The following is a 144,179-nucleotide window of genomic DNA, read 5'->3' on the forward strand; positions in this document are numbered from 1 at the left end:
TTTTTCCGGTCGAGAACCATGGCCTCGGACTTAGAGGTGCTGATTCTCATCCCAGCTGCTTCACACTCGGCTGCAAACCGCCCCAGTGCATGCTGAAGGTCCTGGGGATTGCCACCAAGTTCGGGGATTGCCACCGCGACAGGCACCGGAGACCTTACGGCCACAGCTCCGGACGGCCGCGTCAACAATGGAAGTGGAGAACATGGTCCATTCAGACTCAATGTCTCCGGCCTCCCTCGGAATCCGGTCAAAGCTCTCCCGGAGGTGGGAGTTGAAGACCTCCCTGACAGGGGATTCTGACAGACGTTCCCAGCAGACCCTCACGATACGCTTGGGTCTTCCAGGTCTGACCAGCTTCCTCCCCTGCCAGCGGATCCAACTCACCACCAGGTGGTGATCAGTTGACAGCTCAGCCCCTCTCTTCACCCGAGTGTCCAAGACATACGGCCGGAGGTCAGATGACACGACTACAAAGTCGATCATTGACCTCCGTCCTAGGGTGTCCTGGTGCCACGTGCACTGATGGACACCCTTATGCTCGAACATGGTGTTCGTTATGGACAGACTGTGGCTAGCACAGAAGTCCAATAACAAAACACCACTCGGGTTCAGATCAGGGAGGCCGTTCCTCCCAATCACACCTCTCCAGGTAACAGTCCCCCAACAGAACGATAGAGTCCCCAGTTGGGGCACTTTCCAGCACCCCTCCCAGGGCCTCCAGGAAGGCCGGGTACTCTGCACTGCCGTTCGGCCCGTAGGCCGAAACGACAGTGAGAGACCTATCCCCGACCCGAAGGCGCAGGGAAGCGACCCTCTCGTTAAGTGGGGAGAACTCCAACACATGGCGGCTGAGCTGGGGAGCTATGAGCAAGCCCACACCAGCTCGCCGCCTCTCACCATGGGCAACTCCAGAGTGGAAGAGAGTCCAACCTCTCTCAAGGAGTTGGGTTCCAGAGCCCAGGCTGTGCGTGGAGGTGAGCCCGACTATCTCTAGCCGATACCTCTCAGCCTCCCGCACGAGCTCAGGCTCTTTCCCCCCCAGCGAGGTGACATTCCATGTCCCTAAAGCCAGAGTCGTTGTCCGGGGATTGGGTCGCCGGGGCCCCCGCCCACGGCTGCCACCCAAATCACACGGCACCGGCCCCTTCTGAACCCTCCCGCGGGTGGTGAGCCTACGGGAAGGCGGGCCCACGTCGCTCCTTCGGGCTGCGCCCGGCCGGGTCCCGTGGGCCAAGACCCGGCCACCAGACGCTCGCCTGCGAGCCCCGACCCCAGGCCTGGCTCCAGGGTGGGGCCCCGGTAACGCCAGTCCGGGCGACGTACGCTTCCTTGATGTTTTCTTTTTCATAGGGGGCTTGGAACCGCTCTTAGTCTGACTCGTCACCTAGGACCTGTTTGCCTTGGGAGACCCTACCAGGGGCATTAAGCCCCGGACAACATAGCTCCTAGGATCATTCGATCCTGATTATGAAGTTTTTTGCCAAAATCACAAAACCTGTGCCATTTCCCAAGGCTCTTCTTCTGCACAGCACCAGCAGCTCATTAGCAATGCGCCTCTGGAGGGTGGGCGGAGACTGCGCTGCCCCGCCCAGTTGGTTCACAGCAATTTGAAGGCAGAAAAACTCAGAAATACAATTTTGCACTTCCTTTTCTGCTGATATGTCCTCTAACATCAGAAAAATGCCACAGGAACATGTGAAAAGCACGAAAAACTGTGATCTTTAAATCTATAACAATATTGTTCAGTTTGAATAAAATAAATAAACATAGTGAGTGCACAGACCTGCACCTCAGCACGCAGTGAGCACTGTCAATGAGCTTTGTATCCATCAGGTGATCACATGGTAAAAACCTTTGTTCCACTTGACGTTGATCATTTTTCCAAATTACGGTTTTCTAGAAGTCCGATCTCATGAAGGAAACATGATGTGTTTTATCTTTGTTCACTTTGTTCCGGTGGAAACACAACAACAACAACAACACATGTTTACCCGACAACAACCATCTCTCTTGTGTCTCCAGGCTTGTGGTGGCAGCGTCTCATCGTTGTAGCTGCAGGTTTAGCAGCTCTCACAACATCTGTGCTGACGGTCAACATCTGGACGAGACGTAAAGGTGACGACTCTCACTGACCAAGCTTTTTCCATGAAGCTGCAGTTTTCCTCTTGAAGCTGAAGTTCACTCTTTTCTCTTTGTGTCTTTTCAGGAAACCAAACGCAGACAGAAGGAAACACAGTGAGTTCAAACACAAACAGAACTCTACAGAACAGAAGCACAGTTTATCGGTTGGATGGATGGTTGGATGTTGGATGGATGATGGATGGATGGATGGATGGATGGATGGATGGATGGATGGATGGATGGATGGATGGATGGATGGATGGATGGATGGATGGATGGATGGATGGATGGATTAATGGATGTCGGATGGATGGATGGATTAATGGATGTTGGATGGATGGATGATGGATGGATGTTGGATGGATGGATGGGTGCTGGGTGGATGGATGAATGATGGATGGATGCATAATGAATGTTAGATGGATGTTGGATGGATGGATGTTGGATGGATGCATGGATGGATGCTGGGTGGATGGATGTATAATGAATGTTAGATGGATGTTGTATGTATGGATGGATGGATGGATGGATTGATGAATAATGGATGGATGGATGCATGGGTGGATGTATGAATGGATGGATGGATGGATGGATGGATGGATGGATGGATGGATGGATGGATGGATGGATGGATGGATGAATAATGGATGGATGGATGCATGGATGGATGGATGGATGGATGGATGGATGGATGGATGGATGGATGATCTTCTTGTGGTTGTTTCCTCTTCCACTCAGACTAGTTTCAGCTTCTTCCTGTTTATCCAGAGTCATAGAGAATTTTAACCATCCGTGTGAAATCTCTTCATCATTGTTGTGTGAAGTCTAGATAGATAGATAGATAGATAGATAGATAGATAGATAGATAGATAGATAGATAGATAGATAGATAGATAGATAGATAGATAGATAGATAGATAGATAGATAGTGAGAGTTTGTGCTAAACTTGAAGGGATTCCCACCAGGAGTTCTTGAGTTATAACGTTCATAAGGTCAGTGCAATGTTTTGTGAGGTCACCATGACCTTTGACCTTTGACCTTTGTTGTTTCCACAGGTGCGTGATGATGATGATGGTGCTGATGAAGAGGAAGGTGAGGGTGCTGCGTTCTATGAAACCGCTGAAGAACCTTCTTCCTCTGATGTTGGACACCGCGTCACCATCATGTTTCACACGAGGACACAACATCAGAGTCCAGAGACGATTCCAACACGTGGGACGACTGAGTGACTGTGAACGCAACAAAACACAACATAACACAACAGAAACACACAAACAAACACACTGCAAGTAGCACACACCTCAACAGGAAGCTCCAGGTTTCTGTCTCTTCAGTGGACGTTTGTCTTCAGCTCTGTCTCCGTGTGTCCTCACTGTTGGTGGGACTGTTGTGAAGAGAAGGTCTGGACCTGAACTGGTTCTAAAGTTCCTTGTTGTTGTGAACTGGCTCTAAAAGACAGACAGGAAGTGTTTCTAGGGGACACGACAGAAGGACGGAGCTGTTTGACACTTGTGCGTCCTAGTTGCGTCCGTCACTTATTTATGTCCCCTGGAAACACTTGAATTGTGTTGTGTGTGCTACTTGCAGCCTGTTTCTTTGTGTTTGTGTTGTGTTTGGATGTGTTAGTGAAGTGTCAGTGTGTTGATCTGTGGCTCACAGTGGGAACATGCAGACTGTACATACATGATATTTTTATGCCTCTGTCTCTTCTTCTTCTTCGGGTCAAAACTAAACATGTTTGTGTCACAGCTCAGAAACAGAAGATTTGCTTCTTGACAACACACTGTAGACAACCACATGTATGATGCAGTGTTTGTGTTCCTGTGCTTCTCTGAGCTGGTTGGACTTTGTTAGATTTCTTGACCTTTACCTGGAGGTGGGCGTGGCCTCCTGCACACCTGCACTGATGAAAAAACAACATGTAGCTTTTTCTTTTATTTGCTTTGATGGACTGAGTTCCTTTTTACACTTTTCACAAAATAAACTTATGATATGAATTCATGTTGTGATGAACTTCTTTAAATTGGCTTCAGGAGCAAAGTTGAGCTGTGACTTTAATGTTTACAGGATCTATTTCAAGCTGAGACAGTTTTACGTATTTCACTTTAATCAAACAGATTCAGAGGAAACTATAACCAGTACCAGAACCAGAACTGGTACCGGTACCAAACCCGGTACCAGAACTAACACCAGAACCAGTACCAGAACTCGTACCATAGACGGTTTATAAACCAAGACCTTCCATTACGAGTCAGCTTCCTGTATGTCACGTGGGCTTCTGCACGGCCACGCCCCTTTAGGGAGACCAGAGGCAGCATAGAGTGTGTTGACTCCAATGGGACAATTGAACGTGAACACCGATTATAGTCGATTCTTTCTCCCCACAGTCACTGAAGTAAATTTTTGACTCATTTTTCACAAGCCACATCTCTTCTGAACAGTTTGACACAAAAATGGCAATTTTCAGACGGACACATCAGGAGAAAATCCATTTTGTTCAAGACCTGTCTCTGTCTCTACGATACACTCTCGCAAGATTTGGCACAGATCTCCGAGGCAACGTCAAACAAACGGCCGCGAACTCCCGTGAAAATGATTTAAATTATTTTTGTCATGCTAAATATGACTGTTAGTAGTGTAAATATTTAATGTTATCATAAGAAAATATAAATATCTCACTTTCATCTACCTACAAATTGTATAAATCCACACACACGATCACAGACGAGGTGGTGACGGTTGGCCACGCCCATTTAGAGAGACGGGAAGTGAAACCATTTCTATCATTGGAGCAGCCTCTAATGGAGTATCTTTCCATATATTGAATATCTTTGGTGGCGGCGCCACACGGCCGCCATCTTGGCTCTGTCGGCTCGCTCCCTCAGAGCATTAAGCCTCTGGTCCATGTTCTAGTAAAATAACCAGAACTAAGTAACCAGAACTTGATCCGTTTTTGACCGATTTTCAAACAGATTGGTTTGTTATCAACGTCAGAAATGCAGTTACGATACTGCATACTTAAAATTACGGATATTTTTAATAATGTACTTTTCTATTAAAGTAGTATTAGTCACACTGTGTAAATAGTTATAGTAATTTCTATATACGGACATAATTTCACAGAGTTATAAACAGGGATGCAAACAGCGCGCCAAAAAGCGAAACTCGCTTTTTTCATGACCAATTAGGTGACTTGTGTGAATTGTTCAGATCCGAAGAGTTTTTGTTTTTGGGAGGGGGGCGGGGGGGCGGGGGGGCTCTCAGGGTCTCAGCTGGGGTCAGTAAAATGTTTTTCTAACAGACTGACAGTGACAATCACGTGAAACTGAGGCGAACTCATTCATGGTTGTCTCTAATTACACTGAAAACAGCCTCTTCCAATGTAGACGCGCGACATGCGTGCTCATTAAAGCGGCGCGTTGCCGCGTGCAGTCGGTGCGACGGTGACGCCGTTTTTTCCCCCCGTGCATGTCCGTGAAGCTGTGCGCCGTGGACATGCACGGTTCCCTACGCTGCTGTGTCAGGCAGGTGTCTCCCACGGAGCTCTGCCCCGTTTCAGAGGTGCAGGAAGCCCTACGTGGAAAGACTTCGCCTCCGCCATGTAGAATGTGTTCAATTAAAAAAGTGAAACTAACACATTATATAGGCCTAGCTATATGTCCATTACACACTGAATGAAACATCCCATGTCTTAACTCATTGAGTGCCAACCACGTAATTTCTCGTTTTTCGTTCCCATGCGTTGAGTGCCGAAAACGTAATTTTACGTTTTTTGCTTTTTTTTTAAATTATGAAAATAGACACTTTAATACACATTATATGTAAATTTGGGGACTCTACGACGAGGAGAACTGAAATAGATGACGATCAAAGTCACATGACAGCTCATGATCTGGAAGTTTTTATCATAACTGGGCTTCTGCAAACGAGTTCTGCATGCAGATGCAGCAGCTGCTCTGCTCTGCAGCTACTCTGCTCTCACCCGCGCTGCTGCTCCAGCTGCTCGAGCTGCTCGGAGCTGAACCAGGAAGCTCTCAGCCGACAGTCCGCCCGGTCTTCATCTGGAGCAACACCGTGTCCTCCCCAAAGTCCTCCCGCGGTAAAATCTGATGGTCTCTGGGCCAAAGCAGACCGGCATCACCGACCCGTACCACAGAAGGACCGCGACCACCGGCGGGACCGGTCTTCCCGAGCCGCGGTGGCCGACTGACCCTCACGTTCCGCGGGGAGAAGCTGTGACACGGCACGGTGCGTCTGTGTTATTGTTGTTTAGTGGCGCCCCCCCCGCCCCCGATGGTGGTTTTGTGAATAGAACAACAACTGTTGTATATATTTATCTTATACGAGCCCTTTGATCCAGAAATGCGAGTGTCAGAAGAGCGACAGACACAAACAGAGCACCTTTCATAAAAGACGCTCTATCTCCTTTTCTAGAAAAAAAGGAGGGATTTTGGTGAAACCCAGCCATGTTTAGCTTGACTTTTCTCAGGAACAGAGGCACGTAGAAACAAACGGTTTGTGGCCACTTGAAGCATTAAGGTAAACCTTTCAATTGAGCCACAGTATGTGTTGGTGGCAATAATATAGAATACACTGTGGCTCTACATAAAAAGTCAAAAATGGTCTAAATTGCCGGTACACTTGACTAAAACTTTGGAAAGGAGCGCGGCACTCAATGAGTTAATTTATTCAGTTTATTTTAATAGTAATAATTATGACTAACATTCAGTGAAGACCTAAAAATCAGTATCTCCAAAATTTAAATATTGCAAAGGAATCTTTTTTTTTTTTAAGCATTTTTAATATAGAAATGTTGGTCTGAAAACTATGTCCATCTACTGTATATGCACTCAATACTTGGTTGGGGTTGAACTACTTGAAATTGACTTTTCCGTGATATTGTAATGTACTTATTTGTTAATGGTGCATCTTTTTCGAGTTTCTTGTGGCTTTAACTATAATTAAACAACATGACCTGTAAAGAGGTCACCAACAGGAAGTGGCACACCTCTCTCAACAGGAAGTGGAGGCTGAGTTGATCTCAGACTAAACGACTTCTCACACTTTGACAGCGAGTGAGACAGAGACAGAAACATGACGGCTGAGCTCAGGTGGATTTTCCTGCTGCTTCACTTCACAGGTAAAAACTCACATTAAAGAAACACGACCAGTAAATGAGTGGATTTGTCTTGATGTAAAATGATCCTCACAGGAAGTCGTCTTCTAACTCACTGTTTGTCTCTTTTCTCTTTTCTCAGCTGCAGCAGCTGGACTAAACACTTCATATGTCACTGTCAGAAACGGAGATGATGTCACTTTACCTTGTTATGTTGGGACAGGTGATCAGAGGAGATGTGATGATACTGACTGGATCTTTGGTGCTTCAGGAAGCAGCTCATATGTAACAGTGTTTAAAGATGGGAAGTTTCATGCAGACGTCAGATCTAAGTCAGACAGACTGAGAGTCACAGAGAAATGTTCTCTGGTTATAGAGAAGGTCTCAGTAGATGATGCTGGTGTGTACGACTGCAGACAGTACAGAGAGGGACGACAACAATATGAAGAGGCTGTGGTTTATCTGTCTGTTGTCACCAGTGAGTATTTACACTGAATCATCTCACTCATTCTGATTATTACAGTGATGAAGCTCATTTCTCTCTCATTGTCTCCATCAGTGACTGAACAGAAGGTCGGTGATGATGAGGTGATGTTGACCTGCTCTGTGACGATGTATAGAGGATGGTGTGAACACTCAGTTCAGTGGCTGTTGGATGGTGAAGATAAAAACATGGAGACGTCTCAGTCTGACTGTTCTGAGTCTGTCAGGATTAAAACGTCTGAATTTAATCAGAAGAAGAAATCACTGAGGTGTAAAGTGACAGATCACCATGGAAACACAGAGAAGCTGTTTGAGTTCAAGACTCAGAGATCAACAGGTGAGGAGATGATGAGCTCTCTCTCTCTCTTTGTGGGTGGAGTCATTTGCTTCAGTTAAAACAGAGAATTATTGAGTTTGTTCTTCTACTTCATTCTGTAATTCAGACATAATTAAAGCAGAAGTAAGTGGTCCGGTCGTTTTCGCTAATGCTGCGTTCCAGGCAGGCTTTTGAAATCGTAAATTACAGCTTCAAGTCACAACTTACGACTTTGTAGCGTTCCAGGCAACCCACTCGTGTTTTTCCGACCTGTTTTACCGGTGAAAGTCACTATAACGGCCACTCGTAACTTCCGACCGGTGAACTCGTACCAGATCGAACTGGTACCACTTCACGGTCGGAAAAATACGAGTTTCCTTGAACGCACCATAACAGTCCTCGTCCCTACATCGCCACATTCACGGCGTTCCTTGGCTGCACACACAGCCCTGCATGCCGTTCTCTCTCCTCATTGGATAAAAACTGTAGGATACGATAAATGTTTTCTCTTCGGCTCAGAGCAGAGCAGAGGGACTGACAGACCCGTGTTTCAGTCCAAACACTCTATGTAAGTGATTGCTGTCGGAAGATATAACTATTTAAGACTTATATTGACACAAATATATCACTCACTTCTGCTTTAATTCTACTACTGTGACTAATAAGTATAATAAATAAATGAGGAAGTTCCTCTTTCACATCAGTCTGATCTCATGGAGGAAACATGACGTGTTTTATCTTTGTTCAGGTGGAGACACAACACCACCGCCGCAACCACCAACAACAACAGCAGCAAAAACAACAATAACAGCAAAGACAACAATAACAGCAAAGACAACAACGACAACAACCAACATGATGACACCAGAAGGGGCAAAGAAAGGTAATGACTGAATGTCTCTCTTTCTTTTTGTGGGTGGAGTCATTTGCTTGAGTTAAAACAGATAATTGACAGTTGATTTTGTTCTTCTGTTTCGTTCTTTAATTCAGTTCAATCAGACGACTCTGGAATGAGAAGAAATCATTTACTGAGCGTAAGCATAGCAAGCTGAAGCACAGCATGGATAGCATATTCTTGAGCATGGCTGCAGCAGGTTTGGCGTCAGACTCTGACTCATATTCGTTCCCTGAATGATCTGGGGTCTGTTTCACAAAGCAGGTTTAGTGAAAACTCTGAGTCTGTTAATCCTGAAATGAGGCAAACTCTGGGTTTTCCGTTTCACAAAGAGAGGTAACTGAAGCTCGGAGTCAGTTACTATGGCAACACACTCCGTGAACCTAACCTGGTCGGGAGCAGGTTTTCTCCAACAACAATTATTAGCCGGTCAGGGACACACACAGCCATGGTTCACACCAGACCCGCTGCGCGCACTTCCGCGGCCGGCTTGCGCCCTGCAGCGATCGTTTCAATCGTCTGGTTTATTTGCTGCGAGCGATCGCGTCAAGCTGGGCAGGAAGTCAAACAAAGAAACACCATCTATAGAGATCCAGCACAACAATAACTATTACAATTAATTACAAACGTGAATTATCCCTCTGCTTTAAAGTCCCCCTCCCGCGACCCTTTTTGGTTATTTTAAAACATTCTCTGGGGTCTTTAAATTGTGATTATGAAGTTTTTTGCCAAAATCACAAAACCTGTGACATTTCCCAAGGCTCTTCTTCTGCAAAGCACCAGCAGCTCATTAGCAATGCGCCTCTGGAGGGTGGGCGGAGACTGCGCTGCCCCGCCCAGTTGGTTCACAGCAATTTGAAGGCAGAACAACTCAGAAAAACAATTTTGCACTTCCTTTTCTGCTGATATGTCCTCTAACATCAGAAAAATGCCACAGGAACATGTGAAAAGCACGAAAAACTGTGATCTTTAAATCTATAACAATATTGTTCTGTTTGAATAAAATAAATAAACATAGTGAGTGCACAGACCTGCACCTCAGCACGCAGTGAGCACTGTCAATGAGCTTTGTATCCATCAGGTGATCACATGGTAAAAACCTTTGTTCCACTTGACGTTGATCATTTTTCCAAATTACGGTTTTCTAGAAGTCTGATCTCATGAAGGAAACATGATATGTTTTATCTTTGTTCACTTTGTTCCGGTGGAAACACAACAACAACAACAACACATGTTTACCCGACAACAACCATCTCTCTTGTGTCTCCAGGCTGGTGGTGGCAGCGTCTCATCGTTGTAGCTGCAGGTTTAGCAGCTCTCACAACATCTGTGCTGACGGTCAACATCTGGATGAGACGTAAAGGTGACGACTCTCACTGACCAAGCTTTTTCCATGAAGCTGGAGTTTTCCTCTTGAATCTGAAGTTCACTCTTTTCTCTTTGTGTCTTTTCAGGAAACCAAACGCAGACAGAAGGAAACACAGTGAGTTCAAACACTCATCAGCTCTTTATGAAAACAGAACTCTACAGAACAGAAGCACAGTTTATCAGTTGGATGGATGGTTGGATGTTGGATGGATGATGGATGATGGATGGATGGATGGATTAATGGATGTTGGATGGATGGATTAATGGATGTTGGATGGATGGATGGATGGATGGATGGATGGATGGATGGATGGATGGATGGATGGATGTTGGATGGATGGATGACTGGACGCATAATGGATGATGGATGGATGCATGGGTGGATGGATGAATAATGGATGATGGATGGATGGATGGATGGATGTTGGATGGGTGGATGGATGGATGCATAATGAATGATGGATGGATGCATGGGTTGATGGAGGAATAATGGATGGATGGGTGATGGATGGATGGATGGATGGATGGATGGATGGATGGATGGATGGATGGATGGATGGATGCATAATGAATGATGGATGGATGCATGGGTTGATGGAGGAATAATGGATGGATGGATGGATGGATGGATGGATGGATGGATGGATGGATGGATGGATGCATAATGAATGATGGATGGATGCGTGGGTGGATGGATTAATGGATGTTGGATGGGTGGATGGAGGAATAATGGATGGATGGATGGATGGATGGATGGATGGATGGATGGATGGATGGATGGATGGATGGATGGATGGATGCATAATGAATGATGGATGGATGCGTGGGTGGATGGATTAATGGATGTTGGATGGGTGGATGGAGGAATAATGGATGGATGGATGGATGGATGGATGGATGGATGGATGGATGGATGGAAGTTGGATGGGTGGATGAATAATGGATGGATGGATGGATGCATGGGTGGATGGATGGCTGGATGGATGGATGGATGCATGGGTGGATGGATGGATGGATGTTGGATGGGTGGATGAATAATGGATGAATGGATGAATAATGGATGGATGGATGGATGGATGGATGGATGGATGGATGGATGGATGGATGGATGGATGGATGGATGGATAATGGATGGATGGATGGATGGATGGATGGATGGATGGATGGATGGATGGATGGATGGATGGATGGATGGATGCATAATGAATGATGGATGGATGGATGGATGGATGGATGGATGGATGGATGGATGGATGGATGGATGGATGGATGGATGGATGGATGTTGGATGGATGGATGGATGAATAATGAATAATGAATGATGGATGGATGGATGGATGGATGGATGGATGGATGGATGGATGGATGGATGGATGGATGAATGGATGGATGGATGGATGAATGGATGATCTTCTTGTGGTTGTTTCCTCTTCCACTCTAGTTTCAGCTTCTTCCTGTTTATCCAGTCGTAGATAATTTTAACCATCTGTGTGAAATCTCTTCATCATTGTTGTGTGAAGTCTAGATAGATAGATAGATAGATAGATAGATAGATAGATAGATAGATAGATAGATAGATAGATAGATAGATAGATAGATAGATAGATAGTCCAAGTGAGAGTTTGTACTAAACTTGAAGGGATTCCCATCAGGAGTTCTTGAGTTATAACGTTCATAAGGTCAGTGCAATGCTTTGTGAGGTCACCATGATCTTTGACCTTTGACCTTTGTTATTTCCACAGGTGCGTGATGATGATGATGGTGCTGATGAAGAGGAAGGTGAGGGTGCTGTGTTCTATGAAAACGTTGAAGAACCTTCGTCCTCTGATGTTGGACACCGTGTCACCATCATGTTTCACACGAGGACACAACATCAGAGTCCAGAGACAATTCCAACACGTGGGACGACTGAGTGACTGTCAACACAACACAACACAACACAAACACACAAACACACTGCAAGTAGCACACACCTCAACAGGAAGCTCCAGGTTTCTGTCTCTTCAGTGGACGTTTGTCTTCAGCTCTGTCTCCAGGTGTCCTCACTGTTGGTGGGACTGTTGTGAAGAGAAGGTCTGGACCTGGGGTCTCATTTATAAAACTGTACGTAGGATCGTTACTAAAAGTGTACGTACGCCCAAAAGCCAAGTTTTGCGTGCGCCAAAAAATATTCAGACTTATAAAACCCTGCGTACGCACAGCTGCAGCAAACTTCCCTTTATAAATCACAGAGTTCCTACAAGTGTGCGCAGCTGAATCCGCTTCACGTTCCGTCCTGTTTTAAACGTAGATGGTCAATGCAAACCACCACATGAATGCGATCTGCGTGTCAATGAGCCTAACGTGCTCTTGTTCTTTCTGTGTTGTGAATTAGCTGCAGGTGTGAAAGTGGCAACGTGACATGTTGCTGCAGCTCAACGGCGTCAGCGGCACAGAACGCACGCGGGTTACAGCAATGACAACAGTTCTAGTGAATCTGAAACAAGTTATTTTGTGATGAACAGCATTAAGTAGGACTGATAACAAGAAAACAGAGTGTAACGATTGTGATTACTGGCTTTTTTTCCCAGTCTTTTGATATTTAATTGACTCTGATAGGACCGGATGCTTTATTCCATGCAGCTGCGCCGTCGCTCTGGGAGTGAACAATATGACGGAGCGATGGTGGTGATTAAATATAGAGAAGGAATTTTGATTTAGAATTTTCAGTTAAATTCTAAGAAGATGTTTCTGAAACACCAGTCTGATGCAAAATAACGCTGTTGAATTAAATCACCGTGGCAACGTGAATCTAACGCATACGGGTTGAAATTAAATGTGTGACGGCCGATAATAAAAACATAATCGTTCTTCTGACTCTGACATTTCCTGAGTCTGACTTCAGTTCACCACCACACCGTCTGTGTCGCCAATTTCCCTTTTCCTCCAAACCATGTGTACGCATGGGTCAGAGTTTGCTTAGGGCTGCGCACATTCTCCCGTCAAGTTTGTTTTTTATAGATCACAACCTTGGCGTGGAAAGTCACATACGCCACTTCCTGCCCAGTTTTGTGCGTACGCAGCACTTATAAATGAGACCCCAGGGGCCTCATTTATCATTGTGGATACACCTTTTTTTACGCCATTTTCCCCTCGTTTTGTGCGTACGCACTTTTCTCCGCCAAATTTGGGATCTATCAAGCCAAAACCTGACGGGGAAAAGTGCGGACATTTACACCCATTTTGACCCTGGCGTACGCCTTTTTTGAGGAAGAGGAGGAATTGGCGACACCGTTGCTGAGTCAGAGAACTGCAGTGTGAGAGGGAGAGAGGAGCGGAGTACATTTAGAAGAGCACAGAGGATTTTTTAAAGTAATTGTGGTAGTGGTGGACCGGTGCTGGCAATCCAACCCGCTAGGCTTTATGTTAATTGATAAACAGAGCGCATTGTGGATTTTGCTTTTTTGATTAGGCTATATGTGACGTCCGACAAGGATCAAACCATCCAAGTTTAAAAACACACCGGCAGCAGCGCCCGTGATCTGCAGCTACTGAGACTGTTATTATTCTGTCACCTGAGTTAACGAGGTGCACGTGTGTTTGGAGCTGACGAGAGGAGAGAATAAAGAGTGAGACAACGCGGCCCTGAGGAGGAACTGTGAAGGACTCTGTAATGGAAAATGACCTAAACCGAGTCCAGTAAAGCTGTAACTGTGTAGTGGAAAGGCCTGCAAAGTAATGGTAACTATCGTCCTGCTTCCTACATTGTTTTAACATCTAGGTAAAAAAAAAAAAAAAAAAAGATTTTCTGGGATAAACGGGCAGATTATATAAGATTCTTCTTCTTTCTGCTCCCTTTTGTTGAGATTTGGGAGGTTTTTGTTTTTATTGTAGCTTATTAAAATGCAAGATCATTTTTCTGACTGATTTATTGCCCGTGTATCTGCTTTCGGAGAAGCGGAGAAGTTCCGCTTCTTTCCCCCGTCCTCCGCCGGTTGTCTCCGTTGTCACTTTGTTGTCACAAAAGTTGCTGCGCCACAGAGAGCACATGGCTAATTAAATATGCACGTGCTGACCATATATAGTTGTATATAGGCGTTCCGGGGGCGGAGTAAGAGGTGTGTTCACGTGTACACCATTCTTGAGTCCTGTGTGATTAATTGCGGAGAGTTGTGCGTACGCATAGTTTGATTGATCTGAAAAAGGTGTAAATATTTAGGGTGTACGCCATTTTCGTCTTTTCGCCGTACGCAAATATTTAGTAGCAGTTTTACACCCTCTTTGATAAATGAGGCCCCTGGTCTGGTTCTAAAGTTCCTTGTTGTTGTGAACTGGCTCTAAAAGACAGACAGGAAGTGTTTCCAGGGGACCCAACAGAGGGACGGACCTGTTTGATACTTGTGCGTCCTAGTTGCGTCGGTTACTTATTTATGTCCCCTGGAAACACTTGAATTGTGGTGTGTGTGCTCCTTGCAGCCTGTTTCTTTGTGTTTGTGTTGTACTTGAATGTGTTAGTGAAGTGTCAGTGTGTTGATCTGTGGCTCACAGTGGGAACATGCAGACTGTACATACATGATATTTTTATGCCTCTGTCTCTTCTTCTTCAGGTCAAAAATAAACATATTTGTGTCACAGCTCAGAAACAGAAGATTTGCTTCTTGAAAACACACTGTAGACAACCACATGTATGATGCAGTGTTTGTGTTCCTGTGCTTCTCTGAGCTGGTTGGACTTTGTTAGATTTCTTGACCTTTACCTGGAGGTGGGCGTGGCCTCCTGCACACCTGCACTGATGAAAAAACTATATGTAGCTTTTTCTTTTATTTGCTTTGATGGACTGAGTTCCTTTTTACACTTTTCACAAAATATACTTATGATATGAATTCATGTTGTGTTGAACTTCTTTAAAGTCCCCCTCCCGCGACCCTTTTTGGTTATTTTAAAACATTCTCTGTGGTCTTTAAATTGTGATTATGAAGTTTTTAGCCAAAATCACAAAATCTGTGCCATTTCCCAAGGCTCTTCTTCTGCACAGCACCAGCAGCTCATTAGCAATGCGCCTCTGGAGGGTGGGCGGAGACTGCGCTGCTCCTGGTGTTAGCTTAGCTACCGCCGTTATCTGTCCCTGTCAGCTGCAGCGACTGATGCTTTCTAGACACCGTGATTCCCCCAAACTGAATAAATACAACACATAGCAACACAAAACACAAATAGTTATGTTTCTTCAATCATTTCAGATTTGTCTAAACGGTGATAGTGCGTGAAAAATATGATATATATAGCTAAACTCTCATTCGTTACTACTGTTCTCATTCAAATTAATTGCTGGTTTTCTACCTGGAAGTATAGCGATTCGGTCTATAGAGTTCTCAACCCGGTCCGACCCAACATGGTCCTTCGTTCACACTGGACCTTTTATTTCCGTCGCTATGTTTCTATATTTATTTATGGTTGCGTATTTGATAGAGACGGACGCAGTAAACAGCCGTTGGATGCAGCTATCACAGTTTTTGTATCTGATTTGCAGCATTAACATGTTTAAAGGAAAAAAGGAAACACGTGTCAGTTCATTACTTCCGACACTTGAGGTGTGTTTGTGTTTGACTCACATGTCATCTATCCAGTGTCAGGCTGTAAAAGCCTCCCTCTCTTCCTCTCTCTCTCATCAAAAAGCAGCAGCAGTAGCAGACTACAGCCGGCTCCTTCTTATCTATTCCAGCCACGTTGGTCCTGCAGGATGAACCCGTAGTTTCTCTATAAAATCCTCTCCCTGTCGTTTTTATAAATGTAGAACATGTAGAAATCGTTGGTGTGAAATCAAAGTGTCGGGCCGGACCGGTTCACTGATAAACACCCGGAGTAAATACAAACTCTGCTGTGCAGCCTGAGGCCAGTTCTCCTCTCTCCTCCTCCCTCTGTTCTCTCAGCCGGGGTGTTCTGCTCCGTCGCTTCGATTTCCTCCAACAGCTTGTTCTTATACCTCCACCTATTAGATTAACACAACACAACTGTAGCTGCCAAAATAATATAAAAAAATAAACCACAAATCTGTCCAGAAACCTCCCAACACACACACACATTCTCCTCCTTTCTTTCTTCCTCGTCAGGTCTTTGAGCTTCTCCAGGCTCATTACAGAATCCATCAGCTGCTGACATTTCCTCTTCCTGCGAGCTGTCGGCTAATTGAGACGTTTGTACGACACGGCTTCTCTGAGGATTGGTCAACACGTCCCACAGTGGAGCCCATTAACACACGCCAAGTGTTGTCTGTCAGCGGCGTTTTGTCTCCACGACACAAATCTGTTTGTTTCTATTCCCTCCCTCTCACGTAAACACAAGTCAGTGAAGAACAAGTCGTCCGTCAAACTTTCGTCTGTTCCAGTCGTCGTCGTTATGGTCGTTACGTGACGTCAGCTGATAAACAGACAAATATGGAGGTTTATAAAACAATCAAAGCTCTTTAAAGGGATAGTTCAACATTTTGGCAAATTGGCCCTTTGCCATAATCCCTATAGTCATAGCAGTAGGTTCATTAAATTTAATTATTAATAACACAACGTTACCAGACAGAGTTGTTTTAGAGGGAAATTCATGCAAAATCGCTGATGCACGTTGCCTTCAGGGACAGTTTTTCATCAACAGTCTCTGTATTTCCCTCTAAAACAACTCTGTGTGGTAACGTTGTGTTATTATCTCATAGCGTGGTGAATGTGCAGGTCACAACTTGTCCACCAGAGCGTTGTGGAGTTGTTGGATTGTGTATTTGATGAGTTTGATGAGGGAAACCAAGAAATCCCATGAGCCTCCGTAGCGTAGCTCTGAGCAGCTCACGGCTCTGCTCCGCCGTTCTAAAAATAGCTTGCACCGACAATTAAAGGTAACAAACCTACTGCTATGACTATAGCGATTATGGCAATGGGCCAATTTGCCAAAATGTTGAACTATCCCTTTTAAAGATGAACTCTCCTCCTCTGTGTATCAGTTTTAGAGGCCAAAACAGCCCCCCATCTGCTGCATCTGTAGATGGAAACATAACAATGAGGCACGACCAGGATCCTTTGTGCTTTAATCACATCAGAGTCGTTACAGTTTGATGTTTTGAAGCCTGACAGAAGTTTCTTCATCAGGACGTTTTGACTCAAGACGTCAAGTCAAACTCAGAATCAGGTCTTTGATCCTTTCCTTGGCATCTGGAAAACATTGTTTTACTAAAGGTTTTACTACTAACAAGCTGGAAGAGAGGGGAAGGTAAAATTCAGAGTTAAAAACTTGGAAATTTTAAGGTAAAGTTGCAAATTTACAAGAAGAAAACTTGTTAAATTGAAAGAGAAGAGAAACTTAGATTATATTAAAAAAGAAAGAAAGAAACTCACACATTTGCTGGAAAAAATAGAAAAATTGACCAGAAATTGCATAAATTTATGAGGAACGAAAAATCATAAATTGGCAAATAAAAAAGCTGGATATTCTCTGACATTATAAAGTCAGAAATCTGTGAGGAAAAAATTCATTTTTAATCATAATTTCCTTAAATGAAGGCAGAAAATACGTCATGGAAACTGTCAAGCTACAGATTCACATTCAGACGATTAGTGTTAATTGAAAACCTGTGGATTTGCAGGTAAATAAAAATACACCTGAGATCAAACTACAGAGTCGTTTTATAATAATAACGACTCAGCTGAAATGAATGAGGTGAAGATCTGAGCTGTAAACGAGCTCATCACAGATTAATCTCCTGACGTCCAGCCGTCCACTTCATGGCGTCACTAAACGAGGAAGGTGAAACATCTCATCATCGTCGTCGTCGTCGTCGGTGACGACCAGTCATCAGCTCCGTATCTCTGAGCTGCAGACACCGTGACCGATCGCCGCCGCGTTAGTTCCATGTCTGTCGCCTCGTCGGGACGGAGACGTTTCATGTCATGAGTCACATGAACACATTAAAAGTGAGGATTCAAGAAAACCAGAGCGGTGGAGAATAAAGGAGAAGGAGAAGGAGGAAGACGTTGTACTCAGTGAATAAACTGCCAGATGTGAAACTGATCAAACTCCAAATAAAAGCCCAGACAGGTGAACTGCTGCTGCTGCTGCTGAACCAGGGAACAGGAGGTGGAGGAGGTTTGGTCGGACAGTTGGAGCTGTTGGAGTCTTTGAAGGACGTGAAACACTCCAGGATGAATCATCACAACAGAAGATGAACAGATGTGTTAGGAAACTTCTGGGACTTTCATTATAAAGTTTAAAAAAAACACACTCAGGTGAGCAAACAGTGAACTTCTCCTCTTTATTCCGCACACAGAACTTCGTCTCCCACTATAAAGAAGAACTACAACTCCCATGATGCATTTCAGAAAGAGACACTCATGAGTTATAACAATGAACCATCAGATATTTTTTTTTTTCCGTTTCTCTGTGTGAATTCAGCAGCTGTGGAGACATCGCAGCCCGACATACACACGCGGAGCTGCTGCTCGTGTGATTGGCTGAACATCTGATCATGTGATTGACTGACTGATTGATTATTGCAGTTTAATCTTCAGTTTAATTATCAGGGACTCAGACCAGTTGTTAACTGAGAGCTGTGATTAGTTCAATTTGGATCCGGAAAAGAAAATTATAATGTCAGTCATTTTTCATAACTCTGGTTGACTGAACACACACACACACACGCAGTATGGAAGTGACTCTATGTCGCTGCTGTTACACATGAACTCCAGTCACTGTAATAAATGTCAACTTCATAAATATTCATGTGAACATTTACATGCAACACGACACACACACATACACACACACAGAGACAGTGCTGCCCATACAAACTACTCTCACAGCTGCACATGGAGCTGACAGTCAGTCGGTCTGTGGGTTCATTGATTAATCAGCTGATCACCGATAATTATCAGACTGTGACTCTTAAATATGAAACTGAATTTGCTGGTTTTCTCAGTTTCTTGTGATAATTTGAACTTAAACTCGACAGATTTTTGGTTCCAGGCTAAAAAACGAAGCGCCTGCAGCTTCTTGAATCTTTAACGCTGAGAAAATGAAACATAAATGTGAGGTGAGTTGGATCCAGTCAGACTTCCTCTCAGCAGAGCGAGTCGTTTCGAGGTCGTTTCCCCGGAGGACGAGGTCACCGTGGAGATAAAAGCGTGAGGTGGACCGGACACACGAAGCCGCGGCGCCTTGAGTCCTAGCTCTGTTCTCCTGGAAAATACACTTCCCAATGATTTTCTCTGCCTTTCAAAGCCTGACATGAACTTCAGAGGTGATATATCTCTCTCTAATTTTTATTTTAAGGCGTCTCAGCTGCTCCACTCGGCCGGAGATTTAACTCAGATTTCATGGATCAGACGTTTGTCAGAGGAGCTGCAAGAATACTGAGAGGACGGAGGAGGGAGGAGGTGGAAGGAGAAGGGTGGAGGTGGAAGGAGGAGGAGGACAGAGAATGGAGAGGATGGAGAAAGGAGAAGATGGAGGAGGGGGATGGAGAAGGAGGAGGATGGAGAAGATGAAGGAGGAGGATGAAGGAGGAGGATGGAGAAGATGGAGGGGTAGGATGAAGGAGGAGGATGGAGAAGATGGAGGAGGACGAAGACGGAGGAGGATGGAGAAGATGGAGGGGGAGGATCAAGGAGGAGGATGGAGAAGATGAAGGAGGAGGATGGAGAACATGAAGGAGGAGGATGGAGAAGATGGAGGGGGAGGATGAAGGAGGAGGAGGGGGAGGATGAAGGAGGAGGAGGATGGAGAGGATGAAGGAGGAGGATGGAGAACATGAAGGAGGAGGAGGATGGATAAGATGAAGGAGGAGGAGGATGGAGAAGATGAAGGAGGAGGATGGAGAAGATGAAGGAGGAGGAGGATGGAGAGGATGAAGGAGGAGGATGAAGGAGGAGGATGGAGAACATAAAGGAGGAGGATGGAGAAGATGAAGGAGGAGGAGGATGGAGAAGATGAAGGAGGAGGAGGATGGAGAGGATGAAGGAGGAGGAGGATGAAGAAGGAGGAGGATGGAGAGGATGAAGGAGGAGGATGGAGAAGATGAAGGAGGAGGAGGATGGAGAGGATGAAGGAGGAGGATGGAGAAGATGAAGGAGGAGGAGGATGGAGAGGATGAAGGAGGAGGAGGATGGAGAGGATGAAGGAGGAGGATGGAGAAGATGAAGGAGGAGGAGGATGGAGAAGATGAATGAGGAGGAGGATGGAGAAGATTAAGGAGGAGGAGGATGGAGAGGATGAAGGAGGAGGATGGAGAAGATGAAGGAGGAGGAGGGTGGAGAGGATGAAGGAGGAGGAGGATGGAGAAGATGAAGGAGCAGAACAAAAAGGATGAAGGAAGAGGCGCAGAGAACAGAAAGGCTGGAGAGAATGGAGAGGAAGAAAGGAGGAGGATGGAGAGGGAGGAGGAGGAGGACAGAGACGTTTCTTCAGTCTTCGATTGGCCGAGAGTGGACGTGAAAAGTGAAAGTGTGATGTCACAGGATCGGTGAACTCAACAGGAAACAGTGAACAAGCTGCTGCTTCATTTATTAATAAAATGAGAAGAAACTCACATTCTGAGTGGAAATGTTGTTTAAATGAATCAGACAGTATTTGAAAGAATCATTTTTACAATTTGATAATTTTGCCATAGAAATATTTAAAATGAGAAAATATCTAAACTGTCCAAACAAAAAATAATTTATTTTCTTGAAAGACACTAAAAACAACAAATATTTGACATTTTTTCACTACTTTTGCTTGAAAACCTCCTGAAATTATCAAAAGTGTTGATGATTATTTTTTGTTATTATATACAGTATAACACAAAGAGTAATAATTAAACTTATTTACATCTAAATATGTTTTAACTGTTCTACAGAAGTTGTTATTTCATTGTGACCCAGTGAGTAGATGTAAACAGATGTTTACAGATGTAAACAGACGGATGAACTATCACTTTAATTCATCTTTAGATTTTAGGCTACCAGAGGTTTTTTAGTTCCCACATCAACCTGTCGACAGGCTGCTGATGTTAATTCACTTAAAATAATAACAATTAGTCAATTGGAAAAATAAAAAAAATAAAAATGTTGAAATCATATTTTCATAATTTGATTCTGAGAATCATCTTCACATCTTCACCATGTTTCAGGTTCCTCAGGTTCCTCCACCTCGTGGTTTAATCACAGCGGCTGAAATCATCTGCATTTCAAAGGCTTCGCTGTGAGACACATTTGTAATTAAACTACAGTAAATGAAACGACGCAAAAGCCTGAAAGATGAGAGATTTTAATTAAAAGTTCCTCTCGACTGTAGTGAAGCTGCTTCACAGCCTCAAGTTCAACCGGTTAATGAAGCACAAACAGGAGCATCCAGGTCAGAGCTGAACTCCTCACACGGAGCGGAGCAAAAATAATTAGTGTTTACGCCGAGGAGGTTTCTACTGACGGGCTGAGAAGGAGGAGGAAGACGAGCTGAGAGGAAGAACTAAGAAGAAGAGGAAGAGGAGGAGCCAAGAAGAAAATGAAGAGGAGGAGCTGAGAAGAAGATGAAGAGGAGGAGTTCCTCCAGGAGACGCCGTCCTACAGCAACGCTCCGACGCTCGTTAGGATCGCCGGTCTGATTCCCGGCTCAGGTCTCCGTCAACATGACATCATAGGGTCTTCAGGTCGCCATGGAGATGCCACACAACCACAGAGGAACATAAACGTCCATCTGCTGCGTTCAGGAAGCTTCTTCTTCTTCTACAGCCTCATTTTACCCATGAGCCTCTGCTCTCTGCTTCACATGGTTGCTCGGATACAGACGAGCTCTCCATAAATGAATGTCTCAATAGGAAATGAACTAAAATAAGAAAAGAAATGTAACTTATCATATCTTAAAGCAGATATCAGTGGAATGTTTTTGTTAATATAAGTCCTAAATAGTCCTATTTTCCGTCAGCAATCACTTACATGAAGTATTTCAGCCTAAACACGAGTCTCTCCGTCACTCTGCTCTGCTGTAACCCGAGGAGAAAATTTTCCTTGTGGGATACAAGTGTTATCCAATGAGGAGAGAGAACGGCATGAAGGGCTGTGTGTGCAGCCAAGGGATGCGCGTGAATGTGGTGACGTAGCACGAGGACCAATTGATGCCTGACAAGGGCGGGGGCTGCTAACTCATGGTGCGTTCAAAGAAACTCGTACTTTGTGTTTTTCCTTCCTGTGAAGTCATACCAGTTCGATCTGGTACGAGTTCACGGGTCGGAAGTTACGAGTGGCCGTTATAGGGAACTTTCACAGACAACAGGATGGTAAAAACACGAGCTACGGGTTACCTGGAACGCTACCAAGTCGTAGTTGTGACTTGAAGCTGTAACTTACGGTTTCAAAAGCCTGCCTTGAACGCAGCATTAGCCGAAACGGCCGTGAAGCTGATATCTGCTTTAAATCAGGGGTTCTCAACTAGTCTCACTCTGGGCTCCACATTCTCCCATGGTCATTAAGTCACGACCCACTTTTATAGAATTCAAACCAAGATTTTTTTTTAAATCCTTTAAAAACTAATTTTGGTCTTTATTGAGCAAAGTGCATTTCAGAGCATATGAATGAAACTGAGGAGGACCATGACAACTGCATGTACGGAAGTGAATAAAAAAATATCAAACTGCACAAAATGGAGACCAACAAAATTATATATTTGACTTCTAATGCATCTCTGCATTCAGAGCATGTTCACAAAAGTGAATAAATATCAAATTGCACTAAATAAAGACCCACAAAACAAAACAAGATTCACTGCAATTAGTTATATTTTTCTTGTGTTCAGACAATTGAAATCAAGAGTGATGTTACCTGCTTGACAGTTTCGACTGTGACTCCAGTCTTCCTCAGAAGCGTCATCCGACGTGTTACTGACGTGTCATTTATCAGCTGGTCGGTACGGCGGACTCTGACAGGTCCGCCGTACCGACCAGCTGATAAATGACACGTCAGTAACACGTCGGATGACGCTTCTGAGGAAGACTGGAGTCACAGTCGAAACTGTCAAGCAGGTAACATCACTCTTGATTTCAATTGTCTGAACACAAGAAAAATATAACTAATATATTTGAGAAGACAAAATGAACATAATTAATCTAAGATTCACTGCATTCAGGCCACATTAATAAGAAACTGATATCTTTGCATTCAGAGCAAAAGGAGCAAATAATAAGAAAGTGAGGAGGACCATTACAACTGCATGTGTTCACGTGTCTCGTGTGCCTTTCAAAATAAGTTATTTTTCAAAATAAAAGACATGTCCAACATCAGATGTGCATTAAATATTATTTACTTTTTTGACCAGCTGTCCGCGACCCATCCAGAACGGGTCCACGACCCACTTTTGGGTCCCGACCCACCAGTTGAGAACCACTGTCTTAAATAACCAGATCAAAACAAATCAGAGTGAGAGAACCTCCCACTGCGTTGCATTAAAATATCTGATCACATCATGACGGAGTCTCTGATGTTGGTCCGACCCAATGCTTTATCCTCGGATCAGTGAAATCTGTGAAAACCGGTCACAGTCACAGACCTGAGAGACGTGACCGATAATAAAGTTTGACTTTTTCAAACTATTAAATTCCTCAGGAAACATCTGTGAACGTGACGTCAGCTTCATGAGAAGACAACGCAGCGAACGAGAGACACAAACTTCTCACAACTTCACTTTGTAAACAGCTAAAGTTTTAATTCAACTCTATGTTTCCTTCCTGCTCACTACAGCACCATGTGTGTGTGTGTGTGTGTGTGTGTGTGTGTGTGTGTGTGTGTGTGTGTGTGTGTGTGTGTGTGTGTGTGTGTGTGTGTGTGTGAGACAGTCGGTGGCTCCACGGGCGTCTCCGAGTGTTTGCCTCCTAATTACATCTTGAACCCGGCAGTCGGAGGCTGCTCGGCCCCGTGAGCCTCACAGGGCACCGTACAATATGCTTATGAATCATTGTTGAGCTAGCGAGGGGCAACCAGGGAGCTAATTAGCCTTCTGTGTAGCTTCCTCCAGCTTTTTTTTCTTTTTTTTCTCTCAGCATGTCGAAGAAAAGTTTGCAGAGGATAGGCTACTCATGAACGACTGGAGCAGAGCAGCAGCAGCAGCGGCGGTGGCGGTTTAAACACTGAGCAGAGGGAAGTGAAGCAGTGAGACTGAACTCCACTCCTGGATCTGTGAGACGCTTCAATCGCACTCGACTCTGCGTTTGAGCGATAAGTGAAAGAAGTAGAAGAGAATAAATGCATGAAGAGTTTTGTTTGAGACGCGGCAGCAGCTCTGACCTCCAGGAACGACACTCCGCTCCGACTCAGAAAACCTGTTTTTTCCTCTTTCAGGAAATGAGAATCGTCTGAATCAGATTCTGAAGCTCAGGAACCAGGAACCAGTTGATTTAGTTTGACAGGAGGCAGCAGCTCCTCAACATCTGGAAGAAAAACAAGATGTTACATCGTTTTAATGCACCGGTGTAAAAAAAAAAAAAAAAAAGGTTAGAAAGGTCGATTTGACAACGATAGTTTGGAGCAGAACAAGAAGATTTATCGGTCGATGCCCAACAAAACAAGATCATTATGGGAGTCGACAACCCAAATATTCAGTCAGAGTGAGAACAGCCATTTTAATCACAATAACGTTGTTTGTCCCTCGCTGTCACCTGTAGAAAAGACCGTGACTTTTGTCCTGCTCAAACATTTTGAATATCCCATTCTCCTGAACGCAACATAACAGTAACGGTTTTAGGAACTTCCAAACTTGACAGAACCGTTCACTTCATCCACTGCAGAGCAGGACCTCAGGACTCTTGAGGCGACGTGCAACATTTGTGATTGTTGCGCTATCATTGTGCGACAGTTTTGTTTGTTTTTTTACTTCTCTCATTGTTGTTGCTTTTCAATAATACTGGGTTATAAAAATGTTGTCTCGATCCTTGTGTAATCTTGCGATTGCATAGTTGTCTGTCCACTTGTCATACGTCATTTATTGGCCTATTCTCTTTTTTCCGGCCGTGTAGATGCTTTTTAAAAATAACGCTGAGTTTTTAAAATGCCGCTTATTTCAGGGCTTTCTCTCGACTTCGCATCCCTGCTTTGAGTCTGACCAATCAGCACAGAGTAAACCTCAAGTCCCACCTGGGAGCTCTCCTTTCGGTCCCGTAAAAAGTCCTTCAGGGGCGGTTCCTGCAATGGAGAATTATGACACAAAATAACTCAAATATGACATGTTATATCCAGAAGAACAAAGGACAGCCTCACAGTGACATCATCATGAAGCAGCAACATGTTACTGTCTGAGCTCAAGTCATGTAAAACGTCTTCTATGTGTGCGCGCAGCTCTTACACACAAATATTAAGATGCAGCTGAACGTCGGCGCCGGCCCAGAACAGCCAATCAATAGCTCTGTGAGCTGCTGCTGCGGCCGAAACGCCGTTTAATTTGTGCCCAGAATGAGATCCAGGCATCATCCATCAATACTCCACACCGCAGCTCCCATAATTCCTCACTCTGAGGAAGAAGAAGGATAAAAGAGGCCGAGTCACATGACGCTGACAGGAAGTCAGTGAGTGGAACAGTTTGATTCAGCGGCCGATCGACCTTCTCCTGTCAGGACGAACCTTGACCCACTTCCTGTCCAGCAGCAGTGAAGTGTAATTACAGCCGAACTCAGACTCGGTCCTGATGGAGCAGATCAACATCACTTCAACTTTTAAATAAGCTTCAGTGTCTGAATGAGGACCTTTAACTCTGCTTCTGTCACAGAGCTGCTCTCTGCAGGGTTGGAAAGACCGACTTCATAAAGCAACGCCTTCATTTTCTCTTTAGAGTCACTTTGGTCACTTTTTTTTAAATGAGATTCTCAAAATTAGTGTTTTCTCCCTTCGGGTTGTTTGACATTTTGATCATTTGCTCGGTTGAATTAACGTTGGGGCCGAGAGGGCGACAGTGTCGAGGTTACTTACTTTAGATTAATTACAGATCTGCCCGGTGGAGTTCAGCACTGAAGGACGATGAAGAGCCGAGGTGGACACGGCCTTTTACTGCCACACAGCCCTGGACTTTGTGTTTAATAACAAAACTAAAGCTCAGGAAACCTTGGACAGGTTTACTTGTTGATAAAGATCTTTTACTTGTTGTATTTTAAGGAACTTTCATCCCATTTCATGTAATATTTGATTGGATGGTGCTCAAACACCACTAATGCTCAATTAAACTCGTCCTTTGTGTTTACTGTTCGAACAAACTGGCTCTGAAGTTGCAGTTTTTTTTAGGTTTGTACGGTCAAAACCAAATTTAAAACCAAAGAGAAAGTACAACTCAAGATACAGTGATTTTATTTTATGTTTTCCTACATCCACCCCCTGTAATTATTTCTGAGGCCTTTTTTTTTCGAGTGCAGGGTTGTTAATCATGTCATGGGTGAAGCTCCAGCGGTCTCCGAGCATGCTGGGAGATATTTCCCTTCCTAAGCAGAAGGCTGCTGTTTCGCATCGAGCCGTCTCCAAACGGCTTCGCGCACGTTCGACCATCTGGTTTTTGTCTCCTCTGAACTTCTGAGAAACATTTGCATGATCATTTAGGAAGAAATTAGCAAATCAGAAACTTCAACTTTTTCCACCTCTGGCGTTGTTCAGATGCTTTGCAGCCGCTTCGCTGTCTCTCCCCTCTGAATGGAGAGGAATCATCTCCTCCTCCTCCTCCTCCTCCTCCTCCTCCTCCTCCTCCTCCTCCTGCTGTAACTTTCTGCCGTCATTTGCAGCCTCGGCCTCGAGGTTAGAAAAGTAGGCGTGCGAGAAGCAAATCGCTGGTTTGAAAACTTCCAGACCATCTGGGACAAAATATGGGAGGAGGACGAGTGAATAATGTTGAGCTCTCCTCCTCGTCCAAATGTTCAGCAGCACAGACATTTGTTTGATGTCTGAATGGAGAAAACAGCTTTTCATTCAAGCAGCAGACTACAGGAACAACTGACAGCCGGTTCAGAGACTGAACAGGAGATGTCTCTTCTGTTTTTCTAAAGTTTTGACAGCTCAAACGTGTTGAAGCAGAGTGAATCTGTTACCGAACAGAAGATTCATGCATTGCTAAGCTGTTAAGCTGCTAACCAATGAGCTAAGGCTGGAGGTGAGAGACATGAGAGACATATAGTTGTTGCTTAAACCTTTATTTCTCTGCCTCCCGGTGAAAACATTAAATAAAAACCGTGTGAGACCTAAAACCTCTGGCACTTTGATAAAATCTCAGTTCATAAAGAGTTGAGCCGAACTGAGAATGTTGACTAATGTGCTTGTTTTTCCAGCCGTGTTCAGTTTTCAAAGGCAAGTGAAGTGAATCATAATAAAAGTCAGAGGTTTAAGGTCTCAGATGTTTTTTATTTCATGTTTCTACCTGAATCAGAACCCAAGAGAGAAAAGGTTGATGTGAACATTGTTTTCTTACCTTACCTTATTACCTTACCTTACCTCCTTACTTTACCTTACCTCCTTACTTTACCTTACTGTACCTTACCTTACCTGCCTTACCTTACCTCCTTAACTCGCCTTACTTCCTTACCTGACCTTTCTATACGGTACCTCACCTAGCCTCCTTACCTTACCTTACCTTACTTCCTACCTGACCTTACCCCTTACTTCCTTACGTGACCCTTCCTAAGCTTACCTTACCTTACCCCTTACCTTACCTCCTTACCTTACCTTACCTTACTTCCTTACCTGACCTTACCTTACCTTATCTTCCCCGACCTTACCTGACCTTACCTGACCTGACCTTACCAAACCTTACCTTAAAGCAGATATCAGTGGAATGTTTTTGTTAATATAAGTCCTAAATAGTCCTATTTTCCGTCAGCAATCACTTACATGAAGTATTTCAGCCTAAACACGAGTCTCTCCGTCACTCTGCTCTGCTGTAACCCGAGGAGAAAATTTTCCTTGTGGGATACAAGTGTTATCCAATGAGGAGAGAGAACGGCATGAAGGGCTGTGTGTGCAGCCAAGGGATGCGCGTGAATGTGGTGACGTAGCACGAGGACCAATTGATGCCTGACAAGGGCGGGGGCTGCTAACTCATGGTGCGTTCAAAGAAACTCGTACTTTGTGTTTTTCCTTCCTGTGAAGTCATACCAGTTCGATCTGGTACGAGTTCACGGGTCGGAAGTTACGAGTGGCCGTTATAGGGAACTTTCACAGACAACAGGATGGTAAAAACACGAGCTACGGGTTACCTGGAACGCTACCAAGTCGTAGTTGTGACTTGAAGCTTTAACTTACGGTTTCAAAAGCCTGCCTTGAACGCAGCATTAGCCGAAACGGCCGTGAAGCTGATATCTGCTTTAAATCTTAATGGGTTAAATATGTCACATGCAAACACAATATAGAGTATAACATTATGTTTTATTTAACTAGATTTGTTTTACTTAGTAATTTTAATCCTTTACACTCAGAAAAGTCATTTCAAAGAACCAGCAGCACCTCCCAGCCTCCAAACAAATGAAGGTCAGGGTTTTAATTGTTAACTAAATGTGATACACTGGTTGGTCATCGGAGGTCTTCCTCCTCATCCTCCTCCTCCTCCTCGTTTCTGCTGCCCTGCTGAGGAGGAGGAAGAAGCTTTGTGGAGCTAACAAGCTGTCTGCAGAGCGCCGCCTGACACAGGAGGTTGAAGAAAAGTGGAAAAAAGCTAATAAGCTATGTTAGCTTTCTCCAAAGAAGTTCGCCCAAGTTCAACCTGAAGCAAAAAGTTCAAGTGGCTTTACTTAACTTCACCCCGCCTAACCCGCCGTGGGTGAATCCCCTGATATCAGCGATTCCAGTGGAATAAATTGAATCAGCAGCAGCATGTCGGTGTTTTGAAAATGCTGCTGCTGTGAGGAGTATAACTCGGCCCAGAGTCCAGAGTCCAACGGCTTTGCAGCTGCTGATAGCTGAGAGGTTGGACAGGAGCAAGGCTAGTTTGTCTTTATGCTAAGTTAAGATAACCAGCTGCTGACTCTGGCTTCAGGTTCACTGTGTAGGAATAAAAAGCAGCATCAGTCCTCCATTCATACTGTATGACCTCCCCTGCTTACACTGCAAAAACTCAAAATCTTTCCAAGAATATTTGTCTTATTTCTTGTCAAAATGTCTCATTTCTAGTCAAAACTAATCTCTTTCCACTTAAAATAAGACTCATCACCTAAAAATTTACTTGTTTTTAGATCATTTTCACTTGTTTCAAACTAATTTTCCCTTGAAATAAGTTGAAAAATCTGCCAGTGAAAGCAAGTTTTTTGTGCTTGTAATAAGAAAGAAAAACTTGCTCCACTGTCAGATTTTTCTACTTATTTCAAGAGAAAATAGACTTGAAATAAGTCAAAACTGTCTAAAATCTATACATAATAAAATAAAAAATTTTTATGTATAACTATGTATGTGTATGTATAAATATACATATTTTAGGTATAATGAGATTTGTTTTGACTAGAAATGACATTTTGACTATAAGACAAATATTCTTGGTAAGATTTAGAGTTTTTGCAGTGCAGCTGAGGAGCAGACGACCAACTTACACCGACATAGCTACACAGGAAAGAGCTGATTTAGGTTTTGGATGTCGTCCACAGTTGGATCTAAATTGATTTCCTCTAATTCCACCGTGTCACACTCGATATTTGATTGGAGCGCAGCAGCAGTTTGGAGGTTTGTGTTGAGTCTATTTCATTATAAAGCTTTGTATTAAACGCACAGAATTGCAATTTTAGATTTGTCTAACTTCTCTTTTAAAAACAGTTCGATAGCCTATCTGTTGTACAGTATTGAATTTTGGCGGCTCAGTCTGAATGGACCCAGTGTGCAGTGCACGCAAGACCAGGTAAAGTAAGTAAATGCAGATGTTTGCAGCTGCAGCAGCAGGATCTCAAAGTTTGTTTCTTAGATTGTGTTTCACTCGCACATGCACACTTGTCTGTGATTCACTGTCAATGGATGAAGGTCGCACTAATTAAAGCAACATGATCATTACAACCTACAGCTCAACATGTAACTGACAGTTTGACTGACATCATGATTATTACCTGAGAGTCATGACGGCAGGAAACGGACGTCAGTGTAAATTACTGTGGACGACTACATGAAAGAAACCTTAAAAAATAAAGTTACTGATACAGACAGGTGAACTTAAAGGACCCACAAAGGAGATAGAGGTAGATGTTTGTGTTAAAGCTCCATACGGTATAAAGCTAGGTTCTATATTAAAGGGATGGTTCAACATTTTGGCAAATTGGTCCATTACCATAATCCCTATAGTCATAGCAGTAGGTTCGTTACCTTTAATTGTCGGTGCAAGCTATTTTTAGAACGGCGGAGCAGAGCCGCAAGCTGCTCAGAGCTACGCTACGGAGGCTAATGGGATTTCTTGGTTTCCCTCATCAAACTCATCAAATACACAATCCAACAACTCCACAACGCTCTGGTGGACAAGTTTTGACCTGCACATTCACCACGCAATGAGACAATAATGAAATGTTACGAAACTGAGCCATTTTAGGGGTAAATACAGAGGCTACTTGCTGAAAAACTGTCCCTGAAGGCAATGCACATCAGCGGTTTTGCATGAATTTCCCTCTAAAACAACTCTGTCTGGTAACGTTGTGTTATTATCTCATAGTGTGGTGAATGTGCAGGTCACAACTTGTCCACCAAAGCGTTTTGGAGTTGTTGGATTGTGTATTTGATGAGGAAAACCGAGAAATCCCATGAGCCTCCGTAGCGTAGCTCTGAGCAACTCGCCACTCCACTCCACCGTTCTAAAAAATAGCTTGCACCGACAAATAAAGGTAACGAACCTACTGCTAAAACTATAGGGATTATGGCAATGGGCCAATTTGCCAAAATGTTGAACTATACCTTTAATACTGTGAAAGTATCAAAGCCTCAGTCCACAGAGAAATGCACACAGCCTGTATTCAGAAACTGAGCCTTAAAACCAGCCGTCAGGACTTCCTGTCACTTTGTGATGTCACAACAAAGCCCTGCCCCCTCACCACCTGGGCCCACCATCCATCCAGACCTTTGCAGGATTTGGTTTCAGCAGTAATAATAATCATATTCAGAGAGAAGCTCATTCTGAGGTTTGGTCTCTAGATGAGCAGCCTCCTCTGCTCCTGTTGTTCTGTTAATCATCTTTGCTTCATTAGAGGCTGGAAAAAACATCTCACTGTAGTTCCTCTTTGTAAATTAACTTTCCACCGACTCCATGACCCGAGAAAACCCAGAGAGAGACCCAAACGAGGAGATTTCAGGTTAAGGCCGGTGGTGGCGCCCACGTATTGCAATTTGCGCCATGAATCCCCATACGTCACCTCCCACAGTCGACATGAAACGGACGAGGTCTGATGAAGAGGCGCGATCTGTCTGAAGGGAAACGCTCTCTGTCAGGACCTCATCTTCAGTTCAATCTGTCAACTCGTCCTCGTCTGAAATCCTTTCAAAAACAGACGGGCCTGAAGAGGAAGACAAAACTAGTTTAGTTTAGTTTAGTTTATTTATTCGCACCAATACAGAATAACAAGAATAGGACACATTAAAATACATTGACAAAAGAAAAAAATAGGTGCAAGCTGAGACAAGAGACCCAAAGGCCTCAGCTCAAGAAAAAAAAAAAACAATTACCAAAACAAACAGACAATATGTATACCCATGTATACACACACATACACAGACACACACATGAATACATACTAGACAGTGAGAGTAGAAACACTACTCATCTTAAAAATAATATACTAAAAAATCACAATGCTAACAATAATAGGCTATTAATTAACAAGACAACTCAAATCACTCCAATATTAACACAGTCACTTGGTAGAACATTTTTAAGTCTACATTCTACATTCTACTTTCTTTCTTTCTTTCTTTCTTTCTTTCTTTCTTTCTTTCTTTCTTTCTTTCTTTCTTTCTTTCTTTCTCCCTCCCTTCTTTCCCTCCATCCTTCCTTCTTCTTCCTTCCTTGACCCAATCTGTTCCCTTTGCCCATCCTTCTTTCCTCCCTCCTTCTGTCTCTCCTTCCTTTCTCCACTCCTTTCCTTTCTTTGTTCCTCCCTTTCTTTCTTTCTTTCTTTCTTTCTTTCTTTCTTTCTTTCTTTCTTTCTTTCTTTCTTTCCCTCCATTCTTCCTCCTTCCTTGATCTGTTCCCTTTGCCCATCCTTCTTTCCTTCCTTTCTCCCTTTCTTCTTCCCACCATCCTTTTCACTTCCTTCCTCCCTTCTTTCCCTTCCCTGATCCAATCTGTTCCCTTCCTCCATCTTTCTTTCTTTCTTTCTTTTTCTTTCCCTCCATTTTTCCGTCTTCTTCCTTCCTTGACCCAATCTGTTCCCTTTCTTTCTTTCTTTCTTTCTTTCTTTCTTTCTTTCTTTCTTTCTTTCTTTCTTTCTTTCTTTCTTTCTTTCTTTCTTAAGTCTACATTTGAGCACTGAAATAGACCTACACTTAATAATTATATGAGGTATAGAATTCCAGATTAAAGGACCTCTGAATTTAATACTAAACTGCCCTAATGTTGTACGAGAAAATTTACGATAAATATGATTAGCTTTAGTCTGGTTGGGTATGAGTGAATAGTGGAATTTGCAACAAAAAAAACCTAAACTGAGACATGAAGAAACACCGGAGGGGAAAGAGTTTCTCTCCCAAAACAAGATGTCATAAATGATGGAGTGTGTAGTTCTCCTCTTCATGATGCTGATGTAATTTCGAGCCACAGGTGCACAGCGTCCCAATCAATACAGTTCAAAAAGAGTCGGAGCAGCAGCAGCAGCAGCAGCAGCAGCAGAGTTCCTGGAGAAGAGGAGGTTTTATATCTCATTTTACAGATCAGAGAGGGAGGACGGAGGGAGATTGTGCGAATAATGGAGGCTTTTGAAGCATAAATCGGACGGATTTAACGGGAGCTCTGAGGAGACACAGAGCGCAACAACAGAAATAGTCGGAGGAAGAGCGGAGATCAAACTGATGACAAAGCAAACTTCATCATCTCTGGTCTCTTTTCCCCCCCGACTTTATTAATCTCTAGTGATTTTCAGCAGCCCGAGAGGAGAGAAGAAAAAAGAAGAAGATGAGGAGGAGGAGGAGGAGGAGGAGGAGCGTCTTTATAGTTTCAAACTCCATCTCCAAAATAAGAAACACGTCTGAGGAAGATGAAACACGACGCAGTGAATCGTGTGATTTCTCAAAATAAAGTGGTGATAACTTCTAATACAAATGCAAAAACATTTATCTCCAGTCTCAGATTCTCAGTTGTGACAAATCGCCTCTTTTCTCTGTCCTGACAGTATAATCTGAGTATTTCTGGGTTGGCGCCTGTGTGTGTTTTCTTACTATATTCTGTCGACCTTCAGAGAAAATAATAATTACTGTTTAATCTATAACAAACTATAATAATAATTATTAAATGCCTGGAAATGTATCTGTAATAAAAGGAGCAAAAAGCAATGTAGAGTCTGAGGTGTTGATCTATGAGGAGCTCTAGTATCAACAGGTCGGTGTCACCCAATCAGAAGAGAGGAAGAGGAGGATCTGAGCCTCTCTTCTGATTGGCTGACTGTTTTCTGAGTGATCCAGTTAAAAATAGAGCAGATTTCAGAATAAAACACTCAGAGAAACCAAATCCTGCAAAGTTGTTGGATGGATGGTGGGTTCACAGGAATATATGGAGCTTTAACACAAACATCTACCTTTATTTTGAAGGAGCTTTAACACAAACCTCTACCTTTATTTTGAAGGAGCTTTAATACAAACCTCTACCTTTATTTTGAAGGAGCTTTAACACAAACCTCTACCTTTATTTTGAAGGAGCTTTAATTCAAACGTCTACCTTTATGCTGTATGGAGCTTTAAGGGCAGAGGGAGGATTTATTTGGATTTTGTTGTTGTTGTTGTATTCATGTTCTACTTTAGTGCCTAAAACGTTTTCTCAGTTCTGAGCATTTTGCCAAAACAACCTGTTAGTCTTGAAGTGTTCCATCCATCCATCCATTTTCATCCGCTTGATCCGGAGTCGGGTCGCGGGGGCAGCAGTCGGAGCAGGGATCCCCAAACTTCCCTCTCCCCGGACACTTCCTCCAGCTCTTCCGGGGGGACCCCAAGGCGTTCCCAGGCCAGCCGAGTGACGTAGTCACTCCAGCGTGTCCTGGGTCTTCCACGGGGCCTCCTCCCGGTGGGACATGCCCGGAACACCTCACGAGGGAGGCGTCCAGGGGGCATCCTATACAGGTGCCCGAGCCACCTCAGCTGGCTCCTCTCGATGTGGAGGAGCAGCGGCTCTACTCCGAGCTCCTCCCGGGTGACAGAGCTCCTCACCCTATCTCTAAGGGAGCGCCCCGCCACCCTGCGGAGGAAACTCATTTCGGCCGCTTGTATCCGGGATCCCGTTCTTTCGGTCATGACCCAGAGTTCATGGCCATAGGTGAGGGTGGGAACGTAGATCGACCGGTAAATCGAGAGCTTTGCCTTTCGGCTCAGCTCCTTCTTCAAGTGTTTTTCTCTCATAAAACAAAATAAAAAATAAAACTACATTTTGAATCCATGCAGCTCCAGTAAAAGCATCACTCTGCCAAAACTGTGAAGTTCTCCTCTGTGACCTTTGAGGTTGTCAGGCAGAAAACACCCACTGAGATCTGCTGATATCTGTTTCGAATGGTCCTTCTTTCCTCCCTTCCTTCTGTCTCTCCATCCCTCCTTCCTCCCTCCTTTCTCCACTCCTTTCCTTTCTTTGTTCCTCCCTTCCTCCATCCTTCTTTCCCTCCTTTCTCCCTTCCCACCATCATTTCCTTTCCTTCCTTCTTTCTTCCTTGACCCAATCTGTTCCCTTTCTTTCTTTCTTTCTTTCTTTCTTTCTTTCCTCCCTCCCTTCTTTCCCTCCATCCTTCCTTCTCCTTTCTCCCTTCTTCCCACCATAATTTCCCTTCTTTCCTTCTTCCTTCCTTGACCCAATCTGTTCTCTTTCTTTCTTTCTTTCTTTCTTTCTTTCTTTCTTTCTTTCTTTCTTTCTTTCATTCTTTCTTTCTTTCTTTCTTTCTTTCTTTCTTTCCTTCTTTCTTTCTTTCTTTCTTTCTTTCTTTCTTCCTTCCTTCCTTCCTTCCTTCCTTCCTTCCTCCCTCCCTCCTTCTTTCCATCCATCCTTCCTTCCTAGAACCCCAATCTGTTCCCTTTCTTTCTTTCTTTCTTTCTTTCTTTCCTTCTTTCTTTCTTTCTTTCTTTCTTTCTTTCTTTCTTTCTTCCTTCCTTCCTTCCTTCCTTCCTTCCTCCCTCCCTCCTTCTTTCCATCCATCCTTCCTTCCTAGAACCCCAATCTGTTCCCTTTCTTTCTTTCTTTCTTTCTTTCTTTCTTTCTTTCTTTCTTTCTTTCTTTCTTTCTTTCTTTCTTTCTTTCTTTCTTTCTTTCTTTCTTTCCCTCCATCCTTCCTTCTTCTTCCTTCCTTGACCCAATCTGTTCCCTTTCTTTCTTTCTTTCTTTCTTTCTTTCTTTCTTTCTTTCTTTCTTTCTTTCTTTCTTTCTTTCTTTCTTTCTTTCTTTCTTTCTTTCTTTCTTTCTTTCTTTCCCTCCACCCTTCCTTCTTCCTCCTTCCTTGACCCAATATGTTCCCTTTGCCCATCCTTCTTTCCTTCCTTTCTCCCTTCCTTCTTCCCACCATCCTTTTCACTTCCTTCCTCCCTTCTTTCCCTTTGTTCTTCTTCCTTCCTTGACCCAATCTGTTCCCTTTCTTTCTTTCTTTCTTTCTTTCTTTCTTTCTTTCTTTCTTCCTCCCTCCCTCCTTTCCCTCCATCCTTCCTTCCTTCTTCCTTCCTAGACCCAATCTGTTCCCTTTCTTTCTTTCTTTCTTTCTTTCTTTCTTTCTTTCTTTCTTTCTTTCTTTCTTTCTTTCTTTCTTTCTTTCTTTCTTTCTTTCTTTCTTTCTTCCTCCCTCCCTCCTTCTTTCCCTCCCTCCTTCCTTCTTCTTCCTTCCTTGACCCAATCTGTTCCCTTTCTTTCTTTCTTTCTTTCTTTCTTTCTTTCTTTCTTTCTTTCTTTCCTTCCTTTCTCCCTTCCTCCTCATCCTTTTCACTTCCTTCCTCCCTTGTTTCCCTTCGTTCTTCGTCCTTCCCTGATCCAATCTGTTCCCATCCTCCATCTTTCTTTCTCTCTCTCGCAAAGACGTGTCGTTTATTGTCCAATTTCAGTTTTTGGGAACTTTGAAACGGCGCAATTTTCAGCCGTGTTGTCGTGAGAGAAGAAATCAAAGTGGAGGCGCTGCGGCTTCTGATGGCAAAGACAGATAGAAGTCACAGAGACCGTCGGCACCACAGTGGGAAGTGACGTCCTGCTTCGTCCTTGAGGAAAACCTTAAATCCCTGTTTGCTCCTCGGGATGCGGCTGCGTGGGCGACCGTGACCTCCGACCTCCTCAGACTCGTATCGAGCCGACGACGCCCGACCACGATCAGCGGGGGGGTCGGAGTGAGTTGAGTGCTGCTGCTCCCGACCCCGGCTGATCGTCTCATTACCATGGTGATGGTCAGAGGGTTGAAGGACAGACGGAGGTTTCTCTCTCTCTCTGTCCATCAGGAAGTTTCTGAATCGTTCCTTCGATCTGGAAGATACAGAGAAAACAAACACGTTTACCACTGTGGATTCTGTAATATAACATTCCCATGTGTTGTTTAAAGGGATAGTTCAACATTTTGGCAAATTGGCCCATTGCCATAATCCCTGTAGTTTTAGGAGTAGGTTCGTTGTTTTAGAGGTAAATTCATGCAAAACAGCTGATGCACATTCCCGTTGAAGCAGTTTTTCATCAAGCAGTCTCTGTATTTCCCTCTAAAACAACTCTGTCTGGTAACGTTCTGTTATTATCTCATAGCGTGGTGAATGTGCAGGTCACAACTTGTCCACCAGAGCGTTGTGGAGTTGTTGGATTGTGTATTTGATGAGTTTGATGGGAGAAACCAAGAAATCCCATGAGCCTCCGTAGCGTAGCTCTGAGCAGCTCGCGGCTCTGCTCCGCCATTCTAAAAATAGCTTGCACCGACAATTAAAGGTAACGAACCTACTGCTATGACTATAGGGATTATGGCAATGGGCCAATTTGCCAGAATGTTGAACTATCCCTTAAAAACCCCTCCGAGGAACTTTCATGTTTTGCCAGAATGAAGACTGCATTTCCCATGAGCTCTAGCGCGTATTGTCATAAAGACGCTTCTCTGGCTCATGCGTCAGGGCTCCAGACTCACTTTTTTGTGGCAGTTTTAGACAAATTACTTTGGAAATGTATTTAAAATCCTTAAGAACAGCCAGGACAGTGGAGAACCGGAGCAGGGCGAGTCAACCTCTAAATAATAATATTAAAATAACTACAAAGATAAAACGATATATTTATCGAAGATGGACACATAAATGGCTAATGTAGATTCATCCACGTTAATATGAGACACTTTTCACTGGGTATCTTTAACTAATCTAGTTGTTTTCTGAATTTGTAGCATGTTTGTGTCTTTGTGTGTTTCCTGCTTGAGCCCTCAGGGCCACCGTAGAAAACAAAGAATATACTGACATGAAGAGATGGAGCCTTGAGAAACTGTGTTTACCTCCAACTGAACAACACAGTGTGGAATTATAAAGATAATATATAAACAGGATGTCATATATTATAATCTAGTACATTAACATACAGCATCATCTGCAGGAAACAGATGACAACGAGTCGCCCTTGAATTTTAATGCATCCTTATTTTTTATTTCGTAAAGGTGATTCTTGTGTAAACTGTTGAGTAACTAACACTTTCAGCATCATCAAGTCGTTCATGTTCTTTAGCGTAGACGAAGTTCTCTCTGCAGCTTTAGAGCTGGACTGAGATTTCTTTCTTTTAAATGCAGTCTCTGTATTTCCCTCTACAACAACTCTGTCTGGTAACGTTGTGTTATTATCTCATAGTGTGGTGAATGTGCAGGTCACAACTTGTCCACCAGAGCGTTGTGGAGTTGTTGGATTGTGTATTTGATGAGTTTGATGAGGGAAACCAAGAAATCCCATAATGAGCCTCCGTAGCGTAGCTCTGAGCAGCTCACGGCTCTGCTCCGCCGTTCTAAAAACAGCTTGCACCGACAATTAAAGGTAACGAACCTACTGCTAAAACTATAGGAATTATCCCTATGGGCAATGGGCCAATTTGCCAAAATGTTGAACTATCCCTTTAAATATCAGCTCCCACGTGGAGGGATTTTTTGGTGAAAACCTCCCATAGGTTTTCAGCTTCAGACTCAGATCTGGAGGTCAGAGGTCGTTTCCATCAGTCAGCGCTCGCTCTTCTCTCTTTAATTAACATTATGTCGGGACAAACACTAAAGGTGAAACGGCAGATTTCAGAGAGTGAATCCATCAGCGAGCGCTGCCTGTCTGTCGGCCTGTCGAGGGTTCATGGTGGAGGAACAGGATGAATTGCACCAAGCGGGAGTTTTTCACTGTGGCGAGTCCCGCTGCCCGCTGCATCCTCCTCCTCCTCCTCCTCCTCCTCCTCCTCCTCTTCCCTCTGCGTCTCTGGAGGATCGTTGTTATCCATCAGCTGGAGTAGAAAAGGCTGCGTCACTCCGCTCCTCTCTTCACCCTCATCCATTTCTTTTTATTCCCCCAGAGCTCGGCTCAAAATAAACAAACATCCTTCGTGATAATGCACCCGTTCTGTCTTTTTTATTTCTCATATCCAACACAAACACACACACACACAAACACACACACACTATCACACACAAACACACACACAGCAGTTTAACATGCAGAGCCAAACCCTGGGTTGTGTCACTCAGCCGTGACTCGGTGCTGTGGTGGATACTGACGCTCTACTGCCCTCTGCTGGTCACACTCACTGCTGTTGGACTGTTGTTAGAGTCCCGTATAGGAGTTCGTCCCTCGGGCTGGTGAACGGTTTGTTCTGCCAGAGGCTGAGACAGGTGTGGCTAAAGACTGGAGGCGGATAAATAAATACCTGCAGAGACAATTAACACCTGCACCGACCACAGAGGCCTCAGCAGCAGCAGCAGCAGCAGAGAGCTGGTCTGAGTCTGATGTGGTTTGGTATCAAGGCTTAATCAGCATGCACATTCTCCTCTTGGGTGGTGCAGGGAGCAGATCCCCAGTCAAGTTCAACATAAAAAAATCAACACTTGCTCCCGCACTCACTTGAAGTTCTTTTATTTAGTCATTTAGTCAACGTTTCGGTCAATTGACCTTCATCAGGTCATCTGATGTGGTTTGGATCATTCACACTGGATCTGGTGCTGGATGTGTGTGTGTGTGTGTGTGTGTGTGTGTGTGTGTGTGTGTGTGTGTGTGTGTGTGTGTGTGTGTGTGTGTGTGTGTGTGTGTGTGTGTGTGTGTGTGTGTGTGTGTGTGTGTGTGTGTGTGTGTGTGTGTGTGTGTAAACTGCAGGATCAGTTTATTTATTATGAAAACCACTGAATGATGGTGATGATGTGGATCAGTAGAGGGAGACACTTGATCAAAATGTCTGTTAATGTGAACAGTTCAGCAAGAGGAAGATGATGAAATGATCTCCAAAAGACATAAAGTTACAGATGGCACATTCTTTTACATTTTCAAACTGACAGAAAGGGAAAAGGGGCCCTCAACAAAGGTTTGGGCCCCCTGCATAGTTAGTAGCTAGTAGCCCCTTCTTTGGAAACTATCACAGTGTGTAAATAGTAAATATCTTGTCTGATATCTTGGTCAAAGTCTCCTGGGTTTCCCATTCTTTTGCAGGCTGCTGCTTTACCCTTTCAGAAATTTCACATGTGATTCCACGGGAAACATGTGGTTTTGGCCCAATTTTATATGAATCACATGTGAATTCCCATGTGAACCAATTTTCCACATGTGATAACATGTTTTCCACATGTGCTCTAACGCATTTGATCACATGGGGATTCACATGTGATTCACATAGAATTGGGCCAAAACCACATGTTTCCCATGGAATCACATGTGAAATTCATGTGGTTTTTCTGTAACGCTTGTTTCTTTTTTTCACTCTAAAACTGTAGAAAACTAAAACAAAACACTGATATTGATTAAAATACTGCAAAAGAGTGTTTCATGTTTAACTTTATGTCTTTTGGAGATCATTTCATCTTCCATTTGCTGAACTGTTTGACAATTTTTGACTGGAGAATTAGCTCCTTCCCTTTGTGACGTATCTTGATGAGTAAACTCTTAATATTTACAGAACAGCACCAGTTCATTGGTTCAGACTGACACATCTCAGCATCTACAGTACAGGATGGATCTGCATTGTTCAGACATTCATGACTCCCAGAGGACAAAGCCCAAATGCATCGGACATCGGAGCCACCGATAGGTCAAAATCTGAAATCTACCCAGTACTTTTTATGTTAATTAACCTATTAGATCTGCATGAGTTAAATGGTTTTTACAATAAACCAGATGTTGAATTAACTCATTAACATTAGCGTTGGATCATTAAAATTTGTAGAAATCAAACCGTCGTGGACCAACGGACCACTCATCATCCCTGAACCGGTGTTAATGAGTGGATGGTTTGAGTCCATCAGTGATGAACAAACAGAGACCTTGAACCCACAGAGGAGACGACTCATCGACCTGGACCGGGTTATTGGAAGTGGATAATTGCGTCAGACTTGATTTGAATCAGCGATTAGTAATTAGCGGTGCATCAGCCGGTGAACCGAGTCTCATGGTGATTAGTGTGTCTTAGTGAATGTTCCCCCTCGATGCAGACCTGCACACGACCTCTGACCTCCCTGTGGAGGAGGAGGAGGAGGAGGAGGAGGAGGAGGAGGAGGAGGAGGTGACATTCCCTCACAGCGATCAGCAGCTGCATCGAGGCTTCTCGTCACGTACGCAGGGCAGATACGTTAAAGGGATAGTTCAACATTTTGGCAAATTGGCCCATTGCCATAATCCCTATAGTCATAGCAGTAGGTTCGTTACCTTTAATTGTCGGTGCAAGATATTTTTAGAACGGCGGAGCAGAGCCGTGAGCTGCTCAGAGCTACGCTACGGAGGCTCATGGGATTTCTTGGTTTCCCTCATCAAACTCATCAAATACACAATCCAACAACTCCAAAACGCTCTGGTGGACAAGTTGTGACCTGCACATTCACCACGCTACGAGATAATAACACAACGTTACCAGACAGAGTTGTTTTAGAGGGAAATGCAGAGACTGTTGATGAAAAACTGCCCCCGACAGGAACGCACATCAGCGGTTTTGCATGAATTTCCCTCTAAAACAACTCTGTCTGGTAATGTTCTGTTAAATAATAGTAATAATTAATAATATTATTAAAAAATAATAATTAAATAATTAAAAAACAGCTTGCACCAACAAATAAAGGTAACAAACCTACTGCTATGACTATAGGGATTATGGCAGTGGGCCAATTTGCTTTAACGCTCAATATCACAGTTAGTAGGTGTTTCATCAGAGTTGGGAGTGAAGCGTTGGAGCATGATTCAACTGAAAAACCACAGAAACGTCAAACAGAGTAAACATGAAGCTTGTGGTTTGTGGTCGGCTCCGGTGAAGATCAACAACAATTATCCTCAGCTCTGATGTTTCCACATTCACAACACGTCAGCTCACGAGTCTGACTGACACTCTGTTCCTCCTCCTCCTGTGTGGCCTCATTTCTTGCGGCGTGCTGCCCTCTAGTGAGTCATGACCTCCTCACCGCCGCCTCTCCTGAGTCACGGTTTAATAATAAGAGAAAAACAGTAGTAGAGGAGACGACTGTCAGGTCTGCAGACAGAGTGTGAGCTAACTGCAGCCGGACGGACAGGGCTGTTGCTAGGAATTCTGGGCCCCCTTAAAGAATACTAAAGTGGGCCCCTCCCCCTAACTTTTCCTTTTTTTTTTTTTTTCTTAGACTACGTACAGTATGTATTATCGTTTTTTATTTAGCCTTCTTTGTTTTGATGCTAATGCAGCATTACACTGCAAAAACTCAACTATCTTAGCAAGAATATTTGTCTTATTTCTAGTCAAAATGTCATTTCTAGTCAAAACAAATCTCATTATACTTAAAATAAGACTCATCACATTAAAAGTAGCTTGTTTTTAGACACTTTTTACTTCTTTCAAGCAGATTTTCACTTGGAATAAGTAGAAAAAATCTGATAGTGGAGCAAGTTTTTCTTCCTTATTACAAGCACAAAAACTTACTTTCACTGGCAGATTTTTCTATTTATTGTGAATTTAAGTGAAAAAAACAAGTTAATTTTTGGGTAATGAGTCTTATTTTAAGTGGAAAGAGATTAGTTTTGACTAGAAATTAGACATTTGGACAAGAAATAAGACAAATATTCTTGGAAAGATGTTGAGTTTTTACAGTGTACTATGAGTATTAGTCAGGGTCTTACGCAGAATAAATCAGTCATACAAAGATTAGACTACTGGGGTTTTTGCGCTGGGCCCCTAGAATTATCATCACTTTTCTCCCCTATACAAAGGCCCTGCGGACGGAGGAGAAACTCTTTCTCTGTGTCTTTATCTGAATTTGCTTCAGTTTCCTCTTTTTCGTCCTCACAGTGGAAACACAACTGTTCCATAAATAACACCTGCAATGTTCATGTTCATGTTCATGGTCACATCCTCATCACATGTGGAACTAAACTTAAAATGAGTTTTGCTCAAAAAGGAACTGAAGACGGAAACTGCTAAATGTCAAACATGCACTTTATTTGGTCCAATTGCAGTTTTAAGCCTTCAAAAAACAACTTTATCTTTACATATATTTCCTTTATTTAACCTGGTTTAAGAGTAACTCTGCTCCATCCATGCACTGCAAAAACTCAAATATCTTACCAAGAATATTCGTCTTATCATTAGTCAAAATGTCATTTCTAGTCCAAACAAGTCTCATTATACTTAAAATAAGACTCATCACATAATAAGCAGCTTGTCTTTAGACACTTTTTCCTCCTTTAAAGCAGATTTTCACTTGCAATAAGTAGAAAAATCTGATAGTGGAGCAAGTTTTTCTTCCTTATTACAAGCACAAAAAACTTGCTTTCACTGGCAGATTTTTCTACTTATTTCAAGTGAAAACGTGTTTGAAGGAAGTGAAAATGATCTAAAAACAAGTTCATTTTTAGGTGATGAGTCTTATTTTAGTGGAAAGGGATGAGTTTTGACTAGACATTAAACATTTTGACATGAAATAAGACAAATATTCTTGGAAAGATTTTGAGTTTTTGCAGTGTGTGTCCCTTAGCTCCAGCTCCAGAGTCCTAGATCTCTTGTTAATGACAAATAAGACTACACAGATATGATAAATAACCTTATCCACCGTCCATGGATTGATTTCCCACCGGCTTCGTTGTTGGAAACAAATTAATGCACATGGAGGAGAGGAGGGTTAGAGACACAGAGGAGGAGAGTTCAGATTTAAAGCAGCACAAAACATAGTTACAGGATTACAACCATAAACACAAACACAAACACAGACAGTAATCAATTGTTCCAGAAAGAAGCAGCAGCAAAAGCAAAAGCTTGTTTGACCGGTTCTGTTCTTACAGCCGTGACCAGAATCCAAATAAAACTGTGAGATCTAATACTTAAAAGTTTGTTTCCATTTAAATCCCAACCCTCTTGAGTGGGAAGATCAGACTGTGATGCCGAGAAGATTTAAACTAACGCTTTAATTCATCTAAGAATCACTTCAAAACACTGTGTTAATTAATGCTGAGTAATGCATACATAATGATAACTAATTACATTATTCAACTTTTATTATTAATTAATAATTTATTAACTAACTTTGAGTAGTAAACATGAATTAACTGCTTACTAATAGGCTACATTAATTAATGTGTTTCCTAATCCTAATGATTGTTAATATATCCGTAAACAGTTAATTAATGCTTAAAGCAGAAGTAAGCGATCCGGTCATTTTCGCTAATGCTGCGTTCCAGGCAGGCTTTTGAAACCGTAAATTACAGCTTCAAGTCACAACTTACGACTTTGTAGTGTTCCAGGCAACCCACTCGTGTTTTTCCGACCTGTTTTACCGGTGAAAGTCACTATAACGGCCACTCGTAACTTCCGACCCGTGAACTTCACAGGTCGGAAAAACACGAGTTACGGGTTGCCTTGAACGCACCATAACAGTCCTCGTCCCTACGTCACCACATTCAGGCGCATCCCTTGGCTGCACACACAGCCCTGCATGCCGTTCTCTCTCCTCATTGGATAAAAATTGTAGGATACGATAAATGTTTTCTCCTGGGCTCAGAGCAGAGCAGAGTGACTGACAGACCCGTGTTTCGGTCCAAACACTCTATGTAAGTGATTGCTGTCGGAAGATATAACTATTTAAGACTTATATTAACACAAATATATCACTTACTTCTGCTTTAATAATGTACTAACTAACGTTAATTAAGGGACCCTTAGTGTAAAGTGTTACCAGATTTTTTTATCTAGGTTTAAATTCTTCTTCTTTGTTCATGAACCATGTCAACATTTGCAGGTTTTGCTATTGCTACATAGCTAACGTTAGCTTCAGCGAGCCTAGAGGAAATTTGGGTTCAGCATCGAGCTGTGTGTGTGACTCCATTTTCTATAACTTTGCTTCTTCTACTAAAGCTAGCATGCTAACCAGCTAGCTCCAGTCTTGTCGTTTTCCGATACCGAGTCACTGCAGTCACTGGAAAACCTTAACAAAGGCTGAAGCTTGAATACTTTGTTAAACTGAATGATACTTCCTTTAATGCGACAATGAAACAGTCTGTAATCATGTTTAATAGTTTCCTGTGGAGCCCAATTGATCAATTGATAAGGCACTTTATAAAAGCTTAGTTGCTGAAGTAGTTTAAGTCTCTATTGTTTTTCTTCCTTGTTTTCAATAGTACAGTTGAGTTTTGGTCTGTTCATTGGATGAAAACTGGTTTTTAAGGAGTGAACCTGAAGGAGTTTCCTGCCTTGAGTTCATGCACTGACGCTGGACTGAAGCCAGAAAAATATTATTTTTCCTCTCATATCCGTCTCTGACAACGAACAGAGCTGTTATCTCCGTGGCGACATTGTTTCTGGATTCGTCTCATGGGGATAAAAACACCTCCAGCGCGCTCTAATCTAAAGCGTGGAAATAGTTCATCAGATGTCATTCACTGGAGGACGAGATAAAAGCAGCAGCAGCAGCAGCAGCAGCTCCTGTCTGGATTTTAAAGAACAAAAACACCACAACGAATTTCAGCGTGTATACCAAAGACTCAAGTTAAACAAACCCCCCCCGAAACACGATAAGAAGTGAAACCGATAACAAACAAACAGGCGGTGCGGTAGCTAAATCCCCCAGCGCTTCAATTATGAGTGGTAGGTGTTAGAAAAGGAAGCGAGGAATAACGAAGCGGTGGTTCTCCTCCTGTTGTGTTGGAACAGAAGTGAAGTGAAGCCTCGGGGCCTCGAGCCGCTGGATCAGTGGCTTTATTTGACGATCTGATAACGACACGTATACACAGAAGCGCCTCCAGCGGTTTTATGGAAATCACTCAGACAATAAAAAACCACAGCAGAGTTAAAAGTCTTGTTTCCTCTGAGGTTGTATTGTTTAAAATGTGACTCCACCAGACCAGAGCCACACGTCTCGCTGCAAAAACTCAAATATCTTACCAAGAATATTTGTCTTATTTTTAGTCAAAATGTCATTTCTAGTCCAAACAAATCTCATTATACTTAAAATAAGACTCATCACATAATAAGCAGCTTGTCTTTAGACACTTTTTTCCCTTTCAAGCATATTTTCAATTGAAATAAGTAGAAAAATCTGATAGTGGAGCAAGTTTTTCTTCCTTATTACAAGCACAAAAAACTTGGCAGATTTTTCTACTTATTGCAAGTGAAAATGTGTTTGAAACAAGTGAAAATGATCTAAAAACAAGTTCATTTTTAGGTGATGAGTCTTTATTGTACGTGGAAAGGGATGAGTTTTGCTAGACATTAAACATTTTGACATGAAATAAGACAAATATTCTTGTAAAGATTTTGAGTTTTTGCAGTCGGGTCGGGTCGACCTCTGCTTCGTCATCGTCAGGGTTCGAGCTGTGCTTTGTACAGTAATATATGCCATTAATGTGAGAGATTAGGAGGAGGAAGCTACCTGTTTCTATACATTCACTCGTTCATCATCCTCCTGAGTCGAGTCGAGTCAGACTGAAACAATAAATCAGTCTGGCTCTCACTCAGGCCACAGTTTGTTGAGATAACAGTTAAAGGATTTGTTATAAATTTGGCCACTAGAAAAGTTCTCTAATGTATTCGTAAAATGAGCTATATTCTGTGTCTTTGATAAGAAAGCAGCAATAATATTGTTGCTATTGATCTGGGGCCGTATTTATCAAGCATCTTCAAGTGACATTTTGGTCTCAAGTGCTGAGAATTTGTGGAATTTAGTCCTACTCTCAACCTTAAGAATAAAAGCTATAAGGATCACTCCTACTCTCCCAGATCTTTAAGAGACCTCCAGAGGTGTCCTCGAAGGACGTTCTGGCTTTGTTTAATGACGAGGAGTTCATCAAACAACATCATTTGGACAGAGCATTTATCATCCTTGCGACAGATTTAATAAGGGACATCAATTTTGATTCATTCCCATATATATATTTTGCATTAATTTGTAGATTTGTGTCCAAATACGGTTGAATATAGACTCCCGTTCAACTATTCACTGAGATATTTCTAAGATATTTCTCTCTGCCTCCCATTTCCTGTCTCTTTCTCAACTGTCCTATCCATTAAAGGGGAAAAAGCCTGCAAAAATATACTTAAAAAAAAAAGATAAAGGATTCCCTTCCCTCAGCTCTGAGACTGACACTTCAGATTCAGTCCTAAACTTCATTAAAAATGTTCAATTAAAGTTTTACAATATTCTCTACCTGGACCTGGCCTTTACTTTTTTTTTCTGACCCTCAGTTTCCTGCAACTTGTACGTAAACACGCGGCTGCAGAGCTGTGATGTCTTTGCTCTGCGTCTCTAAGAAACGGGATGACGTTGGCTGGGATTTGATTGGTCCGTCAGCTCATTCGTGTGTTGCTCTGTTTTCCCTGGTGAAGTTCTTGGAAGTCCAGATGGGTTAGAAGACTGTCAGGCCTCTGGGAAACATCTGTGGTGGTTTGGCTGTTGTTGTCGTCCGTCCATCCGTCCGTATCACCACAATACCTCAGAAACGTCTCGAGGGAGTTCCTTCAGATTTGGTGCAAATGTTCACTTCGATTCAAGGACCAACTCTTCTTTGGTCCGAGGTCAAAGGTGACGGGGAGCCTTGGCCTTGGGAAGGAAATATCTCGAGAGAAAATTGCTTCACATTTGTTTTCATTTGGCCTTTTTGATGGTCCATGTAAAACCACTTCTCTTGATGCATTGTGGGAAGCATGGTTTTGGCCTTGAGCAGAACATCTCAGTAATCTCTCGAGGTGTCAGTGGGAATAGATACGATTTTAGAGGTAAAAGGTCAAGACTTCCAGATATAATGAGAACATTTCACACAAATGCTTTATCTTTTCTGTGACACCAGATAAACAGGAAGTAACTGGGACTAGTTGCAGAGACAGAGATAAGTGACTCTGGTTTACTTATGCAATGATAAGTATTTTGATATTCTGAGCTGAACTGTATTTCATTATTAATGGCAGTGAATATTAATCATATCGCCTTATTATTATGAATTTTCAATTAATGTCCATGTTGTGACAGACAGAACGTTCCTCAGCAGCTCTGCGTGCGATTTTAAAGCTCAGTGAATGAAAAGGAAATAGTTGAAGAGCCTCAGAGATCAGAGGTTTCCTCACAGCTGTTTGTTGAGTCCAGTCCAGTCGGTTTTATCTGTACGGAGCCGATCCACAACAGACAGTTACAGACAGAGCAGATCTGGACCTTCTCTTCATGCTGGAGTCTACACATCCCAGTCGGAGCAGCAGCAGCAGGAGAAACTTCCCTTCCAGAGGCACAAACCTGGAGCAGAACCAGACTCTGGGTGGGCGACGATCCGCTCGGACCAGTTTGTCGGGTTAGAAACGGATTCAGAAAGCCTGTCGGCAGTGGGAGGAATTAACTCCTACTCCTTCTCTACGCTCTAAGATCTTAATCAAGATTAATTGTGTAAGTTTTCTTGTTATTGTACGCGTCTGTGAAGGTTCTCAGTCATCCAGGTTGGTAAGTTTGGTTCTTAAAAAGGTTAAATACCTGGGAGTGTCTCACAAAAGGTCTTTAAAACGGAACGAGAGGGGAAACGTTATTATAACTACTATAATTACTACAAACCTGAGGCATCTGACTTATACCTTCTACATGATGGAGCGGTGGTCTAACCTGCCCTCACAGAGCAGATATCCCATAATCCAACACTGTAAAGCCTATATTTATGTATGTACAGTACGCAAATATCATGAATGACAGATTTTGCCTAAAGGCTCTTGAATCTATACAGTCCTATGACATCATCTGTTATTAAACCTCTGATTATGAACGAAGACGACGACGATGATGATGATTTATGGTTCTCTGGGATCAAGGAGAAGAAAAACAGATGAAATCTGAAGAAATAGAGGAACATAGAGGACGATGAGATTCAGCTTCAGTGGTTGAAGAAATGTTTTTAAAGATCAGAGCTGAAAGCTGAAGAAAAGGTGTAATACAACGACTAGGAGCCGGGATTAAAGTAAAGAACATCTGGAAAAATGTATAACAGAAACAGACAGTTTTGTTTTATGGTGATTGGTTATTGTTGTTGTTTTGTTTTCTTTTTTTTTGTATGTTTTATGGCAAGAATGTTGCTCAGTGACAGATTACTTGGAAAATTAGATATTGAGTGAGGGGCAGGCAATATAAGATGTATCTTCTCCCTGCTCTTCCTGCTCCCTTCCAACCAATGGAAGAAATGTTGTGATGATATTGTCAAATTGTGAAATTGCCTTGGTTGGAATAAATAAAAAGAAAGAAAGAAAGAAAGAAAGAAAGAAAGAAAAGAGACATTTTGACAAGAAAAAGGACAAATATTCTTGGAGAGATTTTGAGTTTTTGCAGTGTGTGTGTGTGACGTGACACTGTTGCCATGGACGACGACATCAGCATCAGGTCAACTCCTCTGATGAGTGGATAGATGTCAGCGGCGGTGGGAGGAGGAGGAGGAGGAGGAGGAGGCGGATCAGGACACCCCTCCTCCTCCTCCTCCTCCTCCTCCTGCTGGAGGTGCAGCCTGACTCCTCACGGACTCCCACGCTCACCATGAAGTTTCACACGCTGCATTCAGAGGGAAACAGACCAGGAGGAGAAGCGTGAGGAGAAGTAGGCTAGAGGTAGAGGAGCAGATAAAGGTCTGAGCGTCATGTGAGGAGGAACCAGTCGATCTGTCTCTCTCCGTCTCCGGTTTCCTCGGATTATTCGGTTATTTTATTTTACGCGGAGAGATGGAAGCGCTGCGTCCGGAGCTCTTCTCCCTCCTCCTCCTCCCGCTGCTCCTGCTGCTGTCGCCCGGCTCCTCCGCGTCCAGCTCCTCCTGGGACCTGGTTCTCCTCCACACCAACGACGTGCACGCCCGGGTGGAGGAGACCAGCAGGCGCTCGGGGAAGTGCGGGGGGCCGAGCGCGGAGTGTTTCGCCGGCGTGGCGCGGAGAGCCACGGAGATCCGGAGGATCCGCGGCGCCGGCGGCGACGTGCTGCTGCTGGACGCCGGAGACCAGTTCCAGGGGACGGTGTGGTTCAACTACTACAAGGGAGCTGAGGCTGCACACTTCATGAACAAGCTGCAGTACGATGCCATGGTAAAATAAGATAAGATAAGATAAGATAAGATAGATAGATAGATAGATAGATAGATAGACAGACAGACAGACAAAAATCTATATAAAAGTTGAATTGTTTTGTCTTTTCATTGTCGTTAGTTTCATATTTGACATATATTCTGAGTTTTATTTTTGAAATGTTGATTTATGAGATACATTTGTGGTTTTAAGATAATAAGAATTGATCCAATAGAAATACAAATTTCAGAATAAAACACTCAGGGAAACCAACTCCTGTAAGTGTATCACAAAGTGACAGTTTCAGTATGGAGCTACCTTTATTTTGAAGGAGCTTCAACACAAATACCTACCTTTATTCTGAAGGAGCTTTGATACAAACATCTACCTTTATTTTGAAGGAGCTTTAATACAAACATCTACCTTTATTTTGAAGGAGCTTCAACACAAACATCTACCTTTATACTGGTTGGACTCTCACAGATTGACCTACATTGAGCTCATAGTGAATAATTAGCCATGAACGGTTCGACTAAAATCAATTTCACACTCACATTGATTCGTTTGAGGTTGAGAAATGTTTAACTCTTAACTATTTCTGGAACTTAACTTAACTTATTTCCTCTCCCAGACCAGACCAAAGTTACACTAATGGTCCAACACTCGTCCACCACCTGTTTGTTGCTCTGTCCTGCACTAGTTCACATCAACAGCATCTAATAAGAGTCTAATGTGGAGGAGCAGATGTTTGAGGGCCGAACGCTCTCAGTCAGCAGACTGCCTGGAAACACTTAAGCTAAATTGTGTAATTATAAAATCATCTTCTTAGTCATCAACAGAGACATGAGCTTACAGTTTTCAACAGACAGACAGCTGGAAGACAAAACCAAGACAAAGAAAAGAGAGTGTAGAGTTATAATCGACCTGCAGGACCTTTCTAAACCTGTCTGTGGTTCGAACTGACGTTTCACTTCTTCCTTCCTGTTCCACCTCAGCTTTCACTCTTGGTTTTCTGGTTCATGTTTGGTTTTATCAGAATCGTGCACACATTCACCGCTGATGCAAAGTGTTGCAAAGTAACTGACGATAAACAGCACGTAGCCTACTGTACTGTACATGACAGAGTTTCTTTTCTTTCTTTCTTTTTTTTCTCCGAGCTGTTCTTCGAGCAGCCTGGAGGCTCAGTGTTAGTCTGCTCTGTGTTAAACACCGTCTCTATAATCACTGTGGTTCTGGCTGGAAGATTAAAAACCACCGCGAGCAGAGCTGATCCATTCAAACACCGGTTTCTGAGCAGCTGCTATTAAGCTAATTAAAACTGTCTGAGACCTTTGAGACCCAAACCAGTAAATTACATCCAGTCTCTCTCCGGTCTGAGTCCTTTGGCCGTAAACAAGAAACTCTGTGTTTCCTATCTGATGGTTTTAGTCCTGTTCGTTCAATCAGCAAGTCACAACATCGCTGTCTTGTCTGAGGTAGATGTTTGTTTTAACAAGACTGAAAACAGAATAAAGGTATAAAAGCTCCATACGGTGTAAAGGTAGATGTTTGTGTTAAAGCTCCTTCAAAATAAAGGTAGATGTTTGTATTAAAGCTCCTTCAAAATAAAGGTAGATGTTTGTATCAAAGCTCCTTCAAAATAAAGGCAGATGTTTGTATCCTTCAAAATAAAGGTAGATGTTTGTATCAAAGCTCCTTCAAAATAAAGGTAGATGTTTGTATCCTTCAAAATAAAGGCAGATGTTTGTGTTAAAGCTCCTTCAAAGTAAAGGTAGATGATTGTATTAAAGCTCCTTCAAAATAAAGGTAGATGTTTCTATTAAAGCTCCTTCAAAATAAAGGTAGATGTTTGTATCCTTCAAAATAAAGGTAGATGTTTGTATCAAAGCTCCTTCAAAGTAAAGGTAGATGTTTGTATCCTTCAAAATAAAGGTAGATGTTTGTATCCTTCAAAATAAAGGCAGATGTTTGTATTAAAGCTCCTTCAAAATAAAGGTAGATGTTTGTGTTAAAGCTCCTTCAAAATAAAGGTAGATGTTTCTATTAAAGCTCCTTCAAAATAAAGGTAGATGTTTGTATCAAAGCTCCTTCAAAATAAAGGTAGATGTTTGTATCCTTCAAAATAAAGGCAGATGTTTGTATTAAAGCTCCTTCAAAATAAAGGTAGATGTTTGTGTTAAAGCTCCATACAGTATAAAGGTAGATGTTTGTGTTAAAGCTCCATACAGTATAAAGGTAGATGTTTGTGTTAAAGCTCCATACAGTATAAAGGTAGATGTTTGTGTTAAAGCTCCATACAGTATAAAGGTAGATGTCCATGTGTAGTGTGATTATAAAGCAGCTCTAGGTTCTATATTAATACTATGAAAGTATCAAAGCCTCAGTCCACAGAGAAATGCACACAGCCTGTATTCAGAAACTGAGCCTTATAACCAGCCGTCAGGACTTCCTGTCACTTTGTGATGTCACATCAAAGCCCCGCCCCCTCACTAACAACTTTGCAGGATTTTTAGTTTCTCTTGAGTGTTTCATTCTGTTTCTTTGTGTTTTTCAGGCTTTTGGGAACCACGAGTTTGACAACGGAGTGGAGGGACTCATGAAGCCGTTCATGGAGCAGATCAAGTGTCCCGTCGTCAGCGCGAACCTCAGAGTGGACGGCGCTCTGGCGGCGACGTTTGGAAACTCCTTCCAGCCGTACAAGATCCTGACGGTGGGCGGGCAGAAGGTGGGCGTGGTCGGATACACGTCGCAGGAAACGTCGGATCTGTCCAGACCCGGTCAGTTGAGTGGACGGAGGCTGTTTAACGTCCTCACAGTGTTGTTTTCGTTAACGATGATGAAATATTTTCGTTGACGCCCCGATAACGATAACAAGACGGTGACGAGATAAACAATGGCTCTCTTACCCCTTTTCCACCGAGCTGGTTCTGGTGCAGGTTCGGAGCTAGTTCCTGCTTAGCACCGGTTCTTTGCTTTTCCACTGCCTAAGCACCGGTTCTTGGTCTTAGAACTGGTTCCAGACCAGCACCAACTTCTTGCTGGGCCAGAGCTAAGAACCAGTTCTTCCAGGGGCTGGCAGCAGGGTTACCTTAGCAACAAGACCAGCGCTAAGATATACAGACACGTTATCGCTACGTATTAAGCTTGTTTATCGATGTAAACACAGTTGAAGCTACAGGCGGTGGCTAACAGCAGCTAACGCTCAAATCAAAACATATCGCCGTCAAAACGTAGTTGCCCGGTCGCGGCGATTACGGCGAAGACGGCTGCTTTTTCCATCTTTTTTTTCAGTCGGGTTTAGAGTTATCGTTAATTAAAAGCCTAGTCTGTGCTTCCACGTCGGGTCCGGTGTTCAACACCCGCAGGTCGGACCAGGTTTTAATTTTCAGGTCCGTTTATAACTGTAGCAGGCAAAAATAAATAAATAAAAATAACTGTATTAGGCAGCAAAGACCGAGCAGCTCCTGGATGGGGAGCGTGGCTCTGACTTGGCTCCTGATCAGTGGAAAAGCAAAGTGGTTCTTTGGAGGCACCAGAGTTGAACCAGTTAAGCACAGAACTAGCACCAGCACCGAACCAGCACTGGAACCAGTTTGGTGGAAAAGAGGTATCTGATGACGAAAACATGACGAGACGTGTGTGAGTTTTCGTTGACGAGACGAGAACGGACGTAAATGTTAGTGGTAGGGCTGTGATCGCCTCTAAATTTCATATTGTGGATTGTCATAACTCTAAGCTTCACACGATTTAGCAACGGCTCCGTCAAAAGTAGAACAACGCTGCTGAGACGAGCCGCGGTGCGCCCGCCGCCCGGTGCTTGTGATCAGAGCGGCAGAGAGCAGCAGGCAGTGATCAGCTGCTCCGGTGACCACGGCGCTGACGGGTGGTCAGACGTTCAAAATGCACGACATTTCTGCTTATTGTGTGTGTAATCTGTCAATTAATATCAAAAAGTATCTGCAACGCTGCTGCATCCCATCCTTGTGTGGTCACGTCCACCACCTGGCATGCAGCGCACATTCTGCTCAACACACCTGCCGTCACTCCACCAGAAGATACAGTATATGGACGTATTTTAAATATAATCCAGCAGAAAAAAAACTGAATGCACCAGGCTACTGTTACCACTTTATCTGTGTGTAGGCTAATGCATAATCCTTAGACCATAAACCATTGGGTTGAAACATTATGTGTAAAACCATTCCTTTATTGAATTAATTTGTTAAAAGACTTTTTTTTCTCTTTTTTTTTACTAAAACTGACTAAAACGTTTTACTAAAACTAATAAGTATTTTCGTCAAAAAGACTAAGACTAAGACTAAATCTAAAATGCCTGCCAAAAACAACACTGCTTCCTCATGTTTCTGTTTGCTTCTAACTCCATCGCACATTGTTTACGTCGTCATCCGAAGGCCTCTTCACTGTAAACATATATATACACATGCCCCAGTACATCTGTACAACATCTGTAAACCGTTATCCGTCCGTCTGCCAAAAAGAAAATGGAAAAACCTCATCATCTGAGTTTCAATATCAACACTGAATCCAAAAAAAGAAAACAGATTTCACTGCAGCGGATACAAGGTAAAGAAAAACAAATCAAATCAGAAAGTAAAACAAGATTCATCCCTGAGAGAATATCTCATTCTAAGAAACTTTCCATAAAACTCCACTTCAGTAACAAATATGTTTAACAGTTAAAACAACAACATCTGCCCTAATTCACTTTCTAATCCTCAGTTAAGTCAAATGTAGTCAGCCGTGTAAAGTTTCACCTCCTGTTTCAGCTGCAGAAGATGAAAATAGAGACGTGCGTGTTCGGTCGGTTCTATTCTGAGACGGTGGAAAACAATGAAAAACCACATTAACACCAGGAGGATGCATCACACATGTCAGAAGAAGTGTTACAACAACAACAAAACAGAGTATTTTAGTTTTATAGGTTAAAATGAGAAAGACAAATGCGATTTAATGAACAAATATAAAGATGAGTCATTGTAGTGAAATAAAAAAAAAGTCACTCTGGTTTCACTTTGTCACATAAATAATGTTAGAAATGTCGTGTATAATGAAAATGTTCAACCTAATGAGCTTACAGACGTAGAAAACCCTGTTTCTGTTATTTATTGTTTTATTTATGTATTTAAAAGGGACAATACACATTAATGAACATCAGTATGTGTATACAAATGTAAAGGTGTCGTAGTTTTAGCAAGCCTGCTAATTTACATCCGCAGTCCCTTGGCAGGCAATAAACGAACAGACAGAGGAATAAGAGAAGAGTTAAGAAAAAATAATAAATAAAAAATACATTTATGGCTCATTATTTATCATTTTTTCTAATAAATAATAAAAAAAAAATCTTAAATAATAAAACTTTAATCCCAGTTCCCCTAGCTCTGTCAGAGTTAACAGGATGATAACACATTAATTCAGCCCTTTTAGTTTCATCCTGTATAATTAAAAGCGTTAGCATCTGTAGAAAACCCTCATACATACTGATATATGTTAATCATCTGATTTGTGCAAATATTACAAGAAAGTCGTTTTTAAATACATATTTCTCTTTTTTTCCCTACTGCTCAGGACCTCACCTGCGGTTCGAGGACGAGGTGACGTCTCTGCAGCCGCACGTGGACAAACTGCGGACGCTGGGGGTGGATAAGATCATCGCTCTGGGCCACTCCGGCTTCACCATGGACCAGGAGATCGCCAGGAAGGTCCGCGGTGTCGACGTGGTCATCGGCGGACACACCAACACCTTCCTCTACACAGGTGGGCCGCAGCGGACACATCACATCGCATCACATCTGTCCTGTATTTACTATACGTACAGTATGGAGGACTGTCAATGGGGAATAAAACACACAAGAGCAGCAGCAGCTTGTGTTTTATTTCCCATCCTGCTCAGCAGCTTTTCTCTTCAGTGGCCAAGGAGACAGAAACAGTGGATTAATCTCTTTTCCTTCAGTGGGTTTTAAAGGGATAGTTCACCCAAAATTGAAATTTCAACTTATTATCTACTCGCCCTCATGTGGACTAAGGGCTGGGAGAAGTTTCAGAGTCCTCCGTGGCTTCTCTGAGTTACAGGGGGTCTCGGTGTAGCAGTGCATGTCCATATAACAGTTGCAAATGGATACCAACTGTCTTTGTAACAAAAAGACACACCAAAAAACATCCAAATACCTCCATGCTGCTCGTATGTAATGTCTGTCTTGTATTGAAGCCCCGAAATGCGAAATTGTCGCGAAAAAAATGTAATAAGTCTATTTTTCAAGCTTGTTTGTAACGAAAGCTCCTCTTCCCGGTTCGTCAAATTTGGACGAACTAGGGACAATTTCGCATTTCGGGGCTTCAATACAAGACAGACATTACATACGAGCAGCATGGAGGTATTTGGATGTTTTTTGGTGTGTCTTTTTGTTACGAAGACAGTTGGTATCCATTTGCAACCGTTATATGGACATGCACTGCTACGCCGAGACCCCCTGTAACTCAGAGAAGCCACGGAGGACTCTGAAACTTCTCCCAGCCCTTAGTCGTTTTGGGTGAACTACCCCTTTAATGATGGTGGCTCCAACGCTGCTGAAGCTTCCTGACTGAAGGAAAGTGACGAACGCCAGAGCAAACAGACTCCAGAGCCTGGTCGCCATAAATAACCTGTGGAGCAGAGCAGCGAGGGAACGAACCGCTGGCTTTGACCTCAGGCCACAGAAACGCTAGGAAAATAAAACTGTTCCTGTGTCACAGAGAGAGAGAGAGAGAGAGGGAGAGTGATGCATTCAAGACCTCCTGCAAGTGGGAGTTTTGAGTTGAAGTGGATCTGTGTTCTTCCTTCTGGGTTCGACTTCAAACTTGTTGTTGAATGTTTTAATTTCCACTATTTCTATGTCCCTGAACGCATCACTGACCTGAATGTTAAGTCTCAGATCATTAATGAAGTGTTCAAAGGTCGCAAAAGGAAGTAAACTGAAAAAGAAAACTGTCCGTTATTAACCTGATTGGTGATAAGGATAGTTTAATAATTGATTTTAGAGTGCCGAAGTGGAAGCAGGAAGTAACGGCGCCATGTGTCCTCAATTCGAAAAAAGTCTCCATACAAATGAACGGGAGTCCAAGTTTTATTTCGTGATCCGTTTGAATTGTGCCATGAGAAAAAAATATGTCCTCTACCTGTTTAAAACACCACGTTTCATGAAGAGAAATCAGCAGTTTGTTGTAAAACTATTGTAAAATAAAATTCCGAAGACTCCGTAACCATAGAGACTACAGGTCACGTAGGTGACGTCACCAAATGCCGCCCTTTCCCGTGTCAGTTGATGACGTTTTTTTGTGGGACACCAGATCTGTAGTCCGTAGAGCGTCTTCACACTAAATAGATTCTTCTGTTGCAGTTTTACGATAAATTGATGTTTTAAACAGGTAGAGGATATATTTTTTTGTCATGGCACAATTCAAACGGATCACGAAATAAAACCTGGACTCCCATTCATTTGTATGGAGACTTTTTTCGAATTGAGGACCCGTGGCGCCGTTACTTCCTGCTTCCGCTTCGGCACTCTATTGACAAACAGTTGAGCTCATTGAAGCAGGAAAAGCTGTTTTCAGTGATGAGTTCAGGTGACGTTGGAACAGACCGTTCTTCAGAGAGTCTGATCAAACAGCAGCTCAGTGTGTTCAGTTCACATCCGACCGAGTCGTATCTCAGAGGAGATGAAACGTTTTCTATGCAAATCAGGCTCAATATCAGTGACCGGACCTCACCTGCCTTTACCTGTCACCTCATGGCTCCGCCCCCTCTCGCACAGTTAAACACTCAAATTGATTTAGAAACTTATCAGCTCCAAAATAAGATAAAATAAACAAATGTAACGGAACAGGATGAAAATCTATTATAAAGTTATAATAAAGAAAAACAAACAGATAAATAAACAAAGGACAAATATGAAATGTCAGTGAGAGAGGCGTTCCATATCAATAGGAAGCATTTAAAACTTTTCCTTAGGAATATGACATTTCTGTTGTAAAAAAAAAGGTTTATAGTTTTTTTCTGTTTGGTTTTGACACTGTTGGTTGGACAAAATGAGACAATGTGAAGAAGATCTCAATAAGTTATTTTTGTTCATCTTTATTATTTTGGTCCATTTCCCTTTGCTTCCCTTCAGAAACGTGAGATTCTGTTATTAAACTAAAACACGTCGTCGTCTGCATAACGGAGCACTAAGCGGTAAAAAAAGTTCAACTCCTTCTCTGCTGCTGAACTTTTCCTCACAGTTCTTCTCTGCTTTTTGTGTTGTCCTGAGGAGTCTTATTTTGAAGGGCAAGGTTACCCTGAGCCTAACGGAGGAGGCTGATTGGTGCTTTAGTTCATTCATATTGAACAAATTTATACTTGAAGGTTGTTTCTTGACATTCTTTACTTTTTCAGGAACTCCTCCGTCCTCCGAGGTTCCCGCCGGTCCGTACCCCTTAATGGTGACGTCGGTCGACGGGCGGAAGGTTCCCGTGGTCCAGGCCTACGCCTTCGGGAAGTATCTGGGTTATCTGAAGGTGACGTTTGATAAGGACGGACACGTAGTGAGTTCCACGGGAAACCCCATCCTGCTCGACGGCAGCATCCCACAGGGTAAAAAGGACCTGGATTCCTACAAGATTTACATTTAAAGGGATAGTTCACCCAAAATTGAAATTTCACTCATTATCTACTCACCCTCATGTCGACTAAGGGCTGGGAGAAGTTTCAGAGTCCTCCGTGGCTTCTCTGAGTTACAGGGGGTCTCGGCGTAGCAGTGCATGTCCATGTAACGGTTGCAAATGGATACCAACGGTCTTCGTAACAAAAAGACACACCAAAAAACATCCAAATACCTCTGCGGAAGCTCCTCTTCCCGGTTCGTCAAATTTGACGAACCGGGAAGAGGAGCTTCGAGAAGCTTCCGCTACAAAACAAGCTTGAAATATAGACTTATTTAATTTTTTTCGGGACAATTTCGCATTTCGGGGCTTCAATACAAGACGGACATTACATACGAGCAGCATGGAGGTATTTGGATGTTTTTTGGTGTGTCTTTTTGTTTTACGAAGACAGTTGGTATCCATTTGCAACCGTTATATGGACATGCACTGCTACGCCGAGACCCCCTGTAACTCAGAGAAGCCACGGAGGACTCTGAAACTTCAATTTTGGGTGAACTATCCCTTTAAGAGTTAAAGGAAAAAGATAAAGTGACTTCTGTGTGTCTTGTTTTTTAGACATGTTTGCTTTAGAAATGGTAGAGAGTAGAAAACCAGATATGTACTGTGTCCATGTTGAGTTGTTTCTGGCTCTAACACCGGTGTTGGTGTCTTCTCCAGATCCGGAGTTCCTGGCCGACGTGGAGGAGTGGAAGAAGAACTTGGCCAACTACTCGTCCCAGGTGATCGGAAAAACTCTGGTCCTCCTGAACGGAGACACCACCGAGTGTCGCTTCAGGGAATGTAACCTGGGAAATCTGATCTGTGACGCCATGGTAGGTTTAAGGATCAGAGCTTCAGGCTGATGATCTGTGACTGTGGGAAGTTTATGGTTCGATCCAGACTTGGTGAAACTTGCACAGTGATTCAGTGGTTTAGACACTTCCTGTCTGGAGATGAGTTCAGTTACCGGATGACGGTGTGGACACTTACCTCACTCTTTAAATATGTTGGGTGATTTGTCAGAGTCTCTGAACTTGATACAGTTCCATATCAAAGTCTGTTTTGTGGTGTTGGACTCTGATGTTGAAGAAATGAGCTGCTGAGAATCAAAACAGGAAGGAAACCACCGCCTCCTTCCAAACATCCACCAACCACATCATTAAACAGATCGGGCGCTCTGCCACCAAATCTGGCAACCTCACTGTGATGACCAACGAGCCATTAAGACGGAAAATAGTCCTGGTGGACATCACTGTGACATCATACACTGCTTCATTTCTCAACCAAGTAGATTTTTGGGAGGAAAAAACCCAACGAGGTCCAGAGTGCTCATGACGTTTTTTCAGCATCTAGCAAAGGTGCTGTTTGGTTAGGGACATGAAGTTACAGAACACTGAAGAAAAGATCCAAGACACTCCTCTAAGAAAGAATAAAAAGCCTTCATTAGGATGTCTATATGACAAAATGGTTAAAATAGATCAGTACAACATTAAAATGGAGACTGGTATACAACTAGTAAAAGTAGATTTTTGATCAGACCCGCAAATGTCCAACCGACACAATCACTGTATTTCTGGACCTGAGCCCAATTACAAAACTATGTTCTTTAAAGGGATACTTCACCCCAAATCGATAATTCACCAATCATCTACTCTCCGTCATGCCAAGGAAGGGTTTGGAGAACTTTCAGAGTCATCAAAACGCTTTTGGAGTTCCAGGGGGGGTCCGGTTGGCAACGGGTTTTCATATAATGGCGGCCCCCTGGAACTCCAAAAGCGTTTTGATGACTCTGAAAGTTCTCCAAACCCTTCCTTGGCATGACGGTGAGTAGATGATTGGTGAATTATCGATTTTGGGTGAAGTATCCCTTTAAGTTGTCTGTTACAGTAATTAAACAACTGTTCATTAACACAACATGGAAACATGTTCATCAGATCTCCAAAAAAACGTTAATGATCTGTAACTTTAACCTCAGTCCAGATTAATTCTTGGGTTTTACAACCAAACGTCCAATATATTGTGAACAAAACTAATAATTCGTTATAAATTATAATTGACCCTTCGCGTAAGCCCCGCCCCCTTGGTTACTGTTGCTACGCCGGGCAAGCTTTCACTCCCAGCCATGCTCCTGGCAATATTTGGTATCGATTTTAAAGGAAATATCAGCAAATTTCTGGATAAACTGTTCTGAGATAATAGAGAGAAGAAGTCACAAAGATCATTCATGGTTTTCAGTGACGTGACTCGCGCAGGAGTCACGTCACTGAGGACTGGACAATGTACAGAGCAGCAGTAAGGGCTGGTCATTTTACCGTCTATCAACCCACGAAGACTTAGGTCATCTCACTGGTCATGAAACGTTGTCAAACTGCAAGTTTTTGGGCGATTGTGAACCACATACAGCTTTGGCTGCTGTTTTTTTTCTCCCACCGCTGTATCAGTCAGTGAAAGCAGTCCCTGCCTGGAGGATCCCTCGCCTAAAAGCCCTAAAAGTACAGCTGTCATTTTGGAGGTGAACATATGGTTATCCCCATATTTACATTTGCTCAAGTCGAAAAAAAAGTCAGCTCGTATCTGAACATCGGCCGCTGCCGCTGTAGTAGTAGTAGCAGCAGCAGCAGCAGCAGCAACAACATCATCCTTCTCTACAAACAAATGTTTTTCGTCCTAGTCTCAAAATGTGTCCACAAAAGCAAACGTAATGACTCCCTGCTGAAAGCTTGCCAGGCCTATAGTTACGGTTGCTAACGTAGGATTGGACAATAGCCGTTGATGGGAGGGGTGGGCGAAGGGTCAATTGTCTCCATGGTAACTTTTATCTGACTTCAAGGCCTTGGTCCGACCTCTTGGTCCAACAAAGACTCTGAAGCCTTTTGCTCTTTTGTTCTGACGTTGGTGGAGGTGGAGTTTCGTTCTCCAGTAGAGAGTGAAGCTCAGAACATCTGACCTGTCCTCTGTCCTCCATCCTTCGTCCTCCAGGTCGCCAACAACATCAGATCTTCAGACGGCGTCCAGTGGAACCACGTCAGCGCCAGCATCTTCAACGGAGGAGGCATCCGCGCGTCCATCGACGAGCTCACCAGGAACGGTTCGATCACCATGGAGGACCTGATCTCCGTCTTGCCCTTCGGAGGAACCTTCGACCTGGTGCAGCTGAGAGGCTCCACGCTGAGGAAGGCCTTCGAACACTCAGTGAGACGCTACGGACAGAGCTCCGGAGAGTTCCTCCAAGTCTCCGGTATACCCGAGTCCCAACATCTGGACACACACTTTCATTTCATTTCATTTCATTTTGATTTATTTCATTCATGGTTTACATTCTCACATAGTTGCACAAAGTCTACTTGCCAACAATGAGTACCCGGAAATGTTGAGTACCCCAAAGTTTTATGTTAGAAATAGATAGTATGGGTCCCCAGTATTCAGAAACTGCCGGATGCTAACTTGTATAGTGAACAATTAGCATAATTGACATAATTAGCATACATTAGCATAATTGCTATGGGCAATATTTCAACAACTGCTTGGCTGATCTGGGCAATATTAGTGTCGTTTTAGGGGTTATTGATGATGCTGAATCCATTTCTGACATTTTCAAAATTCAAAATGGCTGTCTAAACCGGAAGTGACCAGATTTTGAAATCCATCAAAATCGGCCCACTGGCGGTCAATTTTGTTGAAATATTGCCCATATAGGCAATTATGCTAATTTATGCTAATTATGTTTGTTATGCTAATTGCCCAATATATATATAAGTTAGCATCCGGCAGTTTCTGAATACTGGGTACCCATACTTCTAACATAAAACTTTGGGGTACTCAACATTTCCGGGTTCACAATGGGGCCCTATGGGCTGGCAAGTAGACTAACATATTTACATAATGTACACATTTTCACCATGAATGAATGAAAAGGAGCAGGATGAAGAAAAGTTATAGTACCTGCCCCTCTCTGTTGTTACAATTACATTGGCTTACTTCAACACCAATATTATACTCTGTTTCAAATTATTAAGAATGATGAAACATAGTAATGACAAGAAAACAAACAAAATAGCAGTAGACACCACTCGTCTATCTATCTTTTCTTTTTTTCCCTTCTTTTTCTCTTTCTCCTTCTTCTTTTTTGTAGGCGCTTATCTTTTCTATTTTAAATATTTTCTTAAGCTGAGACATACTTGTACAACTTTTCAATTCCTTGCTTTGTGAATGCCATACTTTTACACCTGCAACAGAAATACACATTTGTTTTAAGCTTAACCTTGCAAATGTCTGTTTTAAATCAAGCTTCAGTCTGTTATTCTCCTCTTCCTCCAATTTAAACAGGTTTTGTAAATGTTCTGGTAATGATCTGTTCTTTGCTTTAAACATTATTTTTAGGGTCTTTAATTCTATTATATCGGCCATTTTCAACAAACCTGCAGAAATAAAAAATCTATTTGAGGGATCTCTATTGCCTGCCTTGTGGATAACTCTTACTGCTCTTTTTTGTAGCAGAAACACTCAGTTTAGCAGGAACTGACCCTGTCCGATGTTTCCTCCACAGGAATTCATGTAGAGTTCGACTTGTCCAAACCTCCGGGAAGTCGAGTGAAGAGCCTCAGCATCCTCTGCATCGACTGTCGCGTCCCGACCTACGAGCCGGTGAAGGACGAGGAGGTCTACCGACTGGTGGTGCCGTCCTACATGGTGACCGGCGGCGACGGGTTCGCCGTGATTAAAAACGAGACCCTCAAACACAACAGCGGTGAGACCTCAGGGTCCTTCGGAGGATCTTTTGTAGAGATCTCCTGATGTTGTTTTGTCTTAAAGGAGAATTCCGGCCATTTTTGACCCCTAAATCGTTGTCCTGATGGTCAACCAGTGTTGGTTGGAGCAAAAAACGCGACTAAAATTGATGCACGCAAACCATAGTTAGTTAGTTGGAGTTAAACCATGGCTACCCGGCGCTAGGGATAGCGACAACGCTAACCTATGGGGGCAATTCTTTCAACCACAACAAACAATCAAATATCTATGGTACATGACTGGAATCCTTAGAGACACCACTGAACTCATATAGTGTAGAGTATAAACAGTATAAACTTTGTGTTTTTGCATGTAGCCACTCACCTGAAACATCCTGGAAAGACATTACTATCCGGTCGCAGAGCGCCTGCTTTTTACTTTTTCCTCTTTGTGATGATTTCTCTACAAAAATAAACGGTGGAGCAGTGCAGTGGTAATGTCCAAAATATCTCTGACCGTTTATTTTTGTATTAAAGTGGCAGGATATGGGTATTGCAAAAGCGCCCAGAAAACCCATTCACTCCAATGTATGTGTGTAGCCCACTTGCTTCTAAATTGATGAAAACGGCCGTGTTTTTGTTTTTAGGTGTCTTGGTCATATCAAATTACACTAACAATTTGTTTATTATAAAATGTAGATTGAAACATTCATGTAGAAAACCTACATTTTTTTTATTAGCCTATGTGTTAATGTTTATCTGTAAAGGGTTAAGGGTTAACATGGGTGATCTAGAAATGTCCTTAAATTATTGAAAATACCACACTTGCTCAATGCTCATTCACCAACAATGCAGCAGAGATGTCAGCTCTTGGGCGCTTTTGCAATACCCATATTCCGCCATCAGGAGGCGCTTCCATTGGACCAATGCGTGTCGTTACTCTCTTATTCCAGTTCTCTAGCACCGTCTAGCCATGGTGTAACTCTATGGTTTGCCTGCATAAATTTTAGTCGCGTTTTTTGCTCCGATTTAAAGCAGAAGTAAGCAATATTTTTGTGTTAATATAAGTCTTAAATAGTTATATCTTCCGACAGCAATCACTTACATAGAGTGTTTGGACAGAAACACGGGTCTGTCAGTCACTCTGCTCTGCTCTGAGCCGAGGAGAAAACATTTCTCGTATCTTACAGTTTTTATCCAAATGAGGAGAGAGAACGGCATGCAGGGCTGTGTGTGCAGCCAAGGGATGCGCGTGAATGTGGTGACGTAGGGACGAGGACTGTTATGGTGCGTTCAAGGCAACTCATAACTCATGTTTTTCCGACCTGTGAAGTCGTACCAGTTCGATCTGGTACGAGTTGACGGGTCGGAAGTTACGAGTGGCCGTTATAGTGACTTTCACAGGTAAAACAGGTCGGAAAAACACGAGTGGGTTGCCTGGAACGCTACAAAGTCGTACGTTGTGACTTGAAGCTGTAATTTACGGTTTCAAAAGCCTGCCTGGAACGCAGCATTAGCCAAAACGACCGGATCGCTTACTTCTGCTTTAACGATTTAAAGGTTAAAAATGGCCAGAACTCTCCTCTAACATTTGTTCTCCCCTCCCCCCCCCACAGGAGACCTGGACATCTCCGTCGTGTCCAACTACATCACTCGGAGACAGAAGGTTTATCCATCCGTAGAAGGACGCATCAAGATCTACAACTCGTCCCCTGGACTCGGCGGACGGACCGTGTCTCTGGTTCTACTGGGGCTGCTCTGGACTCTGAGTGGGACCATGTAGGACCGAGTCCAGGGAACACACGACCACCTAGGGACGTTGGATGTTTTTTAATAAACTGCATAAACATGAAGAAGACTTAACTGTGACGGACGTGGAGGCGCCACAAACTGACACAAATCATCTGATCTTTACTTTTATCGTTGTTTTTAAAAACAGAAGGAACGACTCCAGAGGTCGGGAGTCGAGAGTTCGTTTGGACCAAACAGCGGAAGGAGAAAACACTTTTTGTTTGTTTGTTTTAAAGGGATAGTTCACCCAAAATTGAAATTTCACTCATTATCTACTCACCCTCATGTAGCGGAAGCTTCTCGAAGCTCCTCTTCCCGGTTCGTCAAATTTGGACGAACTGGGAAGAGGAGCTTCCGCTACAAACAAGCTTGAAAAATAGACGTATTCATTTTTTTTTCGGGACAATTTCGCATTTTTGGGGCTTCAACACAAGACGGACATTACATACGAGCAGCATGGAGGTATTTGGATGTTTTTTGGTGTGTCTTTTTGTTACGAAGACAGTTGGTATCCATTTGCATCCGTTATATGGACATGCACTGCTACGCCGAGACCCCCTGTAACTCAGAGAAGCCACGGAGGACTCTGAAACTTCTCCCAGCCCTTAGTCCACATGACGGTGAGTAGATAATGAGTGAAATTTCAATTTTGGGTTAAGCTAACGGCGACTAAAGCTGCAGTTCCACTCGTGACCACTAGAGCCTGCTCTGTTTTCTCTCTCACTTTTTACAGTTTTTCATGTTTTTCTTTTCTGTCAGTTTTGGAAAATCTCGTTCTACTCTCTATGAAGACGTTTTGTTATTGGCTTGATTGACCTCAGACCTGAGCACTGATGACCGGACCAGAACTCTTTGTGTTTGTTTTTTTATAAGAGGCCGAAAAAAATTAAAAGTAAATGTGTTAATGTCGACATTTTGTTGGACTTGGACTCAACTCTTTGGCCAGTTTGCAGGAAGCTAAAGGTTTAAAGTTTCCTGACGCTTGGATGTGATTGGTCGGGGGGAAAAAATACAGAACAGAAACAATCACTTACATCACTGTGTCAATGAGAACCATAAAACTGTTAAATAAAACGTTTCTTATCTTTATTTTCTGTTTCAGTGGTCAAACAAACTACTGTAGCCTATGTTGCAACAGGATTTCTTAATTCATGAGTCACAGCCGCTTCCAGACACAGAACAGAAGTATTGATCCAAGTAAAACTGCTCATTGTTTCACAGTCAGAGGACGGAGAGTTTCACTGCCTCGTTCAGCAACTTAGAGCTTTTTTTCCCCGAAATTTTTAGATTGTTCAGTGGAGGTCAGTTCCTCCTTGGTCTCTTAAAGCAGAGTAAGAGTGTCGACTTGTGGATCCAGGGATTTAGGAGGGGAAAAAAATATTTTGGATGGGGAAAAAGCATTCATATTGATGGTTTTTTCCAATCCAAAATCTTTTTTTTCCTCCTAAATGCATGTTTTCCTCGGGTTTTGTCTTTGTTAATATGGAAACAAAGTCCCGAGTTTGACAGTCGACTAGTAAACAGAGCTACGTGATAAAAACACACACTGACTGCTCTCTCATATTAACAGAGTTATGCACACAGTGTTGTGTTGTAAGGAACTGGTGGATGTTGCAAAGCATGTGTAGTAATATTTTGAGCATTATATAGAGGCCAAAGTCGTTGTTAGATTTAAGAACTGCCCCATTACTTTGCTGTTTAACTGCAGTGTAGCACAGCTAGCAGGAGGAGAGCGAGGTCCGGGCTGCACAGATTTTTTTCCTATATGGTCGCACTCGGGGACCTATAGAGCTGTAGAGCGTTACTTAGAAAATGACCGGAATTCTCCTTTAACAGTTAATGAGCCGGATTGGACCCTTATTGGCCCGGCAGATCGTCTCATCTGCTGTCGTAAGTCATACAGAGACATCAGCAGAAACGAGAGACTTTTACATATCCAGTTTAAAGTTCTTCTGGGTCAAATTGACCCAATCTGTTCCCTCCCTCCATCTTTTTTTCCGTTTCCCTTCCTTCTTTCCACAATTGTTCCTTCCTTCCTTCCCTCCCTCCTTACTTCTTCTTCCTTCCTCTTTTGATCCAATTGACCTGATCTGTTCCCTCCCTCCTTCTATCTTTCCTTCCCTTCTTCTCCCTTCCTTGAACCAATCTGTTCCCTCCCTCCATCTTTCTTTCCTTTTCCCTTCCTTCTTTCCACAATCCTTTCCCCCTCCCTTCCTTCTCTTCGTCCTTACTTCCCTTTGTCCTTACTTCTTCTTCCTTCCTCTTTTGATCCAATTGACCTGATCTGTTCCCTCCCTCCATCTTTCTTTCTTTTTCCCTTCCTTCTTTCCACAATCCTTTTCCCCTCCTTTCCTTCCTTCTCTTCCTCCTTACTTCTTCTTCCTTCCTATTTTGATCCAGTTGACCTGATCTGTTCCCTCCCTCCATCTTTCTTTCTTCTCTCTTCCTTGAACCAATCTGTTCCCTCCCTCCATCTTTCTTTCCTTTTCACTTCCTTCTTTCCACAATCCTTCCCCCCCTCCCTTCCATCTCTTCGTCCTTACTTCTTCCTTCCCTTTTGACCCAGTTGACCCAATCTGTTCCCTCCCTCCTTCTATCGTTCCTTCATTTTCCCCTTTTATTTTTTTTTATTTTTGTAAAAATGGGAACAGTACATAGTATTGATGGACATTGACATGTAAATATGTGGGATTGTAGCCAAGTGGCTAATTTCCATCCCCAGTCCCATTGGCAGGTTGATGTTTAATACATAAAAGACAATGACGATAAAAAGTACAAGAGGCAGGACTAGGACAACAAAACACCTTGACATCTTACACAAAACATATATGAACGACATACATAAACCACCAGTTAACTGACCATAGACGGTTAAAAGAGTGAGTAAGGGGACCAAAAGGTTACTGAGAAGTTATAAAGTGCTATAGTGCTAGTTAAAGTGCTATGTGCCAAAGTGTTGCCTTCCTTCTTTCCTCCCATCTTTCCCTTTGTCTTCCTTCCTTCCTTTCTTCCTTGACCCAGGAGGACAACGGGAGGGTTAAAGTCGCTTAAGAACTTGGAAGTTTTCAGTTCAAAGTAATGAAATGTGGTGAAGCAGTCTGGAACAGAAACTCCTCGTGGTGAACAAGGCGTCCTCTGTGAGCCTCTGTGAGCAGGGATCTCCCCAACAACGTTCGCTGCATGTCAACGCTCAGGAAACTCCTTATTTAGTCGCCTCGGTGAACTCGGACACAGCTGGCAGCGGCTCGCTCCATCACGAGCTGCTGCCAACTGCATAAAAAACAGCCACATTGTCTCTGGGTGGAAAACTGCAACTCGCTCCACTTCAGGACTCACACAGAGCAACAGTTGCCCGGGCGACACATGTGATAGTGATGATGGCGATGGGGCTGAGTCACAGGTTTTTTTTAAAATCATTTAACTTTCGTAACGTTTATTAAAGTTTAAAGACCTCAGGCGAGTTCTGCTGCTCGGCCAACACAAACTGTAGGCTACAGATCAAATAACACAATGACGTGTGTGTGGGAAACTGGTTTGAATTCATTTAAAAACATGATTATGTAGCCGGTTCTTTTGTTTTTTCCCCGAGCCAAGTGAACGCATCACTGCTCCAATAAATTCTTCAGTAATTATGTTGCTAAGCAAAAGTTGGTTTATTGTGAAAACATGAATCAGCTTTTAGTTTTTAATCAAAAATTACTCATTTAAATTCGAGGGACGACATGTTTATGAGATTCTCGCTGAGAAGTTTGTTTGATTTAAGAAAGTTTTTTTTTCCAGTGAAGCTTCAGTAGGTTAAAGCTCCTTATTGTTTCCCTCCTTGTGTGTTTTATTTTGAAGGGCAGATCCATGAAAAGATCTAAAAACCATCTCAGTCTAGTTTTCCATCTCCTCTCTGGAGCAGGTCAGTGTAAGCCAATTAGAAGAGAGTAGGAGGCTCTGAGTTTCTCTTCTGATTGATTCTGTTTTCTGAGCGATCCAATAAAAATAGAGCAGAATTCAGAATAAAACACTCAGAATAAAACCAAATCCTGCAAAGTGTGTTTGATGGTGGGCAGAGCTTATTTGTGACATCACAAAGTGACAGGAAGTCCTGACGACTGGTTTTAAGGCTCAGTTTCTCTTGATCTCACTTTAAGTCAGTAACAAATTACCGAGTTTTCTTATTAAAGATCTATATCTTATTATTTATTATACCATGGTCTGGGTGAATCCTCGATTCTGATTGGCTGCTGGGTGTCCATTAAAAAGTGATAATGGACACCCATAAAGATGTTCCGGTAAAATAGCCTGATTACGTTCTAAATATTACTGCGCTGGCTAAAACGCTTGTTAGTAACCACGGCAACGGACACTCGGACCAAAACAACTTTTTTTCAGCGCATCACGGCACTGGAGTCTGTAAACACACCAGCGGTAAGAAGTGCACTGGACCTCTGAAAAACTTTGTGTCACGTAACATTTAAGCCGTCACCTCCATCACCTCACCTCCCTTCACTGATCAACTACCAGGCTGTGGCAGAGTCACTGGCTGTGTAACGTTACGCTGCGGTCACAGCGGGTCCCTCTTTTTTTTTTTTTCTTTTATCGCCGATTATTATTAATTAATTATTAATTATTATTACTATTAAATGGTCCGCTCGGCTCAGCCGCTTAAAGACGTTTGATTTTAACGGTAAAAACAACATTAAATTATAAGTAATTGATTTAATATGTATTTATCTCGTAAGTGACCATGGTATAAGCGGGATAATGCCCTTCGAGGTGTCCATTATCAGAAATTAATGGACTTCGCGGAAGCAACCGTCCTCCGCTTTGCGTCGGACGGTTCACGCCTCCGCGTCGTCCATTAATTTCTGATAATGGACACCTCGTCGGGCATTATCCCTTACTTAACCTTTATTTTGAAGTGGAGCATTTATCATGTGACAATTACAGAAACTAAACATACTCCACCAGTTGACATTAATATTTATTGTTCAGTGTGTCAAATTAAAACCCCCTGATGTTGTGTGATGTCATCAACACCACATCTGTCAGTGACTATAGAAACATCTGTCAGACATCTGCTGTGGTCTTAAAGCCGGCGCCGCCCTGATGTAACCACGAGAACGAAGAGATATACGAGGTGTTTGAAGTGAAAACAGTGTGAACGCCGACTCATCGTCATCTAATCAGCTCTGGAAGGAAAACAGCAGCCGATCAATGTGGTGATCAATAAATATATAACTTTATTTGTGCATTGATGAACAGTGGAATGTAGCGATGTTCCCAGAGGTGTCGGCGGCGGCGGCAGCGTCCAGTATTTATTGCACGTCCTTCGTCCAGGAAGTGGATTCAGTGTCGAGTTCCCGTGAAGCCGAAGGTCACGGCGTCACGTCGTCGGTTCACTGGAGGGAAAACAAGAGTTGTCACGTCGACACCATGGCAACGGGAGGGATTCATGCTAAGCTACGCTAACTCTCTGACACATCGCTCACCTTGTTGCTGAGCTCAGGAAACAGCTCCTGCATGGCGATGTCCAGCAGCATGTACGTCATCTGAACACACACACACACACACACACACACAGAGGACAGATGTTAGTCTGATTCCAGCTGCTGCGTCTTGTCTCGCCTCCACTTCAGCTTTTATAGCGTCCATGTGTTTGAATTCTGTCCAACTCTCAGCTGCACAGTTACCGTATTTTCCGGACTATAAGTCGCGTTTTTTTTAGTAGTTTGGCTGGCTATGTGACCTATATGCCCAGGGACTACGGATGGAAAGTAGCTAGTAAGCTAAATCTGGTACAAGGCATCTCTAATCTCATTTCGAGACTAATGTTATTTTGTACATTATCCCTGATACAAATAAACTTATTAAACTAAACTATATTCAGAAGCTACTTATATATAAAAAATATAGCCTACACTATGACCACAAGAGGGAAGGGAGCCTTTTATTTCTAAATCCCTCCCTCCCATCTTCATCTTCCTCACTTGCTGTTCTCCTCGCTGCGCTGTGACCTGGGTCTCCGTTGCGCCGTAGCGCTTCACTCCCATTCAATTAGGCTATGAGTATTTTCACAGCGTGTTCTGCGGTCCGTCTTCGGTCTCTGCTCCGGTGCCGACAAAGCTCCGGCCACGGAGCAGAGACCCAGGTCCGACAGTCAAGGCTTTTTTTTTTTACCTACTAGGCTATTTGGTGCCGGCCTTTCGTGTAAACAAAGCCCCGGCCATTAATTAAATGTTTGAAAAATAAATGGGACTTATAAACCGGTGCAACTTGTATATGTTTTTTTCCTCTTCATGACGTATTTTTTGACAGATGCGACTAATACTCTGGTGCGACATATAGTCCGGAAAATACGGTACATTTGTATGAAGGGGTATTAGGGCCAGGCAACTACTATAGTCGATGGCCATGGCTGCCTCTACAGACGCCTTGATTAAGCTTCAGTAAAAAGGAAATTCTCTCTCTTTTGGCTCATAAACACGGTGCGGTCATAAGTTTAAGGACGAGACTGTGTCGGAAACTTGGTTTGTTCAGGAGGATAAAACCACATAAACTTGGAGGAGGCGGCCGCATTCGTACAAAATGACATCGTTAGAACTGGACAGATGCAGCGGTCAAGTCTCTGCAGTTGTTGTTTTTTCTTGTGCCTGACTTTAAAAAAAGAAAAATTGGCTTTTGTTTTTTTTGGCTGGCCCTGATACTCCTTCGTACAGTTGTGTGGGTGTTTTTGTGTGATTTCAATCTTTTATATTTTCATAACAGAATCAGGATCAAACAGTTTTTGTTGCCAAGTCATGATGACACAGACGAGGAGTGTGACTTCAACAACATAAGAAATCAGAACACGGTGTACAACATGGTGTAAAAAAAAAGACAAAATGAAGAACAAACTGTAAAAAAAAAAAAAGAAGTAAAAGTAAAAGTCAGTTGATCTTGTAAGAAAAAATCCCTTTTATCCAACAGAAGCTGATGTTTTCCAACAGGGGTGAGAACGTGTGTTTTGTTGTGACTGAATGTGGTGGAACGACCTGAGACTGAACAAACACCTGAGACTGAGACGAGTCTCCACACGCAGAGAAATCCACCGACACCGGAGCAGCAGGAAGTTCAACTACACTTCTACACACGGCGACTGACTGGCAGCGAGTGTTTTACCTGCTTGTTGAGCAGCGGCTGCTGGAAGCCGTCAAACAGAAGTCTGATCCCGTTGTACTTTGCGTCTTCGCCGATGCACTTCCCCACAAAGTCTGAGACAAACACACACACACACAGACACACACTTGAGTTTATTTAGGTTGTGAACAGGTTTTGTTGTTTTGTTTTTGTTGGGTTCAACTTGTCACGCTGCAGACGCCACCTTCCTCAGGAGAAGAGGAAGAAGAAGAGGGGGTGTGAGTTTGTTTGAACAAGACGCTTCATTGTCGTTCTCTGGGACGTGTGGTCACCTGCCTGTGTGTGTCTGTGTGTGTGTGTTTTCTACCTGAATCAGAGAAACAGAAACAACTTCTTCTCTTTCTATTTAAACATCTTCGTCTAAACATTTCAGCCTCGTGAAGCCGAACCGGACGTCGAGTCTCAGGTTTTAACGACGTGTTTATTCAACAGTCGAGTCTCTCTGAGTAAACACTCATTAATAAAACACTCGTTAATAAACACTCACTAAACGCTCTAATAAACTCTCTGACCCGCGTCCTGTTCAGCAGCTTCACATCCAGATGTTGGTGGAGAACAAACAAGCAGCTAAAAGATGACGTGCTGCCCCCTGGTGGAGAGTTTGGTCTCCTCCAGCTGCTGAGGGAAACATCTGGAGCTGCTGTTTGCTGAGCAGGTGAAGGTCGGAGGAATTATCAATATATTATTAAATATTATTAATGGATAATAGTTTTCTTATTCGCTTTTCAAAAAGCAGTTAAAAATACATCTCAACTTCTCTTGAATTTCCCGCTCTTTCCTCTCTCTCTCTCGCTCTCTCCATATCCTACATCCTTACTTTGTCTCTTTATGAGTTTAATTAATTAATTTTTGTTTTTGTACCTTATCTCTATTGTCTTTATTTGTTACCGAATCACTTTGCACTTTATCTCTTTATTTTTTTTTCTCATTTCTGTTCATTTTGCTCATATAACATTAATTATGTATGCACTTTGTCTCTTTTTTTTTCTCTCTGTTTATTTGTTAGCCATTGAAATTTGTCTTGCTGTAATTTGTTATAGGGGTGGAACCTATGTACAAGCCAACCGGCTTCGTTCCCTCCTTGCACCATTGAAACTTGTGTGCTAAAAAAATAAACTCTAAACTCTAAAATAATAGTTTTATCTTATTTTCTTATTTTAGTAATAATAGTTTATCTCTTTATATCTCACTTTGTGTTGATTTCTCGTACGATTCAGGAGTTTGTAACAAGGGTAAATTTCCCTCCAGAGATAAATAAAGTAACTCTGACCTTGAATCAGCTTAGGAAAATAAAAAAAAGTTAATTTGCTGCAGTTCGTCACTGACCTGGTAGATACTTCATCATCTCCTCAAACGTCTGCTTGGCTCGGATCAGTCTGTCTTCACTCGTTCTCTCCTCGCAGTTCTCACAGAAAACGGCGTCTGCAGGAAGGAAACGGAGTCAAGTTCAGATCAGTTTCTCCTGAACGGGGCCCCGGGGCCTTGGTGGGGGTTCTGCTCCATCTGAACTAGAGACCCTGAGCAGCTGGAGTTTTATTTTGTTTTGTTGAGCAGCCAAAAAATATTAAGAAATATTCTCTGGAGGTGAAATCAGAGCTGAAATCTTTCAGTAAAGACGATTTTTCACATGAATCAAAACCTGTGTGGGAGTTTATTTAACCTGTTTCCTTATTAGCAGCATGAAAATGTTGCTTCAATCCTTGAAAATGTATTAAATCTTAAAGGGATAATTCAACATTTTGGCAAACTGGCCCATTGCCATCAAATACACAATCCAACAACTCCAAAACGAGTTGTTGGATTGTGTATTTGATGAGTTTGATGAGGGAAACCAAGAAATCCCGTGAGCCTCCGTAGCGTAGCTCTGAGCAGCTCACGGCTCTACTCCGCCGTTCTAAAAATAGCTTGCACCGACAATTAAAGGTAACGAACCTACTGCTATGACAATGCAATTGCAAACTTTTGCAAACTTGCATACGGTAGTTTGTTTTACAGGTACCTGATCTGAGCCAAATATCCAGTGACAGATGTATGAAATGAGTTTTTTTTTCTTCTTTTATTCATTTCCAACTCAGTATTATCAAAATTGGAAATGGAAAATTGAGAACAACTTCAAAGTACATACCCTCTCTTCTTTTGGCCACTTTGATTTTCTTTTTGTTATACGTATATTTTTTTAATGTTAAATCTAGTGTTGCTATTTTGACAATTTTAATTATTTATTCTTTTGTCTTGAAGCAACATGCAAAAATCAATTTTAAATCCCCTTTGTTAGCATGTTGCCTTTTCATTTCTGTTTTGAATCCTCTGCAAATCCAGTCAACACTGATGAGTTGATTTCAGTCAGTACAACTGTGATGTGAAAAATCCTTTCAATCCTTTGCAAACTATGCAATTTGCCTGAATTTGCCAAAAATGTTGAACTGTCCCTTTTAACCCCTGATGTTTCCAGATGTTTCCCACCTCGGAGCTGTGTGATGAGCGACACCATGCGATGCTCCTGGAGGATCTGCTGCAGCTTGGACTGCATGTACTGGTCCATGTAGGCCTCGAACGTGTTCTTGAACAGGATCCTCCCGGCCGCCAGGAAGTGATGCAGCCAATCAGGCATGTGGAAAACCACCCGACCTGTCAATCAATCAATCAATCAATCAATCAATCAATCAATCAATCAATCAATCAATCAATCAATCAATCAATCAATCAATCAATCAATCAATCAATCAATCAATCAATACCTCAGGATCAAACACTTCAGGAACCAGGAGTTTGTTTCCGCTCAGAGAAGAAATAAAGAAGCAGCTTCACTTACCCACGTACATCATGTAGTCGTACATGCCGTCCACATGGAGCAGCTCCAGGAAGTAGTTGTTGTTGGGTCTCCTCTCTGAAGAGTCCGACAGGTTCGCGTTGTTCTTGAACAGAGTGTTGAAGAGCTGCAGGTCAAACACACAAACGTGCACTGTCAAGGAAACGACCAATCACACGACACCAGACTCTCTCGCCCACTGGTTGGTGAAGCTGTTGACATGTTTTTACTGAAGTGATATCATCATCTAATAATCTACAATCACACCTGCGTTGCTTTGCTTGTACGAAACGACGTAAACGCATGCGTAGACGCGGTCGCTACCAGAGTAGAAGAGGAAGTCAGCTGCAGGTTAACAACACAAACTGTCGACGCATTATTGATGACGTACGACTCACATTGCCAGGGAACATCCGATCTGTCTGTTCAGACTGCAGACGCATTGGCAGATCTGATTTATTTCCACATATAACGAGGCCTAAATCCATCTGACAACATCCAATATCGTGCGTTTTTTCCCCATTTACATGTTCATGTTACAGTACAGATCCAATCAGAAGCTCCAGTGCAATCCTGTACGCAGTTCTGTCAGATTTTCATCCAGACTGTGGAATCATTTCAGAACTTTTTCTTTCTTATTCTTATTCTGTTTCTTTTTTACTGTGTTTTTTTTATTGTGATATGGATCCCCTTGGGTCTGAAATAAAGAATGAATTGAATTGAATTGAATTGTGCCACTGGAACCTTGTAGTGTAAAGAGCCTCAGAGTGAAGCTGCTCCACCGTCGCCATCTTGGCAGACTTCTGACTCCGCCCCCTGAGTACCAGGTGATAAACACCTTCAGTTTATCAAACAGAACCGGTGCGTTAGGTGGAGATTATTTTCAGCAGCGTACTAACACACACTTGTTGCTGCTGCTGTAGTTTGTGTTTCTTTCTGCATCATTGAACCAGGACCAAACATCTGGGCAGATGTTGGTGCCATAACTCATCATAAAAACCTTCCTCCCTTCATCGTGCCGATCTCTCTCCTCTTCCTGCTCCGCGCTCAGACGACTACGCCTCGTTTATCCAAACTGTCTCCATGGAGACTAATGTGAAGCTTTATCAAGAAAACATAGAGGGCTCCTCCCCGAGAGCTCAGGAAGTTCATTTCCTCTCCGACCTGATAAAAACTCTGCTTTTCTTCATTCTCTGGAGTTTATAAAAAGCCCTGTAAACACTCTCAGATAATGAATGGCCACCTTGGTTACCACGGCAGCGGGGGACAGTTCACTGGTTTTACCTTCTTGTTGTTCTCGGCCGTGGGGCTGAGGATGGTGAGTTCAGGGCGGCTCGGTTTGGGTTTGGGCGACTCACAGGAGTTGAAGAAGGACTGGATGAACGGCTCCAGGTTCTGTCCTTTCTGGAACACACACACACACACACACACACACACACACACACACGTTATTAAATACATCATACACCAATGGTTCTCAAAGTGCGGTCTGGGGACCCCCAGGGGTCTTTGAGAGGGTTCAAAAATGAAATTTTACCACTTTTTTTCTAGAATTTAACTTTTTTTTTTTTTTTTGAGAAATCGTTACCACTTTTTTTTATCATCATTATTATTATTATTATTTTTTTTTTTTACTTTTGCCACTTTTTCTAGAATTTCTATTAAACTTTTTTTTGAGAATTTTTAACAGTTTCTTCTAGAATTGCTTTTAAGAAATGTTACCACTTTTTTCTATTCAATTTGAAACTTTATTTTATTTATTTATTATTATTATTATTATTTTTTTTTTAGAAACGTTACACTTTTTTCTAGAATTAAAAAAAACAACCTTTTTTGTGAATTTTTACCACTTCTTTCTAGACATGTTTAAACGTTTTTGGAGAAATTGTACCTAAAGTAATGTTCTTCAGTCTCAGAGCAAATATTTGTGTATTTCTGGTGTTTGGTTCAAAATTTTGTCCAATGGGGGTTCATGGACATTTGACTTTTTTTTTTTAAATTCTCCATGTGTTTTCCTTGACGAGTGGAAACCTTGAGATTGGTTTTCTTGCTGATCTGAATGAGACGATGTTGGTCGTAAATGGACGACCAGAAGACGAGTGACTCACCTCTTTCATGAGTTTCCCTGGAACAGACTTGAAAATCTTTCCTGCAAAACACAAAGACTCAGATGAATAAAAATTCACAAACCACCTGGCGGTTCATGTTCTTCTCTCTAATAAATATGGACAAGAGCTCAGAGCTCAGAGGTAAAGACAACATGAGCAGATGTTAAAACATGTCAGGAAGAAAATAAGTGAAATCAATCAAAACGTTTTCTAATATCACAGCAAAGAAACTGGAGGCAAAGTCAGAAGGAAAGATAAATTTAACTGGAAAATCCATGAACTAAAGACACAAACGGAAAGATAACAACTGATTATACTGCAACAATAACACAGTGAATCACATTTATGTGTTTCCTCTGTAATCTGATCACAGACCAGTTTGCAGCAGCACAGACTCGTGCTCCAACATGTTATAAATCGCTGCTGCACAAAAGCAGGAAGCATCAGTATCATCAGTGTCAGTGTCAGTGTTCAGAGCCTCGTACCCAGGTTGACATCAGGCAGCATCCTGTCCAGGAACTGAGACTCCATGCTGTGAGGAGACAGGAAGTCGGCCAGCAGCTGACTGTTGCTGAGCTCTGGATGCTGCATCAGCCTCTGAACGAACACACAAACCGACAAGGAGCAGGAGCTTTTTGTTACTGGACTCATTCCTCTTCAAAACAGAAAAACATCACACAAAATAGAGGAGAATATAGAAAACATTCTTATTTCTTCAGTAAAAGCTGAACATGTATAAACCTAAACACTCCTTCACTCTGTCTTGTTGTGTTCTTCTGCCCTCTGCTGACAGTAAACACATCAACACAATAGAAACAATTATATTCAGTTAGTGAAACATGACTCGTCTCTGTAAAGTTCAAAAACAATGAGAACCTCACAGAAAAGGTCAAAAAACAAAGAACAGAAATAAAAACTATCATTTTCTCATACAGGCACATCTCAATAAAGCAGCAGTTCGACATCGTTAGGTTACAATAGTGAACCTTTTCACTATACTCAATTTTTGGTTAGTCATCATCATTACAATTAAAAGAAATATAGACATGAAATGTTTCAGTCTGTGTGTAATGAATTTATATAACATATGAGTTTCACTATTTGAATTTAACTTTGTACTGAAATAAATGAACTTTTCCATGATTTTGTAATAGATTGAGATTTGCCTGTATATTCCTGTCACTCTGTCGGTGTCATACCTGTAGATATTCCTCAAACTCTTCCCTTTTTGATGAGAGGAACTCATAATTCTTTGGTCCGATGATTCTTTTGGATGGAAGCTGAGCATCTGCGAATGTTCCTGAAGGAGAAAAGAAAACCAACATCACCAAGTCTGTGTGTTGCTGTTTTGTCAGTTTGTTTTGTCTATTTTTAAATTTCATTGTTATATTTCAACTATTTTAATACTGTTATCTTTACATCTGCTCATACCTGCCGAGGGACGACAGGTGGAAATGAGCAAATGCTGCTATAACCTGGCTAAAGACGTCGTATTTGTCCTACAGATAAATGTTTATTTATGAATTGTCCCTGTTTTATAGTGGCGCCAAAAATAATCGCTTCAAAGATTCTGACTTTTTTTATTTTTATTTTTATTTTATTTTTTTATTTATTTGCACATAAAAAATAAAACAAAACATTTACTTATCTCTCTTACTAGTAAGAGAGATATGAAAAATAAATGTGCAGGTGAGGTCTGAAACCTGAAAGGCTTATAACATGACCTCACCTTGATCTAACACATAATTGAAGCACAGTCAAGAAATAATAATCACATACCTTGTACAAGGTATAGATAGAAAATAAAATTAAAAAAGAAAGGAAGGAAAAAGATGAAAAAAAACAGGGAATATGTTGGTAGTAAAAATAGAAGTAGTAGTGATGATAACAGCACTAAATAAATAAATAAACAAAAAAAGAGATGAGAAAAGAAAGCGAGACAAAAGAAGAGAACAGATGAATTAAGTTCAAGTAAACACTAAAAAGGGAAAAGAAAAGAAAAACAAAAAAAAACAAAAACAAAAACATGGGGCACTAGGGAAGCAGAATTAAAAGTCAGGCCATGTTTTGATGTTCAGTTAATTTCATCTTGATTCTTAATGGGACGATTCTGAATCGATGCAGTTATGTCACATAATCGATTTTTAAATTCAAATAATTCATTCAAGTTTGATGATGTTGTTCACATACAGAGACAGTGATTTATTTTATTTTACAGCACAATGCCAACATTTACGTTTTGTTTTTGAGAAATTAAGAACCTTTAAGTAGGCTATAGGCCTTTTCTGTGTGTGTTCAGACTCCAAGGAAGCTGCTGCCTTGTGGAAATGCATTTATTGATATTTTCTATTTTATTTTATGGTAAATAAAAAGTCATTTATTTATCTGACTTGACTATTTATGTAAATTGATGCAAAAGCCATGTGTGGCAACATAGAAAATTGAGGATGTGATGAATCGAAATGCATCGTATAATTGAACCGAATCGTAGTCAAATTGAATCGTGAGGCCAGGGAAGATACACACCACTACTGTTTTAATTAATAAATAAATTCCCATTCCCATGTGTGTGTGTGTCTGCGTCTGTACCGTGGAACTCGGTGAGTTTAGACTCCAGTACGTAGAACTCCATGTATCGTCTGTAGACCGACCACCGCTCTATCTCGTGTCCCGCTGTCGGACGAGAGGAGAGAGAAAAACCAGCAGGAGGATCAGGATCTGATCTGAGGTCAGTGAAGCTGCAGCTGAACCTCAGCTCAGACGTTCGTCCTCCTCCTCCTCCTCCTCCTCCTCCTCCTCCTCCTCCTCCTCCTCTCACCTTCCTTCCTGTCGTTTCGCTCCACGTCGATGCAGAAGACGGGGATCCTCTCCCTCTTCACCTCGTCGTCGTAGCTGTCGATGTACGGGATGGTGATGAGCCAGGCCGACAGGTTCCTCTGGGAGCCCGGCGTCCCGGCCGGCTCGGCGGGGGAGTCGTCCTCCATCACCACGGTGGCCTCCTCCACCTGCAGGAGGACACACAGGCAGGACAGGTGAGTCTGAGTCTGAGCCTGAGTCTGAGTATAAATCTAAACCTGAGCCTGAGTCTGAGTATAAATCTAAACCTGAGCCTGAACCTGAGCTTAAATCTAAACCTGAGTAGTTCAGACCTGAAGTGGGTGGGTTTGTGGGTGGGTGGGACTGGGATTAGGGGTTTTGTTGACATATTGTTGTGAATGTCTTTTTCCCATATTGTACGATATCACTTAAAGGCCCCATGCTGTGCACTTTTCTCTGGGTTTATTTACCTGCTGATATCCCTAACAAGATGTATCATTGGTTTTGAGTACCTGTGATCTGCTTAATATCGTCTATATTGCCCCTTTCTGTTGCCTCTTTCTGGAGTTCTAACAGGCACAGGTCATTTGGCCAATCAGAAGAGAGAATGAGAACCTCTCCTCTGATTGGCTGACTGTTTTAGAGTGGCATGTGGTCGGGCCAATCACAGGCAAGTAACTGAAACCTAAGCTGCATTCATAGAAATTGAAAAATAACAACTGGTCACGGTGGGCGGAGTTACCTTGTGTGTGACATCACAGAAAGGAGGAAGTGCTATCTGCTCGTCTCAAATAGAATGTTCCTACAAATGGGCGGTGTGCGTTTCTCTGTTTATGACCAGTTTGATGCATGGGACAGTATATACGTGACCCAGAGACCTCCCCAAGCATGAAAAAATAACCAAAATCACATTTTTCATGCCATGGGGCCTTTAATGTCATCTTGTTGGAAAACCTCAATAAAAAGATTTTGAAAAAAAAAAAAAAAAAAAAAAAAATCTAAACCTGAGTCTGAGTCTTAATCTAAACCTAAACCTGAGTCTGATCTTAAATCTAAACCTAAGACTGAGCTGAGCCTGAGTCTTAGCCTGAACTTGAGCTTTAACCTGAACCTGAGTTTAAATCTAAACCTGAACCTGAAACTGATCTTAAATCTAAATCTAAACATGAGACTGAATTTGAACCTGAGCCTAAACCTGAGTTTTAACTTGACCCTGAACCTGAACCTAAACCTGAGCTCAGTGTGTGTCAGTTCTTTACACAACCAAATTTAAAGAAGATGAATCACAGTCTAATTTAAACTTTAATACACAGTTCCTGCTGAACCAGGTTTATGAAAACCTCATGTGACTAACAACCAGACCCCTCATGTTCCTGTGTGTTAACCTGTGAGTCTCACACTCACCAGGTCGTCGTCGATGTCGTTCATGGCGCTGGGCGGCAGCATGGCTCCCTCCATCGTCGTGCTCTTGAACACACCTTTGATCTTGCTGCCGATCCTGCTGATGCCGAACGACTCCCCGCGCTTCGACGTGTTTCTGCAACAAACAAGAGAGTTTCCCGTCACGCATCTCTGCCTCTTAACCGCTCCGACACGCTTCCTCTGATTTCTGCTGCCGCTTCTACATCCGTCACGTTTGTTAAAATCTCTTGAGCTTGAGTTGTTGAGCAGACATGCAGCAGAACAGGACGACCGTGAAACATCCAGCTCTCATAAACGTCCTGTAAACTCATCGCTAACTCTTTACCAAGCTGTTTCATCTGCACCGACATGCCCTCATGCATCATTCTGCATCTACGACAGGCGACATGCCGAGCAGCTACTCACCTGTTCTCCTCCAAACTGAAGCTATTTCTGGAATAAGATGCACAAGCAGCGAATGACTGAAGAACCGAGAGAAAAGTTCAAAATGTAAAACTGTTTTGCTCCGACTCAAACTGATCCCTAATGCAGCGTCTTCAAAAAACTGGAGCTTCAGACTAAATCTTTTATTCTGAAAGGCAGTAAAAAATATATCATGTGCATTAAAAACTGAATTATTCAACGCGTCGCATCACTAACCTGTTGATTCTTGAGTTCCTGGCCGGAGACTCGGCTCCTCTCAGCAGGTGCCTGAAGTACTGAGGGTTCAGAGAGGAGACGCGGTCAGAGAGTTCACCTGAAGCAGAGTCTCTTCAAGTCAGAATATCTAAATGATTTATTCACAGTATTGATCTGCAGTCGATGAAGTTTTCACCTCAAGTAAACGCTGAAGCAGCACAGTGTGTGTCCATACAATCTGGGAAGTTCAGCCCAAAGTTATGTCATAATTTCTGCAGTCAAAACAGAATCTAAAGCACTATTAAAGTTATTTTGTTTCTGTTTTGTTTTATCGTACTTAAATGTGTACGTATGTTCTTCGTTTAGTCAGTATTTTGTCCCTCTTAGCTTATTTCCTTGTATTGGTTTTCTATGGTTCTATGTACTTTTCATGTGTCTTTTTTATTTCTCTGTTTTATTAATAGACAACCTGCCTGGGGACAACAGACGGAAATTAGCCGTGGCTATAATCTGGCATATTTGTTCATTAATATGCACTGTCGCTAATCTAATTAAATTAAATTAAATTAAATTAAAAAAAATATGATAGTTGGTTGTAGATTATTTATTTTCTACATAAACAATGTGAACACAGAGAACTAGAGTTGTTTTAATTGGGACATTGATCAGTGCAGAAATAAACCTGGTGGACAAACTGTTCCTTAATGACCTGCTTTGACATTTACTGTATGTTTTTGTTACTTAAACGTGCACTGACATGTTCTGGCCTCAGTGAACGTCTGATGTTTTGTAACGGGACAAACACGTAGCTAAGGTTAGTGTGGTTTAAAGTAAACTTTACATAATAATTTAGTGCAGTAGCATCAAGTGTAAACATGCTGAGCTACCCGTCAGCTCAGATATAAACAGATCCTGGAAGTCTTATATATTGTTTACGGTGTCCTGGCTGCTGCAGCTCTTACCTCGTCGCTGTGGCAGAACATGGGGGTGAAGACTCTCTCCAGCAGAGACAGGACGTGTTCGTAGGCCTCGAACAGGCAGCGCATGGTCTGCAGCTTCACCACGCCGCCGTACGGACCTTTGGCAACTGACAGGGAAACGACACACACACACACACAGGAGGTTAAACAGGGTTCCCACTCTTTTCTTGAAACCATTTTCCAGGACATTTCCAGCTGCTACAGTTCACACGCTGCACACTAACACATCCCCCATCCCATTCATGCTTTGGAGAAGTGTTGTTTTCCACAGTTGTACCTAATTTTGCACATGATTGTTTCTATGTTTATTCCTCTCTCATCCCTAGAAGTCTGATTTAAAGGGACAATTCACCCATAATCGATAATTCACCAATTTTCTCACGGCTTCAGGACACTTGGGTCAGTACAGACGAGCAGTATGGAGGTGTTTGGATGTTTCATAGTGTGTGTTGTGGACAATTCAAAAGTGAGCTCTATCCGCCGCCATTATATGAAAATCCGTTGCCAGCTGGACCCCCCCTGGAACTCCTAAAAAGTTTTGATGACTCTGAAAGTTCTCCAAACCCTTCCTTGGCATGATGGTGAGTAGAAACTTGGTGAATTATCGATTTTGGGTGAAGTATCCCTTTAAAGATGTGCAGTCTATGCCTCTAACTTATGAAATAATGCTTAGAAATCGACAAATTTATCATAGAACAACTCAAAAACATGCACTTATTCTTAACTAATCTAGAAACGGTGTTTAAAGAGATGGGAAGCGTCTCTGTAGAAGGAGTTCTTACTGTTCCTGATCTCCTCCACGATGAACGGGTCGAAGCTGATCTTGTCGATGCTCTCGTCCAGGCAGTAGGTCTCGTAGATGTGCAGCACCTCGCCATGCAGACGCTGCAGCTCCGAGTCGCTCAGCTCCGGACTCAGGATCTTATCGTTGAACTCCTCTGGAGGAGACGAGGTCAGAGAGCGGAGGGATGAAACAGGTTCAGTGATCTGTTCAGAGCTAATCTCTCATCCACCACGCTGTTAATAAAAGACGAAGCGTGCAGCGATATTTACGGTGACACCGGTTCTTTCTTACCCACGGCCAGGCAGAACTGCAGCACGTGCACGGCTCCTTCCTGCTTCAGGAAGTTCATGAAGCGGAAGAGGAGATCCTGCTGGTTCCTGATCTCCCTCAGCTCCATCTTCAGCACCTACAGGCGGCCGGAGGCAGAAGGTTTAATGACCCACAGCTCAGAGCAACAGAGAACAAACACAGCTCACAGGTCCAACAGAGTGCAGACGCTCACCGACGGCTTCTTGTTGCTGACGTCGGCGTATTTCTGTAGGAACGGGACCAGGGCTGACGGAGGCTCGGTGGCCAGTTCAGGCTGCAGGAACAGGAGCAGAGTCAGAGTCATTAGTTCAGTAGTTGATTAAATCTGAACGGACATGATTCATATAGAAGGAAACAGTTTCACTTACTGGAGTGTCGTCAACAAATATGAGCACCATGAGGTTCACAGTATCCTGGAGAACAGAGAAGCAGCATGCGTCAGATTTATATATTTTATATTATTATAGATTTTTCTAGTGTTTTTTCTAACCTGGTCACTTTAGTTTTTATTGAGAATTTTTCTTGATGTAAAACTAAAGTTTATACATGTAAATATAAAAACTAATGTGAACACATGGGAGTTTCTGTTGCAGTCTGTCCATATTCCCATTTTCTTATTAACCTGGTTAGTTTTATTACAGTATTTTTATCTATTTGTTTTTATTGTGGCCTATTAATGCAAACATTATTTTATTCTGCAGTATGTTTTGGTGTCATGTTTGAAAATAAAGACGATCTAAATCTAAATCTAAATCTAAAATCTAATCTAAATCAGCAGGTTTTTTCTGAAGGTCCTGGTGACGATGCATTCAAATACTGTCTGAATAAAAACTCACAAGTTATTTAATATGAGTTATTTTCACCACAGCAGTACGAGGTAGAAATGTTTCTCCTCCTGTTTACAGTCTCTAACACCTGTTACATTTGTTAAAAGCAACAGAACTTCCACTAATCTTAAGTTTTACAGGATTTAAAGAAAAGAACGACCGACTCAATCACACACAGACTCACAGGGTCGGCCATGAAGTCCATGGTCGGTAGGATGACGGACCCGGCCATCACCTCCCTCAGCAGCAGAGCCAGAGACCTGAAGGCAGACGGAGCAGAGCGACCGGTTAGAGTCTGACAGGTTACTACTACAGGTGATTGACAGGTGTTGCTGAGCAACCTCGTAGCTCCGCCCCCTCTAACCTGCAGTCCGTGGCTTTGGGCGGCATGATGAGGGGAAACAGCATCTCAGTCAGCTTCCTCAGGTAGAACAGCTCGTCTTTGCGGCTGCGCAGCGCCACGTGCAGATCGGCGCCGTACTCGTCCAGAGCCGCCTGCTGTAAACCCTCCACGCTGTTCACTGCACACACACACAAACACACACACACACACACACACACACACACACACACACACACAGAGACAGTGGACGTTAAAGCAGCGTCACAGAACTGGACTTAAAGGACAAATCACAACCTGCTTCTTCAGCGAGAACTGTCAGCACGTCCAGACTTTTGTCTAAATGACATCACACTTGACTTGATGTTAAATTATGACATAAAACAATATAAATATAAATATGACATCTTACTTTACCTTTGTCTTTAGCTTTTGCGATGATTTCAATGTGTTTCATTGTAGCTTTCATCACTTTGTCAGCAAACACACCTGGAACATCCACCTGACGTAAAGATATGCAGAATTCAGTCAACAGGACGCTGTTTTGTTTGTTTTGTTTTATTCTTTTTTTTTTTTACAATGTCTCTAATCGCCCTAGAGGTGCTATAATGTTTTTCTCTTCTATGTGTTTGTTTGTTTGTATATTGACCTTGTATATTTGTCCTTTTTTAAAATGTAAAACATTTTACGGGGCCGTTGGTGTGTGTCTCCACTGCAGGAACCAAACCTGAAGGGCCGTCCCGAGGAGCTTTTACGGGGCCGAAAGGAGTCGCTGCCTGGGAGTTAGGTACTCAGATTGGCCCCGAAAAACTCCCGGGTGGGGCTTGAGGTTTTACTCTGTACTGATTGGTCAAATGTGATGCCAAGAGAAAGCCCCGAAATAAGCAGCATTTTTAAAACTCAGCGTTATTTAAAGGGACAACGAGGAGTTTCTATTTGGTTATAAAAAAGTCTCACGTTGATTTGGAAGAATCTACGCTACCCACACTTGTTAATGGGCCCATTTTCGATAAATATATCGTTTTGTCTCTATCGTTATTTTGTTATTATTAGTGGTGGTGGAAATGTTTCTTTACTTTCGGTTTCGTGGCGAGTCATGAGAATAACGCCGCCGAATCGCCGTTTATGGTCGGAACTACGACGGTATGTGATCCTCTTTGAACCTCTGACTTTAATTCTTGATGAATGAAAACATTGCGCGGAGGCTCATAAATGTAGTGTGAAAACGCTTCGCTTTTCCAAAACTCCTTGTTGTCCCTTTAAAAAGCGTCTACACGGCTGAAAAAAGAGAGAATAAGTCAGTAAAAGACTAGAGTAGCAGTCGTAAAAAAAAAAAAAGCATGATAAATACGCAATCACTGCATGATGCGATGAGCGAAATGGCAATTAAAAACTCAGCATTACTAGAAAGTGTCTATACTGCCGGAAAAAACAGAAAACACTGCACAGTGACTGCGCGTGACTGAAACCCGGCGGCTGAAACCTGGTCTGCAGTGGAGACACGACTGCTGAGAGGACGGTTCCTAGGAACTCCTGCAGTGGAAACGCGCCTCGGCCGTATGAGTCATTAAACACCACAAACACATCAGGATAAACATCTGCTGCTCGTCACCTTCTGAGCCCGGCGGACGAGCACCGAGGCGAAGAAGCGAAAGGTCATCCTCAGTTCATCTACACACGCCTCGTCGTCCGTGATGTCCCTGAAGAAGAAGCAGAGGAGGAAGTTTAGAGACAAACGGACGTCTTGGAACAACAACAACACCGTCTGAAGACTGAGACGTGTCCTCGTACCTGTACCAGGGGAAGACGAAGTTCTCCAGGACCAACTCAAACACCTGCAGGACGAGGACAGTGACAGGTCAGACCAGAGTGACACACTGACTCTATATGACATTTAAACATTTAAAAGCTCGTTTGTACCTCTGCTACTGAAGCGTCCACTTTTGAATGAACCTTCAGGTCCAACCATGGCTGATAGTTTTCAAGGAGCAGCGTCGGCCTGCAAGGAACAAAAATATAGAAAGATGTGATAACTGTGTGGTTAATGTTTATGTTTCTTTATTTGAACCTGGAGGAACCTACAGTAGAACTGCATCTGGTCTCAGCAGCACTGTTCAACTCTGCTCCTCACAAAACTGCACCATGACCTCAGTGAAAGCTGATTTTAAAGCCCCAGTGTGTAACTTATTTGGCTTTTTATTAGCAAAAATCAAATATGTCTTTCATAAATACGTATTTCACTGAAGTCGAATCACACCTGCATACAAATGAAAGCTATCTCGTACCTTAGAATGAGTCGTTACAAGTCGTTACAAATACATAAGTGGGCGACGCACCATGTAGTTGTGTTGTCAAAACACCAATAACATGACGATCATGTTTCCTTAAGTCACAGGTACTAAATAATCTTAATAAAGAAACTGTACCTTTAAACATTTTGTTGTGATTAGGGAAAAAGCAGCTGAGGAAAATATAATTAAAACCTATTTAAAAAGACTCTGTTAATTCAAAACTGTCTCAAAATAAATGAAAAATAAAACTTATTACTAAATCTCAGTGTGCTGTGAACGTACCGGTGGCGTTTACACTTGACCTTCCCACAGACAGCGCAGCTGTGGCCCAGAGGAAACAGCTCCTGCTCCTGCTGCTGCTGGAGGAGGAGGAGGAGGAGGAGGAGGAGGAGAGAAAACACAACTCATCTGTTTTCCTTCATCATCTCTGGATAGATGTAACAAGTCAAACTGTAGCACATGCATACAGGCTGCAGATCAGAGATGAACCTACTCTGTTCCTTGGTTTCGTGGTGAAGAGGATGTTAGGGAGCAGAGACTCTGGTCCCAGGGAGCAGTAGAAGGTGATGACGCCGGCCAGGAACGACCAGAAGACCATCAGGATGTGGATATACCTGTGGTGTCAGCAGATGATCAAACAGCATTAAAACCTGTGTGTGTGTGACCTCATAAACTGTACTAAATAAACACAATGCAAAGAAACATCCAGAGCTCCTCCTGCTGGTCACTACACGTGTACTGCAGCCATGACGCCCTCACTGATACTGTAGTTCACATTACAGCTTGTTGATCTGCAGCAGCTCTTCAGTCTCGTGGTCGAGTCGTTTTGAAAATGTCACAAGCAGCAGAAATCAACCAGCTCATTATTAATAAACATTATCCACCACACAGGATGTAGAAACTCTACATTGACCCTGCGTCACCCAGATGCTGTTTGACTTGAAGTGACTTTACACTACAGATGATTATTTTGTTATTTCCTGTGTTGGTTACATCATTTAATCCTGCATCTTTATTTCCTGTGCGGTTTTGTTAATGTTTTAGCTCGAGTTTACATATAAAGTAAGTAAAAAATATTAAATAAGTTTACATAAGTCTGTAAATATCTGATCAGATCTACTTGAAACTACTTTCCGCAGCAGTGACAGTGAGATCCACATGGGTATTGATTGATTGAACAACAGGTGGATAGGATACGCAGGTCTACCAGGCACAGAGTACACATAAAGAGCCTATACAGGGTCTCTGCAGGTTTCACCAGCTCAAATTTAAGACTTTTTAAGACCATTATGGATGAAATTTAAGACCTATCATGACAAATAAAAAACCTACAAAAGAAATGCGGAGTCACAAAATTAGAAATTGATTGCAAGTTGCGTGTTAGGCTTGTTTGTAGTTGAAAATACATTCAATAAAGCACAATGAAGTGTCAGGAGCATTTTATTGAGCATTTGCGGTAGCGAGGAGGGCTCTACCATAACATTTTTCCCAAGGAGCACGCCTAAAGTGATCATCACGACCCCAGGATCACTATAATACAGAATAAATTCCAGTAATACACAGTAAATATACTCAATACTTCAATATCTAACTGTCATTAAGTGCACTTTGATGTGCAAATGCTCAGAACTACAAATACACCACAATGTCCTCTTGTCAAAGCCACTCACTCACATATGATGCTATGAAAACAAAACACATCAGCATCAGTATAATCTGGCAAAACTGACCCACTACATAGAAAGAGAGGGAAGTGTCCTCCATTTTCACAAAAAAATAAATAAGCAACCACTTTCAAAGCATTCAATATTTATTTTACAACACAAATACTAGGCTATATTGTATTGAATTGATAGAGCCATCACAGAGGAAGTCAACAGACAAGACACTCCATAATCTACTAGAATCAAGTAACATTTTGGTTCTGAGCTCATTTTACAGAGAAATTAACTTGTCACCTCAGAATTCAACAGGACTATCAAGTTATAGTGTAATCAGTGGCATTTTACATGTAAAAAAAAGTGGTGGGGCACCACCATTTCATAGAAAGCTGCATACCAGAAAAACCATGTGTTTTCTATTGTTAGTGATGTGTTCATCAGGGATCCATGCACTGTAGCAATCACACAAGCCTAAATGAAGAATATAAGATAAGATTCCACATCATGAGGTGACAAAAGCAAACTCAGAGCAAATGAGAACAAGGAGGGAGCAGCAAACAACTCAGTAGCTACTGAAGGCCACAACGGACACACACAGACTGTTAGGGATCAGATCCATTCTATGACAACAACAACAACAACAACAACAACAACAACAACCTTATGACACTCTTCACCATCTATAGAGATCCAGCACAACAATAGCGGATTTTCTAGTTATTGTTCGGTTTGAATAAAATAAATCAACATGTTGAATGCACAGCCCAGCGCCATAAAGGCAGCATGATGATGAATAGCTGTCACTCACCAATACTGGACTGGCCGCGGAGCAACTCACTCCCAGTCAATCACAACATTTCCTCTGCGCACCGCGGCCACCGGTCGGTCTGAGCTCCGGTCGGTCCGGTGGACGGCGCCGCCTCGGCAGCTGTTCCTCTCACGGATGAACGTGAACGGAGGAGACAGAGACGTACCGGTGGCGGTAGCCGCGGTAACAGGTGGTCAGACTTCAGGCCGTCCTGGCTAGCTGAGCTGCGTAGCCGTAGCAGAAAAGTTGGTAGCCTAACGTTAACTAGAGTGAAGAAATGACCTATTTTCGGTATAACTTTCTGTGTTTCTGATATCCTTCTCCTTTTTTAATTTCCGTTCAGCGCTCCCACTTAGTTTCTCCATCTTTGCATTTTTTTGAGTTGCTGGTTGCTTGACACTCCCCGCTCAGTGCACGTTGATTTGCGTCACCTTTGACCAGCCTTCACGGGCTGACCGATGAGGAGAGGGTCTCAGCCGTCTCAGCTCATGTCACAGACACAGTCACAGGCAGGTGCAGGGTTTTCTGTGCGGTGCATAGACGGTGCAGCTCAGCGGCTCCGGCGGACAGTTTAACAAATAAGCGAGAGATAATCAGATATTTTGCTTATGCCCTCACTGCCCTGGGCCCTTCAGAGGTCGCGGACCCCTGGGCAATTGCCCATATGGTTAATCCGGCCTTGGTCAAGCCCTATATATTATGGTATTTTACAGTCTATGATTAAACTACATCTTTTTATTTAACTAGGCTAGTTAAATCACAGTAGCATACTGATTCGTTGAACTTACAGGCTTGTTACTAAGTATGTATTAATTATCATGATAATCAGCCTGATGTAAATAAAACTCAACGTGTCACACAGCTCCATGTTGTCTCTGTGTGGTGTTCAGGGACCGTCAGGACAGTCTGAGGACAGACAGCTCTGAGGTTGAAGTTTATATTAATGCACCGTGACACTGTGGCAGGTCTCTGTCCGTCTTCACCACAAATCAGATGTTCAGCTGGAGGAGGAAAACTCAGCTGTTCTCGGTTCCACCGCGACGTGCGCCTGGCGTTTGTTATGTTTTTTTCTCCATATCAAGCTCCGCCAGCTTCTGCCCACCTGACTCTGTGCAGCTTCTTCATTAAATCCAAACAGTCCGACACAGCGACGCACTGCTCCTCTTTGACTCTGAAGTCTCTGTAGCTCATCAGCTGGAACTCGCCGTCATGTACCAATGCCAGAAGCGACGGCGGCGTTTGGCCTCAGACGAGTCTCGGACTTCCAGAGCAGCTACAGCGCAGCGTTGTGACCTCAACCATGGTTGATGAGAGAAGAAATGTTGTTGTAGTGAAAATGGGCGGGCTCGTGAATTTTTTGACATAAAAAAAAAAAAAAAAAAAAGGGAATTTTTTGACAAAACGAGTCAAAACGAGCGTCAAATCGCGTATCTCGCGTATCTCGCGTTTGGTCGCGCGTCAAAACTCAAGCGAGAAAAAACCGTTCCTCGTGTTTGGTGGGAAGCCCCTTGCGGGTCTTCCCACCAAACACGATGAAACAGACGAAGACGCGAAGGTCCCGTCGCACAAAAGAAATCGGGTGTAGCGTCGCAAAAAAAAAAAAGTCGCGTCTACCGCGTCTCGCGCCTAATCGCGTCTTTGCGTTACGGCCTTTTACACCGCGGACGTAACGAATAAACGACACGTGACGGTGTGTTCACCGGACACAAAGCGAAAATCCGGTGTGAACGGACAACATAACAGGACCAGTGGTTGTTTCCTCTTTTCACCGACAGCTCTGGAGGGCTCTCCCTCACTGTTATTGGTGCGTTGAGGCCAGAGAATTGTGGGATTTGTAGTTTTTGAACGATCGGCAGGTTGTGATCTTTCTTTTTTGTGATTAGACCTGTCTAAAATTATTTAAGACTTGAACACAATAATTCAACAAATTTAAGACATTTTAAGGCCTAAAATTTAGATTTTCAAATTTTAGACTTTTTAAGACCCCGCGGATACCCTGCTATAAATAACAGTGACGTCTTTTTGTCTCTCTGTCACACGTTCACCTTGGTTTATGTGATGTAATTCAATAAGTTCCAGATAATTCAAATAGTTGTACTAAAGTATCTGCTTGTGTAACAATCTGAAAAACACCAGCAGATTATGTGCTGTGTTCTTCTGTTCAATCTAAACTTTGTTTACATTAAAATTTATGGTTTAGATTTTAGATCAAATCATCTTTTCTTTTTAGCTGAGGAGGAATAATGTAACTATCAAGACACATGATTATTATGAGGACTGGGACTGGATACAGTGATGGTCTTGGAAATGGTTTCGCATTGATTTGGTCTCGGTCTTGACCCGGTCTCGGGTTAGGTGGTCTTGACAGTTAGTCAACTAGCATAAATTGTGATTAATCAACTGTAAAGAGACGTGGGGAGAGTGCAGAAACCTTGTGACCACAATGTCGCATAAAAGAGACACAATATGAGCCCAGAGAGCTGCAGCATGGCCTTAAAGGGATGCAAATCAATTGCACGAGTCCATTAACAGGGTTCCCACTCTTTTCTTGAAATCATTTTCCAGGCCTTTTCCAGGACATTTTCAGCGGTTCCAGTCTGACAGACATGTTATTATACATCCTCTGTCCCGTTCATGCTTTGGAGAAGTGTTCTTTTCGACAGTTGTACCTTATTTTGTACATTTTTGTTTCTATGTTTCTTCCTCTCCCAGCCCCAGAAGTCTGATTTAAATTATGTGCAGTAATGGCTCTAAGTTATGTTTAGAAATTCCTATGAATTTATCATAGAACAACACAAACATGGGGTCCAATACTGGAAACACTCATCAACTCAAAGTCTCTAGTTTTCTCACTAGGCACTTTTTTTAAAGAAAATAAATCCTTAGTGAGGTCTGAAAACGGCAAACAGAGCTCAGGTAGCTGATGTGGTAAATCATTTTCCAGGACAACTGAAGCTTTTCCAGGACATTTGACTTTTTTTCTCATTTTCCATGTGTTTTCCATGACTGGAAAATTGGTCAACCATTGTCCAGGTTTTCCAGGTTTTCCAGGACAAGTGGGAACCCCGATTAAGTGGTCCAACATGGCCACACAGTGATATAACGCTAAAGGGATAGTTCAACATTTTGGCAAACTGGCCCACTGCCATAATCCCTATAGTCATAGCAGTAGGTTCATTACCTTTAATTGTCGGTGCAAGCTGTTTTTAGAACGGCGGAGCAGAGCCGTGAGCTGCTCAGAGCTACGCTACGGAGGCTAATGGGATTTCTTGGTTCCCCTCATCAAACTCATCAAATACATCAACATTATGATTGTTAGAGGTAAAGGTGATAGGAAATTAGTTTTCCCTGAATTCTTTTTATCTTTTTATCTCTATTCTTAAAGAATGCAATGAAGTGAAATATCTTGGTCATCATATTGTAAACGATATGTCTGATGATAGAGACATAAACAGACAGTGTCGGAGGCTTTACCTGCAGGCCAACATGCTTGCACGGAAGTTCAGTATGTGCACTAGTAATGTCAAGGTAGCGTTATTTAGAGCATACTGTACTCCCCTGTATACTGCACACTTGTGGAGCGTTTACAGTAAAAAAAAAACATGCAGAGACTAAATGTGGCCTACAACGATGGCATGAGGATACTTTTAAAGCTTCCTCGATGGTGCAGTGCCAGTGAGATGTTTGTTAATGTTGGGGTGCCAAACTGCTCTGCTGTACGCAATCTTAGGTATAAATTTATGTGCAGGATATCAGCCTCTAGAAATTATATCATTTTGTTTCTGTGTGATGGTGAGAAGAGCTCATTAAGGTTCTCCTCAAGACTGTGGAGCCACTGGCGCTCCAGTCTGTATGTGAGGGCTGATGTCTGTCCCTCTGGGACCGCATCTGGTTGATATTGATGGCTATGTTTGTGATCGATGTTTTTTTTTACATTGAACTGTTGCCATGTTTTTATTGTCTGTCTTTTATGTAGGCTATTTCTAGTCCCTACAGTGTTTCCCATTAATTAAAGAGACTGTGGCGGCCCGCCACAGTCTCGTTAGGGCCCGCCACAGTCTCTCACAGAAAAAAAAAAAAAAAAAATTTTTTTCAAATTTTTTTTTTCAAATTTTTTTTTTTCTCACGTGTGTCTACGTGCGGTGCACGCGAGCGAGGCGACAGTTTGAGAGGCTGACTGGCAGAGATGAGAGCTGGTGAAACGGTAGCATGGTTATTTAAAACACCATCTCTGATCTCTGATCTGTGCCTGCACATAGATAAACAGACAGGGGCGCACGCTAAATGCGCTATATCGCGCTAATTGCTCAGCTGCGGCGCTATATCGCCCCCCCCCGTCGGACCAACGACTCATCATCATCCCCCCCCCCCCCCCCCCCCCCCCGCCCCGGTCGCGCCATGGTCTCCTGAAATCCTGTGGGAAACACTGCCCTATGGACCTCTGATTGTGTCCTTAATAAAGTCTTATTATTATTATTAATCCAACAGGTCCAAAACTCCAAATGGGGAATAAAGAAATCCCATGAGCCTCCGTAGCGTAGCTCTGAGCAGCTCACGGCTCTGCTCCGCCGTTCTAGAAATAGCTTGCACCGACAATTAAAGGTACGAACCTACTGCTATGACTATAGGGATTATGGCAATGGGCCAATTTGACAAAATGTTGAACTATCCCTTTAACACAACCACAGAGTGATGTCAACAACCACAAAGGTGCACAAAACAAACACACTATAGCTAATGACTGGAAGCTTCTAGCTACATTGTCCAAGTCTGTTACTGGTGATAGCACAGTAATAACAGGCTCGAGGCAGCCAGCAGTGGGTGATAAACAGATAAACAGCAGGTCACACACACACACACACACACACACACACACACATTCCTCCAGACATCACATGATGCATCTCGGGTCATGTCGGTTGATAATCTGGCGGCGGACGGAGGCACCGACCTGTTGAGCAGCAGCGTCAGTGACACCATGCCGAGCAGCAGGAAGCAGAACACCGGGTACTGACGGCCGGTCTCCCGCAGCAAGTCGAGCTTCAGCCCCCGCTTCAAATCCTCCAAAATACCTGCCATCCTCCTCCTGCTTCTCCTGTGGGCGGACACACAACAACACAACACATCACATCACATCACACAACTTTTACCCGACCTACATTTCTGTTTCCATGGTTTTCATCTTTAAACCTGCACAGATTCAAAAGTTAACCGCCTAAAGTTAACGTTAAAACGGTTAACGGCTAACGTTCCATTTCAGGTCAACGGTTATAAACGCGTTTAAAAACTTCACTTACAGCAGCAGCGACGACGACGCTGTCGACGAGCTTCTTCATATAAAAACGATAAAACACATCTTCTAATAATCCTCAGGTGCAGGAGCAGCTCGTCGTCGTCGGACACACCGGTCCAAACCTAAACCGACGAGTCCTTCAAACGGAGAAAGTTTTTTACTTCATGTTTTTCCATTTAAAAAAAGAAAAAAAAAAAAGTCCAGACCGACTTCCTCCTTGACAGATGGAATGTTTCTAATCCAGCCCCGGTCTGAGTGACGGGCGGCGGGGGTTGCCAGTTCTGTGGACGGAAATACGTAACGGAATCACGAATCGCTAACGGTCACAACTTTTAAAACAAACGTTTTGACGATTTGTTTTTTTAAAAGACAAAACCCCTCTTCTTTTATTCATTTGAACTCGAATTTAACGATTAATTACACGGTTACCAACAGTATTAGGTTCATTAAATTGGTTTACCGTAAATATCCATTATTTTGAAAGGGCTGAGTTGATAGGTTTTTATTTATTTATTTATTTTTACATAAAATAGTCAAGTTACACTTCAAAAAACCTAAAGTATGGCATTTATAATTTAACCTTTTGTGACTTGAATTTTTGTTACTATTTCAATAGGACTACATTATTTTTGAAGATGTGGATGCGTTCTAAGTATATCTACAAATACTGGAATAATTTACCCTTTACCTTCTGTTTGTTATAGTCGCTCACTTTAGCTATTACTATTTCATGATTAGGCTACTTTCTAATTTGTGAGGGATAAGCCAGTTCTGTTGTATTATTAAGGGATCTTTCTATTGATTCAAAGGGAGAAACTTCTTTTTTTTATATATAATTATTTACTGGGTAAAATTACCACACAACGACCATCTTAACATTAACAGCGCACCATAAGTGTATTTTTGCTAAGAGGACATGGCAACCCCAAATCCAGTCAACGTCATTTCCGGTTAGGACGATCCCAAGGTTTGGTGAATTTACAGCGCATCAGTGTAGTGACTGAAATCACTCCTGAAGTCCCGTGACTCTGTTATTCAAAAATATATTTAAGTGTTATTTATTTTATTGATTAAACATCGTTTTATATTTAATATCTCTGGTCAAAGCTTTAGAAAAACATACATTTTTAATCGGTTATCTACAATAGTGATGTCAACATCACTGTCTCTTATGTTTGTTATTTCGCATTATTTGGCAGTGGATGTTTGTAAGGTCAAGGAATATAAAATTGTATATATTAAATTGAACTTTATTTAACTGATTTTTATTTTCAATAAACTCAAACTCACTTATTTGAGAGAATAAACCCTATAATTAACTAATTAGTTCAATTGCATCTTTATCCCATTTGCCAGTACCTTGCAGCTGTAATTGTATAATTAATCAACCAATGTGACCTCAAACTATAATAATGGACATAAAATGTCTTCAAAGTTTACAGAACTGCATTATTAAGCTTTTCATGATCTCTAAAATGTATCTGTGTCCCCAAAATGGAGGAGATGAGATGAGGAAACAACTCCGACTGCAGAATAAAAACACAACCACAAGTTTAAAGTCAATAACTTTATTAGAAAAATAGGTTTAACTCACCTCACTGTACAGTATAAAACAATTCATTTGCAAAAATGCAAACACACTTGTTAGCAAAAACAAAAAAACAAACAAAACAAAAAAAACACATTCTTGACCCTTATAATTGGTGATCCAACAGAGTCAACAACACTAGTATGAAAAAAAACCCAAACCAAAACAAAAGTCATAATCTGGCTGTTTTTTTTTTATAAACTGGGTAAGAAGAGAGAAAAAAACAAGCTGCACAATCTTTTTCTGAACTGGAAGATGCTAAACATGAGTCAGAGTCAAGACACCGTTTCATGGCAAATGTCACATCAACAAAACAAAAAAAGAAAAAGAAAGTAAAACAACGGCTAACTGCTACTAACGGTGTTTAACAAGAGTTTAAAGGAGAAAATCCAACCTCAGGTACTGTGTTTCACCTTTAAAACCCATCAGTCTGTGACCTACAACTCACTCCAACTGTTACTGTGTGATGATTGATCACATTAAAAACTCTTAAACCGCTTCATTCTGGGGTTTCTCCTACATTTCCCAGAATGCCTCCTGCTGCCTGATCTCTATACAATTGAACTCTTCTCTGTGTAATTACTCATCATTGGTGCAAATGAATAAATATTTTACATCTTTCTTTGTTTCATTAATATTTTTTTTTTTTTTTTAAAGGATCAGTCTGGTGAGATTCTGTATTTTAACGAGACCAAAACACACACATACACTCATTATTTCCTATATAATGTGTCTATATGCGTGTTAAAACATGCAACATGTTCCTTCATCAACGTGAACAACACACACATTTTATATTTCTTGCTGCTCTGTGTAAAAACCACATGTGTGCAGGAAATTAAAACGTTTAAAAAATAAAACAATTAATTACTACATAATTACGAGTACTCGCCGTCACTACTACATTATTACGTCAGTACTTGTTGGGTCGGACATGATACATAATCAAAACCTCCGCTGTGGTACAACTACTTTTCATGACGACACGCAGACTCACACACTTACACACACAGATGATTAAAAAAAATAAAAATAAAAAATAAACATCACACCAGACTGATCCATAACATTTTATACTGACTGTTTCAATTATCGACTAAAAAAAGAAAGAAACACACAACAGAAAAACCTCTCTGACACACTGGCTGTATTTTACTCCCAGTAAAATTCAATGGTTCATCCTAAAAAGTCTTTCTTTGTTTATACAGCTCTGGAAAAAATTAAGAGACCACTTCAAAATGATCAGTTCCTCTGGTTTTACTATTTCATAGGTATGTGTTTGAGTAAAACAAACACTTTTGTTTCATTCTATAACCTACTGACAAAATTTCTCCCAAATTGGGAATAAAAATATTGTCATTTAGAGCATTTATTTGCAGAAATAACAAAAAAAATTCTGGTGTTTTCAGACCTTGTATAATGCATATTCATTTTAAAACACCACAACACTACTTTTTTTTAATTTAGGAAGAGTTTAGAAATCAAAATTGGTGGAATAATCCCAATTTTTAGTAGCAGCAGTGTTTTTTATTTATTTATTCACAATCTTTCTTCCTCATTAAATATGATTTAGTTCAAGTGATCAGCTGATCAGTGTTGGAGTTCAATAGACACTGAATCGATGGCTGCCATACATGTAGAGAAGCTGAACATTTTGGAGTAGTGGTCTCTTTATTTTTTCCAGAGCTGTACGTATATGTTTTTACCCCACAGTATGAGTGTTGAACTGCTCCTTTAAAACTTTAACAGCTCGACCTCCAGTAACGAGACGTGACTTGACATCGATCTGACAGGAGAGTTAAATTATTGACGTTCGGTCTCTACAGTGACGTACAATGTTTTTTATGTATAATAAAATGTTACGACCACGACATGTTCAGTCAAGATTTGTAAAAACCACTTCCAGCTATTTATTTTTTTGTGTATTTCCAAATTATGGAAGACCAAAAGGATGACACACGTGAGTTTCCAGTCGTTGAAGTTTTTTGCTTTTTAGTTTTTGTACAAAAAATAAAAAATAAAATAAAGTTAAAAGCTATAAAAACGTTGTTCTGTCGGTCAACTACGCCGTCGCTCCGTCGGCTGATGGATAAAAAGACAGCGGGGCTGGTTCAGGCTCATGTCAGGAGGAGCGATAGCAGCCTACGTCGAGAAGTCTCAGCTGAGAACTGAATATTCATTTAAGTGCTGTGTTGTTGTTGTTGTTGTTGCCTGTGCGTATCGCTGAGGTGGAGCAGGCGAGTCCTCAAAACTGAGGTAGTTAACAAACAAAACAAAATAAGATAAAATATAATAAAATAAAACAAAAACTGTGGCTTTTAAGTTCTCTAAAAGAACCGTGGTTCCTGGAAATACCCGACCGACCTTCAACGGCGGGTTGGTGACACCTCAGCTACCTGATAACCACGTGTTGATTATCATTTACGTCTTAAGTCCATCAGTAAAAAGATACTGTGTAGTCTAAGAACTCAAAGAAAAACAAAATATATATATATACTATATATAATATTTAGCATCAAGTTCCACCACATCACTCCAAACTGAAACAAAACAAAACAAAAAAAGTGCAAAGACTTTTCCAGACATTGTCCATCATGAACTCATAGTCAGTAGGTCTCAAATGGCATATGTAGAGGAGAGGAGGGGGGGAAAGGGGTCTTAATATCATCATTATCATTAACTTAAAAGTCAATGCTATTATTTTTACCACTTCCATGACCCCTGGACAAAATTTAGACATCAGTTGGTGGGTTTCAAAATGTTTAACCCCTTCCTGGCCAGTTGTTTTTGCTGCAAAAACACAAAATCTCTATGGGGCTCTATGGGGTTTATGGTTGGTAGTACAGTATTTTAGTGATAGTGATAAAAAAAGAAGAGATATCTAAAATCCCCTCGGTGAAAACTTCTGACTATAATATGTCAACAAAATAAAACAAGAATTTAATTTTGAAAGGGGCTTCTTTATCCGTTGTTCAGATTTCGGTTCTGGAAATTAGCATTAGCGTATTTCATTAGATATTGCCTCATTTACGTATTTAAACATAAAATTGGACAAAACTTGTAATGCAAAAAATATTTGTCTTAATGTGAGTAATAAACTTGGGAAGTTTCATGGTGATATGTGTTAGTTTAAATTTTTACTTTATTTATACATTGAAACCCATTGGCCTTTTTTTGTCCAGCGAAGGGTCATGGGTGTGGTTAAAATGCATTACAGGTCCAAAAAAATGGACTTGAAAACTTCTGACTATAATATGTCAACAAAATAAAACAAGAATTAAATTTTGAAAGGGGCTTTATCCGTTGTTCAGATTTCGGTTCTGGAAATTAGCATTAGCATATTTCATTAGATAGTGCCTCATTTACGTTATTTAAACATAAAATTGGACAAAACTTGTAATGCAAAAAATATTTGTCTTAATGTGAGTGATAAACTTGGGAAGTTTCATGGTGATTTCTGTTAGTTTAAATTTTTACTTTATTTTTACATTGAAACCCATTGGGCTTTTTTGTCCAGCGAAGGGTCATGGGTGTGGTAAAAATTCATCATTACGGGTCCAAAAATTGGACTTCTATTCTGAAATTCGGGACATCCAGAGTTTACCCAAAGATACACCTCCTTGACAAAAATCAGGCCCCAGTGACCTTTCATTTGACCGTGGGGGAGTTGGGAAAAGTGTGAGAGATGGACAAAAATTGTCCAGGGGTAAAAGGAGGGTAAAAAAAATTAAAAAACAAAACAAAAAGCTCAAGTGTTGCTCTTCTGATTATCATCTTCAAAACGTGGCAGGAGGAGGAGATCTGCTCCTGAAGAAGACAAAGAGAAAAGGCAGGAGACCCCGGACCTCCCTCCTCCTCCTCCTCCTCCCTTCTCCTCCAACTGGACCACTTGAGTCAGGCGACCTTACCCAGTTCCTCTCCAGCAGCAGCAGCAGCGGCAGCGGCAGCAGCAGCAGCGGCCTGCAGCAGTCAGTCAGTGTGTGTGTGGTGCAGTCACCAACAGTCTTCTTCATAGCGACACATCAGGACCGGCCTCGACCCCTTTTTCCTGCTAGTCAGGTAACAAAAGGAAGCAATTAGAGAATGGAAAACAGGAATCGTGTTACACAGCCTACACACACATCTACTGCTCTGAGCTCCCTCTCACACGCACGCACACACACACACATATAGACAGACAGTCGCACTCGGCAATTAATTGTAACTGCAAGAGGGAGAAACTGCGTCAAAACAATAAAAAGAAACATGGATTTACATATTAAAGACGAGAAAAAAACATTCTCTGATTGTTAACATGCACATGTCAATGCCTTTAAAGTGATAGTTCAACATTTTTGGCAAATTGGCCCATTGCCATAATCCCTATAGTCATAGCAGTAGGTTCGTTACCTTTAATTGTCGGTGCAAGCTATTTTTAGAACGGCGGAGCAGAGCCGTGAGCTGCTCAGAGCTACACTACGGAGGCTCATGGGATTTCTTGGTTTCAAACTCATCAAATACACAATCCAACAACTCCACAACGCTTGTGACCTGCACATTCACCACGCTATGAGATAATAACACAACGTTACCAGACAGAGTTGTTTTAGAGGGAAATTCATGCAAAACCGCTGATGCGCGTTGCCTTCAGGGACAGTTTTTCATCACCAGTCTCTGTATTTCCCTCTAAAACAACTCTGTCTGGTAACGTTGTGTTATTATCTCATAGCGTGGTGAATGTGCAGGTCACAACTTGTCCACCAGAGCGTTGTGGAGTTGTGGGATTGTGTATTTGATGAGTTTGATGAGGGAAACCAAGAAATCCCATAATGAGCCTCCGTAGCGTAGCTCTGAGCAGCTCACGGCTCTGCTCCACCCGTTCTAAAAAAAGCTTGCACCGACAATTAAAGGTAACGAACCTACTGCTATGACTATAGGGATTAAGGCAATGGGCCAATCTGCCAAAATGTTGAACTATCCCTTTAAAAGAAAAACGAAAATGAAAGGAGGACAAGCAAGAGAATCAGGCCTGGTTTGGATTAGAGTAAAAAAAACTGAATTTAGAAAAAGAGGCAGGTGGAAAAAAGACGAGCAGAGGAAGAAATAAAGGGGGGAAGGGAGGAAGGAGTGGAAAGCAGCCATTATTATTATTATCATTATTAATATTATTATTAACACTACAAGCAGCAGCAGCAGCAGGCGGCTCATGCACGGAGAGAGTGAGTTATCGACCACAGAGGAAGCAGCAGCAGCAGCAGCAGCAGCAGCAGCAGCAGCAGCACAACATCAAACCTCCAGATAAAAACATGCAAGATTAGTATCCAGGCCTTCAACAGCTAGACAGGTAGATCCTTCTGGGACAAGGAAAAGCTTCACTTTCAAATTAATAAGAAATCAAATTGTGCTTTTTTTTATTTATTCATTCCCCTCCCTCACGCGCCCCGCCCAGCCCAGCCCCTCCTCCTCTGCCAGAAACAACAAGGGACTTCTCCTATGACACTTATTGTTATTATAATATTATTAATAACAAAAAATAAAATAAAAAAGGGGGGCGGGAGGTGGGTTTGTTTGATTAAAACTCTTGATGCTGCATCGACAGTGAATTTAGGACACCAAATTTTGTTGAGAGACATTTATGATTGTTTTTTGGGACATGAGAGGAACTCATAAGGATGAAGTATGTCGCTACACATACAGAGCAACTAGAGAAAAGTAGGTGAATTGGAATTTGATGGCATGCAAAAAAAAGGTGACACTGTATATATAAAAGGTGAGCATGTTGGGGGGGGGGTGGGAGGCCAAACACTTTAAAATCCATTTTCCTTCCACAAGGAGGAGCCTTTTAAAAAAAAAATTTGAAGGCAATTTGAAGAGAGAGTTTGCCGAAACATGAAATTTGCAACACAATTTGAAGTTTTTTTGTACACGTGTGCGTGTAATGTTTATTAAAGCAGACAAACAGCAAAGAATACAAGCCAAAATGTAAAGCCAAAAAAAATAAGGACTGCGATGGTCCTTTTTTTTTTCTTTTCAATAACAAGACACGCCATTATTACGTTGTGACAATACAAATTGTATTTTTCATTTGAAGTTTTTTTTTTTTTTTTGCTTTCTTTTTTTTTTCTTTTCCTTTTTTTAAATACATGTTTAGGAGGAGACATATGCTTTGTTGCTGTTAGCTACTTAAAACATGGAAACCAGAATGTCTAAAAAACATACATAAAGCTATAAGCCAAATAGACAGCTCGAGCACATATTCGCATCTAAAAATTGTTTTTCCTTGTTTCAAACTTTGTTATGGAAAATCTTTTAAACGACCATCTTAAAAATAATAATAATAATAATAATAAAAAAGGAGGAAAAATAAAATAAAAAAATAAAACCAGTTCGCCAGAAACAGGTGGGAGTGTGTAACTATTGTTTTGAGTCCAAGCGGATTATTAAAATATGTACAAAAAGATATAGATCTTGCCAGATGTCACCAAATTTTTTGTTTTGTTTGGAGGAGAGAGAGAGAGACCAAAAAAGAAAAAAAGAAAAAAAAAATATGCAGGCAACCGTATGGGATTGATTGAGGGCCAATCAGATCAAGTCTCTAAATAGAAAAAAAAGACAAAAACCAAAAACAATAAACACGTATTTTGTTGTTGTGGTTGTTGTGGTTTACAAAGCCCTACTTGGTTTACTTCCACTGTTGCCCAAAAGAATCCTGATAAAACTCCTGGTTGTCAGATTTGTAACCAGAATAGTTACCAGAATGGTCACCACCTTGGAGCGGTTGCTGAGCAATGGGTTGAGAGCCCCAGTTCTGATTATTGGTCTGGCGACGCTTGGAATCTGGCTGGTTGTACCCGTCAGCTTTGCGCTTTCCTCCTACATTTCCACCGCGGCCACCCCGCGCACCACGTACCCCTCCTCGCCCTCTTGGCTGCAGGCCTCCTCTTGCGCCGCCGCCACCGCGCCCGCCCGGTCCGCCACGGCCGCCCGGCCCGCCGCCGCCGCCACGGGAGAAGTTGGATCTGCCTCGAGGTGCACCGCCACCGCCGCCGCCACGTCCGCCCCGGGCTGGAGAGGCTCCTCCTCCTCCTCCTCCTCCGCGGCCGCCACGCCCGCCGCCGCCGCGCCCGCCTCGGCTCGGCGCCTGGAAGTCGTCGTAGCCGTAGTAGGGGTCGTCGTAGCCGCCGCGGTAGTTGGGATAGTCGTAGCCATAGTAGTCGTAGTAATCCTCGTAGCCGTAGTAATCCGGCTGGTAGGCGTAGCCGCCGCCGCCACCGCCGCCGCGGTTGCCTCCTCGGCCCCGGCCTCTAGAGGGCGGAGGCATGTGGGGGGCAGGGGGGTAGTAGTAATAGTCGTCATACCTGAGAGGGAGGGGGATGATAAAAAAAACTGGAAGTGAGGATCCAGGGTTCCTACAGCTTAAGCCAACTTAAATTTAAGACGTTTTAAGACGTTTTTAATGCCACTTGAAATGAAATTTAAGAACGACTTCACAATAAACACAAATGCAAGAAAAAAAAAAAAAAGGTCACCACATCTATTACATAGGGTTAGGGACAATTTTACCCACTTTCCTATGTGGTCCAAGGTAAAGTGACTGCTACATGAATGATTGGGGGGAAAGAAAACTAATTTGGGAGCTGGTGGCGGTGAGAGATTTAGCGGTGACAGCCGCCACTAACTTCTCTATGTCAGAATGTTACCAATTATTTTGAGATTTGAGACTAATTATAATCATAAAATACCACTTACCATGTGTTAACATTTTTAAGACGTTTGAAAAATTGATTTAAGACATTTTAATGCCAATTAAGGCCTTGATTTTAGATTGATGAATTCAGTGCCTTTTAAGACTTTTTAAGGATCCGTAAGAACCCTGGGATCAGAGCGTGTGACGTGGTGGCGTGATGATAATGATGACGATGTTGTGACGGAGACAAAGTTTCTTACATCTGCGTCTTGGCGGCTTGTCGCTGGGCTTTACGCTCCTTCCTCTTCTGGTCCGGAGGTTTGGCGAAAACGATCTCGATGGGCTCGCCCTCCAGCTCCTTCCCGTTCATCTCGTCTAACGCCTGAAGGAAAGAAACAACGGTTAGGAGACGTCACACAACATCAACACACAAAAATACCACAAAAGCCTGATAAAAATGAATAAAATACTGAATAAATAAATACCACTAAGGGCTGTGCAGTCTGACCCTAACTATGCTTGTTGAAGGGATAGTTCAACATTTTTGGCAAATTGGCCCATTGCCATAATCCCTATAGTCATAGCAGTAGGTTCATTACCTTTAATTGTCGGTGCAAGCTATTTTTAGAACGGCGGAGCAGAGCCGTGAGCTGCTCAGAGCTACGCTACGGAGGCTCATGGGATTTCTTGGTTTCCCTCATCAAACTCATCAAATACACAATCCAACAACTCCACAACGCTCTGGTGGACAAGTTGTGACCTGCACATTCACCACGCTATGAGATAATAACACAACGTTACCAGACAGAGTTGTTTTAGAGGTAAATGCAAACCGAAAACGCAACGTATCAGCGGTTTTGCATGAATTTACCTCTAAAATAACTCGTAGCTCTGAGCAGCTCGCCGCTCTGCTCCGCCGTTCTAAAAAATAGCTTGCACCGACAATTAAAGGTAACGAACCTACTGCTATGACTATAGGGATTATGGCAATGGGCCAAACATTTGCCAAAATGTCGAACTATCCCTTTAACTCCCCCTGACAGAGGAGCTGACATATAAATATCGTTTCCGTAAAATCGTTTCCGTACCTTGACGGCTCCGTCCCGCTCCTCGAAGTGGATGAAGGCGTAGTCTTTCAGTTTCTTCACTCGCTCCAGTTTCCCAAACTCACCGAAGGACGTCTCCAGGAGTTCCTCTGTGACGCCGTTGGCCAGATTCCTCACAAATAAAACTTTCACCTGTCAAACAGAGAGAGAGGAAAGAGAGAGAGAGAGAAGGTTAAACCTCGTGTTGCTCTTCATCGTCTCCTCTGTCGTCCTGTCTCGCTGCCTCACCTTGGCCATGACCTCGGGGTCGGGGTCTTCGATGGGGTCGGCCCACTCCACCGTCACCACGTTGCCCCAGACCTTCACCTTCCCGCTCATCAGCCGGCGCCGCGCCTGGGCCGCCGCTTTGTGGTCCTCGTACTCCAGGAAGCAGAAGCCGCGGTTCTTCTTCTTGTCGTCCGGCTGATGGTAGAGGATGACGTCACTGAGGCCCTCTGATACACAAACACACAGAAGAAGAAGAAGAAGAAAGAGATTTAGAGCTGCAACAACTAATCGATTAATCGCATAATAAAAGATCAAATTAATCTTCAACTATTTTGATAATCTAATAATTGGTTTGAGTAGTATTTTAACCTGTTCACGCAGGCCCCCTAGTGGTTTGGACGCCGACGTCCCAAATCAATAACACACGAACGGCGTCCTTAATATAACGAAAAGTAGGCATGCTGTAATGAAAACTCCACCACAGACCTTTTAAGGACACTTTCAGCAACAGGTAGAAAAAAAAATGAAGTTTCTGGGTGCTACGGTTTTTTCACAGTCACTGAAAATGTCTCAAACAATATCAAACTACGGCAGCCCGCAAGCGACGTCACGTCAACAACGAAGGTGATTTTAACATATATGTACCATCTGTACACCTCTTCTTTCACCACCAAAAAATCGTTTTCTGTCATATAAACAAAAGCAAAGCACAAAAATGCAGTTTTTACCCCATCAAAGGTTTAAACAAGCCTGCTCACTCAAAACAAACAAACCCGGAAGTCATTTTCGAGTGCCGAAAAAGACGGACAAAAATCAATAAAGGACCCACTAAAACACTGAATAAAATTACAAGCTTACCCTTTTTTAAAAGCTGAACATGTGCTCGAAAATAATCCATTGATTGATTTTATCCATCGTGACCAGATATTCCACGGCGTTTTACGTAACTCCGCAGTTCTAATACTACTCGCATACTCCGTCAGACTGCGCACCCGGTTTTGCGCATCTCTCGTCGCCTGTCAATCAAAGTCACGGGGGTGAAAACTTTTTGGTCCAATAGCAGAGACTCTAAGGTGTGACCTGATATATAATGATCCCTGATTGGGCAAAGCTTAAGCCTGCACCCAGCTGGTTCCTGTGGTTCCCTCTCCCCCTAGTGTCAACATGTAAGCAATACAAGTCGACACAAAAAGTGTGTTTTTACTGCCCCAAGTTTAATTAAAAATAATAATAAAAGACAAAATGAACTATTTCAAATGTCCTTGTTAATTTAAGCCATCACTGATGGTTGTGGGATGTTTACTTCTGGAGTTTTAAAGGAAAATAACAATATAATACAGGCGAAAATAGGTAAATTCATGTTTGGATGGGTTTTGGACACTAAATATTCATCCCCAGAAATAAAATTTTCAAATGGCATTTTACTTATGTAACTGGTGTTCCTAAAACCCATCAAGTGTGTGACTGGCCCCAATAGGTTATCTGTTGGAAAAAAAAAAATCTCACTAAAATCTTGCAGTGTGCATTTTAGCCAAATTGGACAATTTTGGACAGTTTTTGCACGCTGTACATCGCCAAGGGACACTGTTTGGAAAAACTCTATAGTGCCTCAGTAGTTTTACATATCAACCTAAAATTTGGTACATATGTGGACAGGGAGTGTGTGAACCATATATGTAAAATTCAACCTGTTTTATAATTAGGATTTTGATATATCACCTTTTCACCAAAAATTTCAAACTCGTTTTTTTTTTTTTTCAAAAAAAAATAGCAATTCCAGAAGCCCATTTTTTTATGGAATGACTCAATTCAATATTTTATACATATAGATGTAAAGGGACAAAGGTTGTCTTTCATTTAAGCCATAAACCATAGTTGTGGGATTAGTACTTCTGTGGCTATTAAGCTTTAATTGCAGTGATACAAAAACAGGCGGAAATTGCCAAAAATGGCCTCTGCATGAAGAGGTTAAAGAGAAAAAGTCCAAATTCTCTGGTTTCAGCTTCTTAAATGTGAATATTTCTGGTTTCTTTGTTCCTTTATGACAATAAACTGAGTCTCTCTTTGGTTTGTGGACAAAACAAGACATTTGAGGACGTTGTGATTGACATTTTTCAACATTTTTCAACATTTTATTGACCAAACAACTCATCGATTAATTGTTTAAATAACAGACAGATTCATCTATAATGAAAATAATCGTTAGCTGCAGCCCTGAAGAGATTAGACTAAATGTTTTATAGCAGGTAAATAACTGGAGGAAGGAGTTATTCTGTTGGTTTTTTTTTACCTGTGACTTTAGCGAACTCTTCGACGATCTGCTCCTTTGTTTTACTCTTGGGAATCGAGCCGACGAATAGCCTGTTGTTGGCCACAGATATACACACCCCGATGTGCTTGCCAGGGCGAATCTCATGATTATTACACTGTAAGAACAAAAAGAAACCATTCATCACATCAACGACACGCACGGTTAACGACACAAGACAACCAGCTCTACCGCCCGTCACCTTCTGAACAGAGACTATAACAACGCTTCCCGCTGCTGCTCACCAGCTTGACGGCCTCCTGCGCCGCCTCCTTGGTGCAGAAGGTGACGAAGGCGTAGCCGCGGTTCAGGCCGCTCAGCGGGTCCATCATTAGCCTCAGGTCCCAGATCGGCCCGGCCTTCTCAAAGAGAGGAACCAGCTCGTCTTCAAACAGGTCGCGGGGAATCTTACCCACAAATATCTGAGGAGAGAGAGGAGACGAAGAACAGTTGTTAGAAAGGTGACTGTTTAACGACTTTTTGGTTCCTTTTTGTTTTGTTTTTCTGTTCATCATAAGCCTCGGTATTGTTTTGTGTATTTTGAAAACTGTTTAACTATTTCTCTCAGAGCTCATCCCCAAATGTCCGTAAACACAGCATCATTTCAAGAAATATCTGCGTCCACACGGATTCAGTTAAAACGACTGAAAACGCTGTAGTACATCCTGTGTGGCACTATGAGATAACACAACGCTACCAGACAGAGATGTTTTAGAGGTAAATTCATGCAAAACCGCTGATGCGTGTTGCCTCATGGACAGTTTTTCATCAAGCAGACTCTGTATTTCCCTCTAAAACAACTCTGTCTGGTAACGTTGTGTTATCATCTCATAGCGTGGTGAATGTGCAGGTCACAACTTGTCCACCAGAGCGTTGTGGAGTTGTTGGATTGTGTATTTGATGAGGGAAACCAAGAAATCCCATGAGCCTCCGTAGCGTAGCTCTGAGCAGCTCACGGCTCTGCTCCGCCGTTCTAAAAACAGCTTGCACCGACAATTAAAGGTAACGAACCTACTGCTATGACTATAGGGATTACGGCAATGGGCCAATTTGCCAAAATGTTGGACTATCTCTTTAAAGTAAAAATCCTGCATCTTTTCTCTTTAAGATGGAGGAGAAAGAAGAAAGCTGCTGTTTTCCTTCCTCGTGAGCACGCCATGATCAGAAAGACGTGGATATCCAATTTATTTCCACGTATTTTAATGAAATAACAGCAGATATTCAATGTTTTAACCCTTAGATGACAGGACGTACCTCCGTCCCGACCGTGGGCTGAGCGCCCGAGTAAACGTCCTCGGGCGGGGGGCCGCCGTACTTCCGCTGCCCCGTCGTGACGTCGAGTGTGTAGTTGGTTCTGTCCAGCAGCTCTTTGATTTTGGCCTCGTCGGGTCCTTTAGTCGTGTCCGCGACCTTCGTCCCCTGTTTCTCCCGCTGCCGGTACGTCTTCATCACGCCGCAGAGAAAGGCACTTTTGTTCTGCAAGAAGACACCACAAACTGTGTCACAGACAAATACACACAACACATTTACCTTCTAATAGATATATATAAATAGAGAGGAGGAAATACACTTTAATATAGAACCAAACTGAGTGTACTCCTGGTCATCTAAAAACATCTGCTTTAGGTTTTTATTAACAGATGTGATCGTCCTGGGAATGGGTTGTTTTCTGTTGGATGGAGGTTTTTCCTCAGTGTGTTTGAGATCGTTGTCGTCGTATTTCAGGTGAACAAATTTCTAAATGTCTTCCGCCCTACACCGTTTCAGCTCCACCTCCCCGTTTCCTGGTGGTGGTCCCGGTCGGGTCGAAGCCAAACACGCTGGACCCAAACTAATCTGATCTGAATTTCACGTGACCACAGAACGAGCTGCCAACATTTCAGATCAGATTTGCAGCTTCTTCTGTTTATTATCAAGTCTCATAATCTGGTTGTGGAGCCAATTCTGTATCACTGAGGATCCATCGTGTTGTGTTGGGACGATCTAAGGTTGATTTTAGATCTGAAGGTGTCAAAACAAGTGTGGAAATCACATAGAAGCATTATAGTGTTGAAATTGAGGTTGCTCTAATGTTTAGTGAAAGGATAATTCATGAACTGTAAATATCTTGTGCTTCTTTGGACTAAAACAAAAAGGGAAACATTTCAAGTTCTTGTTATTTACAGGTTATTATGTTTTTATTTTATTGGTCCAACCCACTGGAGACCAAACAGTCACTGTATGTGGCCCCCTGAACTAAAAATGAGTTTGACACCTCCTCATTTAGATCTTTGTTCATGCAAGTGAAAATCAAAACAGCAGGAGCTGTGATTTGTTTTGTTAAATAGTGGGTGAAGTGTCACAATAATGTTGTGTATTGTCAGGAGCTGCAGCTACAGACACTCCTGACTTTATGAGACCATGTTTATTATTATAATTAGGTATAAAACCCAACAAATATCACACCACTGCAAAAATGACCATGAAACCTCACATCCCAATATTTCCAGTATTAATCGTTGCTGCAGAGATCACAGGTGAACCGACTGCTGCTGCATCAGGGTTTTACTTTGGGGCTTTTATTTTGAAATGTACTGAATCTAACTTGTTTTAAATAATAATAAAAACAGATTTTTATTGTTTTTATTAGGCTTGAGCTCAAACACACTTCAGAGTCGGGTAATATTTCAGTGATGTTGCACAGGAATGAACTCAGTTTTTGCTTCGCTCTGCTCCAGGTTTTCAAACCTCCAAGTCGTTCACTTGTGTCACTCTTTTTAACATCGGAGCGTTCAGGACTTACTTGCACATGTGACAGGTCGCTCTCTTTGAACTGGACCAGCACTTGCAGCGCTCCCTCCTCATTGAACTCTTTCAAAGCTTCAAGCGCCCGTTCGTCTAGGTCACTATGTGCTACCAGGCCTGAGAAACACAGCAAACACACAAACAGACACACACACACAAAGAAAAAACACAAAGAACAAACTGTGAATAAACCATAAAACTTATCACATCATCATCATCATCACCTGAGCAGGTTGACAAAGAGAAAACAGAGCGAGTGTGACTCACTCAGCTTCAAACGAGGCGGCGGCGGCAGCGGGACAATAGAGGCTTAATAAAGATCGATCTGTCCCGGAAGGAACGATGATAGCCGAGGACGGACAATAGCTCCTATTATGTCCCGTGTGTCATCATCATTACAATGTGTCGTTAACCATTTACTGTCTCGCACGGCGCCAAGTTTTAAACCCGTCTCAGGCAGATAAACAAGTCCCGGCCGCAGCTTTCAACACGAACAAATCAAAGAGAACGACACTCAAACCGAAACTACACCATCAATAAACCTTAGTTGACCATTAATTACCATATAAATAATGGGGATTAACAATCTGATCGTCTTTTTCTGATCATTTTACGCCACTGTTACAGTATCGTTTAGGCTTTGCAACTAAATCCATGATGTTAATGTCAGTAGATGCTCGTTGAATATTAGAAATTAAGCTCCTTGAGATAAACGGTTTGTGTCATTAAACCATTATAGAAGAAGAAAAGAACTAGTTATTTAATTTTTCTCTCTATCGCTCTCTTTATTTGAATTCTGCATTATCATCTTTATTATTATGTCTTTGTTCTGTTTCACTAAAATGCATCATCTCGAGCATTCTCCTTGTTTCTTGTTATCGACAATTACCTTGTACACTGCATTGAAAAAATAAAGAAAGAAAGAAAAAAAAGAAGAACTGGGTGCAACATGATGATGTAATAAAAGAGGAGCAGTCAAACATTAAAACAGTGGAAAACAACGAGGAGAAATCGTGATGGAAATGAGACATTTCTGTTAGTTTCATCCAGGCGTTTTTATAAAGATGAATGGAGACGATTAGTGTTAAAATAACTGTGGTCTGTTATTTATTTTTCCTCTTTATCGCTCTCTTTATTTGATTTCTGCATTTTCATCGTTATTTTATCGAACATTCCTTGTTTCTTGTTATCGACAATTACCTTGTATAAGTAAAACTGAAAAAATAAATAAAGAAATACGAAAGGAAGAAGGGGGTGCAACGTGATGATGTCATAAAAGAGGACCAGTCAAACCTTTAAACGGTGGAAAACAACGAGGAGAAATCGTGATAGAAATGTGACATTCCTGTTAGTTTCAATCAGATGTTTTTATAAAGATGAATGGAGACGATTTTTTTCACTATGGTGTTAAAATAACTGCGCTGTGTTCGATTGATCGCGATCAGGTGATTATGTGACCGGCCGAGGTCAGTGGCGTCTCCTGCAGACTCGGACAGCTGCTTCATTGTTGCTGCACATGTCACAGCAACAGCAGCTGGATTCAATCTACCTTCCTTAACCCATTTACAGCTACAGCCGTCGTTTCATCCATTCAATCCAGCCTCTGTGCTCAATACACACACACTGAGAAACACACACACTGAGAAACACACACACACACACACTGAGAAACACACGCACACACCGACACACACTGAGACCTGAAGCAGAGTATTGATGTGCAAAGACGGTGCGTTTATAAGAGCAACATAGAAACAAACATTACAGGAAATGTTTTTATTGATCTTGGAAAACGATGCTTCTCTCCTAAGGTGAAACTGACTGTGGCAAATAAACATGAACGAGGGCGTTTAAGGGACTCGCTCTGTCCGATCGCTGCTCTAATGATCAGCACAACAACTGAACAACAGTTACTGATTACACCACTATAAAGGACTGATGTGATGAGTGACTGGACTGCTGCTTCATTCATTCATTCATCGATCGGCTCAGCCCATTGTTCTCAGCGATCAATACCTAAGGATCAGCCGGTATCTATCTGCAGGTATCTAATTTTCAACAACACTCGGGATTAAACTGAAACCAAACACCACATTAGTCCATCTCTCTGTCATCTCGCTCACTGTAGAAAAAACAACCTTTAAGCACACCTTTTAGATAAGTGCATGTCAATACGTTATAGATTTTGGTCCCATCGTGCACTTGATTGACAATAATCGCCTCAGGAATTCACAGAGGTAGTAGATTAGTCTGATCCAACAAAGACACAAACATCTGTAAAAACACACCTGACAGGTCCTGTTATGCAACACCGCGCTGGTAGCGAACGACTCAGAGCAGGTTTTTAAAAAAGAAAAGCGACGAGATGAGAAACTTTCTGCATCTTCTTACCTGCTACGTAAAGTTCATCGAGCTTCTCGGCGACTTGCTGAGGTAAACCCGCCTCCAGCAACGCGTCGAAGTGTTCCGAGCGGGTCACGGCCGCCGTAGTAGTAGTGTCCATCGGCTCCTCCGTCACCTCCGTCGCCTCCGTCCCGTTCCCGTTTACATGATCCGTGGCCTCCATGTCTCCAGACATCTGAGCAAGACCAGAGAACAGAGAGAAGAGTCACAAAACAAATCCCACAAAGCAAAGCAGCAGTTTGTATTTTAGTTTGAATAGATAATTTAAAAGGTTACTTTATTTGTCACCTTTATTCCATTTATAGTTTTCTACAATGCACTTCCCCTGTTTCAAAGGAGGTTAGACAAATAACTAAGTCCAGTTGCTTTCGATTTAACCTCCTTTGAAATACTATGACCTGGGCAAATGAGAATATGCACCGGCTTACTTCCCCTGTTATTTTATCTTGCTTTTATATTGCACACTCAGCTAGCCCGGTACTGTACTGTACTGTATTGGTCTTGTCTGTTCTTTTTATTTATTGTCCTGTTTTAAACTGTCTGGGTGAGTAAGACATGTAAATTTCCCTTCAGCGATTAATAAAGTTTTCTTTGTAATACACAGTCACAGAGTAACATGCAGTAACACGTCTCCTGGTTGCTGCTAGACTGGTTATATAAGTAAAATATATATATAAGAAATATATAAATAAAATAAAATACAAACATAACAAGAGGAAGTGCAAAGAAAAAGTCTAAATTCTCTGATTTCAGCTTCTTAAATGTGAATATTTCTGGTTTCTTTGTTTCTAAACTGAGTCTTGCTTTGGTTTGTGGACAAAAACAAGACGTTTGAGGACATCGTCTTGTGGTTTGGGAAACACTGATGGACGTTTTTTGTCATTTTTCAACATTTTATTGACCAAACAACTAATCGATTAATCAATAATGAAAATAATAGTTGGTTGCAGCCCTTATATGAAAGTTATAAAAACTATAATAACAGCAGCCCTGAAATATCAACTTCTAACCCCCCGTGTGACCCCGCTCTTTGAGAGAAACCCCCAGGGACAATGCACTTGTATAACCTCAATTGCCTTATTGACCTCAATTGCCTTCATGTGTGTGTATATCGGGCAATTACACACACAAAACTTTAGATAAAACGATATTCAGCTGCAACTACTACAGATAATTCACATTATAAACAATTATTTCACTTCCATCCCTTCAGAACAGAGGTGTAGTCTGTTATGTGCAGTAACTACGCAGTAAATCCACTTAAAATGCGTTCATATTTCAGTATACCCACTACAACAAACCTAACTAAACTAAATCTAACTATAGTATATGCGATATACGTATAAACAGTGCTCAAACTAAAAAAAACAAAACATTAATATTTCAGTATACCTTCTACAACAACAGGCCCCCCCCCCCCCCCCCCAAAAAAAGACAGATCTTTGCCCCTGGGTCACCTAAAGAGTTAATACGTCCGTGCTGAAGCTGCAAAGGAAGGGCTGGAAAAAAACAAACTATCTGTGCAGTTTGGCGCCATCGTTGTTATCTGAGCTGCTAGTATGAAACTGAAACATCACGGCATGGCAATGGCACGTTTTGCAATGTTTACTAATCTACTGGCCTGGGAATAAAATAATAAAAAAAAACGAGTACAGTTCATGCTTTGTAATGTTACCCACTAGATATGAGAAGAAGCATAGATATCCAGGTTTCCATACACCAAACATTTTTACTATGAGCACAGTGGCCCACTAATATAAACTTTTAGGAGCACAAGCAGAGAATTTAGCAGTGTAAATCGACTTGCAAAGCAGAAATATTCACATTGCCTTTCCATTCATGATCCTCACACACCTGTAATGACAAGACACCGGATTCTTTGAGTCGCTCCTTCCATGTTTCAACAGTGTTAATTCTTTAAAAGGCAATTTTACTGGTTGCACATGTGTAAATGGATTAAAAGTTTACTTGCACTGTCTCAAAATGCAGTTTGAAGCCCTGATACATGAACAGTTAACATGATCCAGCAGCAGCAGCACCACGCCTCTGTTAGCTGAGCACGACCAGGCCGCACCAGGTGGAGCTGCTGCTGCTGCAGACTGGACGATGCTAACCGCTACAAAACAAACCACAAGAGCTAAAAAACGCTTCAACTGCTCAGTGTTTCCTTTTAAATACGGTGCAAAAATAGCAATAAGCATCACGTCTGTTGAGGGGGCGCGTCAATCAAAGCGGGTCGTGTTTTCCAAAATGCCGGCTAGCCATGTAACGTTAAACGAGCTGCTAATGTTGCTACACATCCTACATTCACTCTGCAACACAGACCGCACACACACACAAATACACACATATAACAGCATTTGTTTCCCAGTGAGTAACGGTCGGTCGCTTCGTTGTGTACCTACCATGCGAATTTAAAGTGGGGTGCACGATGCTGATCCGTCGTGTTGAAGGTGCTTCTGGAAAAAGGATAAAAAATATTCACGCCGGTGCCGCTCAGGTTGGTTTCTTTACTCCCGGTGAAACAAAATGGCGACGACGTAACGTCGCGATCTCTGCTTCTCGGCTTCGTGTACGGGGTTTCCCCACAGCGTTTCCCACGGGCTGCTCAGCTCAGGTTTCACGTATCCGACCAGGCAGCGGCGACTCTGAGCCATGAGCAAGATATCGATATTTGATCGCTTTTGACAGTTGTTATTGATTATTGTACACTTGACAACGATATATATAATCTGTGGTTTAGCCTGAACAACTAAACTTAGTTTTATTCTTTGGCTTTTACCTCAGCATATTGTATTTTCTCTGTTCTTGTTTGTCTTTTTATTCTCATTTTATTGTATTTTTAATCTGCCTGTTCTTTTGTGGTTCTTTTATTATTATTATCTATTCCTTTTTATTCTTTTATAAAAAAAAAAAAAATGTTGTCTTGTATGTAACCCCCTGCCCAATTTGGGATGTGCAGCCTGGTCCAGACTGTGGTGTGCAATATTTCCTGTCTTTCTTTTATGTATTTCTGTGTATTTATATATTTTTTATATAGCTCTATTCTAATTTATTATTCTCTGTTTTAATCAGTGTCATAGCCACAGAAACGTTCATACATTCATTGCAAAGTCTATGTTTTCCTGAATGACAAATAAAAATCTATCTATCTATCTATCTATCTATCTATCTATCTATCTATCTATCTATCTATCTATCTATCTATCTATCTATCTATCTAGCACTTTGGTATACAAATACAAATAAGTATTATTGTTCACAAAGGTGGAATTACACTTCACCCTATAAAACACTCAGATACACGGAACAGATACAGTGGAATTCAGAAAAAAGATTGAAATTCATATCTCTTAGGACACGGTGTTACAGTAAAATTGACTGCACAAAACTTATTTTGTGCAGTTTTTTATTTTACTGTATTTTTGATGAATTCTCCTGAAAAAAAAAACTCACTGGCAAGTAGATGTGATAAAGTGTCAGTTTCTATTAAAGATGGTCTCAATGATTTTGCCTACTGATCATCTCTGATGTAAAATACTGACATGCAACTTTTCTTCTGACAACTGAACACACACAGTCATGAACCAGAGATAAACTATCACAATTTTATGCTGTTTTTTCCAATGTATTTCTACCCCGGATGTTACGTCACGTGATGGGGGCGTGGCCTTGTGACGCGCCGTCGAATCCTGGCGTTGCTATTGGCTAAGCGCGAATTTTCAAACGCAGCAGGAACAACAGCAGCAACTCGAGCTCGGAGGAGACAAACAAACTTTCTGCTGAAATGTATTAGTAAAAGTTAAACAATAAAATACATTAATAGAGTTAGGAATTAACCTACTTTCTGCAATTATTTATGAAATTTTAAATTCAAAGCGAAATGGATATCACCGCGTATTTACAGTAAGTCAGTAGGCTACTAAACTTGTTTTACCCGGTGTTAACTACGTTAGCTTAATGCTAACGGTTAGCCCTCAACGTAACGAAGTTGTCGCTATTTTATAACAAAGTAAAACTACATAAAACCACTAAACATGATGATAAATGACTACACGTTTCACTTTCGCAGGTGTTTTGAGAGCAGATTCAGCTCGTACACCGGAGACGACCCTCTGGATCTATGGGACAAGTGAGTGACGTTATTATGACTGTTAATATAAACTGATTAGAGATCAATAAACTGCTTATATCACACAGAAGACATAATCTATAACAAGTCCTGCATTAGTAAAAGTAATAATAAAGTATTTAAGTAAGTAAATTCCTTTAGAGTAAAAGAATAGAATACTCCTGTCATTCAAAATAATGCAACCTTTAGTTTTATTTCTGTAATTATTGAAACTTATCAGGAAAAAAAACTGCAAATCATCACGTTTGATCAGTTAGAAACATTTTTACTGATTCATATAACATTCATATAAGTGACTTCTGCTCTCACTGTACTGTTAGTTATTATTTAGGGTTAGTATCTATAGCTGTCAAATATATTGTAGTGGAGACATACAGTGACATGAGTGTTCATTGATATGTATTTAAATACATTTAGTTAATTTCATCAGTAATTTAAGCAACATTGCTGTGGTTGCTCGTTCATATTAAAGTGTCTGATCCTGATCGTCTCTCAGGGTTGTTTCCAGTCTGACGTTCCTCCATTGTTTTGTTGCATTGATAGAAATGAGCCTGTTGTGGAGACAAAACATTAATTAATGTATTTTCAATTTTCCAATGTTCATCCTTGTATCAATTATGTGAATTATGCAGCTGGACTCCAGACTGTTCTTTGGTTCCTCTTACTCTGTAATAATGTGACAGCTACAACTTGTTTGATGCAAAAGTACCACATGTAGTTGATTGAAGCTATAATCGCAGAGCCTTGAGTTCACTCTTCACTGTCTTTGTCCTCAGGTTTGTGGAGTACCTGGAGCAGAAGATACCTGCGGACGGCGGCAGTGGGATGTCGGTGGTGTTCGACACTCTGGTGCAGAGGTTTATAAGCGTGGAGCAATACGCAGACGACATCAGATATGTCAACTACTGCATCAAATGTGTAAGTCTGACTGACTGAGACGCTTTGTTTGTTGTGGTCCAGGCTGCTGAACCCTCACCTGACCCCCTCTCTCTCTCTCTCCTCCCTGCAGGCCAGTTATTACTCGGACCCCGTCGCTCTGTACAGCCACGTCTTCAGTAAAGGCATCGGCACCAGGACGGCCGCTCTCTACCTGGCCTGGGCTCAGCAGTTTGAGCAGAGGGGCCTGAACGAACAGGCCGACGCCGTGTACCAGAAAGCCACGGAGAACCAGGCCCAGCCGGCCGAAACCGTTCTGCATGAATACAGGTAAGAACAAGGTGACACACTGGTTCAAATTTTGTTTGAGTACACATTTCTCATGAGTTCCCTTCAGTCTGGACATGTTTTACAAATAATTATGTTTTTTGTTTTCAATGATTTGACTTTTGTAACGGGATGTGATGTGTTTTTATTCTGTTTTTGGTTTTTATTTTGTTTTCTTAGCACAAATTCACATTCGTCCACAATCTACAGCTATTGATCCGTCTTTATCCCGACCAATAATAAGACTTATAAACGTCCTGTTCTGTGCAACAACTCAATCAACTCATTCAAAATATGTTAGGTATTTATTGCCATTTGCACAGGCACATCACAGTAGAGCTACATAGAAATCTTGTGCGTTTCCCCGAGTCAAAGAAGACCTATATACACAACACAACACAACACAAACACAACAAAATTCAAATAAAAAAGATAAAAGAGAAGACACAAGGGACCAATCATACATAAATAAGACAGGAGACACACAAGAGTAAAGGGAAAAAAAATACTGAAGAATATTGCACACATTGCAAATATAAGACATTATTATAATATATACAATGTTGTTTGAGTGTACTAAAGACTTTATAACTATCTTATCATATAAGCACAACAGCACTAGGTCAGTTCCTGTTGTTTTAAATGTTCTGTAATAAAAATAATGTAAATCTGTTCTACAGGCAGTTTCAAGCAAGAACCAGAAGCCAGACTCCAGGATCAGGTGAGAGAAAATTTACAAGAGAAAATTTACTCTCTTGTTTTTTTTATGTCTTTCTTGAAAATATTAAATAAAACTTTTGATTTGATGTTTTGTTTTTTGTTTTTCAGCAGGAGGTCGAAACCCTTTGCAGAACTCACATTTAACCAATCAGATGTCATCGCACAGAGAGCCGGCCGCTCAGAGCAAGGTGTGTGTCTGTGTGTGTGTGTGTGTCTATAATAATATAATCATTCAGTGAGTCCTTGTTGTGTTTCCAAACAAACTAAACTCTCTGTGCTCTGTCCCAGGCCTCTGTGGACGGTCCGTCCAAACCAGCTGCAGTTAAAACCACCATCATGTGAGTGTTGATGTTAAAAGATTTGTTTCCCGTAATGTGAAGTTTGTGCTTCTGTCAGTTCAACCAGCAGGTGGCGCTGTGGTGTCATTTTTTAAAGGATAGTAAATAAATGAAATGAGATTAATTAATAAATAAGTAAAAATAAATGTTGCACACCAAGATTAATAATGACCGAATAAGGAAACAGAATCATTGAAATTAAGTCATATTATAGATACTGAAACTTTACAGTGTCTCTCAGAGTTAAAGTTAATTTATGAGATGAAATTAAAATTAAAAATCAAACATTTTCTGACACTTTTCAGCTGAAGTCAAGTAAAACAAATGTAATTTATTATTTTAAACGCAAACACTGTGGACCAGAAGTCTGAGGCTGCTCTCCCACTGTATCAATAAATATATGTAGATGACATTTATATTTTTTCAATATTATTAATCTTTACTTTCTCTCAATCTGTACATATTTGAATACACATAATTAGAAACCTCTGTCCTCCTCTGCAGCGTCTCCCGCTCTGAGACGTCGGGAGCGCTTCCCTCCGGCCACGGCGCCGGCGGCGTGCAGACGGTGTCCGAGTACATGACGGACGAACTGGAGTGTGAAGGATCAGAGTTCTGCTTCGAGGAAGTCCGGGCGGCTCGGTACTTCCGTCAGCTGCAGGAGAGACGGGAGAAGGAGCAGAGAGAGTCGAGTGAGTCCAGACTCACAACAACACAGTAGAGGGATGTTGTGACTTCAAAATAACAACAGTGGGTAGTTACATTTGTTGTAACGTTTGTGTGTGTGTGTGTTTTTATTTGTTTTTAAAGTGGAGCGGCGCCTCAGGGAGCGCGAGGAGGAAATCCGCAACATGCAGTCGATGTTACAGCAGGTGGACCAGGACCTGCAGGCCTGTGGAGATCTGAGCAGCCGGCCGCCGTCACACAGGGTGAGACTGGTGTTCAGGGGTTCGTACGTTAAAAAAAAAAACTGGAAAAGTCATGAATTTGATAATGCAGGGTTCCCACGCCTCCTGGACAACCTGGATTATGGAAAAAATTCAAAATGTCCTGGAAATGCTTGAGTTGTGAGCTTGAGAAACCCTCCAAAGAAGCACCTAGTGAGAGAACTAGAGACTTTGAGTTGATGAGTGTTTCCAGTGTTGAGCCTGTTGTTTTCTCTGCTGTAGTGGACGTGGTTTAAAAACAAAAACAACATGTATGCAGCGTTGTTCTATGATAAAATTGTCATAATTTTTCAGCATGTAAGAGATTATTTCATACAGGGTTCCTACGCAAGTATGGAAAATGGAAACTATTATATGGAAATATATTATCTTAATACTTGATTTGGTCTTATCAGAATTTATTTGGGATAATTATTTTGTAGGCGCTATTGTACCAAGCTACAGCTCCTGTAAATTATTTGGTGACATAATGGCATACACATTCAGAATAATGAAAACAAAAGACTAAGTGCCTCATTTATTTACATGATACACGTCTAATTACTCAAATGTCACAAATTATTAGATTTTTTATTTTTTTTAAACTTAGAAGTCTTGAATTTTGAAATGTCAAACATGTCTGTTCTGATAATACAAGTCAGCAGTGTAAAGCTCAAGCACGTGTTCGCCTCCTTTTATGTTTAATAGAGGGTGGGACAATATCTGGAAATAGTTTTTTAATATACGGTAGTTTTATTCTTATATTTCATGCTTACATTGACAGTTTAGAGGTCATGTATACTCATGGAAATTTGTTGGCTAAACTGTGTCTGAACCCTGGTTGTTGTAGTTCACACTGTCCTGGGTCATGTGACATTTCCACCTCTACACATTTACTCAGAAAGGAGGAAGTCAGAGTGATTTATACCTATTTATTTGTGAATTTTATTTTCAAAATAAAGTTCTCAATGGGTGAAGAATTTAATCGAACAGTTGTTTTCTGTGTTTCAGCTTCCTGTCGTAGAACCGGCCGCCACCCTGACCTCCGAGCCCCTCCAGCTCTCTGCCGCTCGCCCTCGACCCTCCAACCGTCTGAGCAGCCGCCGCTCTCTGGGCCTCAGGCTTCACGCCGAGCCGAGCTTCATCCGCGAGGCCGCACCGCCCGGCGCCACCGCCCCCATCTTCGTCCCCGACCTCTTTCCTCTGCAGCAGACCAGCGCCCGGAGCTCAGAGCTTTCCCATCATCCCCCCGCTGGCCTGGCTGACAGGAGCGTTCATCTCCCGAAGGAGTCGGACCGGATCTCCGCGGTCCCACAGATGAACCTGTCGCTCCACAGACCGGCCGCCGCCGCCGCCGCCGCCTCGGTTGTGAACGCCGACGCTGCAGCTGCAGCTCAGCCCGACATCTGGGAAAACCGTCAACTTCCAGAGCACAATGCCACACAGCAGTGAGTCGCCTCTGAATGTGATCAAATTATTTCAGGTGTCAAGAGAGATGGAGGAAAAAAGTAGTAGATAAACATTTTATTTGAGGGGCGCTGGGTTTTTGGGGTGTGACTGCTTTGTTGTGACATCACAAAGTGACAGGAAGTCCTGACGGCTGGTTTTAAGGCTCAGTTTCTGAATACAGGCTGTGTGCATTTCTCTGTGGACTGAGGCTTTGATACTTTCACAGTATTAATATAGAACCTAGAGCTGCTTTATAATCACACTACACATGGACATCTACCTTTATACTGTATGGAGCTTTAACACAAACATCTACCTTTATACTGTATGGAGCTTTAACACAAACATCTACCTTTATACTGTATGGAGCTTTAATACAAACATCTACCTTTATACTGTATGGAGCTTTAACACAAACATCTACTTTTATAACTTATTTTATATATTTTATATATTTTCAGAGACGTTAACCAGTTCCAGGAGCCTGAGGAAAAGCTCGATGGTGAGTTGAACTTGTCGTTCTCTTCACTTCTTGTGTCTTTATTTTTCTTCTGGATGTTTTTTAAGCCTCCGTTTTGTTTCCCCCCCTCAGTGTCTCACGGCGCCTCGGTCAACCTGTCTCACGTCACTCCAAACACTTCACTGGGTTTTGTTCAGGCGACACCGTCCCGGGCGCTGCCGTCGCCCACAGTCAACACACGGGAAGCGCTGGGTGAGCACAGAGAGGTTTAACTCACTGGTTTCAGATCTGCACTGGGTTTAATTTGGCCCTTAGGAGCTTCCATAGACTGTCACACATTTCCAGTCTGGGCTAGATCTTCTGTTAAAGGGAAATTCAAATTTCACTCATTATCTACTCACCATCATGTGGACTAAGGGCTGGGAGAAGTTTCAGAGTCCTCCGTGGCTTCTCTGAGTTACAGGGGGTCTCGGCGTAGCACTGCATGTCCATATAACGGTTGCAAATGGATACCAACTGTCTTCGTAACAAAAAGACACACCAAAAAACATCCAAATACCTCCATGCTGCTCGTATGTAATGTCCGTCTTGTATTGAAGCCCCGAAATGAGAAATTGTTCCGAAAAAAAATTAAATAAGTCTATATTTTAAGCTTGTTTGTAGCGGAAGCTCCCAGCACTGCTCTTTCTGGTCCGTCCAAATCCCGCGTGATTTGCATTGACACCCAGTTCACAGCTCCGCAAATTGCGCAAGATTTCGGCAGAGCAACACTGGGAGCTTCCGCTACAAACAAGCTTAAAACATAGACGTGTTTAATTTTTTCCCGAACAATTTCTCATGTTGGGGCTTCAATACAAGAGGGACATTACAGACGAGCAGCATGGAGGTATTTGGATGTTTTTTGGTGTGTCTTTATGGACGAAGAAAAGTGAGCTCCACTCAATTTGAATTTTGGGTGAACTATCCCTTTAAAACACGAGGAGAAAAAGCTTCGATCACGTTAAATGAGGATGTTTTTTCCTCTGGTTTGTTCCTGTCAGACGTCATCATGGACATGTTCCAGGCTCCCACTCTGCTGGAGGATCCGTTCAACAACACGTCGGCAGCGCTGCACACGGAGGCTGACGGTGGTTACCAGAGATACAGTGAGTTAGTGAATAGAATAGAATAAACTTTATTGTCCCACAGGGGAAATTTGTTGTGGACTCAAGTGTATGGTAAAACCTGCCTTAAAGCAGATATCAGTGGAATGTTTTTGTTAATATAAGTCCTAAATAGTCCTATTTTCCGTCAGCAATCACTTACATGAAGTATTTCAGCCTAAACACGAGTCTCTCCGTCACTCTGCTCTGCTGTAACCCGAGGAGAAAATTTTCCTTGTGGGATACAAGTGTTATCCAATGAGGAGAGAGAACGGCATGAAGGGCTGTGTGTGCAGCCAAGGGATGCGCGTGAATGTGGTGACGTAGCACGAGGACCAATTGATGCCTGACAAGGGCGGGGGCTGCTAACTCATGGTGCGTTCAAAGAAACTCGTACTTTGTGTTTTTCCTTCCTGTGAAGTCATACCAGTTCGATCTGGTACGAGTTCACGGGTCGGAAGTTACGAGTGGCCGTTATAGGGAACTTTCACAGACAACAGGACGGTAAAAACACGAGCTACGGGTTACCTGGAACGCTACCAAGTCGTAGTTGTGACTTGAAGCTGTAACTTACGGTTTCAAAAGCCTGCCTTGAACGCAGCATTAGCCGAAACGGCCGTGAAGCTGATATCTGCTTTAATATACATACAATACATAAATGACAGTTTGAAACATACATATACACACAAAGTTGACCTGACTTGAGATTAGATTGTTAGAATATTTGTATCTTCTTTTTAGGGGTGTGAATCTTTCACTATCTCACGGTTAGATTCAATTCAGATTTTTGGGGCTACGATTCGATTCATATGGTTTCTGCTTCAGTCGATCGGTGAGCAAAGGATCCTCATGATCTACTCCAGTCTGCTTTGCAAGACAGAACGACTAAAGTGTCTTTTTCACATTTATTGAGTTTTAAACATTTATCCATGCTTAGATATAATCGTTGAAACTGTTGCATAAGTAACAAAATTTAAAGCGCCTCTTTATTTAAAAAAAAAATAGTGCAGTTAAACATGTTGCCTTTCAAATGGCCGACAGCCAGCAGATTCGTTTAATTTTTTTATTTTTTAAAATCGATTTTGGGGCATTTTATATCGATTCTGAATTGTATTAAATGAGAATTGCGATTCTTATGTGAACCGATTTTTTGGCACACCCCTACTTCTTTTATTATATTTATTTTATTTATATTTCTGCCTGTTAACCGTGTGTTGATGTGTGTGTTTGCAGCAGCAGCCTCCTCCTCCTCCTCCTTCTCTCACCCTCGTCCTCCTGCAGCAGTTGCTGCTCCGTTCACCATCTTCCAGGACGACACCGACAAAGAAAACGGACGGTAAATACGATTAGACAACACTACACAACTTAAAATATATGTGGTGAAATATTCTCTAATGAGGAAAACTGTGTGTGTGTTTGTTTTCAGAGGTGCTGGTCCGTCGGCGGCAGAGAAGCAGAAACCAGTCCGAGCTCTGGCTGAGGTCGCGGCGTCCAAGACGGACAAACCCAACGTGAGTACGGACGCAACTGATGCTGCGTTTTATTAAAGATGATGAGATTATAAACTTTTTTTTTTCCTTTTTAATGAATTTGCATTTTCTATTTTCAAATGCAAAATTAAAAATCAGTTTTTTCCCTTTGTTTGTTTAAATTTAAAGGGATAGTTCAACATTTTGACAAATTATCCCATTGCCATAATCCCTATAGTCTTAGCAGTAGGTTCGTTACCTTTAATTGTTGGTGCAAGCTGTTTTTAGAACAGCGGAGCAGAGCCGTGAGCTGCTCAGAGCTACACTACGGAGACTCGTGAGATTTCTTGGTTTCTGTCATCAAATTCATCAAATACACAATCCAACAACTCCAAAACGCTCTGGTGGACAAGTTGTGACCTGCACATTCACCACGCTATGAGATAATAACACAACGTTACCAGACAGAGTTGTTGTAGAGGTTAATGCAGAGACTGCTTGATGAAAAACTGTCCCCAACGGGAACGTGCATCAGCGGTTTTGCATGAATTTACCTCTAAAACAACTCTGTCTTGTTCGAAATTGTTGTACGAACCTACTGCTATGACTATAGTGAATATGGCAAAATAAATGTTGAACTATCCCTTTAAATGATTAAATCTTGACTCAAGAAAATGTAAAATAAAAACGAGTTATTTAAGTTTTATAAAGACATAACAAACTGCAGTTTCAGTAGAGATTAAAGTCACGACTGTCTGAGGTTTTACACATTAATGATTTAATCTTAACTGTGAACATTCAGAGGAAACGATGACTGATCAATAATAATAATGTTGTGTTGTTTGTTGTTTGTCCAGGACACTCCTCCTCCAGACCAGATGCCTGATGAGAGCACCATGTGGGGCGCTCGCTACAACTCCCTCAACTCTCTGGCTGCTTGTCCCAACAGCACCACAGACTTCGCCCTGTTGGCCCAGTTCGTCTCCACGCCCTTCACGCACAAGACCCCGATCAGCGGCGCCTTCTTCCAGGACCAAGGTACGGATAATCAATCAATCAATCAATCAATCAATCAATCAATCAATCAATCAATCAATCAATCAATCAATCAATAGATGATTTTGGAAAGAACATCTTAGATACATCACAGCTTCTTCTTCTTCTTATTGTAATTATTCCTCCTTCCTCAGAGAACGACGGTGAAGACGAAGACGAAGACGCTTTCATCCGACGTCAGACCAAGAAACTGAGGTAACTGATCAGATGCTGCTCTGGTCGTCATGACGACCACTGTCCTCATAAAAAGACACGGAGGTCTCTGAATTATGGAAATCTAACTCATCATCAAATACACAATCCAACAACTCCACAACGCTCTGGTGGACAAGTTGTGAGCTGCACATTCACCACGCTATGAGATAATAACACAACGTTACCAGACAGAGTTGTTTTAGAGGGAAATTCATGCAAAACCACTAATGCACGTTCCCATCGGGGGCAGTTTTTCATCAACAGTCTCTGCATTTCCCTCTAAAACAACTCTGTCTGGTAACGTTGTGTTATTATCTCATAACGTGGAGTTGTTGGATTGTATATTTGATGAGTTTGAAGAGGGAAACCAATAGGGCTGACCCGATTATCATAGTTTGATAATCAAAGCTTCGTGGACATAAAATCGATTTTAATCGAAGCTTCGACGGCCGGGGGGATGCGCGATTATAACGTCTGATGGGGGGGGTGCGCGATCGTAGCGGAAATAATGAAAGTAATGGCAAACAAACACTGGATATCTCCAAAATCTGGCAGGTTTCCAGGATGCCAGGTCGCCTACTCATTTTAATGTACCGGTAGCCTAACAATTGCAGATGAGAACCGGTGTCAAAAAGGAAGAAGAAAAAAAACAATCGATCACGGACTTCATGATCGATTACCATGGCAACGAACGAAGCTTCGAAGCTTCGATTTTCTTTCAGCCCTAGAAACCAAGAAATCCCGCAGCTCGCGGCTCTGCTCCGCCGTTCTAAAAATAGCTTGCACTGACAATTACCTACTGCTAGGACTATAGGGATTATGGCAATGGGTCAATTTGCCGAAATGTTGAACTATTCCTTTAATCTACACTTTCTCTTTATAATAATAATCAGAAAGACGTCGTATATCTCCCTCTATGTTTGGATCAATAACATATCTCTCTGTCTCTGTGTCTCCGTCTCAGTCCGATCCTGGAGCAGAGTCCGTCCGACGAGAAGCTCTCGGACACGGCGGTCTCTCAGCTGGTCCCGTCCTCGGAGCGCCACGGCACCATCACCGTGGGCGACGGTCACCTCCTCCTCTCCTCCTCCTCCATCACCATGGTGCAGCCTCCTCCTCCGGCCGTTCTCTCCTTCAGAGACCACACGCTCTGCAGCACCACCACCGCCGCCGACTCCTCTAGGAGCGCCGCACCGGGCTGGGAAGTGTACAGCAGCCCGGAGCCGCCGCAACCGTCCACACGGACCTCGCTGCTGCTCCCACTCAAACCCAGAACTGAAACCTTCAAGATCCTGGAGGAGGAAGAGGAGGAGGAGGAGGAACTCGTTCAGAATCCGAGCTGTGACGTTCCCATGATGAGCCCGGCGTGCGCTCCCAAACCGGACTGGCACCGCAGCAGAAGCTCTCAGGCGGCGGTGGCGGTGGAGCCAGATCTGGATTTGGACGCCTTCGACGTTCCCATGAGTCCGGAGCAGAGCCGCATCTGCACCGACGTGTCCATGAGCCCGGCAGCAGCACCGACGCCGCGCGGCCACGTGTCCATGAACGCATCATTATCATCAGCATCAGCATCATCGCCGTCGTCGTCGTCGGGTCACGTGGTGCCGGACCCGTGGGACGAGCAGCTGATCAACGACCTGCTCGCCGCCCTGACTCCGCCCCTCAGCGCCCACCCCCGCTGCGTCACGTGGCCCTGCGGCGTCCCCAGCATCAGCCCCAAGACCACCATCAGCATGGGTGAGTACGAGCAGCCAGCAGCCAATCAGGTTATTGATCAGTCTGAGCTGCAGAGAAGTTCAGCTCAAAACAGAAATAACAAAACTCCACCAGTCAAAGAGTTGTGGTCACATTGCTACTGTTTATTTTTCCTCTCCCTTTCTCACTGTCTTTCTTTGGTTTTTTGGGGGCTTTTTTGGCCGTTAATGTACAGGACAGAACACATGGGGCGGGTGCTCTACCAACTGAGCCCCCTGTCTTTCTTTAGTTAATACTTACAGAAGTGTATTGCATTGCAAAAGACAGTTCTGTAATTTTTTCAGTTTTTCTGAATAATTAATACATTTTTCAGTTTTTCAGATTAAGATAAGTGGAGGTTGACCTGACCACAGCAGTTAAACGTGGTGGGAGCTTCTTGTAGGATTTTGAAATCTTGTTTGGTCAGGAAAAAAATTCTCCCCGGAAGAAAAATAAATGACAGTATACTGTAAAAACTGGAACAGGAAAAATACTCGGAAAACAGAGCGTTTTTTTGTTTGTTTGATTTCAAGACTAGGAGAGAAAACAGTTGTCTGTGTTTACAGAAGCATATTGCATTCACTTGAAAAAACAATCACACACAAGAAAAAAAAGTCTAAGGCCAACTTTTTTTTACTTGTCCTCACCATGTGTTGCACTATATAAATAAAAAAAAAAAAACTGTTAAATTAATAAAAAAAAATCTCAGTTATTTAAACAGAGTAAACTCAGAAACAGCAGCTTTGTAACTGAACCTGCTGTGTGTGTCCTCTGACAGGACGGGCGTCGCTGCAGGTGGACGGCGTCCTCGGTGAAGGAGCGTTTGCGACGGTTTACCAGGCGACCGACCCCCGGACCTCGGAGAAGATGGTGCTGAAGGTGAGAAGATAAAAATATAATAAAGATCAGGACACATCGATGTTCCTCTTGTTCTAGAAGAGTAAACTGAGTCTCCGTGTCCGTCCTCCTCGTCCTCTCCGTCCCCTCAGGTGCAGAAACCGGCCAACCCGTGGGAGTTCTACGTCAACGCGCAGCTGGACGCTCGGCTGCCGCGCGGCGTCCGTCACCTGTTCAGCAGCGTTCGCTCGGCTCATCTGTTCCACAACGGCAGCGTCCTGCTGGGAGAGCTGCACGGCCACGGGACGCTGCTGGTAACTACACCACGCTCTTCTCTTTCTCTCTTTCTTTCTCTGTCTTTTTTCTCTCTTTTTCCTTTTTCTCTCTGTCTCTCCTCTTTTTCTTTCTGTCTTTTTTCTCTCATTCTATCTCTTTTTCTTTCTGTCTCTATTTATTTCTGTTTTCCCTTTCTCTCTTTTTCTCTGTCTCTCCTTCTCTTTTTCGCTCTGTCTTTTTTCTCTTTCTTTTTTCTCTCATTCTATCTCTTTTTCTTTCTTTCTTTTTTTCTCTCCCCCTCTCTTTTTCTCTTTCTCTCACTCTCTTTGTCTTTTTCTTTCTTCTCTCTTTTTCGCTCTATCTCTCCTTCTCTTTTTCGCTCTCTCTTTCTTTCTGTCTTTTTTTCTCTCTTTCTTTCTTTTTTCTCTCATCCTATCTCTTTTTCGCTCTTTCTCTCTATTTCTTTTTTCTCTCTCCCCCTGTCTTTTTCTCTCATTCTATCTCTTTTTCTTTCTTTCTTTTTTCTCTCCCCCCTCTCTTTTTCTCTTTCTCTCACTCTCTCTGTCTTTTTCTTTCTTCTCTCTTTTTCGCTCTATCTCCTTCTCTTTTTCGCTCTCTCTTTCTTTCTCTGTCTTTTTTCTCTCTTTCTTTCTTTTTTCTCTCATCCTATCTCTCTTTTTTGCTCTTTCTCTCTATTTCTTTTCTCTCTCTCCCCCTCTCTTTTTCTCTCATTCTATCTCTTTCTTTCTCTATTTCTTTCTTTCTTTCTCCCTCTCTTCATTCTCTCTCTTAATTTTCTCTTTCCCACTCTCTTTTTTTCTTTCTACCTCTCTTTCGCTCTTTGTTTCTCTCTCTATCTTTCTCTCTTTGCCCCCCCTCTTTCTTTCTCTCTCCCTCCCTCTCTCCTTCCCTCCCTCCCTCTAACGTCGGTCTCATCCCTTCTTCTCCCTCAGAACGCCGTCAACATGTATAAATCTCAGAGCGACAAGCTGATGCCTCAGCCTCTGGTCATGTACTTCGCCGTCTGCATCCTGCACATGGTGGAGCAGCTTCACGCCGTCGGCATCGTCCACGCCGACATCAAGCCGGACAACTTCATGCTGGGAGACAGGTACGGTAACCAGGCAACCGACGATGGGATGGGACAAACATGGAGGGAAAGACTGCAAGCCTTCTTTTTTTAAGTTAATTTTATAAAAGTGATGGGTTTTTTTTGTTTTGTTTTTTAAAGCGGACTGATCCTGTTTCTTTTTTATCCTCTTTGTATATTTTGAATTTATTATTAATATATTTTGGTTTCTGAACTCTGTCTCCGCTCTCGCTGTCGTTGTGTCTCAGGTTCCTGGACAACAAGAGCTTCGAGGCGGAGAACGTGGACCACGGCGTCGTCCTCATCGACCTCGGCCAGAGCATCGACATGGAGCTTTTCCCACAAGGCACCGCATTCACCGCCAAGTGCCAGACGTCGGGCTTCCAGTGCACCGAGATGCTGAGCGGGAAACCGTGGAACTACCAGGTGAGAGAGGCAAAGAGAGAGAAAACTTTATTTATTCATCCGGCAGCTCAGGTTTAAAATAAAGAGACAGAAACAAACAGACACTGAAGGAAATACGAGAAAAATAATTAAATGTATCAAACTTTGGTCAAAAAAATATGTATTTACATATTTATAACATGTCTTATAAGGAAATTAAAGAAAGAATCAGAAAAGTTTTTATTGCCAAGAGCGGTGAAAGTCACTTTACAGCACAAGGAAGCTGACTTGTCAGGTACAAAATTAGTTTAAAAAAAGTTGTGATAAAATCAGAATAAACATTTAAAAAAGCAAATCAGAATGAATTAAAAATATACTAGTGCAAAAAATATGCATATCTTACAATTTAATATAGAATAAAGATAGACTAGGATGTGTTTGTAAATCACTGATAAATATCTAATGATCTGATGAATAAAATCTGAAATATTGACAGAAAATGTTCTGAAGCATCATGAAGCAGTTTTATTTATTCATTAAAGCCCCAGTATGTAGGAATTCCCCCCATCTAGCGGTGCGGTTGCATATCTGAACGTATTCTTGATGTTGCATTCACCTGAAATAGGCAGACGTCAGACAGACAACAGACGCTGCATGTAACAGGATAAACAGCGGTCCGCCAGCACGAGGCAAAACAATACAGGCCTGACAATATGTTGTCATGGTGATGTCGTATTGTTTACCTGACCCACGTTTTACCGTCTTTCTCTGGTGGAGTAAAATGACATCCGGTTGGTTTGCCGGCGGCCGTCTGCCTGACTGCACCTGAATGCAACACCAGTGCCTCCGTCCTTCCTCACACTACACAGTGGTGACAGATTTAACAGGCCGAGCCGACAGCTCCGCTGAGTTTCCGTGGTTACCTACGGTCACGATGCAACATGGCCGCCTCGGTTCGGTGCGTCGCCCACTTATGTATTTGTAACGACTTGTAACAACTCATTCTAAGGAACCAGAAAGCTTTACTTTGTATGCAGCTGTGATTCCACTTCAGTGAAATACGTATTTATGAAAGACATGTTTGCTAATAAAAAGCCAAATAAGTTACATACTGGGGCTTTAATGTTGTGTGTTGTTGTGTTTTCAGACGGACTACTTTGGAATCGCCGGCACCGTTCACTGTTTGCTGTTTGGGACGTACATGCGGGTGACCAACGAGGACGGAGTCTGGAAGTCAAACGCCGTGTTAAGACGGTAAATCACTGATCAATAACTCACCAATGTGTCCATACATGTACAGTGTGTTTGTGTTGTATAAATCACATTGAAGCTCCACCGCCACTGAATCAGGGTATCCGCGGGGTCTTGAAAAGTATTAAAAGGTGATACATCAATTTTGGGAAAATTAAGACCCTTAAAAGGTATTAAAAAGTATTTTCACGACTTTATAAAGTCTTAAATTTTGAAGGAATCCGATAGTGAAATGGCACTCGGATATCGGCTACAGCCCTACAAGAAACAAAATCCAACGAGCTGAGGCACATGTCATGACTGTCGTGATTGTTGTTTTTGTTCTTGGAAGTTGAGCAATATATTTTTTTGATACTTTTCCTTTGATTTATTACCCCAGCCTATTTTGAATTCTGTTGAAGTGGCGGTGAGGTATTAAAAAATATTGACAAGGTCTTGAAAAAGTCTTTAAAAAGTATTTAAATTAATTTCAAGATTCCTGCATATATCCTGTGAATGAATCCCCTCCTCCCTCCCTGCTGTTTCCCTCAGGAACCCCCACAGCGACCTCTGGTCCGACTTCTTCCACACGCTGCTCAACGTGCCGAGCTGCGAGCGCCGGCCGAGCCTGCGGAGCCTCCGCCTGCGGCTGGCGGCGGAGCTGCAGCAGAACTACGACAGGAAGCTGCCGACGCTGAAGAGCCGCCTGGTGGTTCTGCTGCTGGAGAACCGCAAGGCCACTCGCCGGTGACGCAGCGAGGGAGGGAACGGCCCGGACGCAAACTCACTGAAACGACTCGTCCTCCTCTTTTAAACAGTTTTTTTTTTTTTTTTTTTTTTACATTTTTAGAAGATGTCGTCGTCGTTGGAGGTTTTAAATCTGTACAGATAAAAAAAACGTTATTTAGTTTTGTTTTTAACTTTTTAATTTCATGTATTTCTAAATTGTGAAACTTTTTCTTAAAAGAATAAAATTTGTGTTGAAGTGGAGAGTTCATCTTCATGTGTTGAGGATTAGCCGACTCAGCTTTTACTCATTTCTACTTTGACTTAACAACTTGTTTTAGTTTTTTTTCATTAACATTTTTTCCTCAGTATTTATGTTTTTTGTGCTTTTTCCATAAAAAGGAAATTGAATTTATTATTTTGCCTTTTTCCTTTCGACTCTAATTTCTTTCTCTGAAAAATGTAATTACAAATTGTGATACATTGCAATTTATTACCTTTTTTTTTTTTTACGAAGATCAATTTTTTATCAGATCAAACAAATTCTCAGTCTGTTTGTCTCATTTAGATCATCTTTTATTCTTGCTAAATGACACAGACTGATCAACAGTCACATGAAGGACTTTACTGCCAAACACTTTCATTTGTATTTTATACTTGACAAAATATCACAATACTGTGCTGTTTCCCCGCCTCCTACTTTAAACTATAATATTTATGAGAAAAATAGAATAAAAGTATAAAACTGCCGGAAAAACTTGAAAAGAAAAATCCTACAGACTGAATGAAAACAGCAGCTTTAATGTTCACACTCGTTCAGACGCTTCATGTTTGTGTAACGTGTGTTTTGACTCTGACGGTTTCAGGTGGATCAGTTCAGCCTGAGAACTGATCCAGGATCAGGGCGTGTCGCCGTCGCTTCACCCACTCGTCTTCACAAACCTCGAATGTCTCAAAACCTGTTCAGACCTGCAGCTCTTACTGCAACCCCCGCCTCAAAAACACCTCCACAACAAACAAAAACATGTTAAAACATTTAATATTTAACCATAATAATAACCTTTACATCCCATAATAAAAGCATGAACTTTCTGTCCAGGCCTCCTTCAGACTTTACTCCTCATCACTTTCTGTCTTTGTTTGTTTCATGTTCATGTTGTTTAGATGTGTTTTACTGATTTAGCTCCCGTGTTGCCTTCAGGCGCTGTGGAGCAGGTCTGTAAATGTGACATGTGTCTGGGGCTGGTGCTGGTGGTGGTGGTGGTGGTGGCAGCTCAGAGGGGAAGTATAGACGTCGCTTTACATTTCTTGTCAGGTGTGTTGGCACCTGAATGCAGCAGCTGCTCTCCGGCCCCTCCCTAGGGAGCTTAGAAGAAATGTTGCGTTCACGGACCGTCGGAAATATCTAAACTAGGAAAAGTCAGTTCTGAAATGAAGAGAAGAGCTGTTGAACTACAATAAAAACACAAAATTTGACAAAGATAAGTATAAACGGTTATGTAAATATTTTGTATTTTTAAAAAATCTTATAACAAGTTGTTTTTCATCAGTTCTTGTAACTACATAAACGACTCCACATTAGTTCAAAATCTTTCCTGTTAAATCAGGATATTTTTGTTTCTTCTTGAACTTTTTTGTGTTTTCTCAAAATCACTGTGGGCTGTTTGAAAAAAGGGAAATGTAAAATATATTTTAAATTAGTTTATCTTATTCAAACAGGAACTTTTCTCCTTTGATCATCAACTGAAATGTTGTTTAGTTATAAAGACGAAAGGTAACACTTTATAATAAGTACACACTATAATGCATTAGTTAAGCATTAATAAATACTGAATTAATCATTTATAACACATGAATACTCATTAGTATGTAGTTTATTAACACATTTAAAATGTTTTTACTCACCATTGACACACTTACTGAAACTACATACTAATGAGTATGCATGCGTTATAAATAAAGAATTCAGTATTTATTAATGCTTAATAGTGCGTACGTATTATAAAGTGTTACCAAGACACATTCACATTTCCAAGTGACATTCTCAAAACAATAAGAACAGAGTTGGTTTTTTGACGCTTTTCTAGTGACTGTCATCTACAGTAATATGATCAATTACTAGTATTAGTTGTTTTTTTGTTTGTTTTTTCAGTATTTTTTCCTCCTTGAACCAGGCCTCTGACCTTGTCACTGAGTTAAAGTATCAGACCTTTAACGATGGAGTTGCATCTCATCTGGATCTAAAAGTCAGATAAAGAAAAGCGGCCCAACAGTCAAAACAAAAATAAAAGTGGATAACTTGCAGCTGCAACTGTGACATAACACCTGAGAAACGCGATTCTCCGAGCTGCACCTGAAGGCAGCAGCGCAGCCCGGAGAGAGGAGCAGAGCTTAGGAGGCTGAGAGCTGATCCCAGTCCAGTCCAGAGCCGGAGCCATGGAGGACAGAGGGCTGTCGGACGAGGCCGCGTCCGCCGCCTGCAAGGAGGGAGACCCCATCACCAAGGTAACAAGGCTTTTATTTTATCAAAGAAACCAGTTTATTGATCCATTCATTGTCTCATGGATCAGAGTTAAAGTGTCTGAGCTGCTGTGCTGCTGGTTGAGGCTGTAATAATGCAGTCAAACCTGTTGCCATGGACATGCAGATACCTGTGGACCTCACATACCTGCACAGTCACTACGCCTCCACTCTAAACACATGTGAAGCCTTGACATTATAGATATATGTGCGTATATGTCAGATTTATTGTCCCATACAGGCTGATACCTGCTGCTCTGTGCAGAAAGGTTTTAAAGGTTCATTTCAACCAAATTCCATCAAACCTTTAGCCTACGTGTGATGAGATCTCCCTCTGAGCTTCCTGTTTCTGCTTCAGTTCACTGCAGCTAAGTGGGATTTGATCGGAGCTGAGAGCTCTAATAAAATTTGAATGATTGAACAGGAACTTGTATTTCCTGCTACAGCGTTGAGGTGACACACACACACACACACACACAGAGAGAGAATAACACACTCACCTGTTCACTCAACTGTGAGAGGGAAGTTTACACTGAGACGCCTTCTTCTGCAAAGAGCGGTTGCTGCTCATTGTTGTTGATTCTGTAATTTCCACTCAGCTCTATTACTACATGAAGAAGCTGCAGCATTACACCAAACTGTTATAAAGACAGAAAAGATAAAGTCATTTTGTAATTTCACCCTTTAAAAACCCAATGACAGTTTAAATATTGTGATTATTTTCTTTTTTTTCATTCACTTTTGGCTGAATTCTTCAACAACTAGTCTGCTGTTTCACTATCAATCAAAGTTCCTTATCTATTTAAGCAAACTGCACTGGTTTGGTTCATGTTTGCACAAGATTTAGCACAATTCTCCACCAAATCTGCAGAAAAATCACACTGATTAAACCCGATGAGTTCATTCTCAGCTGATAAATATCAAATGTTTTGGAAAAATGTGCCAATACGACTGAGGAGGAATAACTGAGATTATGTAAAGTTGCTGCTCCTGTTCTTTAACATCATTTTATAGCTCAACGTAACTTTATGAACTCCTGTCAGAACCTGCAGAAAGGTCATTGAACATATAAATATCTCTAAGTGTCATCATGTCTGTAGCTTGTTTCTGATTGGACGAGTATGACACAATCCCAACGACTCAGGACTGTTTTAAAGACACAAGTGTAACTGATGGATGTTGTCATGTTTGTTCTCTGCAGGATTACATGATGCAGCAGACGATGCTCAGGGTCAAAGATCCGGCCCGGTCCCTGGACTTCTACACTCGGGTCTTGGGAATGACGTGAGTGAGTCCTCGGCCGAAACTGTTCCAGTGATCGATTATTGATCAGTTCCCCTCAGTGAAATCAGGTGTATCGACCTGTGTCCCTGTCCCTGTGGATGTTAAGTTAAGTTAAGATTCCTTTATTTGTCCCACAGTGGGGAAATTTACATCTGTGCAGCAGCAGCAGCAGCAAATAGCAACAGGATAAAAGAGACAAAAACAGAATGAAACAAGAGGAATTTAAACATCACACAACAATAATTTATAGAAAAGATGATAAAAAAGTGCAGTAGCCTATGTGCAATAACTGAAAGAGGAAAAAAAAGCCCAAGTATTGAGCAGGAGCTGCTGCACAGGCTGCCACCCTCGCGGCGCCATCTTGCATGAGGTTTGAACCACCGTCCTCAACGTGGACACTTTTCACAGGGACTTCCTGTCTGGTTGTAACTCAATACACTTTAGTCTCTCCTGTTTAATCCAATCCAGTCAAACTTTATTGACACAGCATGTACAAACAACCAGGTTATGAGGGCTATGACTGAGAAAGCTCAGTCCAAGCCGTGTCATTGGTCTTGTTTTAGATGCAAATGTTTATTGGACCTAAGTGACCTTAAAGGAATGTGTGTCTTTAAAAGATCTGCAATATAAGATGGTGTTTCCACTTTAAGAGCTTTAAAAACAAACAATAAAATCTCAAAATCCTTTGATGCACAAGAAGCCAGTGAAGAGAGTCAATATCCAGGCTTTAAAGGGGAACTATGCTGCAAGTCCATGTGCATTTGTTTTTAACGAAGCCGGTGAGAAATCAACCCATGGAGCGGTGGATACCGTTATTTATCATCTACCATGTTACCATGTGTATATCTGTGTAGTCTTATCTGTCATAAACAAGAGATTGCGGGTTACGGGGCGCATTACGTTTGTGTGGCGGTGTCGCCATGGAGATGAGAGCTGGGACACCAGGTCGGAAGGTTCGTTTTCAGCCAAGAGGCGCTAGGTGGAAGGCAGAGAGCCTTCATTCTCCCTGGAACTAGTTACAAGTCATTAATTTAACCAGCACAATTACCCAGAAGTTGTTAAATTAAGATAAATGTAGCAGAGTTAAGGTGAAAATCCTGCATAGTGCCTCTTTAAAGCTATGGCCATTCATTTAACAGGCAAGTAAATGTGTGAATCATCTGCATAGAAGTGGAGGCAGACACTGTATCTTTACAAAATGGATCCAAGAAGTGGCCCTAGAATTGCACCTTGGGGAACTCCACATTAGAGCCTATTCATGGGTGAAAGCTTTACTGTGACCCAATCACTGACCGGTCGGTTCCCCTGTGTGGTTTTCCAGGCTGCTGCAGAAGATCGACTTCTCCTCGATGCGCTTCACCCACTACCTCCTGGGCTACGAGGAGAAGACGGACATCCCAAAGGACATCAGAGAGAGGACGGCGTGGACGTTCTCCCGCCGAGCCACCGTCGAGCTCACACAGTTCGTATGACGACACCAAACACATGTTCGCAATGTGGCCAAAAGTATGTGGACACCAGTGACGCTACTGGTTCAGAGTCGTGAACATGGCTTGAAACCCAGTTTGGGTGTCTGCATAGTTTTGACCACATAGTGAAATGTATATCAAGAAAACTGATTTTTATTTTATTCTAATCAAATTTATGATGAATATTGATGAATTTTGTTTCTCTGTGTGTGTGTCTCAGTAACTGGGGATCAGAGTTGGATGAAAATCTGTCGTATCACAATGGAAATAACGAACCTCGAGGATTCGGTGAGAAAGTTCGGATTTCACTTTTGTATGTGTGTTGTGTGTGTGCGTGTGTATGTGTGTGTGTGTGTGTTGAAGGTGTAACCTGCTGTGTTGTTGTTGCTGTTGCAGGTCATATTGGCATTGCGGTTCCTGACATTGACGCTGCCTGTAAATTATTTGAAGAACAAGGAGTGACGTTCATCAAGAAGCCAAAAGCAGGTGAGACCGTCCTCAGTCAGGTATCTCAGGTCAAGACTCTGATCCAATCTGGAAACAGGACTTTAAAGGGATAGTTCAACATTTTGGCAAATTGGCCCATTGCCATAATCGCTATAGTCATAGCAGTAGGTTTGTTACCTTTAATTGTCGGTGCAAGCTGTTTTAGAACGGCGGAGCGGAGCGGCAAGCTGCGCAGAGCTATGCTATGGAGGCTTGGTTTCCCTCATCAAACTCATCAAATACACAATCCAACAACTCAAAAACGCTCTGGTGGACAAGTTGTGACCTGCACATTCACCACGCTATGAGATAAAAACGGAACGTTACCAGACAGAGTTGTTTTAGAGGGAAATTCATGCAAAACCGCTGATGCGCGTTGCCTTTTCAGCAAGCAGACTCTGTATTTACCCTGTATTTACCTCGAAAACGGCTCTGTTTCGTAACGTTCTGTTATTATCTCATAGCGTGGTGAATGTGCAGGTCACAACTTGTCCACCAGAGCGTTTTTGAGTTGTTGGATTGTGTATTTGATGAGTTTGATGAGGGAAACCAAGAAATTCCTTTAGCTTCGTTAGTGTAGCTCTGAGCAGCCTGTTCTAAAAATAGCTTGCACCGACAAATAAAGGTAACAAACCTACTGCTATGACTATAGCCATTATGTCAATGGGCCAATTTGCCAAAATGTTGAACTATCCCCTTAAGGTATTTCCAGGACTTGAACAGTTGGTAGACTTTGGTCTGGAGCCATGATTTTAGAGCAGCATGTTTTATCTACAACAAAGTGTTTCCAAGTTATTGATTTATTAACCTAATGAATGAATAAGATCTGATTAAATCCTCATTAGATGAAGTTGTGACATTTTTTTTGATAAATATCTCTACAGCATCTTCCTGCTGTAATAAGTTTCCACCAGTAGATGGAGCCAGAGTTAAGATAAAACAGCTGACTGTTCTTTCTTTCTTTCTTTCTTTCTTTCTTTCTTTCTTTCTTTCTTTCTTTTTATCTCAGGTAAGGTGAAGGACCTGGCCTTCATTCAGGACCCTGACGGCTACTGGATTGAGATTTTAAGTCCAAACCACATGGTCTCCTTGATGCCTTGATGACGAGACACTGGGAGACACTGAGGACGTTGGTGTTGGACAACAACAACACAGCAGAAAACTGTGTCAGACACTTGATATTCACATGAACCTTCATCTGTGTTGGACTTTTTTTTTAAGGACTTTTCTCTGATGTTGCACATTTGAAGATCTGTGCACAGTCTGCTGCTTTTCTTAAAAACAAACATTAACAACACCAACAACCAAAATTCATTGTGTCGTCTGTCTTTACCTCCAGATGTTTCTATCAAAGCTCCATACAGTATAAAGGTAGATGTTTGTGTTAAAGCTCCATACAGTATAAAGGTAGATGTTTGTATTAAAGCTCCATACAGTATAAAGGTAGATGTTTGTGTTAAAGCTCCATACAGTATAAAGGTAGATGTCCATGTGTAGTGTGATTATAAAGCAGCTCTAGGTTCTATATTAATACTGTGAAAGTATCAAAGCCTCAGTCCACAGAGAAATGCACACAGCCTGTATTCAGAAACTGAGCCTTAAAACCAGCCGTCAGGACTTCCTGTCACTTTGTGATGTCACAGCAAAGCCCCGCCCCCTCACCACCACCACTTGGACCCACCATCCATCCAACAACTTTGCAGGATTTGGTTTCTCTGAGTGTTTTATTCTGAAATCTGCTCTATTTTATTGGATCAGTCAGAAAAGAGGCTCAGATCTTCCTGTCTTCTGATTGGCTGTCACCGATCTGTTGTTTTTAGATGTTTTTTTAATCACAGTAAAAGTTCTTATTATCATTATTATTATATGTGTATCATCAGCCTCTGATCTGTTCAGACCAGCGTCCTCGTCTCTTCACTTCACTTCTTCTCCGTCTCCTCTGTCTCTTTTGTGTCGAACGCCGTCCGTCCGCCTCATATCATGTCGCCCAGTTTCCCGCCGGTCACTTCAAAGCGGCGTCCGGCGTGAGAACCGTGTCGTCTGACCGAGGCCCCCGGAGCTGTTCCCAGAGCTGTCAGCCGCTAATCCTGCACTCAGCTGGAAGTGACGGCGCTCTGCGCTCGGGGAGGATTTAACGGCTGCAACAGTGATTTTTAGAGCGTAAATCAACGGCAGGATGAAGGCCGAGCAAGGAGCCGCGGATTACTGTGTGTGTGTGTGTGTGTGTGTGTGTGTGAGTGTGTGTGTGTGTGTGTGTGTGTGTGTGCGTGTGTGTGTGTGCGCAGACACTTTGAGCTTGGAAAACAGCAGCCTGCACCGAAGCTGCTTTCATGTTGAGAAAACACTCCATTGAGCAGAGCTTGGTGCTTTTGATCACATCACATGATCTTCATCTTCACATGGACTTTACTCAGATGTCACAGAAACAAAGCTTTAATGTTTTTGTTTCCCCTTGAACTCTGTTAAAGGCTCAGGAAAAAAAAGAAGAAAAAAAAGTGACAAACTAGAAAGTGCAGCTGCAGATGAAGCTCATGTAAAACAGAAAGCTCAGGAAACAGCTGCTGAATGGAGCCTGAAGCCGTTTTTGGAGCAAAAACAATCAGAGCAGCGTTGATGTTACTTCATGTTTATTTGCAGGAGGCAGCGAATCACCGACTGTTTACAGGTGAAAAACAACAGGTAGGAAAACACATCATCATCATCATCGTCATTATTGTTATTGTGTCGATCTTCATCCCAGTTTGCACCGGTCTGAACACACACACTTTGGTTGGTCGTTTCCGTCACTTCCTGTTAGTCTGGTTATAAACATCGGTGGAGAAAGTTTCAGTCACACACACACTGGTGTTTATTTTACACATGAAACCGAATCAGCTGATCAAAGTTAATCAATAATAGATCAATAAATATGTGGTTTTGTTCAGGTTTTTAGTGGAGTGAGCAGCAGCTGATGTTAAAGGGATAGTTCAACATTTTGGCAGATTGGCCCATTGCCATAATCCCTATAGTCATAGCAGTAGGTTCGTTACCTTTAATTGTCGGTGCAAGCTGTTTTTAGAACGGCGGAGCAGAGCCGTGAGCTGCTCAGAGCTACGCTACGGAGGCTCATGGGATTTCTTGGTTTCCCTCATCAAACTCATCAAATACACAATCCAACAACTCCAAAACGCTCTGGTGGACAAGTTGTGACCTGCACATTCACCACGCTATGAGATAATAACAGAACGTTACCAGACAGAGTTGTTTTAGAGGTAAATGCAGAGACTGTTGATGAAAAACTGTCCCTGAAGGCAACGCGCATCAGCTGTTTTGCATGAATTTCCCTCTAAAACAACTCTGTCTGGTAACGTTGTGTTATTATCTCATAGCGTGGTGAATGTGCAGGTCACAACTTGTCCACCAGAGCGTTGTGGAGTTGTTGGATTGTGTATTTGATGAGTTTGATGAGGGAAACCAAGAAATCCCATTAGCCTCCGTAGCGTAGCTCTGAGCAGCTCACGGCTCTGCTCCGCCGTTCTAAAAATAGCTTGCACCGACAATTAAAGGTAACAAACCTACTGCTGCTAAGACTATAGGGATTATGACAATGGGCCAATTTTGCCAAAAATGTTGAACTATTCCTTTAAAGTGTTTTTCAGAAGGCTCCGACCTCGGTGCCCCACGGTCGGTAGGGTTTACCGCTGCTGCCGCTGTGAGGGGCGAGGGAGGAGGAGGAGGAGGAAGAGGAGGAGGAGGAGATGGGAGGACTGGTGGAGGTGAAGGAGGAAGAAGGAGGGAAGACGGGGAAACCTCCGTGGAGGGCGAAGGAGGGGAAGGAGGCGGAGAGGGAGAGGAGGGAGGCGGAGAGAGGGGCGGGGCCACAGGGGAGCACGAGGGACGAGGAGGAAAAGGAGGAGGAGGAGGAAGGAGAGGAGGAGGAGGAGGAGGAGGTGGAGTCTGCGGTGGCGTCCGGGGGAACAGGAAGTGCAGGGATCTGTCGAAGCGCAGCGGTGGCGGCGGCGGCCCAGTGGTGAGGATGGAGCGGCGGGTGGAGCGGCGCCGCCTGGTGGTGGTGATGCAGGTGGTGCAGTTGGTGCAGGTGGAGGTGGTGATGATGAGGATGAGGAGGGTGGGAGGCGGCGGCGGCGTCGCGCTGCGAGCAGCAGGAGGCGAGGTGGGACAGGAGGCGGCAGCGCAGCGGCTCGGACGAGTCCAGACCCTCCACGGCGCCGAGGTAACGGCACACCTCCGCCACGCACTCCCTGAAGCCCAGAGACAGGAAGTCCAGCGCCAGGGCCTGGGCGTCATAGTAACCTGCAGAGAGAGAGAGGGGAGCCAGGGTTACCATGACGACGGGCTAACAAGAGACTATTTATTAGACTATTTATTAATTTATTATTTTATATTTATCTTCTTGTTTTTGTTTTTAACTTAAGCTTGCTGCTCTACATGCTGCTTTTAATTGCCCCTTGGATTGATTGATTGATAGATAACAAGGTGTTTCATGTATGTCTGCATAACGGAGGTCCGCTGGTATAGAGAGCCTAAGCGGAAGCAGGAAGTAACGTCACCTTGGGTCCTCAACTCGGAAAAAGTCTCCATGTAAAGTGAACGGGAGTCAAAGTTTTATTTCGTGATCCCATTGAATTGTGTCATGAGAAAAAAATATGAGCTCTACCTGTTTAAAACATCACATTTCATGCAGAGAAATCAGCAGTTTATCGTAAAACGGCAACGGAAGAATGTATTTAGTGTGACGACGCTCTACGGACTACAGATCTGGTGTCCCACAAAATATACGTCACCAACTGACACGGGAAAGGGCGGCATGTGGTGTGTGACGTCACCTACGCGACCTGTAGTCTTTCTGGTTACGGACTCTTCAATAGTTTTACAACAAACTGCTGATTTCTCGGCATGAAACGTGATGTTTTAAACAGGTAGAAGTCATATTTTTTCTCATGGCACAATTCACTTATATGGTGGCTTTTTCCGAGTTAAGGACCCTTGGCGACCGCTACTTCCTGCTTCCGCTTAGGCTCTCTATAGCCACAGTCACGAGGTACCAGTGAGGAGAAGTGACGGCGTGTGGCGGTTAGCGGTACTGAAGTTAAACTCACTCACCCATAAAAGACGTGCTAACCCACCTGCCAAGTGGTCATTGACCTCTTGGCAAAACGATTAGCATCATCGCCCGCAGTGCGGGAGACCTGGGTTCAAATCCCACTCAGGGCAAGTCACAGAACAACATCAGTCACGGCACGAATGTGTCCGATGTTATTTTGACCTGCCCTGAGTGGATTTCGGGCGACGATGCTAACCGTTTCGCCAAGAGGTCAATGACGACTTGGCAAGTGGGTTAGCACGTCTTTTATGGGTTCTTCTTCTTCTTTTCCGTCCTCTGCCTCTCCTCTAATTTTTCCCCCTCCTGTCCTTTCTCTTCCTTGTCTTTTTCTTCTATTCTTTTCACTTTTCTTTCTCTTCTTGTCTTCTTGTTTCCTTCATTTCCTTCTACTTATTTAATTTC

At 42.3% G+C, this 144,179-nt stretch overlaps 6 protein-coding genes across 11 annotated transcripts in view; 3 read left to right on the plus strand and 3 right to left on the minus strand.

Moving 5' to 3' along the window:
• The first annotated feature begins 49,526 nt into the window (after positions 1 to 49,526).
• Positions 49,527 to 66,340, plus strand: LOC311007690 (snake venom 5'-nucleotidase-like). The gene is made up of 8 exons (XM_084000965.1): positions 49,527 to 50,078; positions 52,612 to 52,834; positions 55,644 to 55,832; positions 58,486 to 58,683; positions 59,412 to 59,566; positions 61,713 to 61,971; positions 63,280 to 63,480; positions 65,077 to 66,340. The coding sequence occupies exons 1-8, from the start codon at positions 49,725 to 49,727 to the stop codon at positions 65,241 to 65,243; spliced, it is 1,746 nt and encodes a 581-aa protein (XP_083857091.1). The 5' UTR covers positions 49,527 to 49,724; the 3' UTR covers positions 65,244 to 66,340.
• Positions 66,341 to 70,465: 4,125 nt separating this feature from the next.
• Positions 70,466 to 95,721, minus strand: LOC311007016 (sorting nexin-14-like). 3 transcript variants are annotated; one of them, XM_084000097.1, is made up of 29 exons: positions 95,490 to 95,721; positions 95,144 to 95,287; positions 88,217 to 88,337; positions 88,006 to 88,079; positions 87,353 to 87,431; positions 87,224 to 87,267; positions 87,045 to 87,132; positions 85,850 to 85,934; positions 85,457 to 85,613; positions 85,277 to 85,352; positions 84,634 to 84,678; positions 84,459 to 84,539; positions 84,248 to 84,362; positions 83,955 to 84,110; positions 83,155 to 83,279; positions 82,214 to 82,272; positions 81,557 to 81,689; positions 80,154 to 80,340; positions 79,925 to 80,008; positions 78,535 to 78,635; positions 77,821 to 77,932; positions 77,336 to 77,376; positions 76,512 to 76,631; positions 75,231 to 75,354; positions 74,882 to 75,046; positions 73,745 to 73,840; positions 72,401 to 72,492; positions 70,732 to 70,791; positions 70,466 to 70,641 (listed from the first exon to the last, which is right to left on the minus strand). In XM_084000097.1, the coding sequence occupies exons 2-29, from the start codon at positions 95,269 to 95,271 to the stop codon at positions 70,639 to 70,641; spliced, it is 2,751 nt and encodes a 916-aa protein (XP_083856223.1). In that variant the 5' UTR covers positions 95,272 to 95,287; positions 95,490 to 95,721; the 3' UTR covers positions 70,466 to 70,638. The 3 variants fall into 3 exon arrangements, with proteins under 3 accessions (XP_083856223.1, XP_083856221.1, XP_083856222.1); XM_084000095.1 differs by having other exon boundaries at positions 88,006 to 88,082; XM_084000096.1 differs by having other exon boundaries at positions 88,006 to 88,082; positions 95,481 to 95,721.
• A 4,611-nt stretch (positions 95,722 to 100,332) lies between these two features.
• LOC311007689 (heterogeneous nuclear ribonucleoprotein Q-like) lies at positions 100,333 to 116,095 on the minus strand. 4 transcript variants are annotated; one of them, XM_084000963.1, is made up of 11 exons: positions 115,953 to 116,095; positions 113,536 to 113,722; positions 111,143 to 111,261; positions 109,615 to 109,836; positions 108,606 to 108,782; positions 108,343 to 108,478; positions 106,074 to 106,279; positions 105,828 to 105,977; positions 105,000 to 105,121; positions 103,963 to 104,410; positions 100,333 to 101,121 (listed from the first exon to the last, which is right to left on the minus strand). In XM_084000963.1, the coding sequence occupies exons 1-11, from the start codon at positions 115,953 to 115,955 to the stop codon at positions 101,083 to 101,085; spliced, it is 1,809 nt and encodes a 602-aa protein (XP_083857089.1). In that variant the 5' UTR covers positions 115,956 to 116,095; the 3' UTR covers positions 100,333 to 101,082. The 4 variants fall into 4 exon arrangements, with proteins under 4 accessions (XP_083857089.1, XP_083857088.1, XP_083857087.1 ...); XM_084000962.1 differs by having other exon boundaries at positions 100,333 to 101,124; positions 103,806 to 104,410; XM_084000961.1 differs by lacking the exon at positions 100,333 to 101,121 and having other exon boundaries at positions 103,024 to 104,410.
• A 1,231-nt stretch (positions 116,096 to 117,326) lies between these two features.
• Positions 117,327 to 132,939, plus strand: bub1 (BUB1 mitotic checkpoint serine/threonine kinase; the record flags this gene model as incomplete). Its single annotated transcript, XM_084000191.1, has 24 exons — positions 117,327 to 117,453; positions 117,620 to 117,679; positions 118,456 to 118,597; positions 118,689 to 118,885; positions 119,563 to 119,603; positions 119,711 to 119,790; positions 119,891 to 119,940; positions 120,445 to 120,632; positions 120,751 to 120,869; positions 121,878 to 122,314; positions 122,777 to 122,817; positions 122,908 to 123,027; positions 123,816 to 123,928; positions 125,156 to 125,253; positions 125,344 to 125,428; positions 126,244 to 126,424; positions 126,577 to 126,637; positions 127,602 to 128,374; positions 129,150 to 129,250; positions 129,361 to 129,522; positions 130,438 to 130,595; positions 130,823 to 131,000; positions 132,106 to 132,212; positions 132,741 to 132,939. The coding sequence occupies exons 1-24, from the start codon at positions 117,431 to 117,433 to the stop codon at positions 132,937 to 132,939; spliced, it is 3,714 nt and encodes a 1,237-aa protein (XP_083856317.1). The 5' UTR covers positions 117,327 to 117,430.
• A 2,411-nt stretch (positions 132,940 to 135,350) lies between these two features.
• Positions 135,351 to 139,774, plus strand: LOC311007105 (lactoylglutathione lyase-like; the record flags this gene model as incomplete). The annotated part of the gene is made up of 6 exons (XM_084000192.1): positions 135,351 to 135,419; positions 136,636 to 136,718; positions 138,040 to 138,180; positions 138,408 to 138,475; positions 138,584 to 138,673; positions 139,683 to 139,774. The coding sequence occupies 6 exons, from the start codon at positions 135,351 to 135,353 to the stop codon at positions 139,772 to 139,774; spliced, it is 543 nt and encodes a 180-aa protein (XP_083856318.1).
• Positions 139,775 to 141,289: 1,515 nt separating this feature from the next.
• LOC311007106 (hairy/enhancer-of-split related with YRPW motif protein 2-like) overlaps positions 141,290 to 144,179 on the minus strand; it is a gene marked incomplete at its 3' end in the record, with an annotated part of 5,702 nt that continues 2,812 nt past the window's right edge. Inside the window, exons 5-6 of the mRNA XM_084000193.1 lie at positions 142,614 to 142,966; positions 141,290 to 141,328 (exon numbers count right to left, since the gene is read on the minus strand). Coding sequence (XP_083856319.1) covers positions 141,290 to 141,328; positions 142,614 to 142,966 — 392 coding nt within the window. The remainder of the gene's footprint in view (positions 141,329 to 142,613; positions 142,967 to 144,179) is intronic.

This window comes from Trachurus trachurus (genome assembly GCF_905171665.1).
Source record: "Trachurus trachurus genome assembly, chromosome: 24".
Lineage (NCBI taxonomy): Eukaryota > Metazoa > Chordata > Actinopteri > Carangiformes > Carangidae > Trachurus > Trachurus trachurus.

Coding starts and splice junctions, on each gene's coding strand:
- LOC311007690 (XM_084000965.1), top strand. CDS start 49,725: ATGGAAGCGCTGCGTCCGGAGCTCTTCTCCCTCCTCCTCCTCCCGCTG. Junction 58,684..59,411: donor CGACGGCAGCATCCCACAGG/GTAAAAAGGACC, acceptor TGTCTTCTCCAG/ATCCGGAGTTCCTGGCCGAC. Junction 63,481..65,076: donor GACCCTCAAACACAACAGCG/GTGAGACCTCAG, acceptor CCCCCCCCACAG/GAGACCTGGACATCTCCGTC.
- LOC311007016 (XM_084000095.1), bottom strand. CDS start 95,271: ATGGCAGGTATTTTGGAGGATTTGAAGCGGGGGCTGAAGCTCGACTTG. Junction 88,338..95,143: donor CTGACGCTGCTGCTCAACAG/GTCGGTGCCTCC, acceptor CTGACACCACAG/GTATATCCACATCCTGATGG. Junction 75,047..75,230: donor CGACTACATGATGTACGTGG/GTAAGTGAAGCT, acceptor ATTGATTGACAG/GTCGGGTGGTTTTCCACATG.
- LOC311007689 (XM_084000961.1), bottom strand. Junction 111,262..113,535: donor CGATGAACTTTACGTAGCAG/GTAAGAAGATGC, acceptor TGTGTTTCTCAG/GCCTGGTAGCACATAGTGAC. Junction 106,280..108,342: donor AGAGTTCGCTAAAGTCACAG/GTAAAAAAAAAC, acceptor TTTGTGTATCAG/AGGGCCTCAGTGACGTCATC.